The 127,829-nt window shown below is 33.8% G+C and overlaps 7 protein-coding genes across 24 annotated transcripts; 5 read left to right on the top strand and 2 right to left on the bottom strand.

Annotated features, from left to right (window-relative positions):
* Positions 1 to 2,431: 2,431 nt before the first annotated feature.
* Positions 2,432 to 9,649, bottom strand: LOC106065703 (uncharacterized). Of its 2 annotated transcripts, none has more exons than XM_056032171.1 (4): positions 9,491 to 9,649; positions 6,988 to 7,088; positions 5,335 to 5,371; positions 2,432 to 5,107 (listed from the first exon to the last, which is right to left on the bottom strand). In XM_056032171.1, exon 4 carries the CDS (start codon positions 4,396 to 4,398, stop codon positions 3,307 to 3,309), a length of 1,092 nt encoding a protein of 363 aa, XP_055888146.1. In that variant the 5' UTR covers positions 4,399 to 5,107; positions 5,335 to 5,371; positions 6,988 to 7,088; positions 9,491 to 9,649; the 3' UTR covers positions 2,432 to 3,306. The 2 variants fall into 2 exon arrangements, with proteins under 2 accessions (XP_055888146.1, XP_055888145.1); XM_056032170.1 differs by having other exon boundaries at positions 2,432 to 5,180.
* Positions 9,650 to 17,576: 7,927 nt separating this feature from the next.
* Positions 17,577 to 24,862, top strand: LOC106065702 (uncharacterized). Of its 3 annotated transcripts, none has more exons than XM_056032175.1 (4): positions 17,577 to 17,721; positions 18,913 to 19,006; positions 20,204 to 20,234; positions 22,224 to 24,862. In XM_056032175.1, exons 2-4 carry the CDS (start codon positions 18,988 to 18,990, stop codon positions 22,720 to 22,722), a joined length of 549 nt encoding a protein of 182 aa, XP_055888150.1. In that variant the 5' UTR covers positions 17,577 to 17,721; positions 18,913 to 18,987; the 3' UTR covers positions 22,723 to 24,862. The 3 variants fall into 3 exon arrangements, with proteins under 3 accessions (XP_055888150.1, XP_055888149.1, XP_055888151.1); XM_056032174.1 differs by having other exon boundaries at positions 17,589 to 17,800; XM_056032176.1 differs by lacking the exon at positions 17,577 to 17,721 and adding an exon at positions 18,749 to 18,773.
* A 1,175-nt stretch (positions 24,863 to 26,037) lies between these two features.
* On the top strand, positions 26,038 to 40,820 carry LOC106065707 (uncharacterized). Of its 3 annotated transcripts, none has more exons than XM_056032169.1 (6): positions 26,038 to 27,096; positions 28,662 to 28,731; positions 30,926 to 30,968; positions 34,923 to 34,990; positions 35,711 to 35,747; positions 38,819 to 40,820. In XM_056032169.1, exons 1-6 carry the CDS (start codon positions 27,085 to 27,087, stop codon positions 39,285 to 39,287), a joined length of 699 nt encoding a protein of 232 aa, XP_055888144.1. In that variant the 5' UTR covers positions 26,038 to 27,084; the 3' UTR covers positions 39,288 to 40,820. The 3 variants fall into 3 exon arrangements, with proteins under 3 accessions (XP_055888144.1, XP_055888142.1, XP_055888143.1); XM_056032167.1 differs by having other exon boundaries at positions 26,040 to 27,096; positions 34,923 to 35,398; XM_056032168.1 differs by having other exon boundaries at positions 26,042 to 27,096; positions 28,651 to 28,731; positions 34,923 to 35,398.
* An 8,928-nt stretch (positions 40,821 to 49,748) lies between these two features.
* LOC129926677 (hybrid signal transduction histidine kinase D-like) lies at positions 49,749 to 54,682 on the bottom strand. Its single transcript, XM_056032166.1, has 2 exons — positions 54,266 to 54,682; positions 49,749 to 54,047 (listed from the first exon to the last, which is right to left on the bottom strand). Exon 2 carries the CDS (start codon positions 52,387 to 52,389, stop codon positions 51,112 to 51,114), a length of 1,278 nt encoding a protein of 425 aa, XP_055888141.1. The 5' UTR covers positions 52,390 to 54,047; positions 54,266 to 54,682; the 3' UTR covers positions 49,749 to 51,111.
* A 39-nt stretch (positions 54,683 to 54,721) lies between these two features.
* LOC129926676 (zinc finger protein 431-like) lies at positions 54,722 to 69,721 on the top strand. 3 transcript variants are annotated; one of them, XM_056032164.1, is made up of 4 exons: positions 54,722 to 54,824; positions 59,103 to 59,240; positions 59,519 to 59,692; positions 64,721 to 69,721. In XM_056032164.1, the coding sequence occupies exons 2-4, from the start codon at positions 59,151 to 59,153 to the stop codon at positions 66,437 to 66,439; spliced, it is 1,983 nt and encodes a 660-aa protein (XP_055888139.1). In that variant the 5' UTR covers positions 54,722 to 54,824; positions 59,103 to 59,150; the 3' UTR covers positions 66,440 to 69,721. The 3 variants fall into 3 exon arrangements, with proteins under 3 accessions (XP_055888139.1, XP_055888138.1, XP_055888140.1); XM_056032163.1 differs by having other exon boundaries at positions 54,724 to 54,824; positions 58,972 to 59,240; XM_056032165.1 differs by having other exon boundaries at positions 54,741 to 54,824; positions 59,112 to 59,240.
* Positions 69,722 to 73,366: 3,645 nt separating this feature from the next.
* LOC106073413 (zinc finger protein 729-like) lies at positions 73,367 to 118,300 on the top strand. 8 transcript variants are annotated; one of them, XM_056031522.1, is made up of 6 exons: positions 73,442 to 73,641; positions 75,634 to 75,771; positions 76,085 to 76,258; positions 86,050 to 86,146; positions 109,073 to 109,178; positions 110,579 to 110,621. In XM_056031522.1, exons 2-5 carry the CDS (start codon positions 75,682 to 75,684, stop codon positions 109,150 to 109,152), a joined length of 441 nt encoding a protein of 146 aa, XP_055887497.1. In that variant the 5' UTR covers positions 73,442 to 73,641; positions 75,634 to 75,681; the 3' UTR covers positions 109,153 to 109,178; positions 110,579 to 110,621. The 8 variants fall into 8 exon arrangements, with proteins under 8 accessions (XP_055887491.1, XP_055887490.1, XP_055887497.1 ...); XM_056031518.1 differs by lacking the exons at positions 73,442 to 73,641; positions 75,634 to 75,771; positions 76,085 to 76,258; positions 86,050 to 86,146 and adding exons at positions 100,060 to 100,363; positions 107,944 to 108,008; positions 110,982 to 111,155; positions 115,358 to 118,300 and having other exon boundaries at positions 110,579 to 110,707; XM_056031520.1 differs by lacking the exons at positions 73,442 to 73,641; positions 75,634 to 75,771; positions 76,085 to 76,258 and adding exons at positions 110,982 to 111,155; positions 115,358 to 118,300 and having other exon boundaries at positions 110,579 to 110,707.
* On the top strand, positions 76,358 to 80,765 carry LOC129926600 (uncharacterized). Of its 4 annotated transcripts, none has more exons than XR_008778303.1 (5): positions 76,358 to 77,644; positions 78,745 to 80,044; positions 80,163 to 80,227; positions 80,383 to 80,464; positions 80,572 to 80,765. XR_008778303.1 is itself a non-coding variant. In XM_056031524.1 (4 exons), exons 1-4 carry the CDS (start codon positions 79,801 to 79,803, stop codon positions 80,634 to 80,636), a joined length of 456 nt encoding a protein of 151 aa, XP_055887499.1. In that variant the 5' UTR covers positions 78,327 to 79,800; the 3' UTR covers positions 80,637 to 80,765. The 4 variants fall into 4 exon arrangements, 2 of the variants coding, with proteins under 2 accessions (XP_055887498.1, XP_055887499.1); XR_008778302.1 differs by having other exon boundaries at positions 76,358 to 77,197; XM_056031524.1 differs by lacking the exon at positions 76,358 to 77,644 and having other exon boundaries at positions 78,327 to 80,044.
* Positions 118,301 to 127,829: the final 9,529 nt, after the last annotated feature.

Genomic DNA, 127,829 nt, shown 5'->3' on the forward strand with positions numbered 1-127,829 from the left:
GAGACTTTTATCGAGTGTTCATAGACATTGGTGCACCGAGTGCGTTCTTTTAGCATTTCATTTAAAAAATTCATTCCATATGACGTCAAAGGAAAAAAAAAACACTACGTCACAAGGCCTAGCTAGACTAAAAATCACCTTTATCAACACGAGCCATTTCTCGAGTGTTCATAGACATTGGTGCACCGAGTGCGTTCTTTTAGCATTTCATTTAAAGAATTCATTCCATGTGACGTCAAAGGAAAAAAAAACACTACGTCACACGGCTTAGTTAGACTAAAATATGTTTTCATTAATACAAGCAATTTTTTCGAGGGTTAATAGACATTGGTGCACCGAGTGCGTTCTTTTAACATTACATTTAAAGAGTCCATTCATATGACGTCAAAGAAAAAAAATTCCATTACCTCACAATAGGCTAGTACCGGTACCATAAAAAAAAATGTCTTTATTTACACGAGATATTTAACGAGGGTTCATAGACATTGGTGCACTGAGTTCTAATAGATATTATTTAAAAAGGATCAAAGCCACATTGTTTTTGCGTTTTGTCTGTCAGTCGGTCTGTCCGTTATCTTGATATAAAAAAAAACAACTAAAAGTTATTAAAAATTGATTAACCTTTATTTTACGTTTCAAAACATCGCAATAATTTTTAGGTATGAACACAATTGAAAAGTTTATATAATAGATTGTTCCGGATGTTTGTATAAATAGTAAAAGAAAAAGAGAATTTCAGATAAATGTAATACCGTTAATTAAATTTTTTGGATGGTCTCGTATAAAAATTAGATGTACTACAGCCACGTGGAGAGATTTTCATACCTTACTTTGGTGTTTGGATTCTGTTTTCCTTAAAAATCGGAACATAATATTAACGATAATTAGATTTTTTAATGTTTTAGGTAGAAAGTTAAATGTACTGTAAGAGAGTAGTGAGTTAAAATATTTTTCATAAAAATCCGTAAAAACATTATTTCGTAAATGAGAAGATTATTTGTTTATTAATTAGAAGAGGGAGTTCAAACAATTATTTGGCGTTAGTAGATTTTTAAATAAATTCGGAAATTTCTGGCGACGATTTGTAAGAAACAAAATCCGGAACTTTCTTTATCGATTACAAAACTTCTATGTTATGTTTTACAAGAAAATTAAATGTCTAAAAAGTAATTTTCAGTAATCAATTCTAGTAAATTATTTTTTTTAAAAGCCTTATGCGATTTCAAACAATCATTAGGCATAATTCATGTTTTATAAAACAATATCCGGAACATTTTTACACTTAATGAAATATAAGTCAGTATAGAGATTATGATTTAGCATTAATATGCTATTTACATAAAAAACGGAACAACATATTATTGATAATGTGTTTTTGCAACGTTTAAGCATGGAAATTGAATGTAATATAAATTAGAAGAGCAAACAAACATTTGTTGGCGTTGATTAGTTTTGCAAAAAAAAATCCGGAACAATCAATTTTAGATACTTAAAACTATTGAGATGTTATGGGAGGAACATTAAAGGGTAAATCAGATTTTCAATAGCTTTTAGAGTTCTAGTTTTTTAAATCTAATCGTGACGGACAGACCGACCAACAGACAAAACGCACAAAAATAAGCTTCTTTTATTCGGATGGGGGCACTAAACAAAAAATAAATAAAATCTGATTTTTAAAAAAAGTCTAAGGAATTGGTTTAGCACCTGATCATGTTGCGACGTTACGCTACTGCACGAAAATCGCTGCATAAAAAGTCCATTAAAAAAATGTGCGTGATATTTACATACAAAGTGCATTATTAGCCTTTATAAACAAACAGAAATGTTTTCTTTTAATTTTAGCAGCTAGTTGACCAGAAAAAACGTCTTTAACTATTATTTGTATTTGTTGTAAACATTTCCTGTACATTTTAAAAATATATTTGACTTAGTGATACTGAAAATACACAAAAGTTGTCCATCTTTGTTAGCATATTGTAACATTGCCTCCCTTACATTTACGTAATTGTTTTAGAATTGGTGTATTTTTATGAAAAAATCGCTTGCATAATTAATTTTATAAATTAAACGGTTTGCTTTTAGAAAACCAAAAGTAGCCGTTGCACCTAAACTTTTCAAGCCGGATTTAATGATGAAATAATATTTTTCATATCTCTTCTAGTTTTCGAGATCTGAGTGTGACAGACGGACAGACGGACAGTCGGACATTTTGCACAAACCTAATAGCGGCTTTTTCCCCTTACGGGGGCCGCTAAAAAAGGCTCAAAATACTTTGGTCGTCAAATTATGTGTCTGTGTTGTGTTAACAACATTTGCTGCCAAATTTGTTTTAGTCTCAATGTTGAGAGATGAAATAAACAAAAATTTATAATAATATTAGACTGTTGCCTTCGCCGATAAGTCAAAGAAACAAAAAGAATAAAAACATGTATTTTATTTTATTGATTTATTATTTTAAATTTGAAAAGAAAAACAAAAACGTGCGTATTGTAAATGTCTGTCAGACAGAATTTCATTCACATTTTAAAAGAAGTAATCTCATTTCTGATAAACATCATTACCAGAATGCTTTCAGTGTAAAGTGTTAAATTAAGCACCACAAGATGTAGTTTATACTTTAACTTTTTCAGTTTGCCAAAGTAATTCTATCACTCATACATGTTTATTAAAATAGAAAGTAAAATTAAAGTATAAAATAAATGGATTTACTTATTCTATTAAATGTACAACATCAGTAGACTGATGCTTAAAAATGACAACAAAAAATAAATAAAAAAATGATGTAATTAAAAAGATAGAAAATTATAAGAAGACAATGTCAATCTGACAATGTCAATCTAAGAAGACAATGTCAATCTGACAATGTCAATTTAAGAAGACAATGTCAATCTGATCCTGCTTTAAAACTGTAGTGTAGAGCCGATCACACAATTTTAAATATTTACACCGAGTCCCGAGTATGATATATAACATATTACTGTACTCTTCCTTAACATTCATATTTGAAGACATATGAAGGTTTGGGAAATTCAAAGACATTGTTATAGTACACGAGTCAGTCTGTTAAAACTGCAGTTTAGCTTATAAAATGTGTTTCCAAATAAATGTTTGTATAAAACAACAAACAGTCGCTATGTGTCAGCTTTCTTTGATTATTTGTAAGTCTATTTTTAAAAAATAAAGCTGCAAAAATGCATCTATTTCTAATCACAACTCTTTTAAAAACAACTTAATATCACACCCATTATTGACAACACTAGAAAAATAAATTCTTCCATAGCTGCCCTTGTTCTTAGTATTATTAATTTAATATGCTGTTACTATAGTTTCTTTCCTACTAAATGCATCAGCTATTATCTGCAGTGTATACGTTTTTTCCTGGACTGGAAAATTGTACAAACAAAAATAATTGGTCCCTTCTTGGGTGATAAATGTTTCAAAACATTCTGTTTTTTTCTCTTCTAAGAACCCAACGTATTCCTTTGCTGTTGAAAAATTTAAAGTTTTAAAATTTTTATCGTCTTTGCAGTGTTTGAGAAAGTGAGTCACCTCACAGTGTTGACTGACGAATTGTAAGCCATTGGAACTGCATCCCCCCTTTAGTTCGGTTAATAAGTCACTATATTCTTTTTGTTTGCTGGCATTCTCTGTAAATCCATTGGCTAATTCTATCTCAGCATTTTTTCTCACAGCTGATCTCCGTTTTGGTTTAGCCCCACCGGACGCTTCTTTCAACTGCATTACAGCAAACTCGCATACAGCGCAAAAGTCGGCTATGTTCGTTACCTTTTCGTACTGTGCGAATTTGATGCCCGCCTTTATAAAATGATCTTTTTCACGAAAAGTGCCATTAAAAAGTTGGTAAACTCTTTGTATTTCAAAGGGTTTTATTTTGGCGAAAATCGCTTTCCCATCAATTAGAAAACTGTTTAAATCTGTTTCTGTTGCAATGTGTAGCTTATTAGCGATATAGAACAGTTTGTACGTTATTTCACTGTCTAACAGTATTTTATAGTGTTTCCGTATATTGTGACATTTGGTAAATTCTTCATTTTTATCGTCTAAAAAGTCTTTTATACTAATTCCATCAGTGTTGAGCTTCCTTGTAACCGAGAGAAGCTCCGTTTGATATTCTTTGGATAACTGGGAAAAGGCCAAAGGATGTATTTTTAGCTCGTCGTTTAGGTTAAGCAAGACGTTTATTTTGCCTAATTGTGTTTCTTGATCAGAAATATTATTTAGTGAGCGAATAAATAATGCTTGTCTTTGGTCTGATTGGTTACAAAGACTTTCGGAGTGACGCTTCAACTCTTCAGACACAAAACTTTGCATACACTTCATACATCGTGACAATAACTCCACCCCAGTGCACACATTCTCCTGGCAAGATTCTTGCATGCTTTATAAATAATGTGTACCCGTACAAATGTATATTGCAGTAACCAACAGAATATCAATTGGGCATTATTAAGTATTCGCTATATATAAAATAATAACACATACACTGTATAGACAAAAATATCAAGTTATCAGCTACTGCTTAACTTGTAAAATCAATACAAGGTCTATATTATTTATCGATGTAGTATTTTGCCATTGTTATTATTCGACTCCGCAAATAAAAAAAAGTGAAATAATTAGTTTTATTACATAAACCGAAAGTGGAGATCTAGAAAGTAGTAAATATTTCCAACATTTACCCCCCAATAGCATCAGCTTTCACTATGCTGCCTTTTGCATAGCTCTGACCTTCTGCCACGTTATACCTCTCCCAGGCTTGCACAGCTTCTTCTAAGACAGAGACTGTGTCATCGTCCTGTAGTGTAGTGTCGAGAATTTGTTCTAACGTTTCGCCTTCCTCGTCCGTTGAGAAATGTTTGAAGTCGTTCAGAATAACTCGCAATGCAGATCTGTGTCTTGTCGGGGACTGTTCTCTTGTCGCATCAAAGTTAACAGCAAATTCAAAGAGGAAATCGAGAATAGTTTCAAGATTCTTCTTCAGAATAGTTCCGATCTCGTTTTCCTGCCTGCTGTTGAACTGAATCCCTGCCTTATCGCAGCTGTCAATAGCTTCTAAAACACGTTCGCAATAAATATCATTGGGCTCCTGTGAAAAACGTTGTAGGTTTGTCAGCAAAGTTTTCTTTTTTATTAAACGGTCCATATTATAATGAAAGGATCTGTAAAAATTAGGGATAATTTGTTGTCATAAAATTATGTTTAAACATCTTCACATTTGTGTGAATCTAAAAATACATTTGAGATATTTTAATGTAAATAGATTATGCAATGTAACATTAGGTGCGAAAACGTTACAATAATAAATATACTCACTGTTTGGATTGCTGCATTAAAAACACAGAAGTCAGACCTGTAATATAGGATAGAGAGAACTAATTGAACTAATGCAGAAATAATACTGTCTGGTGAACGGGAGGGATAACATTTTTTCTTTCTATTTTTTGTAAGCATATCATGAACGCTATAAACCAGAGTAAATGTATGAAATAAACTAGCTAGGTAATAGAAGACAATGCTGAAGGGATTATAGATCTAGGTTTTAGATACAGAATCGCCTCTGGAGAAAACGAAGCCGTTTTAGGCCCTCACAACATAAATACAATAAAACCATGTGATTTGTCAGAGTGATGCCACCATCAGGCGAGGCGTATTGAACAGTCGCCTCTGGTTATCTTTCCTTCCTTCTGTGGGACGTGTTTGTACAATTCGCTTCTGAAGAATGAACAGTACAGAAACTCTAGCAAACTTCTCTCCACTTACATTGAAAGGATTTAAAATTAAACGACAAGAAAAAAGGAAGAAAAAATAAAAAGGTGCAATGAAGTGATTAAATTACTTGAAACTTTAATACTAGTATGAAGATATTGTTATAAAAAGAAACATTAGAGAATAATAAGGCTTGTCTTCGAGTCCGAAGATTAGTGAGGAATGCAGTATTTCCCGTGGCTACGCAGCCCCAGCTGTGACCTACATATTTTGCCACAACTAGGGCAAGTATAATCATTGTCGCAGGTGGTTGATTTAGATTTTCTTTTCGCCGTCTGCGTTTGTCCTCGGCAGCGGATTTTCGATTGGTCTCAAATGTGTATCCCGCGGCCTTTTTGAGTGACCACCAGCCGTCTCGTTCTGAGGCTGCATGCAACCAGGTTCTCTCCTCCAAGTCAGCTAAGGCAAGTAGGCGCCTAAGCTGGTCTTTGCAGCGTTTCCAAGGGGCACCTGTTACATCGACGACCTTTAAGCTCACCATAAAAAAAGACTGCCTTTGTCATACTTCGTCCCCCATTCTTCTTCGTCTTCTTCTAGCCAGCTTTATTGCTGCTGAGCTGTGAGCTCTTATGCAGACTGTACCAAGGAAAAAAAAGTGTGCTGTTTTCTTCAGTTGTTCAGCACTGCCGTACAGGGTGTTGGTTATGTTGGGCTGTAGTGTAAGTAGGGTCTGCCTAAGGTGGATTAGGGAGGGGCATTCAAAGAGGATATGGTTTACGGTTTCAAAGGGGTGGGCGCAGTGTCTGCAAAGGTAGATACGTGCCCTGCCCAGCGTAACTGTCGGGCCATAAGAATTCCCTCTATACTGTCCATACAGGCGTTCGCACGGACATCTCTTTTGGATAAAGCGCAAACATCTTTTGTGAAAGCACTCAAGTAGTCTTGCTTTCTGTATAGTACCCATGTCTCAGATCTATTTGGAAGGGTTGAGAGAACCACTGCCTTGTTGATATTTTTGTAGGCAAGCGGAGCGATTTATTCCGCCAAACTCTCGCCTGAAGGCGTCCAACTTTCCTTGAAAGGGAGGCGTCATTCGAAACTACACTACCCAGATAAGTGAAGTGATCTACCACTTTAGGGGCTGTCCGTTTACGGCGATCTTTTGGGCTGACTATTCTCCTAAAATTTTAACAAAAAACACATTTAGTTTTCTATCAAATTAAAGACTTGCTATCAACTTGTTTAGTGCAACCTACTTACCGTTTGGCAAAAGCTTGCTTCAGAAAAAAAAACTTCCGCTACTTTGTATGTAAATCTGGTTATGCAAAACTTGGGGCCCACTCTTAGTATCCTAATAGTATCTGTAAAAGTCAAAGTAATTTAAGTTTTTCAGATGGACATAAAATTATATTGTACACAATTGCAATTTATAATTATGACTTTTCATTTTAGCCCTAGTCCTACTTTAGTCAGCATTGTGAAAATATTGAATATAATAGCCTAAAGATTACGGGATACGCTTTTTATTTCATATCACATCACAGACTCAGTTGCGACATACATATTTTGCCACACTTATATAGACTAAACCGTTGTCCTCTGGATGGAGGGTGTGAGAATGAGATAACGATTGATCGTTGGCTATGCAGTGTGAATGATGCAAGTTAAGCGGCACTTTCTTTAGCTGTCTGGGGTACACGAGAGGAATCCAGAACGCCAGAGTGAAAAGACGTGTTTTTGTAGTGAGTTAGATTTTATTTAAAACACCATTTTATATTATTACTAACATCTACATTTATTTCATTTTATCTCACGTTGAATTTGTCTATGTTATAAGAAAAGTTATATTTTTAGAAATGTTCACAAAGAAGTTATTCAAATTTCATGAAGTTTTCATGAGTTAAGATATAATACGTCTAAAGCGGTTTAGTTGTCTACCGTTTGGTGTCATAAACAATACTTGCAAAGAACAAGAGGGGTCTATAAAAGCGGGCAGTGTAGTGTAATAATAATGATGACATACAGGTGTGTGTATAATGTCTTACCTGTAGGGGTGGGGGCATTCTGGAAAGACTGACTGGCTGTACTAATTAGTTAATTAGTTGTTAAAAGCATTTTTTTAAAAAACCTTATAAGTGTTTATATTTAAATAAATATGGTTTAAGAAACATGTAGACTCTTAATGCTGTTGTATAAAGTTTTTCATTACATTGAAAAAAGCTGTTTTTAGTTGCCAGACAATTCACTAGTTGAATCGATGTGTGGACAATGAATGAAATACAAACACCAAGAAGTCGTTGCTATTGCATTTAGAGGTGTTGGCTGATGTGACTTGTTTAATGGGTTGACCAAAATAGATTGACTCTATGACTAGAAGGCTCGTATTGTAGACGATCTGGGCAGTCATTTCAATGGTCTCATCTCTAAACTCTGCCCACCGCCATGTCCCTCTGTTGGAGATTTTGGCTTGGAGAGAATCGCCCTCATTCTGAACGAATATCCAAAACATGGAAAACAAAGAAACAAAGGAGGAGGGGGGCGGGTATGATGAAAGTCGAACGTCATACAAAGGACACGTGACATGACGCAAACCCATTGTCGATATTCTGAAGTTTATCGAAAAACTGGTGGCTAAGCTAAAAATAGCCCGAAGCTATAAAGATAAGTCACAAAAACAGATTGTAGTTTATAATCAAAAGAAGAAAAAACATGAAGTTTAAATGTAAATAGTTCTTCTTTTTAATTGTTTCGAAACTGGGAAGTAGAAGAACTAAATGTTACAGGATCTTATATTCAGCATTACAGCTAGGTGTTAGAATCTAGAACTTATCTAAGTCTGCCGTGTTCTCTTGAGGAAAACAAAAACTGATAGCAAGCTGAATAAAGTAAGAAAAAAAAATGCAACCTTGAACAGATATCTGGCGTTATATGATTGGCCTAGCCGTGTGTAATTGGGTCTGCTATGCAACCTACGTGATAACAACAGCTCGGCTGTGTTTCGTGTGCAAAGCGCTAGGCACAGCCAACAGACAGGTTTTTCGGGAAGTCTATTTTTACGTCTGCTCTTTGAATGGTTCTCAACTTCGATACCAGAAAAAGAGACTAGTTTCTTAATAAAATCTATATAGAGAGATATTTAGACTATTGTTTTGGTAGTGACACTAATTTTTAGAAAACTAATTAATGTCCTTTCTGGGTTTTTAAATGTTTTCCCGCCAATAGATCTGAGTATAAAATTTAATTAAATGAAGTCATCGTCTTGAAGGGAAGTCTTGTACGTGGCAATATGGCTATACACTGATTGAATTATTTGGCCCACAATTTATAGCACATTTATCTAATGCAGATCTAAAAATATTTTCAAACAATAAATAACAATTATGCCATTCATATGTGTATAATGATATGTTTCTTCTTAAAATAACGTACAATTTTGAAGTTACATCGTCCATTTCTTCCCGACAATCGGTAAAAAAAATATAAATTATAAAACTAAATATAGATCTACATTTAATCATAAAAGTAGGCCTATATATAATTTAGATCTATTTAAAACATCTATATTTTAATATTACCTCATATAAATATAGGTATATTACAACTACACAATAGATGTTATACATAGATATTGTCTCAAAATCTAGATCTATATAGTCTATATAGGCCTAGAATCTATAGTAGATCTAGATCTATATAGTTTTTTTTTTCAGGAAATAAAAATTAAAAAAGAAATTGTATATTTTATAGATCTATAAATACTTACATTAAGAATCTATAATAAGTATTGCGATTATGTCTCAGAAGCTATAACGCTTTGATAAATATTTGTTTGTTAGTACTACATTTGTTTTTCGATTTACTTTTTAAATTTCCAATTGACTGCTAAAGTAATGTATGGAGCTTAATATATGTTTTGTTAACGCTAATGCGCATGCGTAGAAAATATAACACAATATTAGGTAGGGTTTTTCAAGCCTAGCCTGGGAAATGACTCATCCACTGAAGGTATCACATTTGTTTAGCAGTATTTCCTTAGCTGAGTGTAATTTTCCAGATTCTAGTGTTTTGGTTTAGCTGCCTTAAAAGAATTTACAGGGCATATAGACCTAAGAAAACTTTTTTCCCATTCAATATTAGCGCTATAAAATATAGATCTAGTTACGTTATTTTTTTTTCAAAACTATCTTTGGAAAAATAAAATATTTTGCCCGGTTCCAAATCATTATTCTGTGTTTTTTTGTTTTTGTTTTTTTTAGCTTGAGCGGAACTAGTGACTATTTTTAGTTTATCGGGAAAACACAGAATTAATTGAAACCATACCCGTTTGTTGTGTAAACATAGTTTTAACATTTTTAGATTTATGACGTGACAGAGGGGCTATGGAAATTTAAAACACTATTTTAAATAAAATATCCGGATGCCTGATCGGGGTGGCTGCCTTGTCGTGCGGTATGCACGCTAGACTGGCGTTCGGACTTCTCGATGGTCTTGGGTTCCTTCCCTGCCTGCTGCCATCCTCCGTCGTCCTGCGGGAGGTTTAGACTAGGAAGTAAATTATCTTCAATTCCGAAGGAACACCCGAAACATGGAAAACAATTATTATCTTAGTAATAAGACGAAACGCGAGCTCTCCACAGACACTCGCTCTGTCCAACCAGAAAAAACTTTTGCCTTCAAACCAGAAGCTGGTTATATGGGCAACTGGGTAAATGCCCGATGGGCCTTTGCCTTAATTGGTCTTTTGGGGGCGTCCGAATGGGTAACTTTAAAATGTCAGTAAGTTCCATAAGCTTGACTGCACTCGCTTTACGTTGTATAAAAGATAAATTATGTAATGCTAGCCACATAGTCTGAAATAATGGATTGGCCGTAGGCCGTGCTTCTGTGGGTTTCAATTCTTACTCACTAAGAAATTAACAAACAACATAAGACCTATACTTTTTATCGTTTCTCAAAAATAATAATAATAATCTTTATTATCCATAACAGAATGTGTCATACAATTTGTACATTGCGCCAAACAAAACATTATAAAAATAGAAAACCAAAGATAAATTCACACCAGACTGTGACCTGTAAAAAAAAAAGTAAATTTCCCCTTTAAGACCTTGCGATCTATAGGGCTGATGAGGTTAAGGTCATCTGTTTCTTTGGGCAACGGTTAACGAGTAGGGTGTCATGTGGCAAGCACAACGACCAACCGCCTTTACTTTCCCCAACAAAAGTCAGGTACCCATTAGAGCTGGGTTGACTCACGGGCGCCCTAAAATCCCGAAATTCAAAATCCTAGCCTACACCGAGATTCGAACCCAGTACCCCAGGTTCGTAAGCCTAGCGCTTAACCACTCAGCCACCGCGGCCACTAGACTGTGACCTGACTCACTCATAATTTACATGTGAAAAGTTTACATCGGATATTTGAATTGTATTTAATGATTTGATTTCCGAGTGAACAAAATAGTTTTGGTGTCTGTTTGTTGTCGGTGTGTTGTATCGCTTTTGTGATGGTAAAATTACATAATCCGGACCCAAATGATCGTAAACTAGAAAAGAGTGAAAATTCGACATCATAATATTTTAGACCAATCAAAGTTCTGATGCCACGGCTACTTTTTTCTTTTCTGAAAGCGAAAAATCTCATTTTAAAATCAGTTACGCAAGCTGTTTTTTTTTTTTCATAAAAATACACCACTTTTCTGTTCACTATTAGTAACAAACACTGAAGGCTCTTTAGTAGGGGAGGAGATATTCTTGCCATATTTTTAATACATTTATGCAAATGGTTTTAGATTTTTTTGTCAATTTTTTTTTTACAAATGTATTGCTAAATTAAGTAAGTTATGTCATACGTACTACTACATTTACGTAATAAAAATGTTGACTATTTTTTAAAGAGAAAAAATCTATTTAATATGTATATAAGTCGGACATAATTTAAAACAACAATTAATAAGTCGTTTTTCATAGTATCGCGTGTACAGCAGAGAGGCATTAAATGTATGGAACAGTTAACTAAAGGAATTTTTTTTCTTGAGGATTTGAATAAGAGATTAATCCTTTACAAAACAATTAGATTAATTAGATATTCATTATAAGACATCAGTTAGGCCAGGTTTACATCTAACTTCACATTCACTTTCACCTATCCTTTGGTCTGCTAGACCGCTGGGCACCACACAAGATCTGTCTTCTTTCTCCATTCTTCTCTGTCATTTACCTTTGATAGAATTTCCTTTTGATATTCTTTCTGATAATATTGAAACCTGCCTTTTTACCTGCATGGGTGGACCACTTCGGGGGTCCGATTTTGAGTTTGTGTTTCCACACAAACTGTTTTTGTAACCTTGTTTGTTATTTTTCGTTTAGAGGGAGAAATTTCTTAATTTACCTATTACCTATAAGATAGAATTAATCTTTGGCATTCTTTGGTACAGTTTTATAAGATCATCTTTCCCTCGACATAAACTAATTCTTAATGGACCTCATTCATCAATCGTAAACAAACAGCATATAGCCAAGTGCTAATATTGATAAAACAACGAAAAAAAACTGTGACGTGATAATCATTGTGTATTAAAAATGAGATCGTAATTTGTATAGAAGAGATAGAGAATCACGTGGCTAAATGTTGTTTGTTTACGCTTGGTGAATGAGGTCCATTGGCATTGCCGCTAGGCTTCGTATTGAGATGCAAGAAAAACCTTCCTCAGATATCCCCCCTGGAAACAGGTAAAAAAAAAAAAAAGATTAGACCGCAATGCACTGAGCATGCATTAGCATAACAAAATGCGATAAACAAAAGAGATTGGACTTATAGCTTAACGTAATGGATTCTTGAGCTTGACTTCTTTATAATGCCCCCCCCCCCAACTACAATCGTTTTCATTTTTAGTCTTTTTAATTCTCCGAACTGTTTTACCGAAATTCACAAACAACCGTATCAACAATTGCAATGTCAGAGAATTACATTAAATGTATTTCAGATGGAAACATTTGAGAGAGTAGATTTAAAAAAAAAATGAAATAAAATACGAATCAAATAAATAGTAGGAGTATACTATTCATCTTTAGCTGTCAATAAACTTCTTTCACATAGCGTCACAAATGTTCAGATAATAGAATCAATTGACATACAAAAGTCAGACCTTTTAGGGCTAATTTATAGACCTGTAGTTAGCCCTCAGTAAAAAAAAAAAAAAGTCAGACCTTCTAGGGTTAACATTATCAGCCTGTAGTTAGCCCTCAGTTCAAAAGTCAGACTTTTTAGGGTTAACTTTATCAGCCAGTCTGATGCTCTCTGCCAACATTCTAGAATGTGTATGAATTTTAAGATTCTAGGTGCAGAATTACAGAAACGAACATTTTTCATCCGTTGTTGAAATCAAGATCTTAAGTAGCGTTGCTTTAATTAATTTTGATAGCTCATTGCTTATAGCATGAGAACTCGACTTCAAAACTATTAATGCTTTTCTTAAATAGTAAAGCTAAAAACATACGCAAACTAATATTATGATATGTATAACCATACATTTCAAAGGAATATATAACTTACATTAGAGTAACGTCATTAGTAAAATCTTTAAATTTAAATACAGAAAAATGTAAAAAGTATAGTAGCAATAATAAATAATTAAACCATAACTTACAAATAGAAAAACAAACCAAATAAAATACCCAGAAAGAATTTAATTATCTAACAAACTTGCATGATTAGACTACCACATAGATATGCGTAAGAAGTAGTGATCTTCCCTTTGAAGTCACGCTTGTAATTTATTAGCTAAGATAACATAGGAGTCCGGTATCTTGTCATTGCCATGGCTGGTTTGATTTCAGAAGTACATTTGTTATTATGAGATAATAAGTAACGTTTTTTGCAGGATAATCATTGACTCTAGCTTGGCCACCAATATGTCAACTTTTTGTCAGAAATTACTCTTGTGCAGGTTTCTTCCAATACATCTATTCAAAAGAAAGCTTTAAATCATAGACAGCTGTTAGTCCTTGTGCTGCGCATCTAGGCTTTACATATTCAAAAACATCGCAAGGATCCTTAGTAGCTATTACTCATTCTCAAACCGTCTAATAGGCCTATAGTGAATCCCAGACTATGACCCGCGGGTTATGTTCGGCACATAACAAGGTGATATCTAACCCTTCAAAACTTCTGCCAACTATGCATATTATAAAATTTTCTAGTCAGTTTGCCTACGCCTAAGGCCTACGATTGGTGGTGGGGGTGGGGGGCCTGGTACAGGACTAAAAAAAAAATAGAGATATTATTGAGAACTTAGATCAGATCTCAAACATGACTCTATGTTTATTAGTCTAGCTCTGTCTCTACTATGACTCTATGTTTAGGCCTACTAGTTTAACTGTCTCTACTATGACTCTATATTTAGGCCTACTAGTTTAACTGTCTCTACTATGACTCTATATTTAGGCCTACTAGTTTAACTGTCTCTACTATGACTCTATATTTAGGCCTACTAGTTTAACTCTGTCTCTACTATGACTCTATATTTACTAGTCTAACTCTTTCTCTACTATGACTCTATATTTACTAGTCTAACTCTGTCTTTTTACAATTTCTATGGTGGCCAGATAAGATAACCAATGAGGAAGTGCTACAAAGAGTAGGGTGCCAGGACATCCGCTCTGTTATCAGCAGCAGACGCCTTGGCTGGCTTGGCCACGTCCGTAGAATGCCAGTAGGTCGACTTCCACAGGACATCATGTATGGCGATCTAATAGAAGGCAGGAGAGCCGCTGGTCGTCCACTTTTACGTTATACGGATGTATGCAAACGCGACATGAAGCTCTTCAAAATCGACACTAACAGCTGGGAATAGGTAGCACTGGATAGATCTACATGGAGAAAGAGCATAAAGGAAGATTCCAGCATTGCAGATGCCATACACAACACGGTACGTGACGTTTTGGCGCCGCCATTTTGGCCGGGACGTTTTGGCGCGAGCCGTTTTGGCGACGGGACGTTTTGGCGCGAGATATCATTAGACGATAATTTAATAAGCACGTAGCTTTTATAACAATGTTTATATTTATTAAGGTTTTGCTTATTTCATGAACATAGGCCTATAATAAGTCTGATTCCTGAATGGTAATGACATGCTATATGTGAGTTCTGCTAATCGCACTGGATGACATTTTTGGATTTCTTTCCAAAAGATTTTTTTTATTTGATATTAGTGTAATATACGAACTAGCTAAGTGTCACACTTTAATATAACAAAAACCATGTTAACATCTAAAGCTCTATTACGCTGAATGACGACAATAACTCCACACATAGTAAAGATCAAGACACGGAATGTGGTCAGTACAAACTCTAACTTGGAAAAATATATTTTGAGAAATTGGGTAGGGGTGATTTGGGTGACACATCTCGCATTGACGCAGGTAGAGTTAAACAAATGAAGACAAGACCAGCACCGAGCACTGACCTTGGGAATGGTCATTACATGTGACATCTATCCCGCCCCCTCTCTTCTGCTCACATTTCATTCCTTGTATATACTCTTTCCTCCACCCCTCCCTTCTCTCACGCGATTTTTGTTTTTAATTTAAAAGAAATATCTTAAAAAAACGTTTTTTAAAAATAAAAGTGTGCCTCTTAAAAAACAAACATACACAAGCCAAAATGTTTATTAAAGAAAATGATGTGAAAAACAAACACACATTTACATTTAGTACGTGAAAAATATGTCTTAACACAAACACTCATGCAAAACATAGATATGAATAATTCTTTTAAAAGAAATAATACAATAAACGTACATAATTTATTTCGCGCCTAAACGTCCCGTCGCCAAAACGGCTCGCGCCAAAACGACCTTCGCGCCAAAACGTCCTGCTTCGTACACAACAGTAGTAGAAAGAAGGTGGACAATGCAACGGCGCCTGGCGATTACATATGCCCAACCTGCGACCGCAGCTGTGTATCAAGGATTGGCCTCTTTAGTCACACAAGAAGTTGCAAAGTGAAAAGATCATCTCTCGAGACGTAAAATGACACCAACGGTTTAACCTATGAATACAAATTTTAAAAAAATAAAAAACGTTCTTGTATAAAAAAAAATTCACCGTTTTTTCAAAAATAATGTTAAAAAAAATAATAAGTTATTTTTCCACGTCTCCCACAGCGGTTCTCACATAGTGACACCGTGCATCGTGACATTATTGCATCGTTCTTGGTTAGTAACAGTAACTAATCCTGGGTGAAACAATGTTAGGACTTTAAAGTTGAAGGGCGCGATGACACAATAGTATTGCAAATAAATTTCTGAGTCTTATGCAACATTTGAACAAAAAATGTGCATAATTTGTTTTAGATCCATGCCTGGGATATGCATTGCCTAAGATCAGTGATGACCTAAATACGGCCCGCGGGTCAGATCTGTCTCGCGACGTGGTTCTATCAGGCCCGCTAAAACGTCGGCACAAAGAGTAGAAAATCCACCTTCCATACAAAAAGAGGCGGAAAATGTATCTTTATCAACGTTAGGGCCCTCACTTTTTCTCGATGGATAGGTACATGACCTTTAACATTTGTGCATTTAAGAAATGGGACTCTGAATGTAGAATCTACCAGGAAAAGTGGATGGCTCTTTAATTTTTTGTGGAGCATGATAATAAGTCAGTATGTTTGTTTTATAAAGAAATTTAGGCTGTTTAATAAAACAACATATAAACAGCATTATGAAATATTCTTGGTTTCAGCCGCAAATAAAAGATTGTTAAACTACGCCTAGAGATAGGAGGATTTATGAGATGTCTAGAAAATGAGTCGGTGGTAAAGCTAACTACAATGTTGCTCAGAAGTAGAGAAAAGAACCCTTTTTAACGACGCGTAAATGAAAATGGTAAACTTCTAATATCCAATTCCTTAATGATAAATGTATGTTTCTGATCACCTGTTTCAAGCCGATTTCATTTCGTTTTAGTTCATTTTCCATTATGTGACCCGCGACAAGAGTGTCGGAAATATTAAAATGGCCCGCAGGCCGAATTATGTTGGCATCACTGCCTAAGATGAATACAAGACCTAGATCAACATTACATTATGGATGGCTGCCTGGTCGTGCGGTATGTATGCTGAACTGACGACTCGATGGTCCTGGATTCACACCCTACTCGCTGCCATCACCCGTCGTCTAACAGGAGGTTTGGACTAGGAAGTAGATTATCTTCAACTTTAAAGGAGCATCTGAAACACTTAAATAAATCTACAAACATTTTTACAAACATTTGATTGATCTTTTAGGCTTAGAAAATATTCTTTTCTTTTTAAATTTCACCTAGGGTTACAGGGTCATGACCTCCTTTGGAATCGAGTATAAGCCTTAGGTGAAAAAAAAGTACTGCTTTTACCCTGTTATTGCCTTTTCTCCATCGATCTAATTTGGTCCTTTAAATTACAAGCAGGCTATAACGGTTCTGGTTCTTCTTAGCTCATCTTATAAAGTAGAAACTTTCCTCCAAAAAAAAAAAAAAGATGATGATTACGTCATATGCGTGTTCCTAGGTCAATCTAGTCATGCATGTTAATCACTGACTTAAATTCTATCAAGTGACTGGTTTTCCTGGTTGACCCAGGCAGCCCATTCCATGCTCTAGTAGCACTGGTAAAAAAAAAGAGCATTTATGTGTACAAATGTGTCCTAGCATATTGAAGTATTTTATTGTTTTGTTTTGAAGATATAAATCAAGTACGTACCCGGTACCTCACTATGAGATAAAAAAAAAAATGAGAGATCCCTTAAGAGGAATTTATTTACAAAAGAGCTCTAGAAAAAATAATCAATAATAGTAACTAAAATAAGGGAGACTAATCTAAGAGCTAAATGTTAAGAAAAAAAAAGCTAGATTCTATTTCTAGATCAAGTCGGACTATCGTCATCGAACAGTTACAATAGAGTGTAGACCAACGCACCTTAATAAGATGATAATGATTGTTCTAAATCTACATTAAATGTAATCATTTTATATTCTGAATGTAGATCTATTTTAAACAAAAAGACTTTATTCTAGATTTACACCTGACCTACTGTTGGTAAGTTACGCCCACAGTCAACAGTGTGTACACGTATATCCATACTAATAGTAATATTACTAAATTATATTATAACTTATAAGTATAAGAGATCTATATTCCTACAAGTACAACCAGTGCCACGTTCACACATAGATTTAACTCAGTAAATGAGTAACTCCTATTTAGATCTATATAATAATGCCTGTGGTATACTAGATATAAAGTCTATAATTGTTAATAATAATACCCTTATAAAAATACTATTAGTCTTGACTTAATAACTTAACTATCTTTTGTATATAAATTTGAGTATAAAGACTAAAGTAATATAATAAAGGGTGCATTCTATAGATCTAGTCATTTATTATATATATAGGCTTATATTCTATAGGCCTATATATACTAGGCATATATTGCCTGCAGACTTTATATTATATTACTAATCTGGTGGATTGGATTTAGATCTTAGATGTCAAACTTAGCTAATCTTCTTTTCTAGTTTTTCTCTTTTGCCATAAAATAAAAGTAGTTGTTAAAATGGGTTTATCCATTAAGCCAATACATTCATATCAAATATAAACTACTTTGGAAACAGGTTTACCCGATTTGTTGAAATTTCTTTAATATAGATAAATTTAGCTATTAAAATGAAAGAAGAACGAAATGAATGGGATGTAAAGTATGTCAGGATATCTAAATTCTCAGATATAAGGAGTAAATGTATGTAAAAATGCTTTTGAAAATGTTGGCAGCTTCTTCCCAACTGATGTCAACTGCCCTAAGATCCTTAATGAAGTTGCTGTGTCATGTTATACTTTGATGTCCTTTGGCCTCCTTGTTAATGCTATCCTTTTTGGGGTACTTACCGGTACTTCATTCTGTTGGAGAACATGTCCCGCAAACCTTGGCCACAATTGGTAACAATCAATGAAGGTTAACTAGATAGTAGAAAGCAGAAACATAAATTCAACAACTTTAATTTGCTTCACAGGTGTTTGACCCATATAAGAGCAACATAGACTCTAGAATCTTCTAAATTTTCACTTGATCTCTAGGTGTCTTAATACATTTTCTTGCCAAATAATGATTTGTTGATGTGCCATTTAAAATATTTCTTTGTCATTTTACAGAAAATTTTCTGCATTTCTTCTCTCATTGCCCCTGATAAAAGGAATTATTCTGGTGGATAATTACATTATTAAAGTATGTGTGACATAGAAACAGGTTAGTAAATAATCTTACATTAATCTGGAAATTTTTTCTATGTTATGCACGAGATAAATATTCTTATTGTTACAATTCTCTCTGACGGTTCTTCTGTAAACACTGCTGAGCACAACACATCTAACACAAGAACTTGACAACAAGAGTTCCAAAATAATGTGGTAGTTAAATAACTGACTACCAATGCTTTACTGTACTTCACAGCACTGCCATACTAAACTCTACTGTCTCTCTATCTCATCCTGGGCTCATACTGCTTCACTCAAGGATTCACTGTTCCTGGACTGACTTAACAGTAGACTGAACTGCCTCTCTTACACACTGTCTCTGGTCCCCGAAGGGTTTCTATCACATGATCATATCACGGGTCATATTTTCATGTAATATTCATACCAGTACTGTCCCTTGTACATCCAGACAACACGCTTACTTGTATTACTAGCCTGTGTCATGTATCGGTAAGTCACACACAGATGAACCCTATCACTCTGCCACTAGAGTTACACCAATATATAACATCTAAGATAGGGTTGCCTTTTTGGGGTCATGTTCTCTGTCTATCAGAAATTGGCCTAAATTCTTCTCAAAATGTAAAATATCTAAAACAACTAGATGGTTAACATTATTACTGTTAATACTTTTACCTTCATCTATCCCTAATGTTTGCTGCATTGATTAAAATTATTTGACTAATTTGTAAATAGACTGTAACAAACTAATTTATGAAACATTGTGGGAAGGTTTGATCGTAACAATGGAAGGCATTCTATTTCATATTTTTGTCAATAAATTGATAGCATTATAGTCATTAGTCAGAATTTTATCATTTGCCTAATACATTCAAAATTGTAACATTCAGTTGAAGTGAATTAACAGCAATGGAATCAACTTAGCACTGTACATTGTTTTTGTTTTTTTACATCAGTTTGTTTATCTAAAATTTACCAAATGATATCAATTTACTAAAAGTTTTTCAAGAAACAGAAAATCTTACAGATAATAAAAGACATTTCAGTAACTATGTTTTGCATCCAACCTTTTTTTTTTTTAACTGAAACATCTTTTTAAATTTTCTTTTCTGCATGAAGCAATTAGAACACTTGTTGTTGTCCTGAGACTTTATTCTATTAACATTCTATTATGAGACATAAATAAATAACTAATTTATAAACATAATTCACCTTTTTTTTTTCTCAGATTGTGTTTATATCCCCAGAACATTTAAAAAGTTAGTATGTCTACCATTTTTATTTTTTTAAATTCTTATTATTAAATATTATAAAAATGGTAAAACTAGCAAAAATAAAAGATTTATAAATGTACCTTATAGTTATTATTATTATTTTTTTTTTTTGTTAAACAAAAACACTAAGCTCTTTCTGCAGTTTAAAAAACTATCCTGTTAAAAATTAGCATAAAAACCAATAGCAGACAAAATTATATCGAAAGAACAAGCAGGATTTAGGCAAAGTCATATCACAACGGAACAAATCATCTGTGAGAATTACCTTTTTTTTATTGATGTCAAGAAAGCTTTTGACATAGAATAACATGGGACACTCTAGGTGACAATGGAAAAGTACAATGTAAATAGAAGCCTCTACAACCAGGCCACTAGTGCAGTGTACTTCAACAACAACATTGGAGATTGGTTTCAAACCACAGTTGGAGTGAGACAAGGCTGCCTACTCATGCCAACTATTTTCAAAAACTTACTTTAAAGTATAATGGAAGATGCTCTTGATGGCTGTAAACGTTTTGTAAGCAATGGAAGAAGAATTACTAAATAGCATTTTGCAGATGACAGATGGCCTGGCAGTGACAGAAGAAGAGCTAGCTGACTTGATGATGTGCATAGACAAGACTTCAGCAGCATATGGTATGCTAATCAATGCCCAAAAAAACCCCCACAAATCATGACCAATAGCCAACAGATCCTTAAAAGGGACATCAGTATTGGAGACAAAAAGCTGACAAATATCAGTACCGGTTGTTATAAATACCTCAAAGCTATTGTCTCAAATGAGGAACCAAACCTGAACTGAAGAACTACAGAACTAGGAGAGTTGAATCCAAGTAATGAAATTGAGTTGCTAAAGAAAGTTCCTAGGTATCACATACAAACATTGCATTACAAGCAAAGATTAGTACAGCTATTGGACCCCACATTGACCTGCTAACTACTGTCTAAAAACGCAAACTAAAACTCTATAGCCATATCACAAGGTCCTCAGGGCCCACTAAGACCTTCATTCAGGGAACAGTACCAGGAAAAAGAAGGAGGCATACCGAGAAAGTGAAGGGAACTTAAAAGAATGGATGGGCTTGCCTAATATTGAAAGAGATTCTATCCAAGGCAAAAGACAGAGAGGAATGGTAATGTAGTGTCACTTAATTTCTGAAATTAGATATAGCTAGTCTATAAAAAAAATTTAATGTGAATATTTATTTATTTCAATACTCAGGGATGCCCATTTGAGTCATTTGAGACCCAACTGTTCACATTCAGTTGTGGAGTAAATTTCCTAATTTTCAGTTGCAATCTCATCAAAACATTTTGATTTTTGCTAGTCATTTCCTGGCTAGACTGAAAATGCAGATTTTTTAAATTAATTTTTTAATGATTTTCATTTAAGTAAAGAGAGATTTCATTTTAATGTACAGTATTTTTTAAAATATGACCAAAGTATGTGGGAGGAAATAGCCCAAGACTGCACAGCATGGAGACAGACTGTACATGCTGGCATGAACTTCGCAGAGTGTAAAAGAAATGAAGCTGTGTCAGCCAAGAGAAAGAAAAAGAAAGCAGCCCTGTCAGCTAGCCCTGAGACAGATGCATATACATGCACAAACTGTGGCAAACTACTCCACTCTAGAATTGGCTTGATCAGTCACTCCAGATTTTGCCCCATCTCAAGACGTAACCAAAGCCAGTAACTCATCTGGGCGCATCCATTGTCTTCTGAGACAGAAGGAGCCATATATTTTTTAAAAAATGCTATCTATGGTTATTCAAGTTTTTTAGTGCGACCATCTAGTGCTGCTCTATAATATTTTGACCTGTACTTTAAATTATTATTTCATTAGTAGTCTATACTATTTTGAGTGAGTCTGGTGTAAATGTATATTTTGGTTTTCTATAGTTGTAATGTTTTGCTTAATTGTTAGACACATTTTAAAAAAAAATAAAGATTATTATTATAATTTTGTATTACAGATTCGACAATGATGACAACATTTTAAAAGATAAGCAAGCATTTCTCTCAAGCTTGTCCAAATTTTCACAAGCTGGTTCTGAAACAGACTGCGCAACACTTTTGGAAACCATCTTTAACTTTGCTAAGAAAAAACTGAAGTTCAATGATAATGAGAAAAAAGAAGTTGGCACACTCATAAAGAAGAGATTGGAAGACATTTCAAATTTCCTGTTTGATTTTGCAGTAGACTTTGATCCTACAAAGGAAATTTCACTATTTGAATACAGATCAGCTCTACATGTGATTTTGGAGGATTACAAAGATTTTCCTACAGATGTGTCTGGGGAAAGATTACAGAAATCTCTCAATGAAATTTTATTGGACGATGACACTGTTTCTGAAATGGATGAAGCCGTTAAGATTTGGAGAAGTTATGTTGTTTCTGAAAGTCAGAAGTATTCAGTGAATGACCTCAGGAGACCATCTGGTATTTCAGACAAGCACTCATGGTGGTTTTAGAAAGAATTTTTAAAGCTATAATTTCCTTTTAAGAATCAGGAGAAAGATCTGGGTTTTTAGTTTGATCATTTGTATTGTCATCTTCTAATATGGAATAACATAACTATTTTCATAAATTCAAGAATGTCATTAAAAAGTCAAAATATTTTCTTCAAGTGAGTTGTAGGCATTTAATTAAAATCTGAGTTTTGATTATCCTGCTTTCTTTGCCTAGAAAACAATATTTCCTTTATTATTGACAATTGATAACATATCACTAATTGCAATCACACTGCTATTATTGCAATATTGTGCTGTACAGTTTAAAAACCATTACACAGGCAATGATTAAATTGTAAATGAACAAGTTTGTTTGTTTTTTTTACAGTCATATATTCCAGCAATGAGTTGTATTAGTATTGAAAGCTCTATTGCAGTGATGGGTAGAGATTTGTGAAGATCTGCAATAAGCCTTTCTTCTTTAGTCTATAAAAGCACTTTACACTATCAGATTGAATAGAAGTAAGGAACTCATGAAATTATCTGTGAATAAGCCCATGGGAGTGAATAGTATTTAGAAGTTTTACTCTTACATTAGTTTTTTTTTTTTTTAAGTGATTTCTACAGAGATGTCTTGATGTATGGTGCAGTGTAAGGAAATAAAATTGGGTAGTTTAGTCTGAAAACAAATCCAGATATTTTCCTTGTATTTGAAGCTTCATCCATCATAATTTTGGATAGTCTTAATATATACTTCCAAAATTCTTAGATTTTTCAGTAATTCCTAAAACAATATCTAGATTCTTTTAATAATAATAACATGCATACTAACTCCTCAGTAACAAACATTTTCACCAATGTATTATCATTTGCTTTGTATCATTCACATCTGTACTGTTCTTTTTTTTTTTACTCATAATAATCAACCAGAGCTTCAAGTTGGTCATCTTCTAGGCCAAGTGTAATGTACATTTGTATCTATTGATTCCTAAATTCATATTTTAATGTTATAGTTTAAAAAAAAACAAAAAATATTTCAAATCCTTTATAAATTTGAATCATACTATTATTACATTAACATCCTAGTGTATTATTACTTTTAGTAACATTGTGAACTACAATATAACTATTATATTAAGCAGCTGTCTAAAAATTATCACCTACTGAAAAAGTTTTTGTTTGGTTTTAATTATTGATCTAATTCAGCCTTTTGTTTTCTTTTGATATCAGTCGTGTATGCATCCAGAGTGTTATTACATTTATAAGTTAAAAGGCAGAAAATATTATAAAAAGTAATGTAGAGTTCCCCTTTCAGACCTTTTGGTCTATAGGGTAGATAATGTAAAGGTCATCTCATGATGTGGCCTATGGTTAACGAGGGTGTCATGGGGCCAGCACAACGACCAACTGCCTTTACTTTTCTCCAACTAATGTCAGGTACCCATTAGAGCTGAATGAACTCAGAGGTGCCCAAAGATCCTGAAATTAAAAATCCCAATCTTCATCAGGATTCGAAACTGGGACCCCCAGAAAATATTATAGTGTTTATAAATGATGTTTCATTGTCAATAACAGAAAAGTGGATGTCTTTAAAATGTATGAGAAGTAACCCTATCTTTTCCTTGTTAAAAACACACAATTCTGAATAAACACATTTTTTGACATTTTTAAGTGAAAAAGTTCTATGAATATGGTATAAGAAACACTAAACACCAACTCAATAGTCACTTAATTTGAATAACTTTGAATGTACACCAACATTTTGTTTACTGTGCTTATGTGTACATTTCAAATTAGCAGACTCAACCAGTGGTGAGTAAAAAAAATAATAAAATACAAATTCGCAAAATTTGTATACCCTTTCAACCCATAATAAAATGAAATGTTTATTTTTAAATATTACAAAACATTCGGCACACTGGATTAAAGTTTTCCATGGGGGCTAAGTTGGTCTGCCACCTGCAGTTTGTCCATCATTTCTCTATCTTATGTTTAATTTATTTGATCTTATAATTGTAGAATTCAGTGCTGTGTGCAATAGATTTTTATGTTCATATTATAATGTACCGGTAGTATAACAATTAATTTGTTCTCAAAATGTTTACAAGGAGAAAAGTATTTCTTTTCTTTTTAATAATAAAAAAATTGTTTTCAAATCGTATGTAAATGTCCAGTGTGTATACTTTATTATTTTTAAATTTATTTTTAACTTTACAGTTAATTTTGGGAGAAAAAAGTTTTACCCTTTAAACTTAAGCATCACGAGACATACATAAAATAACTTGTACATACCAATTTTCAGAGCCTAACATTTAGGAATATTCATTTTGATTTTGAAGTTACTTTGTAAAGAAATAGTTATTGATGTTTTTGTTGCCTCAGAAACATAACTGTGTACTTTCATATTATATCAAGTTTCACTTCACCCTCTCTCTATGGTAGATTTTACTTTTTTGGTTTTACTCTTTTCATTGTCTAATCTGCTGTTCTACATGCTGAGTCATTTTTACTCAGTTATGTTTCCCTCAGTAAACTGCCAGGAATGTTTTTTTGGGTATATGATACTAGCAGCCTACTAGTTTTATACTTTCATTAAGTTTTTGTAAGTTCTGAAGCCTCCTGCAGCCAGATGCTTTCTTCTATGCCAATTATAGCGAGTTGGCGCCTAAGCTGGTCATCAAAGTGTTTCCGTTGGGCACCTCTGTTATGCCAACCACTTTTCAGCTCACCATGTATATGCCCTGCCGAGCGTTACTGTTTGTACATTAAGAAGTCCCTCTTTACTGTCAATACATGCTGCTAAATTGTCCCATCCATCTTCCTCCCAACTCTCCCTTGTTTTAGAAATCAATTCGTAATTTATGCTTAAATAAATGAATCAGTCCAGATCCTATACATTCGAATGGGATCAGATTGAATTGAATGCGAATCTGATTGTCATGAAAAAAAATAATGGTTAGTATGGGTATTGAAGCCACAACACATGCACAATATATGCACTATCAGCTTCACTTTCAGTTTTGTGAATTTCAAGACTTTGAAGTTTCTGTAATTATCTTCATTTTGAATATTTAATATTAATATATACGAAGGAGAGAATAAGCCTAATCTATTAGTTGCAATTTAAAAAAAAACGATTTTATTTCAATTTTAGATACACTTTAATTTTAAACCTGACAAATTAGCTACATATTTCAAAACCAATTTTTACTAAAGTTGGCATGCTAATTACGTAGCATAACTTCACTTTTTATACATAAGAACTTGTGACAGGAAAAAAAAAACACAAAACATTTCGTTAACAAAATATACAATGCAAAACAGAGTTTATTTGCTCATTTTCTCATTAGATCTATTATCGCATTAAATTGTTTTTTTTTTTTAAGACTACATTCCAGGGCTAAGGAAGCTCCTAACAAAATATAATAAACAACATATATAGGGCCTAGATTAGGGCTATACACATTAGAATTGGATATAGTCTCAAGTTAAACAATACATATTACAATCTATTCTGTGGCATTTTATGTCTCGAGAGACGATCTTTTCCCTTTGCAACTTCTTGTGTGACTAAAGAGGCCAATCCTTGATACACAGCTGCGATCGCAGGTTGGGCATATGTAATCACCAGGCGCCGTTACATTTTCACCCTTCTTTCTGCTTCTGTTGTGTATGACATCTGCATCTGACCTTTCCTTTATGCTCTCTCTCCATGTGGATCTATCCAGTGCCACCTCTTCCCAGCTGCTAGTGTCGATTTTGAAGAGCTTCACGTCGCGTTTGCATACATCCGTATAGCGTAAAAGTGGGCGACCAGCGGCTCTCTTGCCTTCTATTAGATCGTCATTCAGAATTACAATCTAAAGATTACAATGTTAGATCTACAGCCTGGATCTAACTGCATGAATAGCAATTCTTTTAAATGCATAAAAAAAACCAGCTATTTTATTCATATAGACCTACCAGCACACACATTACGTCACTACGCAGTGTTTTCCAAACACGTAACTCACACATTCTGAGCATTTAGCCTAATAATTTAATGGAACACTTTGCTTTTTTTTTCAGAGAGACTAAATCGTGTGGTCCCCTAAAATTATTCTAGTAGATCGTAATCGTGGAACATTATTCATTGCAGGCCCCGAGGAATACTGTTTGTGAAACACTGCACTATCGCCCTATAGTTACACTATAGTACTATAGACCAGCAAATTAATTTTTCTTGATTAAAATAAAACTCAAAATCGAAGAGAAAAACCCAAGCTTCGATCACGGTCATTACTATAACTAAATGGTCCACACATGCTGTCATTCTGAATGACCAAGATCTGGTGTTCGGATCGGTCTACTCTAAACTAGATCCAGATACTCAGATAGAGTCTTATGAATTTTAAGGTAAGAATTTAAACTAATACCATTCATATTACTAATAAATACTGATTTGCTAAATGGCCTTTTTTTGTTTTTTCACCTCGTGTCCGAGTCTAGACGCCAAAACTTGCTTTCAACCTTTTTTTAGCTCGGCGACCCCTCAATTCTTCACTAGGTGGCGTCCCCTAACGACAAAATTTATTTCGTTCATAGGCCTATGTAATAAATGTGATTTTTCTGATGGTATATTAATTATGTAGACATCTATAGTTGTAATGAAATTTTAGATATATTATATATATAATAATTAATATATAATATATAACTGATATCCATATAATAATAATTATAATTAATATATTTTCATAGTCATAGAGACTGAACTTATCAATAGCTTAAATATTAAAATGTAAAAATTTAATAGATTTGTTGCTTAAATGCCTTAAATTACAAAAAAAAAGTTAATTTTTACAGACTTTACACCTTTCATTCATTTACTTTTTTAGTGCATGTTTTAATTGTTTTATTATATTAATATAGTCATGTCACTCATGTTGCAATATGTAAGTGACTATTCCAAAAGCAGGGCTAGTCATTTAAAACGAACATTTGTTGATATAGCAAACTACAAAAATATTGACGTTGCGACAGTATTTGCAAACATGCCAACGTGTCGTTTCGAAGGCTGGGGTTGTTTATGTTTCACAGGATCAGGAATTCTCTGGGCATTCTTTGATTGTAAGATTATATTTCACAATGAATATCATCTTCAGCATCAAGTCTACTTCTGAATTTAAAATAAGTATAGCTTACAAAATGTTAAAACTTGTTTCACCAAGATATGGTGGAAATGGAAGAAGGGGAACAAGAGTTTCACACATAAAGAATATGACTGCAAGCATTTAATCCAGAATTGTGAACTAATATTAAAAAGAAAGAAAAAATTAGCTGCATTGCTATTGTGACTATTGATGTAATAATATGCTTGTGGCAGTGTCTTAGTTGCTAATATATGTCCATGAATCATACAGTGAGTTTCAATGACTTTTGTGACACAATTTTTACCAAACATTGAAATCCAGACTGACATCCTCCAAGCATACTTGGAGCACCATCAGTGCGGATAATAACACACAAATTATATTATACCAAAAGATCTTACTTTTCTAAAAATGAACCAATTTTATCAAATACTTAACATGAGGTAGAGTTTGTTTGAAGAGGTTTGCAATATAGAGATATGTCTTTAAATCATCATACAGACATGTCAGTAAATGTGAATAATTTGCAACTTTTTCAATTCAACAAGCTGGTTGTCCAATATTGGAAGTATTGGCAGGGTTTGAAGCCGGGACCATCAATAAGTCCAAGCGGCAGTCCGGCGCGCAAACTGCGAGATCCATGTTCATGACATGTTTTTACTATGGACTATAAAACAATAGCATTTACTAGTTTCAATTTCTTCAAGACATGTTTTTCCCTTGAAAAATTTTGACCCCCCCCCCCCCCTCACTTTATTAAAAGACATTACCCCCTCCTCTTTTTTTTTTTTAATTTTTCTTTTCTTTATTTATGCAGAATATTTTTAGTTTTTCAGTATATGGTTGGTTAAGATGTCACAAACAATGGATGATGCCAATTTAAAGCCATGTTTATTCAGTTTGTATAATTTTTTTGTCTTTTAATCTATTTTACTGCTTTAAGATTAATATTTTTAGTTTACTTATTTTTAGTTTACTTAGTGCCTAAACAAAGCAGACCTTAAATATAATGCTTATATTTAGTGACCCAAAGTGGTAATGGATATAAGCATTCCACACTATCTAGTAAGTGCATCAAATGGCATGCTTGCATCTCAAATATCCTCAAACAACCTGTCCAACTCCTGGACCTCACATGTGACTCATATAGCCTCAGACGGAACTGTTAGGGTTAGGGAAGAAGCTGAAAAGTGAATAACTGACTTCTAAAACAGAATGCTTTGGGTAGGACTTAGAGAAGTAAAACTTTGAATTCATTTCTCTGCATCCAAACTTCGGAAATACTTAAAAATGGATCTTCATTTCGCTCAATCAAAGTTCATGAAGGCATTTTGACAGCTCTTTGTTTATCATAGTGTTTCATGATAGCTTTGCACTCCCATGAACATTAATGCACGTGCAATAGCTTCTGGTATCAATTCATTACAACAGTTCCACAAACTAGATTAAATTTTGCTATGATATCCGTCCAGAACTGAATATGGCCGGATATTGAAAAATAAAGTTATCTAACTGAATCGAACCATTACACTACTTGACAATGCTTTTTAAATGCTACTTGTTTAAGAAATTGATTAATTGACTAGTGATGGGAACTAAGCTAACTTTTAAAAGTTAAACTAAAACTAGTTTTCAACTTAAAGAAAGTAGTTAAACTAAAAGTTTATCATGAATTTCAAAATATAGTTAAACTAAACTACATAAAATACATGCTTGACTAACCATGCCAATGTGCTATTTTTTTGTCTGACCACTAAAAATACAACTAACACTATTGCATAACCATTAAACGCCCAAGGGAAAAAAAAAACAGGGTGGTCTTGTCATTATGGACTGCACACTCAGTATACTGTATAGGCCTACACATGTACGTCTATCTGGCCAGGTTGTTGAAATCAGTCGGACACACCGTCTATTTACTTTCTGGGCAGGGAGGTGTGTAACTATTTTAGTGTAAAGAACATGCTTCACTAGCCATGCCTCGTCTGACCACTCGACATTAAGCAAACACTATTGCATAATGCATAATGAAAAAAATGCAAGGTAGTCTTGTAGTATCATCGACTACACACATACAGTACACTAGGCCTACATGTGTATGTCCAGCTGACCAGAATGTTAAAATCAGTTAGACACAGTCTATTTACTTTATGGTCAAGAGAGGTTGTGGATTAAGATTTTTTTTTTCTAGAGTTGGTTATCCTAATGCTTTTAGATCTATATAGGCCTAACTGTAGATTCTTAGATCTCAATAATAATTCAATAAAAAGGGTGTTCCTGCAGTTAAAAAATTATTGTTTGTCACAATGAATTTATGAAAACCACTAAATATTGACCTAACTCACTAATCAGATTCCCACTAGAAACAGAAATTAAACATCACCACGTGGCTCACAAAGAAATTTGGAACAACCTCATTCATAATACTTCATAGAAACTTTTGGCAAAAAATGTTTAACAACATTTTATAATACTGCTACTTTCAATTGCAAATATTGACTCCCATAACTTCTACAAGCATCTTGCTTTACTCTCTTCAAATGCAGACTGACTAAATAGTTGTTAACTGCATCATTTTTTTATAATCAAAGTTATTGATATTACATGACCAGAAAACAGGGATGTGCGTTTCATTTCGACCCTGACCACATGTTGAAAAGTTGTACAAATTTTAATTAAACTTTTTAGTTAGTAACTAAACAAAATTAATTAAACTATGATTTTAACTAAACTTGTTTTTTCTAGTTAAACAATGGCGTACTAAGAAAGCTAAAAGAATAAAATAGGGTTAAGCAAAAATAATTGGTAGAAATATTTTAATTTTTTTTTAGTTAAGCTAAAAGTTTCTAACTTTTTAGTTAACTTTTGCCCATCACTATAATTGACCAGCATTGTATGGTCATGCACATTTTTTTCAATGTATGTAATAATAGAACTTTCATGCTCTGTTTCAGTTCTCCTTTTTTTTATCCGATGCATTTAAATCTTTTCCAAAAGCAACTTACGTTTGTAGAAAATTTAGCTTTTCATTTATTGTATTGATCATGTTTTGATTTAATTCACTAAAAGTAACTTTTTTTTTCTGTCTTTAGATGCAGTTGATCAGAATGAAGTTGGGCAAGGTACAAATAAACAGTTAAGTAACTTTTTTTTTTTTAGGCTGATAAATTCTAAAGGATTCTTACTTAGATACAAACAAAAAGTGTATGTTTATTCTTTCAGTACATCATTCTTTGAAAAAAAAAAAAAGACATCTGTGATGATCCGAAATTGCCAAGGGGTGGAGTTATGAAAGCGCCCTTTTCAAATTTTATTATTACTCCAATTTGATATTTTAAAGAGAAATGAAAGAGCTAAAAAAAAAAAAAAGTAGTAGTTTAAAAATATTTATGAAAATGTAATTTTTAGCTAAGTACGGGTACTGGAGAAAAAAAAATGAAAATTCAGCTTATTAAATGAATTACACTCTTATATATTCATTTGATCTAGAGTGAGAAACATTAAAAAACAAAGTTTTTTAAAAAACAAAGCTTATAAGAAGTTTCAATTAGTTTGAATCAGTCATGTAATTAAATTTGTAATAGATCTAGACCAACTATAATAAATATGTGCGATTTGAAATATTTCTACCAATTGTTTTTGCTTAGTTCTATTTCATGCTTTTAGCTTTCATAGTACGCTATGATCCTATTACAGGGTTCGTAGCCACCTTGAAAACCTGGAAAACACCTTGAATTTCATATTAAATTCAAGGCCTTGAAAAAGCCTTGAATTTCGTAAAAAACGGGGAAAAAACCTTGAATTTTAAAACTGGACCTTGAGTTCTTTCCCTCCCGATACCTGGTGTTTATTTTCGTTTTTTCCCCGGTTACATTGAGCTGACCAGTGACGACGCGTCTACACCGCCTTTCACCCACTTGTGAAGCGCGACCTCGTGATTGAAAACGACCTTGACTCAAGCAAGCATTTCACTTAGCACTGTTTTCCTTTCACTGTTAGGACTGAAGACGCGCTAGATCTAGTCTGTAGTGACTATTGTCTATAACTAGAGCAATTAGCAGCCTAATGTGAAGGCTACACCCCTCCGGGCCCTCCCTCGACGAAAATCTTCTTATAACAGTAAGAGTCACTTCGCGTGGAAAGTCCGTATATCATATTATCTTTGTCTTTCTGAGTATTTTATTAGATTTTGTATTTGGAGATTATGATTCAGTGTTTAAGTATAATTGCTACCGGTACTTTACTTTTGAATCTTCTCACGATCCATCCTTCTCATCTAGCTAGAAATAGTATCTAAATTTAGATCTAGTGAAGATAATTCGCGCTTAACATGAAAACTCCGTGAATTTTAGTTAATTTAAGCATCTAGATACAGGTACATCTAATGTCTAGATTGCTCTAAAAATATTCTAGATTTACGATAAATCACTAGAATCTAGTGAAGATAATTCTCTCACAGCCGTTAAAAGTCCGCGAAGTTTAGTGACATTGAGTTAGAATCTATAGAGTCTAGATCTACGATAGATTCAGTGAAGATAATTCGCACACAGCCGTGAAAAGTCCGCCAATGTAGTGACTTAATTAGATCTAGACTGTAGAAGCAGTGACAGCCGTGAAAAGTCCGCGAAGTTAGTGACTTAGATCTAGACTCTAGATTTAAGGTACATTCAATGAAAATAATTCGCACACAGCCGTGAAAAGTCCGCGAAGTTAATGACTTAGATCTAGACTCTAGATTTACGGTAGATTCAGTGAAAATAATTAACACACAGCCGTGAAAAGTCCGCGAACTTAGTGACTTAGATCTAGACTCTAGATTTACGGTAGATTCAGTGAAAATAATTCGCACACAGCCGTGAAAAGTCCGCGAATTTTAGGGACTAGATTTATATTGATTCAGTGAAGATAATTCGAAAAAGTCCGCGAATTTAGTGACTTAGATCGAGACTTAATTTACGCTAATCCAATAGAATAGAGTGAAGATAATTCTCTCACAGCCGTGAAAAGTCCGCGAATTTAGTGACTTAAATTTAGATCTACTGTAGATTTAACGAAAATATTTCGCACACAGCTGTAGAAAAGCCCTTAGAGTTATTTTGGTTAAAACTGATGGAAAGCAAGTCAATTGCTATAGTAAGAATGAAATATTTTTTTTACAAATCTATGTCAATATAAGAAAATTTCCAACTTCAGATTGCGACAGTTTTAGCTGAATTACATCTCCATATTTTAAAAGTTATTCTTCTGTAATGCAAGCTTGTGTGTGTTTTTAAATGTATTAGTAAAGTTTCCCTTTTCAGACCTTGCGATCTATGGGGCAGATGATGTTAAGGTCATCTGTTTCTTTGGCCAACGGTTAATGAGCAGGGTGTTATGTGGCCAGCACAACGACCAACCGCCTTTACTTCCCCCAACTAAAGTCAGGTACCCATTAGAGTTGGGTTGACTCAGGGGGGCCCTAAAAATCCAGAAATTCAAAATCCCAGTCTTCACCGGGATTCGAACCCAGGACCTCAGGTTCGGAAGCCAAGGGCTTAACCATTCGACCACCGTGCCCCATTTTAAATGTATTAAAAAGTTAAAAAGTTGCATTTAAATGCTTAGGAAACACTAGAGATTAATTAATTTTTTTTTTGGAGGTATGATTTCAACTTATCAGCATACATTTTAATGAGGGTTTTTTAATTTAATATTTATATATATATATATTGTTCTTTTTACATATTTATGTCATATGTATGTAAATATTTATACATATATATTGCTTGCTATGGTGCGATGCATACCTTGAAAATCTAAAATTCTACCTTGAAAACCTGGAAAATACCTGGAAAATCATTAATGAAATTGGCTATGAACCCTGCTATTACTTATCTGGACCAGTTGGGGTGGGAGAAAGAAAGGGCTGAGTGAATAATACTTTAATCCCTTTTAAACAGCATTTAAAAACAAAAAGAAAAGTTGATATTAGCTTTGTAAAAAAAATATTCATAGTACATTTTGTCACTTAAAAGCTTATACTTTATAAAAAGCATAATTTTTTGTTCATAGTTATTTCAAAGTTAGTAAAATAAGATTTGTTTTTGTAATTACCATAAAATGTATTATATATAAGTTTGTTTTTTTTTTCATACAGTTTAAGCTTTTAAAAATGTATTTACATGATTTTTTTTGTTTTTTATTTTTTAATTTTAAACCTAGAAAAGTATCCACTTCATTTCTAGAAAAGAAAGGTTTAATATTAATACAAGTAGTGAAAATAGTTCTGTGTACTAGGTATTCCATGCAAGTCAAGTTACTCTTTGAGAGTAATGTTGTACTATATAGTTTCAGTCCTACCTTCCGTTACCAACCACCTTTGCTTTCCCCTAATAATGTCAGGAACCCATAAGAATTTCTTAAATCAGGGGCATCCTAAAAAATTATATTTAAAATCTCAGCTTTCACTAATATTCCAACTTGAGCCCCCTTGGTTTGTTAGCCAAGCCCTACACCACTCAGCCCCCTTGGTTTGTTAGCCAAGCTTTACACCACTGAGCCCCCTTGGTTTGTTAGCCAAGCTTTACACCACTGAGCCCCCTTGGTTTGTTAGCCAAGCCCTACACCACTCAGCCCCCTTGGTTTGTTAGCCAAGCTTTACACCACTGAGCCCCCTTGGTTTGTTAGCCAAGCCCTACACCACTGAGCCCCCTTGGTTTGTTAGCCAAGCCCTACAGAGGCTCCTTCGTTTGTTAGCCAAGCTTTACACCACTGAGCCCCCTTGGTTTGTTAGCCAAGCCCTACACCACTGAGCCCCCTTGGTTTGTTAGCCAAGCCCTTCACCATTCAGCCCCCTTGGTTTGTTAGCCAAGCCCTTCACCACTCAGCCACCATGTTAACAATAAATTACCTTTTCACTGATATAGATATTTTTGGGGTGCAAAAAATGTTACTATTTTCGTTGTACATGGTATATAGCAAATTTAACAATATTGATAGCTTTTTTTCAGGGTTATTGAATCATTTCTAAACAAATATAGCGAAAATTGACAATAAATATGAAAGAATGATGTGTCCATCTCAGTGACACACTGTTTATTTTTCTTTCAGATTACCTTCTGAGAAACTCAATGAGCTGGTCACAAGATTTGAGAAATTTGATGAGACTACAAATGATGGTAATTGCAGGGATGTTTTGTTGAATGTTTTTGACATTGGCAAAGATGCAAAACATCTAAGTAGAGAACAGAAAGACAAGATAGCCAAGATTTTAAAAAATAAGGCATCTTTTATGGATAACTATTTAATCACTTTTGGATTGGAATTTAATTCAGTGGGCGCTCCTTCACTTTTGAAATTTCGCTCAGCATTAGAGTATATGAAAAAATTTTATGGCTGTTTTCCCGTAGATGGAGAGGGAAAAAATATTGATTTAGATGAAGACAATGGCACAAGTGAAGTTTTGGATGAGGCTGTTTCCTTTTTAAAAAAACATCTTTATGTTGGAATAGAACCAGAAGGATATTCATTTGAAGATCTACTAAGACCTTGTGACATACCTAAAAGTCATACCTGGTGGTTTAACGGTAGGGTTCTAGAGCACTTTTCTTTTCTCTCTTGCAATCAGTTTTAATGGTGATATTTTTATAGGTCTGTGATTTGGCTCTACAGTGTTATTATTCCTATTTTTTTTTAGTCTTGATCTAGTGGCCAGTCAATGCAATAATGTAACTTTGTTTCAACTTTCCTTTTTTATCTGATACATTTAAATTTTTAAAAAGCATTTAACATATTGTTTTTTAAACTTATGTTTGTAGAAAATATAGCTTTTTCTTTAATATATTCATCCTTTTTGATTTTATTCAGTAAATGTAACTTCGTTTTGTCTTTTGTTGCAGTTGATGAGAATGGAGTAGATCAAAGTACAAATAAACAGTTAAGTACCCTTTTATTTCGCCTGCCAAATTCTAAAAAAATGCTTACTGAGATAAAAAAAAAATGTGTATGCATACTCTTTCAGTACACATTTCTTTAAAAAAAAAAAGACTTGTGTGTGAAGATCTGAAATTGCCAAGGAAAGGAGTTATTAAAGCTAAATTTAAAAAAAAAAGTTTATTATTAATATGTCTGATTGGATAATATTTAAATTAAATGATAGATTTTATATAGTGCAATTTTCATGCGTATAGCATGCTCAGGTCTATGGTTCTTTCTCAGTTGTGGACCAGTGGGGGAGGGGGTATCTAGAAGGTTTTCCATGCTACCCTTAGGCGCTCAGTTAACACAACTCTGTTATGTCAGGTGTTGAACCTTGAGCCCCCTTCATAGCTAGCCAATGTTGAAGCCTACATCTTGACCACCCTTCTCTTAAGAGAGAAATAAATGAGAGCTTAAGAAAAGTTCTGGAAAATGGGGGGGAGGGGGTTAGGTTTTATGCTGACTATGAAAGAAAAAAAAAACTTATTGAAAGGTTTACACTCTTATTTATTCATTAGAACTTTTCAAAAAAGAAGCCAAAACTTAATACAGTTTTTCACTTAATAAATCATTCTTAAAAAAAAAAAAGCATAAGTTTATTCTTTTGTTCAGTTATTTTGAAGTGCTGCTAAATAGACTTTTTAAAAATAATTTTTCATAAAATGTATTTATCAAAAAGAAATGCGTATATATGTAAGTTTTTTTTTTTCATACAGTTTAAGCTTTAAAAAAATTAATTTTCATGAATATTTTATTTGAAATTTAAAACCTAAAGAAACATCCATTTTGTCAAGGCGCGTTAACTGGTTTATTTAGGGGTTTACAGACTTGATGGGGTCCCCAATATCAGCAGGTTAATGCAATAACCAACGAGCATCAGCATATCAAGTTGCATGAAAACTGAACAGTCAATAAATGGTCAATCAAACTGAACAGTTAATAAATAATCAACAATTGTTTAACAAGAACAATATTTAATAATAAGCTAATTACAAATTAAACAATATATATTTCAATATATGCCAATCAAAAAATCAGGGATATTTAATTATTACAATGGTAACTATACAAATAACACACCTCACACACGCAGACTCCATCTCGGCCCTACAGATCGACAGCTTTGAATACGACAAACAATTCTAGAAATGGTCACAGCTCCAAGGGCGAGAAGACAACACTCTTCACCATAACCCCAAGTCTTACACAATGAAATAAAAGAAAATCTAGATCTAGCTGTGCAGTTACATCACAGAATTTTTCATTGGTGACACCCACACCGAAAGATCAACCTACTTACGTACCGTTAAAATGGGGAAACAGTGAAACTGTAAGATATAGCGTACACAGCTCTACAGCTAAAAACCTCTATCTGCTACAATGACAATACAGACGTAAACACACACAATATTCTTGAGAACAAAACACACCCTATACAGCTACTTTCTATACATTAAAACACACAACTATTCAGCACAAAAAGAAAACTTCACACACGCACGACACATTTCAATTCCAGAAAATAAAAAGAAAGGTTTAATATTCATACAAGAAGTGAAGCTAATTCTGTATACAAGTAGTGAAGTTAATGCTGTCTCTTTTCACTGAGATAAAGATGAGTTGGGATGTGAAAAATGTTATTTTGTTGTACATCTATGGCAACTATGGATCATCTTATAGAAATGAGATGAATGCCTGGGCATTAGCCATGGTTGGAACGATGCACCTACACATCAGTTTCCCCCTCTCCATCAGCTGATGTATCCAAAGGAACAGCGTCACAGGTTCTGCCATGGTGTAGTATTGGGTGCAAACTGCTTTAGGATTGCCAGATCCTGATTTTTCCTCGGGGTTGACTTCCGAAGCCTTTCTTAACATAATTGTGTGTGTATATATATATATATATATATATATATATATATATATATATATATATATATATATATATATATAGTTCGTCCATCGTGCTTCGATGATGACCACTTTGTCATCCAGGTGGCTGAGGGCTTTGCATTGGGGTTTTATGCCTTCTCATGTGGCTGGTGAGACCTATGTGAGCCCGGAATGTTCGGCCGCACACTGGGCAGGTTATTCCAGCTGGAGCTAGTGTCGTTTGTCTTGCTTTTTTTCTCTGGCGTTTTTCTTTTGCCAGCGTTGTTCTTTTTTCCTCAGCAACCTGTGCGCCAGTTTTCACAGCGCGACGCCATGATGCTCTGTCATGTGCCTCTGTCTCCCAGGTGCCTGGGTCTATACTGAACGCCTTCAGAGAAGCTTTCAGAGTGTCCCTGATGCGCTTTCTATGACCACCTTGCGAGCACTTTCCTTCGCTTAGTTGGCCATACAAGAGTCATTTAGGGATGCAGTGGTCTTCCATTCTGTAGACGTGACCTGCCCATCACAGCTGGGACTGCATCAGGATTGTGTGGATGCTTTGCAGACACGCTCTTTGAAGGACTTTTGTATCTGGTATTTTGCCTTGCCATTTGACATTTAGTAAACATTGTATATTGTATATAGCTGCAAGGCAACATAGGTTTGAATTGAAGAGTTTTTCTACTTTTATGTGGTTAGCCAGCCATGGCTAAAGAGCCCCCCCCAGCCTGAAGCTTACTGGTTAAGGCGTCAGTTACTCACCTTTGCCCCTTCTCCTGTTAGTGAGAACAGTTCCGTTACACTCAATTTGTGAGCCACACATGAAGGCCAGGAGATGGACTGGTTGTTAGAGGCTATATGAGATGCATGCCAATATGAAGCATTTTATTGGTTCCGCAGGTTTCTCATTGTATGAAGTGGAAATGGATGTTTGCACTTCACTATCTATAAAATGCTTTGTTGTACTTTGTATATAACAAAATTAATAATATTGATAGCTTTTTTTTTCAGGGTTGTTAAATCATTAAAATCATTTCTAAACAAATAACAAATATAGCAAAAATCAACAATAGATATGAAAGAATGATGTGTCCGTGTCATTGACAAACTGTTGATATTTAAACTTTTCAAAATAGTGTGAAACATTTTTCTTTCAGATCACTTTCTGAGAAACTCAATGAGCTGGTCACAAGATTTGAGAAATTTGATGAGACTACAAATGAGGAAAATTGCAGGGATGTTTTGTTCAATGTTTTTGAAATTGGCAAAGATGCAAAACATCTAAGTAGAGAACAGAAAGACAAGATAGCCAAGATTTTAAAAAATAAGGCATCTTTTATGGATAACTTTTTAATCACTTTTGGATTTGAAATTAATTCAGTGGGCGCTCTTGCACTTTTGAAATTTCGCTCAGCATTAGAGTTTATCAAAAAATTGTATGGCTGTTTTCCCGTGGATGGAGAGGGAAAAAATATTGATTTAGATGAAGACAATGGCACCAGTGAAGTTTTGGATGAGGCTGTTTCCTTTTTTAAAAATCATCTTTTGGGTGGATTAGAGCCTGTAGGGTATTCGTTTGAAGATTTACTGAGACCATGTGACATACCTAAAAGTCATACCTGGTGACATATACATAGATATCATAAAAAAAAACACACTGGAGTATTTCATAAAATTTTCCATTCAATTCAGTATTATAAATATTTAGGAATGAATTAATATACGGGTACCTGTATATGTTTATAGTGTAAAAAAAAGATTGATTTTTATTAATTAATTTTATAGTAAGCTTTTATTAAGCTGCAGTAATTATTTTTCACATTTCAAATGTCTCTCCACCAAATATCAATGAATAAAATACTCATATAACAGTATGTGTTATGTAATTTTAATATTGAAAAAAAAAAAAGAACCTATGTTATGTCTGTATGCTAATTAATAATATGAGCCTGTTGTTTATAACATAAGCTCTTTTGTACCTTTTTAAAAAAAGTGTATTACATGACTTAAAAGTAGCTTATGTGAAATTGGTTTGTCTGTTTCAGACTTGTATATAGTTGAATCCAATAGTTCATTTGAAATAAATCTGTATCATGGATAGCTTATAACAATTTCATCTCTAAAATGTGTGGGGTTTTTTGTATTTCAGCCTTTGTATTGTTGACAAAGTGTTTGCCTGAATGCAAGCTCATGTTATGTGGATTCCAATATTCATATATTTATATGTATTGACTCAGATTAATAAGAACATTTATGACATTTTTTAAATAGAGTTTTTTACATTTTGTAAAGTATCATTTCACTTTCACATCTGTTGGGGCACCAAACATGATTTGTTGACCATCTTTCTCCATTCCTCTTTTTTTACCTGGAATAGAATCTTTTTCAATGACAGGCCCATCCTTTCTTTTCATCATTTTCTCTGTCTCATCTTCTTTTTCCTGGTACTGATCCCTGAAGGAAGGTCTTTGTGAGCAATGGGAACCTTGTGATATGGCCATAAAGTTTGAGTTTTAGTTTTTGACAGTGGTTAGCAGGTTACCATGGGGCCCAATAGTTGTTGTGGTCCTGTTTCTAATTTTTTTTATTTTTTTTTTTTGTTCCTAGGACACCTATAGAGCATCTCAATTCCTTAGCTATGATCCTCCTCTCTAGTTCTGCAGTTAGCATATAAGACTCACAAGTATATAAGAATGACTAACGAGTGTGTCATTCTTATTTTAGTGTAGAGGGTTATGCCTTAGCAGCCTTTGTCTTTCCAGATTGTTTCTCAAGTGATGCTGTGGACTATGCAATTCAGGCCAGTAGCTCAGGTTTTGTTCATTCATCAGAAACGATAGCTTCTAGGTATTTAAAATTATTAATTTTGTCAACCTTTTTCCTCCAATACTGATGTCCCTTTTCAAGCCCTGTTGCCTTTGACTTTTTTTTTATTGTTATTGATTTGAGGAAGTTAAAAGTTCTAACTAATTCTATGCTGAATATTTACAACACATTCCACTTATGGAGAAATAGATTTGAACAGAATACTGGTGTACGTATATGTATATATACTTTATAAAGAATAATATCAGCATTGGACAGAAAATCTATATGCTATGAAATGTCCTATTTGTAAAAGTGTTGTTTTTGCATCAATAAAAAAGTTGTAATGTACCACTTTGCTCTTGATTTGTGAAAAAAGAAAATAAGTACCGGTACATAACTGGGATGCTTGTCAGCTTATAAACCTCATGGCTATTTAATCAAAACCGCTTGTATACTATTAAGGATTAAAGCATGTTTCCCTGATCTTATGCACTGAAGATGATTCAGAAAAAAAAAATTAACACTTTTACCTAAACTTAATTACCTACAAAAATAGTACAGGTAACTGAATTTTTAATACTGGCGCTTTTTTTTTTTAATGAAGATCTAAACTGACTGACAGGCTGCTGGTATACAAAACTTATTGCGGTTTTGTCTTATGTGTATAGTTCTTAAGTACAAAATCAAATGTTTCAAGTAAAAGTCATCCATTTTGGTTGTTGAAAAATGTATTAAAAAGTAATACCAGTTATAGTAGGCTATGAAAATAGTTGTATTTGTACGGTATATAATTTCTATTCAATGTGATTTCAGTATTAGACAGTGTGGATTAATTATGTTATCTTATATAATACAAACGTTACTTCAAAAAAGAAGATGATTACATCCTACGCGTCTTGTCCGCTTCTGTGGCCGGGGGGGGGGGTATCTACTGCCTTTCCCACTATAGACTCTTGAAAGGTGGAGGTTGTCCAATTTTCTAAAGCAGAAATCATAGTGTGTGAATAAAATTAGTTAATTATCTTTATAATATAAGCTTATTGATATTTTAACCCATTTTCATATTAAGTCTAATATATATATATATATAGTGTTAGGGCAGTGGCGTAGCTAGCCATGTGCGGGTGGTGCGGGCCGCACAGGGCATCAAACCGAGCACAAAATTTCTCAGTAAAAACTGCATACATTGTACATAAATGAACAAACATGAACTACTGTATTGGATTTAAAAAAAAAAATTATTTATTTTGCCACTCTGTTGATTGTTTGATAAGTCTGGCTGGCTCTCATAGTGCTATCTCAGATGGAGAAATTGTCTTTTCTACTTAAAATGGTTGACGGCAGGGATCAGAGGGTCCTAAAGGTAAAAATCTGATAATGAAAAGAATCTTGGATATCATTTATTTTCTCTCAAAGCAGATCCTGGCCTTTAATGGGCATCACGAACGAGTTGAAGAAGAATTGTAAAGACAAAATCTCTTAAGTACGCGGATTGTTAGTTGCTATGCAGTCTTAATTTTCTCACCTATTTTGGATTCTTAGCCCCTGAAATAAACGGCGGGTAAGTCTATCTTCAAAAACACTGATCGTCAATTCGAGACTGCCCACTTACATTGAAAACATTAGAAACATCGATAACTGAAGCCGTCATAAGCCTACTTTTAGAGAATAAAGCAAGTACTCTGATCTGAGGGTTAGTGCAGAACATGAAAGACGTATTGGCCACAATAAAAAGAAGCCAATCGAAAAAGGTGGAGATTTTGTAAAAATTAACACATAAGAACGAGCTACGGATTGAGATTTATTTTTCCTAGGACGTGATAGTTCCAGAAATAATTACCCAAATATGATGTGATAAGTAAATATGAATTTTCTCGCTTTCCCAACTATTGAATCCTCAGATTGAAATCAATCTCGATAGTGCTCATTGCGACATTGACCAAAACAAATTTCGCCTGGAGCGAAAGAGGTATCAAGAGTTTGGCACAATTTCTATAGAAGCCTCCCTTTGACGTTCTCAAACAAGGACCTGTTTGAAATCTTGAGTTAAAAAATAAATAAATAAAAAGATATCAGCTAGAATGCCACTTGTCAGGACTGAGTTCTGGTCAGCCTGGGTCTCCTGTTTACTGTAGAGGAGAAGGGGGGCAATTCAGGTGGTTGATTTCAAAACTGTTATTGTTTTGGATTGTTTTTATTTTGGTGAGATGTTTTGTTGAACAATGTAACTCATGATAGGGCAGTGTGTTTTTGTTCCTAGTCCAGGACAGTTGGACTTTTTGGATATATATAGTCTAAGTGTAGACTCTAACTATTTTTCTGTATTATAGTGAAAATAATGTAATTAAACATGTTATATGTCGGTAAAGTGGCATTCTGAATCTTATTTTGTCATTGTACGTGTCATTATGGTATTGTCCAGGACTTGGGTACATTTAGCATGACACATACATATATTAGGGAAGAAGGTCTTGACATTTTGGGGGCCTGTCCAAAACAACTACATGCGATGGCTGCATCAATCTCCAGTGAAGTATCTGCTGTATCCAGACAGCATATATCTCTCAGTACTGCAACCTGAAGTATCTACTGCACCCAGACAACGCATATCTCTGAGTACAGTAACCTGAAGTATCTGCTGTATCCAGACAGCATATATATCTCTGAGTACAGTAACCTGAAGTATCTGCTGTATCCAGACAGCATATATCTCTCAGTACTGTAACCTGAAGTATCTACTGCACCCAGACAGCGCACATCTGAGTACAGTAACCTGAAGTATCTGATGCACCCAGACAGCGCATATCTCCGAGTGTGTACTAATGAAAGAGTTCAAGTCCATAAGGAGCGGAAACTCGTCGTCTGTATTTTAGGCTGTTACTATCTAATAATAATGATTTAACATGCCGAATGTGTTCACTATTAGCAAGTAATAGTAGCACCCCCTCGTACGTCTAAACATAAGTGTATATGCATGGCCAATTTCGTTCCTCATAATTGGATTACCAATACGCTCATTCCTTGGATTATACTGAAGAAGCTGCTGCTGGATCTCATACTTATATGAATTTAACTTTTGTGGTACATTCTATTTGGATTATACTGAAGAAGCTACTGCTGGATATAATACTTATATGAATTTAACTTTTGTGATACATTCCAAGTACCGGTACCGCGCGTAGGTATAAAGCCATGTTGGGATTACCTGTTGGATTATCTACCTGAAATAGACTAAGAGAAATCACATTATTGGATAACCTTGGACTATTGTCTTTAACCTGTTGGAGTACCAGTTGAACAACATAAGTAGGAGCAGAGGTATTAGTATTAATTTAATTTTGCTTTAATTGTTTTTGTATGTATATCATTTTGTGAGGTAATATTGTAATAAAGGACACTGCTGTAGGAAAATGTCAGAGTTTATACCTCGTCCATTTGAGGAGATAGTAGCCCAGGCTCATATGTTAGGGTTTAAGGGCAAAACGTTAAAGAAATTTATAGAGGCCCAACAGAAAATTGACTTAGATAGACTGACAAGGGAAGCGGAGGAGAGAAGACATATAAGAGAGATGGAGGACAAACAACTAGCAAGACAACATGAAATGGATAAGAAAGACATGACAGTTAACGACAACCCCCAACAGAGTAAACAGTTAGACAAAAACCTAAAATGCATGACAGACAACGAGGACTTGTTATTCTACTTAGAACTGTTTGAAACGACTGCTACTGCTAACGACATACCCAAGACAAGATGGCCACTTGTCCTCACTCACAAGTTAAATGAAAAACTAAAATTGTTTATGATACAAACAAAACTGATACATAACACTGACTATGATTTTGTTAAGGGGGAGCTCCTAAAACAAGCCCAACTCACAGAAGAAGCCTGCCGAACACTGTGGCATGAACTGTCCCCAAAGACGGACGACATGAAAGATTTTTATGTCCATTTGAAAAGGACATTTGACAACTGGCTTAAAACATCACAAACCCCAATGACAGTAGACGGTATAATTGACCTTATAATGAGAGACAGACTTTACAGTGTGCTATCTTCTGAGGCTCTGAAAGATATTTTGCTACGAAAGCCTACTTCAGCCCAAGAGGTCTTAGACTGTATTGATCAATTTAGAGATGCCACGAAAGGCTCCACACATATTGTAAAGGGAAGTAGCAAAGTAACTAGCAACGATATCCCATATGTAGCTTTTGGTGCCACTGGTCAATCTAACAGTCGTCGCCCGAATAATATAAACACAGAGGGTACACAAGTGATATGCTATAGATGTGGAAAGGGCGGACACATTGCTCGATGGTGTCGGGTAAAGATAAATGAGAATAGAGGTCCAACACAGCAATGACTAAGAGTATTACCAGAAAGGCGGCAACAAGTAGGATTGTTTGCATGTCACACTGATACATTTACTTATATAGATTATAAAGATAAATCAGTTGGTGGATTGAAAACAGTTGAGGGATTTTTAGGAGATCGAAGGGTATCTGTCCTACGAGATACGGGGGCGAGCATAATTGGGGTCCGAGAAAGTTTGATAGAAGAAAGTCAGAAGATAGATGGGTTTTTCACTTTAAAATTAATAGATGGACAAACTTTTCAGTATCCACTTGCTTGGATAGACATTGATACTCCATTTTTAAAAGGAGTCTTTGTAGCGGCCATGTTCAAGGACCCAATAGCAGATATTATTATTGGAAATGTTGATCAGGCTAAAGCATTTTTATATGGGAATGCTGTTACTAGGGCAATGGCGAAAGCAGAAGACAATAGGGTCAAATCGGAAGATAATGACAGGATTGGTTTAAGTAAGTGGATGGAATTGGACAGTGATTTTAGAGAGGATCAAAGAAATGATAGTTCGTTAGTTAGATTATGGGAAAAGGCGAAAGCAGGAACGGTCGAAGATAAGAAAAAGGGATTGGTATCATTTATAGTGGAAGAAGGTCTACTTTACAAAGAATTTGAGAGAAAAGATACCCCTGGGGTAATAGAACGACAACTTGTAATCCCTACGAATAGACGTGAACTAATATTAGAAATAGCACACTCTACACCTTTAGCTGGACATATGTCTATAAGTAGAACCAGGTATCGGGTATATTCGCATTTCTTTTGGCCTGGGGTATATAAAGATATAAAAACATACATTAAATGTTGTGACCTTTGTCAAAGAGGTAGACACCCAGGAAAAGCTGGAAAGGTAGAACTAGGGCGCATGAATATTATTTCCACTCCATTTGCTAAAGTTGCTATTGATATCATAGGACCACTCCAAATGACAGATCGGAAGAATAGATTCATTTTAACGTTGGTTGATTTGGCAACAAGATGGCCGGAAGCTGTACCACTACCTAATACAACAACACCAGTAGTAATAGAAGCTCTAAGTGCTATTTTTACTAGAATAGGATTCCCGGAACAGATACTCTCTGATAATGGATCTCAGTTCAGATCCGAATTATACAAAGAAATATGTCAGTTTTTTTAAATAAAGATTGTTAAATCAACACCATTTCACGCCATGTCAAATGGGGGCGTAGAACGCTTTAACGGGACTTTGAAGTGCATGCTGAGAAAGACGGCCGAAGCAGAACCTAAGAATTGGGATAGAGTTATAAATGCACTTCTGTTTGCGTACAGAGAGGTACCAAATGAGTCTACTAACATTTCCCCTTATGAAATGTTGTATGGAAGGAAAGTCAGGGGGCCTATGTCAATTCTAAAAGATCTTTTTACTAATCAACAGGTAGAACCAGAAATAAAGAATGTGTTTGACTATTTATTAGACCTAAAAAGTAGGCTGGCTGTGGCTTGTCAAATAGCTCAGAATAATAGCTCAAAACGTAAGGAAAGTTATAAAAGGTATTATGATAGAAATAGCAAAGAAAAAGATATTCAAACAGGTGATTCTGTGCTTTTACTGAAACCACAGAGACAGAATAAGTTAGCCTTGCACTGGGAGGGGCCTTATAAAGTAGAAAAAAGAATTAACAAGTTTAATGTAAAAATAAAGAAAGGCAATCGAGTAAAAATTCTTCATGTTAACAGATTAGTAAAATATCATGAAAAAAACAACACGGAATGTACGGGTAAGGAAAATAGTGATCTACAACTCTCGGGAAGTGCGTCTCATGTATTGTATGGGGGTCAAGGGGAAGAATTATTACATGCGTGCATAGCGTCCCTTGTAACCGACCAGGAAGATGATAACCAAGAGGATGAAGTTACTGAGTTACCTACTCTTGAGAGTACAAATTCCAGGGAACATATTAGTATCAATACTGAATTAACCGAATCCCAAAGAGAACAGATTCAGACGCTAGTTGAGAAGTATAAAGATATAATTACTGATATACCGGGTAAAGCGAAGGTTAAATCATTCAACATTGAGCTCACAACAGAAAAGCCTATTACACTGAGGCCATACGCAGTTCCTATTCATATGAGAGATGTCTTAGACAAGGAGATAGAGAACATGGTTGAAATGGACATTATTGAAGAGTCTCAATCGCCCTATGCCTTTCCTGTCGTTTTGGTTAAGAAAAAAGATTCAACAGTACGTACTTGCATAGATTTTCGGAAATTAAACGCGGTTACCAAATTTGACGCGGAGGCTATTCCAGACCAAGAAGATCTTTTCTTACAACTTAATAGTGCCAAATTTTTTACAAAGATAGATCTAACAAAAGGCTTCTGGCAAATACCAATAGAAGAGAATAGTAGGAAGTACACTGCATTCAGGGTACCAAGTGGTCACTTTCAATTTAAATATCTACCGTTTGGTCTGCTTAATTCTCCTAGTTTTTTTAATCGGACTGTTAGGACCATTCTTAAAGGACTGGAAAATGTTGTGTTTTATTTTGATGACATTTGTGTATTCGGGCATGACTGGTCATCACACTTAATAGCACTAGAGAAAGTGTTATCCAGGCTAAAAGAATATGGGTTTACTATCAAGCCAAGCAAACTCGAAATCGCGTATCCTAAAATAACTTTCTTGGGTAATATTGTAGGTGAAGGAAACATATACCCAGAACCCAATAACAGAGACAAGGTATTAAATATAAAAGCACCAAAAACGAAAAAAGAGGTTCGATGTTTGCTAGGTATTGCTAATTTTTATAGCAGATTTATTCCAGCGTTCGCGGAAATAGTATTTCCAATTACTGGATTGTTAAAAAAAGGGACACCGACTTGGGTCAATTGGACTCCAGAATGTGACCGGGCATTAAGAAAAATTCAAATGTGCATGACACGAGATCCTATACTGAAATTACCAGACTAGACCATTTATTGTGCAAACAGACGCGTCGGACATAGCCATATCATGTTGCCTTTTGCAGGAAGTAAAAGGAATATTCCATCCTGTTAAGTTCTTGAGCAGAAAACTGTTGCCCAGAGAACAACGGTATTCTGTAATAGAGAGAGAATGCCTTGCCATTGTTTGGGGGGTGCAACGCTTGTCCAGATATTTATATGGCGCTAAATTCACAATTCAGTGTGACCATAGACCACTGGCCTTTTTGAAGAGCGCAACATATGGGAATAATAGAATTTGTCGTTGGGCTCTATTATTACAATCATTTAACTTTAATGTAGAACATCTAAAGGGCTAACTAAATGTAATTGCTGACTTTCTATCTAGACTAACAGAATAGACCAACATGACATTGATTACAGATAACTGACATTTAATATTAAGTCATTTCAAAGTTATTTGTTTGCTAGGATTGGGGATATGTAATTAACCGCCTTTTACAAAAGGTAGAATATATGTTTGCACACTATTTTTTGTTTACATGTTGATATATATATATGTATATATATATATATTATATATATATATATATATAATTATAATTGCTTAGTATGTTGTATATAACATTTACATTTCGGAAAATATGCTTGTTCACTGACTTTTTTTTTTGTTTACATGTTGATATATATGTATATATATATATATATATATATATATATATATATATATATATATATATACATATAATTATTATTGCCTAGCAGGTTGGGTAAAGTATTGACATTTCATGTGGATACATCGTTTTTTTTTGTGTGTTTTTTTTTTACAAACTGTAGGCTATGTTTTAGTACCAAGATTACTTTTCTTTGCATGTTGATATATGTACGTTTAGAAAATCTCTTTATTGGAAGTTTGTCTGTTTTAAATGAACCCAGAAACAGACAAAAATTAAAGGGGGGAGAAATGTCAGGACTGAGTTCTGGTCAGCCTGGGTCTCCTGTTTACTGTAGAGGAGAAGGGGGGCAATTCAGGTGGTTGATTTCAAAACTGTTATTGTTTTGGATTGTTTTTATTTTGGTGAGATGTTTTGTTGAACAATGTAACTCATGATAGGGCAGTGTGTTTTTGTTCCTAGTCCAGGACAGTTGGACTTTTTGGATATATATATAGTCTAAGTGTAGACTCTAACTATTTTTCTGTATTATAGTGAAAATAATGTAATTAAACATGTTATATGTCGGTAAAGTGGCATTCTGAATCTTATTTTGTCATTGTACGTGTCATTATGGTATTGTCCAGGACTTGGGTACATTTAGCATGACACATACATATATTAGGGAAGAAGGTCTTGACACCACTAGATGATTCAGTTCTAAATATTCGTGATGACTATGCCAGATTCTGCTTTGAGAGAAAAAGAATCAAGTTGTAATGTACTAGTTTAGAGAGTAGGTTCGTTTTGTTAGTTAAATATATTGTGTATAGTTTTAGCGACGGTAAAAGTAATGACGTAGTAAGACAGACTAATGACGTAGTAGACTTAGGCGAACAAGGGACCAACATGGCGTTATGTTAGAAGTAGGTTGTGTTTTGAATAGTAGTTGAGTAGTAATTAGATATAGCGACGTTTTAGGAAGACTGGACGGATTTCCCAGTGGTTAATAAAGCATCATTTTATAGAACTAAATGTTGTCAACTATATTAAACTTGTAATGTTATGTGGCTAATGTCAAGTAATAATTGATACATAGTCGAAGTCAGATTAGATTAGCCCACAACATGATTTTGGCGACCCCGAGTGTCACACTCTCTGGTTGTTATTGTAGGCGTGATGACGCGAATGTCGTGTATGTTGTAGGTACCTCTTCTGGTACGGCTATAATGCTCTTCTTTTCTATGTGCTTTATTAGACGCACTAGATTTGCAAGTGCGCAACAACACTAGTATACTAGAGTCTCCAACGACAACATTTAGAATTACTGATAAACACACTGGTAGCAGACATAAATTTATTACATATAGAATAATTCACAAAAGATATTGGCATCATAAGCCATCACAAACTATGATCAATAATAATCCAATGAGAAGAACAGCATACTACATAATAATTACTCAGTGCTCATACAATATACCTAAGGAGATAATAATGCTCCTCCATCTACAAGAGACATAAAACAACTGAGGTGTCCACCTCGTGGTCAGTCCCCGACCAGTAGACAAAATCTCGTGGTGTTAGCACGGAATAGTTCAGTGACTACTAGTCACCAAATATTACAGGGGTTCTAAAACTGGTACATGACATACGCCCCTTCCCCTAGAAAAGATTTTTTTGATAAAAAATCTTTGACAAAGGCACATATGATAGTAATATCATATGCATATGTGTAGTAGATTAATTAATCATGTCAAGTTTGATGTAATTAATCTCCTTAATAGTATTCATTCAACAATAAATATATTGTTTAACTTCCAAAATGTTTGCTTAGAAAAATATACATTAGTTTGCTTACATCTATTATACTAGTATGTTATTGAAAAAAATATCAATACAATTAGAAGATTTAGTCCTCTGAAATAAAGTTAAATAATAATAGATCCTTTATTTACAAGTATACTGAAATATTTTGCATGAGCATGTTTTAATTGCTATGTGCTCATTTTGTTAACATATATTGGCATCTCAATTGTTAAGAAAAAAAAATTTGAAGTTATTTTACATCCAGTTATTTATATAATATAACACCAATAATGTGTATCATTTGACACATTAAGTAAATTTATTGAAGTAGTTCTCAATAGAGTAGACATACATCTCATTTGTGTTCAGTATTCATTATATCACTTTAAGTTCTGTCACTATTATACAAATTTACAGTGACCTTGTCTATCATTGTTTTCAATAGCACATATATGTGGTGGTTAAAATACAATAGAACCGGTATAAAAAATGACAACACTCAAGTGTGTACCACTTGGGAAAAAAAATTAATAGTATTTACATTTGTGAGTTGTTTTTGGGAAAAAAAATTTTTTAGGTCAACAGGTCAAGAAGTTCACTGTTGTTTACAATGTCTTTGTTCACATCACTGTGTTTAGTAATCATCAATTATAAGCACATCTAGTTGTTATGAAATTCTATGTTATTGTTAAATTATGTTAAGTAAATATAATGTACAATTAATTAAGAAATGATAGTACAATTGCATCAATGAAAATAAAAAAAAAAAAAAATATCATGACCCAATAAAATGGTACAAATAAGTGTAACAAAATATGTCATGACCTAGTTACATCATATCAAGAAAAAATGTCAGGTTGACCTGATTGAAAAATGTCAGGTTGCTTATGATTATATTGTGAAGTTAAACATTTTCATATTTCACATTAATATATCTTCCTCTAAATAACTTGTTATTAAATGCTTTAATGATTCTGTAACAATCTTCTACTGTGTTTAAGTGTACAAAAGCAATCTTATGAGATCTATCTTGAGTTCTTATATCCACCCATTTAACATGTGCAACATTGCTGAATTCTCCCATAATTGTTTGCCATTTAGTGTATCCTGATAAATTTTTTACTCTAATAATGTTGTCAGTATTATTTAAAGAGTTTCTAGTGGGGCTTGTATCTTGTGCAACAGATAGTTTACAAATTTTACCCTTCTTTGCTGCCCATTCCATAATTTCTTCTTTACTCAAATCATTTACACCATTAACATTACCAATTATTAAATCTTGGGCTGGTGTATCCAGAATAATAACATCTACTTCTCCAGTTATCCATGGGGTATCTAAGTGTACTCTGGCTGTATCACAAATATCAAATTTCTTTTGATTGGCATATGTAAGTTTAATCTTTTCTGGCAGTTTTTGATCTGGTTTTACTAGTTTTGAATGTATTAATATGGCACTGCTTCCTGTATCTCTGAGGGCTTCTATTTTAACTCCATTTACGTATGAGGGGTATAGGTTTAACTTTGGCTTATTGTACTGCATGTAGGCTGTTAATTCTTCTCTATTGTCATGACTATTGCTATTTCTGTTTTGATGGTTATTAGACTGATGGTTGTATGTGTCCCTTCTTGATTGTCTATTAGTATTGTAGTTATTGTAATAGGAGTTGTTATTCCTAAGGCTCCTTCTTTCTCTGGGGCTTGCACTCTGGTTGGATCTGTAGTTTCTATATTGGTTGCTATAGTTACTATGATTGTTGTAATTATTTTGATTGTAGTTGCTAGGGTTGTGGTAATTGGTGTAACTTCTATATCTGAAGTTGCTAGTGCTAGTTTGTCTGCATTGGCTTTTAACATGGCCCTTCTTTCCACAATTAAAGCAAGTTTTTGAATTAGAAAATTTAAATCTATCATTGCTATTGCTATTGTTAGTTGTATTAACTGTGGCGGCCAATTGATGTAGCTCTCTTTTGTCCATAGTGTGCCCAGGATGGCTATCTTTAAAAAGGTTTAAATTAGTAATGAGATCAGTTTCTGTCTTTACTTTCTTTTCTTTAAGAAAAGTGAACACTAAATCTGTGACATTAGATAGTACATTGTCAATTAGGATCATGTCTAAAATTTGAATAGGATCTTTTATATCACATTTAGCTAGCTCTAACCATTTAAGCATATTTGCCTTCATGTCAAAAATGATTCTGTTGAAGTCTCCATCCTTGTTTAGTTTAATCTTTTTAAAGAGTTTTCTATAATAGTCTTCGCTTTTCCTGAAATGTTCCAAGAGTCTAGTTTTAACAGTTATGTAGTCTTTTTTTTTGTTCAGTTGTGAGTGTGCTTATTATGTTTAGGGGTTCTCCTGATAAATTTGCTAGGAGATGCTTTGCCATATCCTCATTGTTTAGATTGTAAGTAGATGAGATATGTTCAAACTGAACTAGGTAATTTTCTAATGTTTCCTCCTTAATGTTAAATTTATGAAATTTGGAGATAAATGGTTTGTTACTAGTTTGCTGGGTCATAATGTTGGGGTTGATTTTTGCTGCTTCTAAATTAGCTAACTCTACTTTGTCATGACTTTCTTTTTGTTTAGTCTCTAGTTCTTTTAGTTCTTTTTTGATGAGCTCTTTCCGCAGCTCTTTCTTCCCTATCTCTAATTTGTTTCTTTTCTTCCCTTTCCTCCCTTTCTTTCTTTTCTGCCTTTTCTAATTCTTTTTTAATAAATTCCTTTTTCTCATCCCCTTCTAGTTCCATCACCTTGACAAGCTCTAGAATTTTATCATATGATGCCATGGTTATTATTAATGTATCAACTTATGTTCACTAAGTAGTTAAAAAAGTAAATCAAAGTATATAGTTGCAAAAAAAAAAGTGAGATATGTTACAGATATGTTACACTGGAAGAATGTGTGTTGATTATCTTGTAATGTATTTTTACAAAATAATATAAGTTCAATGAACTTTCTTAATTACTAGTCATATATTCAAATAATTGTACATGTATCAAATAATATCCACAAATTTAATAGCTCTAGTATGTTTCAAATCAATATTTTTTAGCTTAAATGTTTCTTAATATGAAGTAGTATGTATGGCTATTGTTTATGCCAGTTATAATAGAAAAAAAATTTTAAATTAATAAGAAGTAAAAAATATATGTACAAATTTATAAAAAGGACAAACACAGAAACAATATGAATGACAACACAGTCTGCAATAAAAAGATTAATAAAAAGTAGAAATGAGACAGGAGAGTTACAAATGTGTAGATACAAGACTTTACACAAACAACAATATGAATACAAACAGAATACTCTTGACAAAATATACAAACAAGACTAAAACAACTAATAAATAATTCCCAATATGATCTAGTACCTCCCTACCAACAAGGATGACCTCAAACACGTTGGGTCTTATTGAAGGTAAAAGAACAGATAGGATGTTCCCTAATAGATCCTATTATTATGATAGATCATAAAATAGTCCCTCTCCAGCCACCCTTAAAAAACACTTAGAAAAATGAAATCAAAATATGGCTCCAAGAATGCCAAGAGTTATCAATTACTAACTCTACTAACAATCAAGTTTAATTACTGCTATATCAAAGCAAAATCCATGTACTTTATAATCATATGCATGTATTTAATTTGTTAATAATAACTTACAGACTCTTTTCTTGTTGACTAGTGTAGATTAATCCTCTTCTCTCTTGTAGCTTGTCAAATGCAAATACAGCTTGAGTGGTTCATAATCCATGTATAAGTAATCCAATTTAAGAATACACGTCACTATGAGCATTAAAGTGGTAGTAGAAAAATAATCCAGTTCAATGCCATGACTGATCTAGATGAAGACAAAAAGTAAAGATCTATCATCTAGTACCGGTATTTGATATAAATATAGACTAGGTTTAGGTTTGTGTGTGTGTGATAGAAAAAAAAACTGAATATAAATAGACCATCTATATATATATAGACTAATGATTACATTTTAAATATATCTATTTAGTAATTTTTTAATTACGATTTAAATAAAATAAATAAAGATCTAAATTGGCATACTATAAGTCTTGTGAATGTGTATGTGTTTCGTGTGTGAATGTTCACATTTTCATCTATACTGTTATTGTACAGTAGGTGCGCTGGTGTTGTAAACTGTAGTCAAACTGAATTTGCTTTTGATTGGATCAATAAAATTATCTTATCTTATATCTGAACGTATTGATTGTTGTGCCAGTAACTGTAAGAGAAAAACAAAACACCAAGACAGAGCCATAATAACATTTTATTAAGACATAGATCTAGTCATTCTTAAGAGTAAAGACAAAAAAAAAATATTTAAAAAAAAAGTTAGATCTAGAAAAAAATTACATTCGCTCTATAATTTGCACTAGGTCTAGTAAATTCTAGTAAATGTATGGATTGTTGAAATAAAATAGATCTACATCTACATTTTGTCATTTTCCAACGCAATCGAACTTTTTTTCAGAACTATATTTTATAGTTGGCAACATAAAAAAAACTCATTTACTCATTTTATTTTTTGGTTGATTCAATGGCCGCATGCCTTATTTATTTAATACTACAGGCCTGTATACTTCATACATTATGATACATCTAGGTTTGTTGAACTACCTATCTTTTCTGGTATTTAGACCAGATCTCTATCTATTATATATATCTACTCTAGATTCTAGATCTAATTCTAGTATGATCCCATAATTTAATAATTATATGCATAATTATTTAAAAAAAAAAAAAAAGAATGTTCATGATTAGTCATTTCATTAGCAATAAGTTGAATAAACAAGATAATCAGTGATGGGCAAAAGTTAACTACAAAGTTGCTAACTTTTAGTAAAAAAAAAATAGATCTAGTTAAGTAGAAAGCCTTTTGACCTTTACCCTATAATGGCCGCTATTCCCGCCAATTCAAGGTGTATCTGAAAGACGTGAAAAATAAACGTGTTCATTATATTTCTAGCAAGTTTCGCTGCTTGATAAATCCTGATAATTCCTTGCTTCTATAGATCTACATTTTGCTGTTGTTTTTTTTTTTATTAAACACCAGTGTGTTCCTGTATCGTATAGCTTCAGGCAGAATTTTCCTTTACTATACTGTAACTGACTATATAGACTTAGACCAGTGATGCCCAACCTTATTAAACTTATTTGGTCTGCGGGCCATTTTAATTTTTGGCATTCGTGTCGCGGGCCATATCACCAAAAAGGAAAAAAAAATACAATAAGCTATTTTTATTAGTTTTATTTGTGGACCTACTTACATAAATTCACGTGATGTATGGAGTTTATCCAAAACCATCTTCTGAATATTTGTCTGCATAGATGAAACACCAACTCGGAGCACTGAATCTAGATGTTCATCCGTGAGGCGATTACGTCACATGGTTTTCGCATATTTCATCACTGAAAAAGTTTATTCACACAAATAAGTGCTTGAAAAAATTGTGATCACCCTTAACGCTTGTTTCCGAAGATTTGGAAAAGTTTCTTAGGTAACACGCAGTAGAAGTCAATAGTCTGCATGACTTGAAATTTGTCAAGCAGGGATGTCTGGCTGTTAAGTCAATCAGTTCCAGTTACAGATCTGTCGGGCACTTGACACATCGGCAGCAAATGGATTTTGAAAGAGACGGATTTCATTTTTAAATTATGAAAATCCAGAAATCTTTCACTGAAATTATTCATCAAGAGCCTCAGAAGTTGGATAATTTTTTCTTTATTTAGCTGCTCATCATTTTGTAAAGTGGTTCAGGTTGGAAGTGTTGAATGAAGAGTTGCAATTTTGTTTGGAAAGCGCTCATGTCTGCACACACATGCGAAAGCAATGTGTCTTTCCCTTGTAGTTTGGTATTGAGTTCATTTAAATCTGATGTGATGTCGCATAAAATAGCCAAATCCCACAGCCATGAGGGGTCGTTCAGTTGTGGCACTTGTTTTGATTTTTCCATCATAAATATTTCAATTTTGTGTCTCAAATAAAAAAACTTTTTAATACCTTTCCTCGGCTTAAACAGCTCGCACTTCATTGTGAAATACAACGTCTTCAGAATTCTGTCAGAAAATCTTTGATAGTTCTGTGATTCAACGCTTGTGATTTGATGGAATGTACAGTACTGAACATAATCAGCATCACATGGTCTAGATTCAAAATCTTCCCTCAGAGATTTTGTTGGTGAATGATGCTGTGAAGCCGCAAGGATTCAGTTCCATTTGACTCAACTTTTTAAAATAACTCTTGCTGTCAGTCCGCTGTGACATCCAGGCATATTTCTAGAGCCATCAGTAATCACTCCAACTAATTTATTCCAAGGAAGAGCAATTTAAAGGTCTTCTATGATGGCTGACACTTCTTTGAACAGGTCTTCTGCAGTTGTAGTCCCATGCATGCTTCTCATAGCTGCTAACTACTCTTATATCAAAATTGTTGTTTGTACCGCGAAAAAATACCAAGAGTTGCGGTTATGTCAGTGGACTCGTCAGCAGCAATAGAAAACATTTCGAATTCTGCTGCTCTGTCTTTTAATGTGAACGGAAATTTTGTAGTGTCATGCGAGAAAAGCTGACAGCTTCTAATGCATTCTTCTTTTCAGGACATTTCTTCCATCACTGCTAGCAAGCACTTTTTTTTACACATTCGCCATTGGATAAAGGCTTCACTGCTCTATTTAGGATGTGAGCTCTAGCTGGCCCTTATCGCCGACTCATTTTCTTGTCTCTTTTTGTTAAATATTCTCGTCAATCCCACGATCTCTATTCGTAACTTGGCAATCTTGTCTTCATGGCTCAAATCAAGAATGTCACCATTTGTGTTTATGTATTTGGTTTCATAATGCCTTTTAATGTTATGTTCTTTAAAAACAGCCACACTTTCTTTACAAATGAAAAATGTTGAATTATTATCGAATTCCACAAAAAAGTAAAGATCTGTTCACTTTTCTACATGCAGAATCCACTTTTCGTTTCTTAGATTTTCCCATTTTATTAAATCACGAACGTTAAACAATACGGTACCAATCGCTTTGACATTAAAAGAACACGACCCAAAACGAGGCATCAATGATGCTTTGTGTTGTACACACAAGGTGTCAAGGACACGGCTAGCTCAAGACAGTAGCGGAATTTTTCAAGATTTTAAAAATAGGAGCTGTCAAGTCTTATCTACATAAAAAAACAACACTTGTGTTCTTACAATAAATAAAATATTGAATATGAATATTAGAATACCAAACATAAAGATGGAATTCACCAAATAAAGAGTGAGAATTCTAACTTAAAGAAAATATCAATCGTAACTTTCTCAATTTTACATTTTTTAAAATCATTTTGTTCCAATGTTTTGGCGGGCCGGATTGAAGCACGTCGCGGGCCGGATCTGGCCCGCGGGCCGTAGTTTGAGCATCGCTGACTTAGACTGTTAGATAGATGTAAGTTACTCTAGAGATCTAAAAGAAATGTCGACTCTTTTTTAAACTTTTTATTTTAAAACTTTTTACTAGATCTAGAGTCTAGATCTACTCTAGACCTAGATTTAGATCTAGATCTAGATAAATCTAGAATTATAGTCTAGTGACGTCGAGTTTATTAGTATTAGATTTAGACATCTAGTCTATTACTACTAGATCTATATCTATATATAGATCTATAGTATTCTATAGTGACTTCTATAGTAGTATATTATAGATCTATTCTATAGTCTAGTCTAGTTCTAGTCAGCTGATTCTAGATCTAGGATCTAGAATAATCTAGATCTAGAATCTATATTTAATTATTTTAGTCTTTTAAATTAAGTAGAGTCTAACTCTTAATTAGTCTTAATAGTCCTAGATTATATTTAGATCTAGATATCTAGTCAATCTAGATCATCAGATGTAAATTTAAACTAGACCTAGATCTAATAACTAATAATTAATATACTTATAGATTCTAGATCTAATTAATTATAGATTCTAAATAATATTAATATATTATTATAGGTACTTTGATAAAAAATTCAACTTTAATGAATCTAAATGAAACTAGTATAGTTAGATAGATCTTTTTGAATGGAGTTCATTGATACCTCATTTATGCTTCTAGGTTAATTAGAACATAAGTTATGACCATTTTAGTGTCGGGGAATTAGCCTATTAAAATACCCAAAAAATTGTGACCGAAAGGAGGAGCTTATACATTTAAACTGCTATAACTTTTTAACGCTTAAAGATAATGTAATGAAATTTTCCATAGAAAAGCACAATAAATTCGTGGAAGACAAGTACCGGTACTCAGATTAGTAGATCTATAGGATTGGAGTGACCCCTCGTGACGTCACACAGAAATTCCGTGAAAATCTTACCGTTTTGGATGCGCAGAAAAATTATGTCAGAAAAACATCAATTATTAAGTTATTCTTGCAAATTAAAAAAAAGAATAATATATATTCATTATCTGTAAATCAAAACACATATTATATCAAAAGTTGTCAAAACCATCAGAGTTTCGCTATAATATCTTTAATGAATGACATTAATTAGTTTTAAAAAGAATCATCATACTATTTATAAAGACATCTGAAGACCAATTTCACTCTATGTCATTGATGACAGAGCAGGACTTCACCAATGATCTCAAAAAAATCATGAAAAAAGAGAACAACTTTTAAATTTTTGGCTATTTTTGTGTAAAGAAATGGATAGTCTTTTTTTTTTTCATAATTTTTACAGAATTGTTTAAATGTTTACCATTTACTTTCATTTTGTTTTTAGAGGAGCAATTATTGTAATTGCATAGTCACACAATCTGAATGATGCCTTATCAAGTCATTTTTTTAATTCATTTAAATTTTGGTTAATATCTATGTTAAATGACATTCAAAATTTAAATTAAAAAACTCAAGATTTTGTAGACAAAGACCTCTGAAGAACTGACTTAAAGAAGTTCAAAGATGGATGACGTAGAACAAGACTTTACCAGCGATCTAAAAAATGTCATAAAAATTGAGATGCTAGAATCATCTTTCGACCCAGAGACACAGGTATGATTATTTTTTTTAGGGTGAAAACTAAATTAAATTATTTGCATTTTTTTAAATATTATTATTTAAATATAGAAATGATAAAAATTGTATTTCTCCATTTTGTAAGTTGGCACTTTTTAATGTTCTGAAATATCTCTGTCAGAGATGCATATAGTCAGGGATGGCCCTAAACATAAGTTTTCTTTATTATATAGCTTTAAAAATAGTTTCTTAATACTTTTAATGAATGATAATAAAATATAATGAATTAACTATTCAATGTTCTATTTATAAAGACATCTGAAGACCAAATTTTTGCCAAATCCATGATGACAGACACAGAGCAAGACTTTACCAATGATCTCAAAAATGTCATGAAAATAGAAAAGTTAGAATCTTCTTTACATTCAGAGACACTGGAAGTTACCTCCACTGGTCATACTTCTGAAGAAGTTTTAGCTAAAAGACAGGTAATACAATTGTAAAAAAATACATAAAAATAATATTTACAGCACACATAGTAATAGCAGTGGCACATACATATGCAGAAGTTTTAGTAATTGTAATCATAGTACCTAGTAGGCAGTAGTATCTGTACCTGCAACAGTAGTAGGCTGACAACCTGATGGATCCTGTGGAGAAAACAGACAAGTTAGTAAATTTCTCTCATGCACCTTTTTGATGCCCTTCATTAAGATGACTATGTCAGATTGATAAAATTGTTGGTGTTAGGGTTCGTCCTCTGGAATAACATGTGAGGGCACGTCACATCCTGTCTTTGTTTACACGCATAGATTCCAGAGAACACTCGGTGCTGTGTCATCTCGCCGGGGTCACACATAGTGACCTCTACCTGTCACTGTTCATTCGTAACAATATAAATATTAAAATAACATGTATGAGAGGAAAAATATGATTCAAGTAAGCATCATTGAGATCATTTGTGGGATAGAATCCAAAATGAAATATAAGCAATGATAAGCATACAAATTGAAGAGTTGTGAAACTCAAATGGTCAATTAAAACAAGTATGTGTATAATTGAGTTCAATCCAAAGTTGGATTTAGTGAATGTAATTACTCTTTGGCGGAATTGTGAACAAAATTATTCACACTAGACAAACTTGTCCAGACTGATGAATGATTCTAAGACAAACTGTTGAGTTAATATTTAAAATATATTTATATATATATATATATATATATATATATATATATACATGAATCTAGTCTAGGTTTGGTTGATTAAATTATTGGCTCTGGAGGGTGTTGTGATGAGATGTTAAAATAATTATGGTCGGGCTTGTTTGTTTGTTAAAGTCTAGGGGAAATTGGATTTTTTTTATCCCACTCACATATACAAGATATTTTAACAGGCACACCACAACTAACAATAAGATTATTATTATTATTATTATTAAGATTACTGATGAAAAAAACCCCAGAGAAATGAAATAGATGTATTAATGTGTAAAATAATGTGTAAAATAAAATTCTCATCATAAATTGATAATCAATGAGTGAATGGTAGAGTGTTCCTATCGCCTTGTCTACTTATTTTCTTAGCTGCTAGCACATTGGATCTTTTTCTGGTGGACATAGGACTAGCACTCAGAAGGATGAATCATCTGACTCTGTCTTAGGACATTGCCTTGGGATGTCTCCATGCTGTAGGCAATCTGGCTCTAGGATTAGGCTGCTGCCTGTTCACCAGTTTATTTTCTGTAGGGAAGGTTGCTCTAAGCAGTGGGAAGTAGGCAATGCCTTTTTGCTGATAGATATCAATGATTCAGTATGTTATGGGTGGGGGATTTGGTGTGGTCGGCTCCAGTCACAGCTTTGCATGGAGATCTGGCAGAAGTAGGCAACTGTGGGTCTACATTGATAAAGCATTTCCAGTAATAAGGCTGGGGATATGATAGACGATAAGGAAACTCCTAAAAGCATTGAGCAGGAATTCTCTTTGCAATCATTCAAATGCAGGTTTTGGTATCAATTCCAAAAAGGCATTTAAAATAATTAGGCATGAAATCTTAAAGCACACATAGTTCAATGATAAGCAAAATACAAGTGTGTTAATTACGATAAATGTTTTATCATACAAAGTATGGTTATAATAGTCAAAATTCATCCATGGAATGTGATTACATGGACAAGTAATCAATTATAGTAAAATGGGGAATGAGCATAGCACACAAAATCTAAGGAAAAGATACAAATATAATATTAGGAATCAAGTAACAGTGATAAGGGGTTGATATGATTAATCAAAACCATATTCCTCCTAGGAACTATAGCCTAATAGGAGGAAGCTGAAGGATGTTATGTGTTTGCCCTAGTGAATAAACACAACTATTTATTTCATTTTGAACTTGTTGAGCTGCCTGCCTTTTCGTTGAGTGCCTACCCTAGAGTTACAACAATATTATTAGATTATTATCGGAGAATTTCTTGTATTCATTGAAGGCTGGCCAGTATGGATGAAAGATGTCAGAAAACCTACTCCCCCCCCCCCTCTCCCGTAGTGCTCTGGCAAGAAACTTAGCCGTTCGACTTAATGCCTCGTAGCTACCATACAATTCAAGTAACTGCTCAGGCATGTCCCCCCTTAGCTCACGGAGACGAGGGCACTCGTACAAGATGTGTGACTCTGTTTTGACACTCTCTCCACAGTGATGGCATCGGGAGTCAAAGTTTGAACGGAACCGGGCAAAGTATGCCCCAATGGGACAGTGTTCTGTCCTGCACTGGGCAATAATTGTCTGTTTGACCTCCTCAGTTGCCTCCATGGATCGTCGTGATCTGGGTGACGCATGTGCTGCCTGACACCACATGCTCTATCAGATTTCTCCCAGGACTTTAACCACTTCTCTTGAATGAGTGCTCGGATTTGTGCCGTTGCTGGTAAAAACGTGCTTGGTGCTTCGAGGTGTGTGGCTGCCAAAGCACCCTCCCTTGCGAGGGCGTCTGCCATTTAATTGTTCCTCACGCCGCAATATGAGGGCGTCCACTGCATGACAAAACTACAGCTCTAATAGCTCGGAGGACGTTATCTGTGGCGCCGACTGCCTCTTCTACTACGGGCGACTTTATCCCGCCGCCACCCATAGCTAGGAGACTGGAGCGAGAGTCAGTGACTAGCACCACAGTAGTAGCGCTAGTATCATGTTGGGTCATTCAAGCTCTAATAGCCTCAAATGCCAGAGTTATCCCTATTAATTCAGCATCCATGGAGCATGCAGCGAGGCCGCATGGGCCAGAGAGACGATCTGGTTCTTTCCGGTCTAGGTAGACTATAAGGGCCCCATGCCCAGATCTATCGGGGTCCCTCATTACCGACCCATCTGTATAGCAGAAAATGGCATCTGATTGGTAGGACTTTAGTGTGGCTGATGCCAAGTTTTGGAGTATGGCATGTGTTAATCGCCTCTTAGTGGCTCCTTCTTGCCCTATAAGGGACATGCTTATTTTTGGTGCCGGCAATCTCCTCCATGGAGGGCAAGTACTAATTCTTCTAATAGGAATTCTATCAGTGGAGAGCACAGCTGATTTTGACAAATTGGCCGCAATGTGGAGGAATGATTGCATTTTTATGTGGTTCCTCTATTTCCACTGTTGCACTAAGATTGTGGTAGGTAGCCTAGAGTCGCCCCTTTTGTAGCTCTTATTGGCCGTAAGTACCGCCCTCTCCCTCCTTAAATGTAAAGGGGCCTCGTTTGTTAAGATTTCAGCAGCGTTTGTTGGGCTTGTCCGAAAGGTGCCATAAATGAACCTCAGTGCCTGTTCTTGTACTCGGTCGAGTAATTTGAGGGCAGTTTTACTAGCATATACTTGAACTGTATAGCTGTACTCAATTTGTGATCTGACTGCCCCTAAGTACAATGTGCGTGGCATGTCAGCTTTTGCACCCCACTTTGTGCTGGCCAGCTTTCTTAGTAAGGCTAACTTCTCTGAGGCTTTTCTTTCAACGTCCTGGACATGCTGGAGCATTGACAACTTTCTATTGGAACTATCCAGGGTTACCCCTAGATGTTTTGGCATTTTTTTCACCTTAGAGTAGCAGCCCACAGAGTTGAAGCTCGAATAGATGGAGCCTTAAGAATGTCGATCCCTAGGCTGAACAGGGACCAGGTCGTTTCTGCATTTATCTGAATCTGCCATTTATCGAAATACGAGGAGATGGTTTGGAGGTCAATTCACTTACCAGAATGAGAGGCCGATTACGACTCGGACACATTAATGAAAAAGCTGCACGATTATTGCAACCCTAGACACAATAGGGTACTAGAAACTTTCCACTTTTGGATTTTACCTATCTGCTCCCCATTTGAGACCTTCCTAGCTCAACTCAAGTCTCATGCAAATAAATGTAACTTCCATGATGAGACCTTCCTAGCTCAACTCAAGTCTCATGCAAATAAATGTAACTTCCATGAGCCAGACAGAATGAATCAATACAAAGTTTTTTTTCATCAGACAGGAAAATGCAGAAAAACTCCTGCCATGCTCAGAGCTGTCCCTTAAAAGGACCATAGAGATTTGTAGAGCTTTCGAGCAGTCAACTAACAGTTTTGGAGAAAACCGAGAAGCTCAGGCTCGCCTTAATAAAATGGACAGAACAGTACAGAAAGCACCAGTAACAACCCAAGAGTGTCGATTTCTTGGACAACACCACTCATCAGGATATAAACCAAAGTGGTTAAACACAATCAATGCACTCAATTTGAAAAGAGACAGGCTCAAGGATAAATTCATAGTTAAAGAGTGAAAAACATTCACTAAAACTCATGAAAATACTCCTTTACATACAAGCGAGTTTTCATAACTACACTTTGTCAATTTTTTTGGGGGGGGGGGGGGGGGGTAAAATTATTCAATTTCAATGTTAGCTTTGACTTTTTTAAAAATTAACATATACATATCAATATTTTAACATATATAGTTAAAATAAACTGTAATCTATAAGCCATACAACCTGGCTTATTTATCAAGTCTTAAAATTTTATGTGCGCAAGTTCTAAGGACGATAGATACCCTCCGATTACAGCAACAATTAAAATAATACAAAATGGGATTCCCGAACTCAATTTTTTAATGTTGTTCTGTTCTTAAATTAGAAGCAAGCTAAATATAATTTGTCTATATTTAGTTTGCCAGCTTTAATTTTTAAGAAATTCTTTGTTTGGTTCAGTGCACTTTAGTTTCTTTTTTCCCCCTTTATGTCCAGCGCCCCCTTATGGCCCCTATGTACTCTGTAAAACACTTTAAAAAATAAGCTTCAGTTGCTGTCTTTGTATAGTATTAAATACTATTGCTATTACTACATGACCTTTTTTTTTTAAAAAAAAATTCTTAGCTTTAGCTTCAGACAAGTAAATTTAGACATATAATTTATTTTTTAAAATTTTCTTTAGAAATAAACATGCATGAATACAGCTCTAGTACCAGTTTAAATTAATATATTGTTTTACATAGTATTTCTTTTTTTATATTTTACAGAAACAAATGGTGAATTGGAATGAAAAAATTACTTTAATGCAAGAGATGCATGCGAGAAACACTCATAACATAGATGGCTATGCAGAGAACTCAAGAGGTGAAGCACACAACTGTTCTTACAACAATAGAAACCAGCTTCTAGCGCATGCAGAAAAAAAATTTGACCAATTTCAAATAAGTATGGAAACTTTCTCTACTTCATCAAAAATATGTAATGATAAGATTTATTCATGTAAAAAGTTATTTAAATGCAAAATTTGTCAGAAAGAATTCACTCATTCATCTAGTTTAAAAAGCCATGAAATTATACATACTGGTAAAAAGCCATATAAATGCAAAATTTGTCAGAAAGAATACACTTATCCATCTAGTTTCAAAAGGCATGAAGTAAAACATACTGGTAAAAAGCCTATTAAATGTAAAATTTGTCAGAAAGAATTCACTCAGACATCTTATTTAAAAAGCCATGAAATTTTACATACTGGTATAAAGCCATTTAAATGCAAAATTTGTCAGAAAGAATACACTTATCCATCTAGTTTCAAAAGGCATGAAGTAAATCATACTGGTAAAAAGCCTTTTAAATGCAAAATTTGTCAGAAAGAATTCACTCAGCCATCTAATTTAAAAAGCCATGAAATTAAACATTCTAGTAAAGTACTATTAAAATGCAAATTTTGTCAAAAAGAATTCACTCAGCCATCTAGATTAAAAAGACATGAAAATATTCATACTGGTATAAAGCCATTTAAATGCAAAATTTGTGAGAAAGAATTCACTTGGCCATCTAGTTTAAAATTGCATGAAGCTACACATACTGGTAAAAAGCCATTTAAATGCAAAATTTGTCAGAAAGAATTCTATCTGTCATCTACATTAAAATCCCATGAAATTATACATACTGGTAAAAAGCCATTTAAATGCAAAATTTGTCAGAAAGAATTCACTTGGCCATCTAGTTTAAAATTGCATGAAGCTAGACATACGGGTAAAAAGCCATTTAAATGCAAAATTTGTCAGAAAGAATTCTATCTGTCATCTACATTAAAATCTCATGAAATTATACATACTGGTAAAAAGCCATTCAAATGCAAAATTTGTCAGAAAGAGTTCTATCAGTCATCTAATTTAAAATCCCATGAAATTATACATATTGGTATAAAGCCATTTAAATGCAAAATTTGTCAGAAAGAATTCTATCTGTCATCTAAATTAAAATCCCATGAAATTATACATACTGGTAAAAAGCCATTTAAATGCAAAATTTGTCAGAAAGAGTTCTATCAGTCATCTGATTTAAAATCCCATGAAATAATACATACTGGTAAAAAGCCATTTAAATGCAAAATTTGTCAGAAAGAATTCACTCGGCCATATACTTTAAAATCCCATGAAGTTATACATACTGGTATAAAGCCATTTAAATGCAAAATTTGTCAGAAAGAATTCTATCAGTCATTTAATTTAAAATATCATGAAATTATACATGCTGGTATAAAGCCATTTAAATGCAAAATTTGTCAGAAAGAATTCTATCTGTCATCTAAATTAAAATCCCATGAAGCTGTACATACTGGTAAAAGCCATTTAAATGCTAAATTTGTCAGAAAGAATTCTATCAGTCATGTAAATGAAAATCCCATTAAATTATACATACTGGTAAAAAGCCATTTAAATGTAAAATTTGTCAGAAAGAATTCACTCAGCCATCTAGTTTAAAAGCCATGAAATTACATACTGGTAAAAAGCCATTTAAATGCAAAATTTGTCAAAGAATTCTATTACTTATCTAAATTGAAATGGCATGAAATTATACGTACTGGTAAAAAGCCATTTAAATGCAAAATTTGTCAGAAAGAATACTTATCGTTCTAGCCTAAAATATCATGAAATTAAACATTCAAGTAAAATACTATTAAAATGCAAAATTTGTCAAAAAGAATTCACTCAGCCATCTAGTTTAAAAAGCCATGAAATTATACATACTGGTAAAATGCCATTGAAATGCAAAATTTGTCAGAAAGAATTCTGTCATCTAAATTAAAATTGCATGAAATTATACATACTGGTAAAAAGCGATTTAAATGCAAAATTTGTCAGAAAGAATTTTACTCACTCATGTAGTTTTAAAAAACATGAAATAAAATATACTGATAAAAATCCATTGAAATGCAAAATTTTTGATGTTCTCTTACTTAAAAAGCCATGAAGTAATACATTCTGGTAAAAAAAACATTGAAATGTAAAATTGGTATAAAAAAAAAAAACACTCATCCCTTTAGCGTAAAATGCCATGAAACCATGTATTGTAATATAAAACAATTTGAATGTAAAATTTGTCTTAAAGAGTTTATTCAGTCATCTAACTTTAAAATGCTATGAGTTATTGCATTTTGATATAAAGCCATTAAAACATATAATTTGTCGGATTTTACTGTCCTCTAACTTTAATGACTTAAGTTCTTTAATATGGGGGAGAAAATTAAATTTTGAATCTAGAGTAAGGCCTTACAAATTTTGTAGTTTTTATAACAGGGATCTTCTTTTTGTCTAAAAATAATTCAGGGTTAGGGTGGATTTCCCTTAAATTACAATAATGCATTCCAATAGTTTTGGAGTCTGAAAACTTAAAACCATTATCGTTTGCCCAATTTTGAATTTTATTTAAACATAATTGTCATTCTCTTTCTAAAGTATCAATATGCAAAGATGACAAAATCATCAACATACAGAGAGCATTCTATGCTATAGAATCAGCAACAGTCTTTAAAAAATAATAGAATATATAAAAATAATACTAGCCTATAATATTTAAAGGTACTGTCCATTTGGATCTATCCAGTGCTACTTTTTCCCAGCTGCTAGTGTCAATTTTGAAGAGCTTCATGTTGCGTTTGCATACATGCAGTATTACTAATAGCAAGCAGTCCCAGGTATAGGTATAGAAATATTTAAATCAATGCACGCTTCTAACAATAAAAAAGATGAAGAAATGCTGGCTTTTGGTCAACTGTCTAGGAAACAACATGGACTCCACTATTTATATTATCCCACTCTAACCCATATACAATAAGCTGTAGTAAACGTATAGAATCAGCAATAGTCTTTAAAAAATAATAGAATATATACAAATAATACTAGCCTAAAATATTTAAAGGTACATATAAAAATATCTCTGGAAGCGCAAGCTCACATATAGGATTGTTAGTTATAATTTCTTTAATCATACTTTTGAGAAACTACCTTGTGCTCAAACATGTATGAATTTTTGTAATGAATCTCATATAATGAGTCAAGTTCTAACATCTGAAAGCTTTCTTTATTGTAAGAATGCTACTCTTTATCAAGAGACCATAAATCAATGGTTGGTCATCAGCTTACTTTAAATGATGGAACAATATTGTATTTAGGTTTCAACCCAGTAGTTTCTGAAGATTCCATGTACACTTCTTGATTTGACTATTGCTCTTTTCACATCACTAGCATCTCTTTATTCAAAATTTGCTAAAATATCTTGTAATAATATTCTCAAACAAGCATTTACAAAAATAAACCGCACAATGAGTAACAAGGCTTCTTCAATGAAACTTTTCCAGCATATATTACAAAATTATATTTCCTAAGACCTTGTTGAAGATATACAGTTACATTTCTTACACTGTAGTGCTCACTTTCTTTTAGGCTTTCAGCACTGCATGAAAAAGCACTGAGGAAGGCTGAACTTGATGTAAACAAACACAAATATAAGATAGGTAATTCTTTTGCCAGTGACAATCTATTTTTAAACATTTCTCAACAAATAAGGAAAGTTCAGTTTCTCGCTTAATTACGACAACATGTGATGTTTTAGGACCCAGGGGTGATAAAAAAATAGTTATGGAACTGAATGGCTAGCTTTCTGCTTTGATTCTACTTACTAATCCCCTCATTAAAACTTAATAGTTTCAATGCCTTCTTTGCTGCTTCAGCATACCTGACACAATAAAACAGGTTTTTTTAAATCTGGCACTATTTTATGAAGACATTAATAAAAAAAATGAAGAATGTATTTTTTTTTATAAATGATCAATTTATCATGATTCACATGTGTGCTGTAGCTCTATTTTATCTCAAAGTAAATAGGCCTTTCTGGAAGTTGATGAAAAAAAAAATAAGTACACTGAATTTCATGTTTTTGTAAAGCAAATGTTACTTTGTTTTGAAAATGTATCAAAGAGAGGACATTGGTCAGTTGTTGACATTGTGTGTCCAATCAAACTTTGTTCTTTTTTTTTAGTGAAATAGCATGTCATGATGTGTTTCAATATCTATGCATTGATAAAACTTTTTAAAAAAATTTTTATAGTGGTATATTTATGAAGTAATAAAGATACCCAACATTTTGACATGAAATACTTGATTATTTCTTGTGTTTTTATTTTTTGTACATTTATACATTTATTTTAATGTATTACACCGGTTTCCGCATCTGACCCCAAAACCTCTGCAGTTGGTCTTTCAAGAATAATACCAGTTATAGTAGGCTATAAAAATAGTTGTATTTGTATGGTATATAATTTCTATTCAATGTGATGTCAGTAATAGACAGTGTAGATTAATTCTCTTATCTTATATAATACAAACTTTGCTTCAAAAAAGTCATGCATATTAACCATTGACTTAAATTCTACCAAGTCACTGTTAAATGTTTTACTCACTTGCAGTTATGTGTAACACCTTTTTGTAACCGCTCTTATGGGGGTGGGGGTAATCACTTAATGAGTAAATCAGATGAGATTTCTGCGGAGGCCCGAGTTCTATTAAGCCGTCATGTCATCTGTACTGTACATTTAGTTTTATTTGCGAGTACGGTAATTCTTTTATCTTTAACTCATTTGAAATATATTTATACGGAAACTAGCATTACCCAATGGCTATATATTATATATTTAGTTTGCACCAGTCATGTAACAAAATTTGTAATACATCTACACTAACAATAAAAAATGTGCAGGATTATAATTTTTTTTTTTTTTTTTACAAATTGTTATTGTTCATCTCAAGTTTATGCTTTAAGCATGTACAATGCACTAAGATCCAATCATTTTTGTGGACCAGTTGGGGTTGAGAAGAAGAGTCCCGCATTGAAATCCTGGTGAAGACTTATATATTAATTTGGGATCATTATAGTGACTCTGACTCCGTGGGGGTTTGTGGTGTGAAGGAGGGTGGTCATGGTGCTAGCCACATAGCACCCTCGTTAACCGTGGGCTACTGAAACAGACATGCCTTATCATGACATTTTAAACTGAAAATTCTTAAGGGGACATCCATGAACTTTGTTTCCCTGTTATAACTCTCAATCCAGGCATTGCGAGACAATTTGAAACACATTTACTAATGTACTACTACTACTTACAGGACATCCAGCTCTAATACATAAGAAGCGAAATATAGCAGTTTTATTCACAGAATGAGTTACTGCTGAAACCGTTGAAACAGGAAGGAGTAAATAATTTCTGATAAGACTGTCTACGACTTTTTATTCTACTAATGTTAATTTGTAGAATAAGAATTTCTCTTCGTTTTATTGTAACAATTACCCGTATTAGATATCTATATATATTGTGCTTATTTTCAAATGCCTACTTTACATTATTTTGTACAGGGGAGACTATCTAGAAGGAAGTGTGTGTGTGTTTTTTTTTTCTACGGTGGTCATAATGAAAGAAATATCACATTGCGGCTTAGTTGACCCAAAATAGAATCAGAATTAAAACCTAAGCTGTCAGTTATTTTCATTTTTTTATGAAACGAAAAAAAAAAATTAAAAAAGATTGAATGTATTCAGCTAATTATAAACTAAGTACACTGACTGCTTAATATATATTCTCACTAATATTAAGAATATCAATGCACACAGCAAATATACTATAATTTTCCATTGTGTCGCCCCCCCCCCCCCCCCCTAGCTTTTCTATGTTGACCGATTCGGTGGGGTGGGAGGGGTCGATTCCATCAATCCCGGCCTTAACTTTCGAGCTGAGGGGGGCGGCACATTTTTTTATTGTAGAAATCATAGGGTGTTAACCTACTCAGTTACATATCTATATAATAAAAGCTGCTTATCGATATATATATATATATATTAAGGAATCTTTATATTACCGGTATGTCATTCTCCTTCTGGCTTCTTGTCCGCTTCAGTGGCGTGGGAAGGGGGGGGGGTATCTACTGCCCTTCCCACTATAGACTTTTGAGATGTGGAGGTTGTCCATTTTCTAAAGCAGAAATCGTAGTGTGTGAATAAAATTAGTTAATTAACGTATCTTTATAATATAAGCTACTAATTGATATTTTAACCAATTTTCATATTAAGTCTAATATATATATATATATATATATATAGGGTTAGGGCAGTGGCGTAGCTAGCTAGCCATGTGCGGGTGGTGCGGGCCGCACAGGGCATCAAGTAATGAGGGGCATCAAACCGAGCACAAAATTTCTCAGTAAAAACTGCACACATTGTACATAAATGAACAAACATGAACTACTGTATTGGATTTTAAAAAAAAATTATTTTGCCACTCTGTTGATTGATTGATAAGTCTGTCTGGCTCTCATAGTGCTATCTCAGATGGAGAAATTGTCTTTTCTACTTAAAATGGTTGACTGCAGGGATCAAATGGTCCTAAAGGTAAAAATCTGATAATGAAAAGAATCTTGGATATCATTTATTTTCTCTCAAAGCAGATCCTGGCCTTTAATGGGCATCACGAACGAGTTGAAGAAGAATTGTAAAGACAAAATCTCTTAAGTACGCGGATTGTTAGTTGCTATGCAGTCATAATTTTCTCACCTATTTTGGATTCTTAGCCCCTGAAATAAACGGCGGGTAAGTCTATCTTCAAAAACACTGATCGTCAATTCGAGACTGCCCACTTACATTGAAAACATTAGAAACATCGATAACTGAAGCCGTCATAAGCCTACTTTTAGAGAATAAGGCAAGTACTCTGATCTGAGGGTTAGTGCAGAACATAAAAGACGTATTGGCCACAATAAAAAGAAGCCAATCGAAAAAGGTGAAGATTTTGTAAAAATAAACACATAAGAACCAGCTACGGATTGAGATTATATTTTTCCTAGGACGTGATAGTTCCAGAAAAAATTACCCAAAATGATCATATGATGTTGTAAGTAAATATGAATTTTCTCGCTTTCCCAACTATTGAATCCTCAGATTGAAATCAATCTCGATAGTGCTCATTGCGACATTGACCAAAACAAATTTCGCCCGGAGCGAAAGAGGTGTCAAGAGTTTGGCACAATTTCTTCAGAAGCCCCCCTTTGACGTTCTCAAACAAGGACCTGTTTGAAATCTTGAGTTTAAAAAAAAAATAAAAAGATATCAGCTAGAATGCCACTAGATGATTCAGTTCTAAATATTGTCTTATTATTCGTGATGACTATGCCAGATTCTGCTTTGAGAGAAAAAGAATCAAGTCCAAGATTCTCTTCAGGTAGCATTATCAGATTTTTACATATTTCTGACAATTGCGGTAAGTGTGGCTATATGCGAGCGAAGTTTTTCAGACTTAATTAAGTTGATCAAGAATTAATATCAATCAGCGATGCTTTTCACTAACTAGGCCATTGGTGGAAAACAGATTTCGATAAAAGTATTGATAGTTTTGCAACCAAGAAAGGTCGTAATATTTATTTATTGTATATTTTGTTAAAGTATAATAACGTATTTTCGTTGTTTTATAACCGGGGGGAGGGGGGGGGGTTAGGGGGGGGGCATCATGAGGATATGCCGCACTAGGCATCAAACACCCTAGCCAGGGTTCGTACGCGGTCTGGAAAATCTGGAATTTCAAAAATTAAATTTCAGACCTGGAAAAATCTGGAAAATCACTACTTTTTTATGCGATTTATTTTTAATGTCTGGAAAAAGTCTGGAATTTGAAAAAAAAAAAAATCCGATGTCATTAAAAAATGTGGACATTTTACTTACTCCTGCATCGCATAACCGGTAAAACGCTAGATGGGTAGATCTGGTTGGACATAGAGGCATCTACTATTAGATCTAGGCCTATATGTCATGGTTGAAAACACGCGTGATCTCGGCTTTGTCGTCGAAATGCCAGTTAATTTCAACTACGATCTAGATTATATAGATATAGTCAAGATTTAGGGCCTAGTCCAGAACAAATACGCGGCTAAGGAAGCTTTAATAATTTCAATACAGACTTTCGCTAGATTTAATTCTATTCTAGATCTAGACCTACATATAGTTCTAGACCTAGTAACATGAAGTAGAAACATGAGTCCACGACATTCATTAGCTAGAGCCTATATGCTAGATTGTATATAGAGTTATTTACTTAGAATCGATGTAGCCTATTATACTAATTATAGTTGTTATAAAGCTAGGTCTAGCATCTATAAAAATACTATGTTTAGACCAGTTGCGTACCTAAGGCGGGGGGGGGGGGAGAATTTTAAGATCTCCCCGGGCCCCCTCCTGGGGGGGGGGCCCAAATGGGTCTCCGAAATTTATTTGTAAATACATAAATTAATATATTTGATTGACAAATAGTGTCAACGGGTGTCTTTTTTTTTTTTTTCAACATTTATGGATTAAATGTATAACAAAGATTAAACCTAGATCTAGGTCTATTAGTACCTTGACTTTGTTGACATTTTAAAAATATTTTTTCCCATAGTAGGGTAACGTTGTGCAAAAAGCCCTTCTCGGGGTAAAAGGCCTTTCTTAATTTTTGTGCGAATGGCTTATTGGATGATTTCAATTAAGACTTCCTGAGATAGTTTACTTCCGTTCTTTTAATACACATTGAGCTTGGTGCTTTTCAATTTGAATTTATCGTCATAGAATGATAGATCACTTTGAATTTGTCTACCTATCTCACTATAAGGTAAGGGCTCATTTTATTTACACTTGTCTGTATTTTTATTATGTGTTATTTTATCCTTAATTGTAAATATTCTTTGCAAAGGATTTTCTATTTACATCCTTATCATGCCTTTAAGTTTATAGTTATAGTATAGTACTTATAGACTTATAGTATACTGTATACTTAACTTTTATACTCTTATACTATAGGTCTAGTATAACTTATAGTTATAGTTATACTTATAAACTTAATATAACTTATATAGTTATTATATAGTTAATATAGTTACTTAACTTATACTATATATTATATACACCACCATAGTTTGCTTAAAAAATTAAAATATTTCGGCATTAATGGTCCACTGCATCAGTGGATTAAAGACTTTCTGATAGGGAGAGAACAAACTGTAATAATAAATGGCTCTAAATCAACACCGATAACAGTAAACTCAGGTGTACCTCAAGGTACAGTCTTGGGTCCACTACTATTTTTAATTTACATAAATGATTTACCAAATTGCATTAGTTCAGGAACAAAAGTCAGATTATTTGCAGACGATTGCATAATATATAGAACAATAAAAACAACACAAGACACAGATATTTTACAAAGAGAATTAGATGAATTACAGAAATGGGAATCAAATTGGAGCATGTCTTTCCACCCAGAAAAATGTCAGTTGTTAAGAGTAACAAAAAAACTAAAACAAATTAATTCCACTTATCTTATTCATGGCAAACCAGTATCACAGACTAAAAATGCAAAATACCTAGGTGTTATAATAAATGAAAAACTATCATGGAATCCACATATTGATGAAACTACAAAAAAATCAAACAAAGCATTAGGATTTATTAAAAGAAATTTCTATAAATCAAATAAGAACATAAAACTAAAATGTTACTTAACCTTGGTTAGGCCAATAATAGAATATGCATCCTCCGTTTGGGACCCCTCAACTCAAGAAAACATTAAGAAACTGGAACAGACACAAAATAGAGCAGTGAGATTCATAACAAACGAATATTCACATTTGACTAGAGTAACACCTTTAGTAAAATCACTAAATTTAGAAAGCCTTCAGGACAGAAGGCTCAAAAGTAAAGTAGCAATCATACATAAAACACTGAACCATAATCTTCAAATACAAAAACAAAATTTAATAAAATACTCTGAAAGACACAAAGATAAAGGCACATTCCTCGTCCCATATGCTAGGACAAATTTGTACAAATACTCCTTCTTCCCTAGTGCTATTAGAGCATGGAATGGGTTGCCTGAGCTAGCCAGGAAAACCAGTGACTTGGCAGAATTTAAGTCATTGGTTAATATGCATGACTAAATGCATGACGCGTAGGACGTAATCATCTTCTTTTTTGAAGTAACGTCTGTATTATATAAGATAAGATATACTCACTGAACTTATAGATCTACTATTATTTAATTATTAATACTAATACTATTATAACTATAGTGTCTATAGTATAGTATAAGACAATAAGTTATAGATCTAGAATTCTAGATCTAGATTAATATAGATCTACTACTTCTACTACTAGATTGATTATAATTGATAGTCTATTCTACTAGATCTAGATATAGTAAGTAGTATATTTTTAGTCATTATTTATAGATGTTCATGATGTTGCTATACGTAACTCTAAACTGACCTAAACTCTAAATTAGAGTTCTAAAACTAAAAGTAGTAAAAGCGACATGGTGAACTGAAATTTAATCACTTAATCAATTTTTTTAATGCCTATGCTATGCCGGCTATGGCTATGGCCCTACGTTTGTAGCAGATCCATCATCCACAGACAGGATCTAGAGTCGTAGAGAGTAGCAATTCTAGATTTAATCTAGATCTCTACTCTAGAACTCTAGTCTAGTGTCTCTAGACACTCTAGTCTCTCAGTCTAGGCCTTATCAAGACATTTTTTTTAAATTCATTTAAATTTTGGTTAATATCTATGTTAAATGACATTCAAAATTTTAATTAAAAAACTCAAGATTCTGTAGACAAAGACATCTTAAGAACTGATTCAAAGAAGAACAAAGATGGATGACATAGAACAAGACTTTACCAGCGATCTAAAAAATGTCATTAAAATTGAGATGTTAGATTCATCTTTCGACCCAGAGACACAGGTATGATTATTTTTTTAGGGTGAAAACTAAATTAAATTATTTTCTTTTTTTTTTATTTTTTAAATAATATAGAAATGATAAAAATTATATTTCTCCATTTTGTAAGTTGGCACTTTTACATGTTCTGAAATATCTCTATGTCAGAGATGAATATAGTCAGGGTTCGCCCTAAACAAAAGTTTTCTTTATTATATAGCTTTAAAAATAGTTTCTTAATGTTTTTAATAAATAATAATAAAATATAATAATAATAAATAATAAAATATAATAATAAAATATAATGAATCAACTATTCAATGTTCTATTTATAAAGACATCTGAAGACCAAATTCTTCCAAAATCCATGATGACAGACACAGAGCAAGACTTCACCAATGATCTCAAAAATGTCATGAAAATAGAAAAGTTAGAATCTTCTCTACATTCAGAGACACTGGAAGTTACCTCCACTGGTCATACTTCTGAAGAATTTGTAGCTGAAAGACAGGTAATACAATTGTAAAAAATACATTAAAATAATGTTTACAGCACACATAGTAGTAGCAGTGGCTCATACATATGAGTGTTTCTCCAGTACTGGTTACAACTAGGTGTTGGTTCACTAAAAAGTCTGTATTTCATAAGATTGTTATTCAAATGTGACAATTTGCATTACATTGCATTAAGAAATGGTTAATCTATAAATTTTGATATTTTGAGCTCATAAGGTGCTAGGGAAATATTGAAATTGTAAAAAATGTGTGAAATTACTACCCAAAATGGCGGCTTTTGATGTAACACGGAACACCATGGTATGATTGAATTAATATCGTACTAAAACCAAGGGGCATAAAACTTCCATCTTTGTTGGAATATGTTAACAAGATCCTCATATTTCAATGTCATTATTTAGTTTTTCTCAAGGTTATTAAAATATTGATTAAACACGGCCACAAAAAGGCGTTTGAGGCGCATCGCGATGTGTCCCACTTTATACGGAATTACAATCCTCTATGAATTGTAAACAAGAAATAAATAATATGCTCAACATTGCATTTCTGTTACAACAAGCATTAAAGATTTCTTTTAAAGTATTTTTTTTGTTAAAAGCTTTCTAAACATGCATAACGAGCTTAAAATAGGTCGAGGTGTCCCAGATGAAGCGCCTGTGCTGCGTGTGTTAAGAATGGGATTATTTTTCCCACAACACTACTTTTTATGAATGAGAGTTCTTTTGAGCATCACAGGTATTGTGTAGAACAAAAGAAGTGCCGTTTCCGCTGGAAATACTGGCGTAGTAATTAACAGGAGTACGTAAACAATAGCGTGTCCCACAATAAACCATTGATGCGCCTCAAGCGTCGACACGATCAATCGCCGGCAATCTTGCACAAAAACCTCATTTAATCTGTTTTTTGTGATCTTTTGTGAATCAACAACCCATCAGGTACGTAGATATTTCATTATTCTACTGAAATTTAAGCTTATTACAAATAAGTTTGATTGCAATATCCAAATCGAAGTGCTTTTTTTATTACGAGGTTACTAAATTTAACCATTCAATCATGACGTCACGTGAAGCGTCTTGAACACAATTTAGTCTTAAATCGTAAAGTTAATCAATTTTAAAGCCTGTTACTAAACAAAAAGTTTATATTTCTAAAACAATTATGTTGATGTAATAGTAGACGTGTGTAGCGATTTAAAATAATTAATTTGTTTTTATTTTGAGAAGTAAATTGGATTAGGCGTTGAGGCGCTCCTTGGGACCCCGTGCTGGTGTTTTCCATGCATAAATTATGGCGTCACATGTAGCGTCTAATGCGAGTTCAGGATTTGTTACGTTTTCTGTATTCATGGAAGTTTTAATTAAGATTAAATGATTTTAATATATGTAATAAACTATTTTCATAATTAATCATTTTAAATGAACATTTTTTGACATCTTTTATTTTATATTTTTTGTAATTTTACTTTACATCGTTTGGGGCGTTTCAGTGGACACTACTCCGTTTGTTTACAAATGGTGTCCTAGTTTGCGTCTGTTAAGTCCAAATAGATTTTAGTGATAGTTTGTTAAAGATTTTACAGTGTCAGATAATATTAGCTACATCTAAAAGAAATAAAGCGGTACTGTTTAAGAAATATTAAATAATTAAAATTTACTTATTACTGTAAATAAGATTTAGAACTATTAGATCTTTCGTTTGAGGCGCATCTCGGACACTTGTCTTTAAAACTTTAAAGAGCTTAACTCTAGATCTAGAAATCTAGACTGATTAGACCTCTAGACCTAAATCTAGATTTACTCTAGATCTAGATCTAATTATGTAATTCATTATCTAGATTTACTCTAGATCTAGATCTAATTATGTAATTCATTATATTATAGCTAGAGTCTTGATCTAGACCTAGAGTAGAGTAGAATAGTCTAGTCAGTCTAGATCTAATTCACTATCTAGATTTAGATCTAAACTAGATTATTAGATTAGAAATCATTAGATCTTTTATGAATCTAGACTAGTGACTCTAGACTAGATCATTTATGACTAGATTTAGAATTTAGAATCTAATTTTAGATTTAATAATATATTTTTCTTTAAATTGACCAGTATCTAGAAAAATATCTAGAGACTAGATCTATATTATAGACCTATTCTATATTAAAATGTAGATAGTATCTAAAACAAAGTTTGGTTTAACCTGCACTTAATTTCCATTGTATTGTTTATACAGTATATTCAATTATATTATATTCAGTTCTTTCAGTCTACCACTGAATGATTATAACTTAAGTTAATATAATTAACAGTACTAGTCCTATACTATTGATTGAGTCTATCCCTATCAAGCAATTATGGGCATTACTAGACTAGATTTAAATAATGCACCAATATATAATATATTATATGTTTATGAAATTTATTAGTAGGCCTATATTATATATAATAGATCTATTTATTTAGATACTTATACATTTTTTATAAATTACAGATTTCAGTAATGGAGTATCTGTTAGAGTTTCAAGGCGTCTACAAGCCAAGAAAGACTCTAAATTTACAAGCATCAAAGCCTGAGTCTCTAACACGTGTTGCTGTTTTAGAGCAGAGAGAAAAGGAAAGGTTGAGAAAAGCTGCATACAGGGCCTAGTTAAGCCCACATGAAAAAGCTTGGATAAACAGAAAACGCAAAGAAAGAAAACAGCAAGCTAATAGTCCACTTAATGTCATCTCAGCAGAGGTTGGTGAATCACTAGGTACTGGATTCCAGACTCCAGTGGCAAAAAGAATGGCTGTTTCAAGGGCTTTGATGAAATTGCCTAGGTCACCCAAGAAATATGCTGCAGTTTTTGATGGTCTCACACAAATATGCTCCCCAAGAAAAAGTAAAAGCTGTCCATGACATACGCTTTCTGCGCCTACCTGAGAGAAGAAAGCTCATCCTTCTAAACAACATTAAAGAAAGTATCAAAACCTAACTACACTCCACCAGCAAAAAAAAAAGTCAGATGTCTAGTGCTCATAGACAAGTACTCTGCAGTATCCTTAGTAAGTACAACAAACTCAGAGGTTGTGCTTCTCATTTCTAACATTTGGTCAAGAAGTTTTATGTCCAAGTGCAAATCAGAACAAATTGCAAGAAAAAAAATGACGTGATTGCATTGCACAAAATGCCTTGGAAACAATATTCATTTTTTACAGTAGAGGGAACTGATCCCTCTCAATCATCTGTTAGTGCTCAAACAGGAAAACGTTTCATGCAAAAGCTACTTTACATAAGATGCAGTCTTGCTTATGTGAGTTGTGTTTGAAGATTTTTCTTTATATAGAGGGCATTAATAAATTTCTGATCAAAAAAGGACACAGAGAGCTGACATTAATAAATCCAGCTTCATCACTTGACTTAACTCTATGCCCAAGAACTAATGCCAATTGTTTTCATAAGCTGCAGTGCATTGAAAGATCATGTAGCAACTGTGGTGTGGATTTAATTAACAAGTATTGAGCCTTTAAAAAATTGCACAGATGAATTAGCAGAGTGGAGTATAGTATGTGGTCAAAGATGACGGATGAGTATGTTCAGAGTGATGGTACACTGCAAAAGGTATCAAAGTGGCGACCAGTAAATAAAGAAGGATCTTTTAATGACCTAGTGAGAGGTATTACACCTAACACTATTGCTTACAGAAATAGAAGCTGTTTCTGCTATCCATACAGAAATTCATATGGCAGTCAGTGCCTGCATGATGAAATATGTGGCTCTTGGAAGGTGTTCAAACTTCAGAAACAAAATGGTAAGTACTTGTATTTATTTATTTTTAAATAGCACTTTACAATTATCTGAGAAAAAAACATTATTCATTTTAAAATTACGTAATTGATTTCTAAATGAAATTGTTTCTTTTTCTTCAGTAGTGCAATCTCAGTCAAATCTTGAAGACTCTTTGGATGTCAGTCCCATATGCTCAAATTCAAAGGTAAAGAGCTTTTACATATAAACATTTTAAACATTTTCATTGAATCTTATGTTACCTGTATTGTATAAGTTGTTTTTTAATAATATACCTTGCTAAATAATTTTAGACTCATTTTAGAAATTAAGTATTTCAGCCCCATGTTGTTGTTTTTTCAGGCCCAAACAATTTTCTTCACTCATCAAAAGTACATTGTAAATAGCTGTGTGATTGTCAAGTATGGGGAAATATTCTATCCAGGTATAATTTTTTGCACTGTGTACCTTTTAATTTCAATAAACAAGTTCAAAGTATGTTTTAGATTGAAGTATTAACTTTTCAACATTGCTGGTAATTTTTTCTAACAGGAGTTGTGATAGAAGTCCTGGATGATCAGCGCAGAAATAATTTTTTAAAAAGGCACAGAAATTAAAGAAATATAGGACATACAGTTAGTGTATGCAGACAGGATTGTTACTGAAGTGATGTTGATACCAAGGCAATAGTTTGAGAGTGGAATGTTTTGATTTCTGAATTTGTCAAATAAAATTTGTGTACAGTTTTATGTGTTTTCTTTTCTTTCTTTTTTTTTTCAAACCTTTTTCTGTGTGTTAAAACTAACAAAAGATATAAAATATATATTTGTCAATAATTAAAAATAATAATGATCATTCACTTGTGCACAGATAAGACAAAAATATAAACTTATAAACATTATTTTAAAAATGGTGTCCCATGAAGCACCCGCGACATTTTGTGAAATTAAAGCAGCATTTTTACAAATGGGTACTATATGACTAGAATAGTGAACTTAATAACAAGTCTAATGGATCACTTTAGTGCAAAAATAAAATAATTTCTATATTCTCACAGAATATCTTTTAAAAAAACTTTAACTTGTAGTGTCACAGGTGCTACGGTGTCCCAAATTTTGAATTGAGCTCAAATCCACTTTTTCTATGCAAAAGCATAAATTTCAGTATCTAAAGACTAATATCAATAAAGACAGTTATATTATGCTAAAATACAATGAATTTATCAATTGGTCGTTGTTAAATTATCAAGTGGTGTCCCGGTGATGCACCTGTGACGCAAAAGGGGGTACCCCTTGAATAGACACTGCTGTCAAAATCTACATCTTGCAATTCATTTTCTATTGATAAATTCTTAAAGTGAACTGGTTGAAGAAGTGAATACAGTTGAAATGAAACCAAAAACTTCAACTTTAATTTTTAGCATAATGTGACACTTTTTGGCACCAGTACTGGAGAAACACTCATATGCAGTAGTTTTAGTAATTGTAATCATAGTACCTAGTAGGCAGTAGTTTCTGTACCTGCAACAGTAGTAGGCTGACAACCTGATGGATCCTGTGGAGAAAACAGACAAGTTAGTAAATTTCTCTCATGCACCTTTTTGATGCCCTTCATTAAAATGACTATGTCAGATTGATAAAATTGTTGGTGTTAGGGTTCGTCCTCTGGAATAACACGTGAGGGCACATCACATCCTGTCTTTGTTTACACGCATAGATTCCAGAGAACACTCGGTGCTGTGTCATCTCGCCGGGGTCACACATAGTGACCTCTACCTGTCATTGTTCATTCGTAACAATATAAATATTAAAATAACATGTATGAGAGGAAAAATATGATTCAAGTAAGCATCATTGAGATCATTTGTGGGATAGAATCCAAAATGAAATATAAGTAATGATAAGCATACAAATTGAAGAGTTGTGAAACTCAAATGGTCAATTAAAACAAGTATGTGTATAATTGAGTTCAATCCAAAGTTGGATTTAGTGAATGTAATTACTCTTTGGCGGAATTGTGAACAAATTTATTCACACTAGACAAACTTGTCCAGACTGATGAATGATTCTAAGACAAACTGTTGAGTTAATATTTAAAATATATTTATATATATATATATATACATGAATCTAGTCTAGATTTGGTTGAATAAATTATTGGCTCTGGAGGGTGTTGTGATGAGATGTTAAAATAATTATTGTCGGGCTTGTTTGTTAAAGTCAAGGGGAAATTGGATTTTATTTATCCCACTCACATATACAAGATATTTTAACAGGCACACCACAACTAACAATAAGAGCAGACCAGTATATTAAATTTATAATGTAAAATGATTAAATAAATATAAGTTTACAAAAGATAACTGATGAAAAAAAAACAGAGAAATGAAATAGATGTTTTAATTTGTAAAATAATGTGTAAAATAAATTCTCATCATAGATTGATAATCAATGAGTGAATGATAGAGTGTTCCTATCGCCTTGTCTATTTATTTTCTTAGCTGCTAGCACATTGGATCTTCTTCTGGTGGACATAGGACTAGCACTCAGAAGGATGAATCATCTGACTCTGTCTTAGGACATCGCCTCGGGATGTCTCCATGCTGTAGGCAATCTGGCTCTAGGATTAGGCTGCTGCCTGTTTACCAGTTTATTTTCTGTAGGGAAGGTTGCTCTAAGCAGTGGGAAGTAGGCAATGCCTTTTTGCTGATAGATATCAATGATTCAGTATGTTATGGGTGGGGGATTTGGTGTGGTCGGCTCCAGTCACAGCTTTGCATGGAGATCTGGCAGAAGTAGGCAACTGTGGGTCTACATTGATAAAGCATTTCCAGTAATAAGGCTGGGGATATGATAGACGATAAGGAAACTCCTAAAAGCATTGAGCAGGAATTCTCTTTGCAATCATTCAAATGCAGGTTTTGGTATCAATTCCAAAAAGGCATTTAAAATAATTAGGCATGAAATCTTAAAGCACACATAGTTCAATGATAAGCAAAATACAAGTGTGTTAATTACGATAAATGTTTTATCATACAAAGTACGGTTATAATAGTCAAAATTCATCCATGGAATGTGATTACGTGGACAAGTAATCAATTATAGTAAAATGGGGAATGAGCATAGCACACAAAATCTAAGGAAAAGATACAAATAAATATTAGGAATCATGTAACAGTGATAAGGGGTTGATATGATTAATCAAAACCATATTCCTCCTAGGAACTATAGCCTAATAGGAGGAAGCTGAAGGATGTTATATGTGTTTGCCCTAGTGAATAAACACAACTATTTATTTCATTTTGAACTTGTTGAGCTGCCTGCCTTTTCGTTGAGTGCCTACCCTAGAGTTACAACAATATTATTAGATTATTATCAGAGAATTTCTTGTATTCATTGAAGGCTGGCCAGTATGGATGAAAGATGTCAGAAAACCTACTCCCCCCCCTCTCACGTAGTGCTCTGGCAAGAAACTTAGCCGTTCGACTTAATGCCTCGTAGCTACCATACAATTCAAGTAACTGCTCAGGCATGTCCCCCCTTAGCTCACGGAGACGAGGGCACTCGTACAAGATGTGTGACTCTGTTTTGACACTCTCTCCACAGTGATGGCATCGGGAGTCAAAGTTTGAACGGAACCGGGCAAAGTATGCCCCAATGGGACAGTGTTCTGTCCTTCTCTGGGCAATAATTGTCTGTTTGACCTCCTCAGTCGCCTCCATGGATCGACGTGATCTGGGTGACGCATGTGCTGCCTTTGTGCCGTTGCTGGTAAAAACGTGCTTGGTGCTTCGAGGTGTGTGGCTGCCAATGCACCCTCCCTTGCGAGGGCGTCTGCCATTTAATTGTTCCTCACGCCGCAATATGAGAGCGTCCACTGCATGACAAAACTACAGCTCTAATAGCTCGGAGGACGTTATCTGTGGCGCCGACTGCCTCTTCTACTATGGGTGACTTTATCCCGCCGCCACCCATAGCTAGGAGACTGGAGCGAGAGTCAGTGACTAGCACCACAGTAGTAGCGCTAGTATCATGTTGGGTCATTCAAGCTCTAATAGCCTCAAATGCCAGAGTTATCCCGACTGCCTCTTCTACTACGGGCGACTTTATCCCGCCGCCACCCATAGCTAGGAGACTGGAGCGAGAGTCAGTGACTAGCACCACAGTAGTAGCGCTAGTATCATGTTGGGTCATTCAAGCTCTGATAGCCTCAAATGCCAGAGTTATCCCTATTAATTCAGCATCCATGGAGCATGCAGCGAGGCCGCATGGGCCAGAGAGACGATCTGGTTCTTTCCGGTCTAGGTAGACTATAAGGGCCCCATGCCCAGATCTATCGGGGTCCCTCATTACCGACCCATCTGTATAGCAGAAAATGGCATCTGATGGGTAGGACTTTAGTGTGGCTGATGCCAAGTTTTGGAGTATGGCATGTGTTAATCGCCTCTTAGTGGCTCCTTCTTGCCCTATAAGGGACATGCTTATTTGTGGTGCTGGCAGTCTCCTCCATCGAGGGCAAGTACTGTTTCTTCTAATAGGAATTCTATCAGTGGAGAGCACAGCTGATTTTGACAAATTGGACGCAATGTGGAGGAATGATTGCATTTTTATGTGGTTTCTCGATTTCCACTGTTGCACTAAGATTGTGGTAGGTAGCCTAGAGTCGCCCCTTTTATAGCTCTTATTGGCCATAAGTACCGCCCTCTCCCTCCTTAAATGTAAAAGGGCCTCGTTTGTTAAGATTTCAGCAGCGTTTGTTGGGCTTGTCCGAAAGGTGCCATAAATGAACCTCAGTGCCTGTGCTTGTACTCGGTCGATTGATTTGAGGGCAGTTTTACTAGCATATACTTGAACTGTATAGCTGTACTCAATTTGTGATCTGACTGCCCCTAAGTACAATGTGATTTTACCTATCTGCTCCCCATTTGAGACCTTCCTAGCTCAACTCAAGCCTCATGCAAATAAATGTAACTTCCAAGAGCCAGACAGAATGAATCAATACAAATTTTTTTTTTATCAGACAGGAAAGTGCAGGAAAAACTCCTGCCATGCTCAGAGCTGTCCCTTAAAAGGACCATAGAGATTTGTAGAGCTTTCGAGCAGTCAACTAACAGTTTTGGAGAAAACAGAGAAGCTCAGGCTCGCCTTAATAAAATGGACAGAACAATACAGAAAGCACCAGTAACAACCCAAGAGCGTCGATTTCGTGGACAACACCACTCATCAGGATATGAACCAAAGTGGTTAAACACAATCAATGCACTCAATTTGAAAAGAGTCAGGCTCAAGGATAAATTCATAGTTAAAGAGTGAAATACATTCACTAAAACTCATGAAAATACTCCTCTACATACAAGCGAGTTTTCGTAACTACACTTCGTCAATTTTGGGGGGGTAAAATTATTCAATTTCAATGTTAGCTTTGACTTTTTAAAAAATTAACATATACATATCAATCTTTTAACATATATAGTTAAAATAAACTGTAATCTATAAGCCATATAACCTGGCTTGTTTATCAAGTCTTAAAATTTTATGTGCGCAAGTTCTAAGGACAATAGATACCCACCGATTACAGCAACAATTAAAATAATACAAAAGGGATTCCCAAACTCAATTTTTTAATGTTGTTCTGTTCTTAAATTAGAAGCAAGCTAAATATAATTTGTCTTTATTTAGTTTGCCAGCTTTAATCTTTAAGAAATTGTTTGTTTGGTTCAGTGCACTTTAGTTTCTTCTTTCTCCCTTTATGTCCAGCGCCCCCTTATGGCCCCTATGTACTCTGTAAAACACTTTAAAAAATAAGTTTCAGTTGCTGCCTTTGTATAGTATTAAATACTATTGCTATTACTACATGGCCTTTTTTTTTTTTTTTTTTAAATTCTTAGCTTTAGCTTTAGACAAGTAAATTTAGACATATAATTTATTTTTTAAAACTTTCTTTAGAAATAAACATGTATTAATACAGCTCTGGTACCAGTTTAAATTAATATATTGTTTTACATAGTATTTCTTTTTTTATATTTTACAGAAACAAATGGTAAATTGGAATGAAAAAATTACTTTAATGCAAGAGATGCATGCGAGAAACACTCATAACAAAGATGGCTATGCAGAGAACTCAAGAGGTGAAGCACACAACTGTTCTTACAACAATAGAAACCAGCTTCTAGCGCATGCAGAAAAAAAAATTGACCAATTTCAAATAAGTATAGAAACTTTCTCTACTTCATCAAAAATATGTAATGATAAGATTTATTCATGTAAAAAATTATTTAAATGCAAAATTTGTCAGAAAGAATTCACTCATTCATCTAGTTTAAAAAGCCATGAAATTATACATACTGGTAAAAAGCCATATAAATGCAAAATTTGTCAGAAAGAATACACTTATCCATCTAGTTTCAGAAGGCATGAAGTAAAACATACTGGTAAAAAGCCTATTAAATGTAAAATTTGTCAGAAAGAATTAACTCAGACATCTTATTTACAAAGCCATGAAATTATACATACTGGTATAAAGCCATTTAAATGTAAAATTTGTCAGAAAGAATACACTTATCCATCTAGTTTCAAAAGGCATGAAGTAAAACATACTGGTAAAAAACCTTTTAAATGCAAAATTTGTCAGAAAGAATTCACTCAGCCATCTAATTTAAAAAGCCATGAAATTAAACATTCTAGTAAAGTACTATTAAAATGCAAAATTTGTCAGAAAGAATTCAGTCATTCATCTAATTTAAAAAGGCATGAAATTATACATACTGGTATAAAGCAATTTAAATGCGAAATTTGTCAGAAAGAATTCAATCGGTCATGTAGTTTAAAAACCCATGAAATTATTCATACTGGTATAAAGCCATTTAAATGCAAAATTTGTCAGAAAGAATTCTATCAGTCATCTAAATTAAAAAGCCATGAAGTAAAACATACTGGTAAAAAGCCATTTAAATGCAAAATTTGTCAGAAAGAATTCTATCTGTCATCTGTATTAAAATCCCATGAAGCTGTACATACTGGTATAAAGCCATTTAAATGCAAAATTTGTCAGAAAGAATTCACTCGGCGATATACTTTAAAATCCCATGAAATTATACATGCTGGTATAAAGCCATTTAAATGCAAAATTTGTCACAAAGAATTCTATCTGTCATCTGAATTAAAATCCCATGAAGCTGTACATACTGGTATAAAGCCATTTAAATGCAAAATTTGTCAGAAAGAATTCACTCGGCTATATACTTTAAAATCCCATGAAATTATACATGCTGGTATAAAGCCATTTAAATGCAAAATTTGTCAGAAAGAATTCACTCGGCTATATACTTTAAAATCCCATGAAATTATACATACTGGTATAAAGCCATTTAAATGCAAAATTTGTCAGAAAGAATTCTATCAGTCATTTAATTTAAAATATCATGAAATTATACATGCTGGTATAAAGCCATTTAAATGCAAAATTTGTCAGAAAGAATTCTATCTGTCATCTGAATTAAAATCCCATGAAGCTGTACATACTGGTATAAAGCCATTTAAATGCAAAATTTGTCAGAAAGAATTCACTCGGCGATATACTTTAAAATCCCATGAAATTATACATGCTGGTATAAAGCCATTTAAATGCAAAATTTGTCAGAAAGAATTCTATCTGTCATCTGAATTAAAATCCCATGAAGCTGTACATACTGGTATAAAGCCATTTAAATGCAAAATTTGTCAGAAAGAATTCACTCGGCTATGTACTTTAAAATCCCATGAAATTATACATGCTGGTATAAAGCCATTTAAATGCAAAATTTGTCAGAAAGAATTCACTCGGCTATATACTTTAAAATCCCATGAAATTATACATACTGGTATAAAGCCATTTAAATGCAAAATTTGTCAGAAAGAATTCTATCAGTCATTTAATTTAAAATATCATGAAATTATACATGCTGGTATAAAGACATTTAAATGCAAAATTTGTCAGAAAGAATTCTGTCTGTCATCTCAATTAAAATCCCATGAAGCTGTACATACTGGTAAAAAGCCATTTAAATGCAAAATTTGTCAGAAAGAATTCACTCGGCGATATACTTTAAAATCCCATGAAATTATACATACTGGTATGAAGCCATTTAAATGCAAAATTTGTCAGAAAGAATTCTATCAGTCATTTAATTTAAAATATCATGAAATTATACATGCTGGTATAAAGCCATTTAAATGCAAAATTTGTCAGAAAGAATTCTATCTGTCATCTGAATTAAAATACCATGAAACTGTACATACTGGTAAAAGCCATTTAAATGCAAAATTTGTCAGAAAGAATTCTATCAGTCATCTAAATGAAAATCCCATTAAATAATACATCCTGGTAAAAAGTCATTTAAATGTAAAATTTGTCAGAAAGAATTCACTCAGCCATCTAGTTTAAAAAGCCATGAAATTACATACTGGTAAGAAGCCATTTAAATGCAAAATTTGTCAAAGAATTCTATCTGTCATCTAAATTGAAATGGCATGAAATTATATGTACTGGTAAAAGCCATTTAAATGCAAAATTTGTCAGAAAGAATTCTATCAGTCATCTAAATGAAAATTTCATTAAATTACAGACCTGCCTACTGTTACGCAAAATGCGTATTCGTTACGCAAAATCTCCCAAAAATGACCGCCAGTACGCAAATACGCATTTAACCTGTCGCGTTACGCATTTCGTATGCTTTTTTTTTTCTCCTCTCTAGACTAGCTTACAAGCGGTCACGGAGGTCACGCTAAGCCCACCTGTGGGGAGAGGGGCGAAATGGAAAAGGTGGGGTGAACACAATGTGCCCAGATCTATACGTTGATTGGTACTTAATAGCAATTAGATATCTAGAAATGAAGAATGCGTGAGTGAGGGAGTGGCGGGCTGGTACCAGGTTGGTACCGTCAGTTAGCTGATAGGCCTACACCAACGTGACTTTTTTTTTTTTTTTTTTGTAAGTTCATGAGTAGAAATTAATTATGTTTGTGCATTCCTGATTCTCGTATTCATTTGTATAGAAAAAAAATCGAAGAGCTATCGATTCAAAACACATTGAGTGACATTGTAGATATCTAGTCTAGATCTATATAGATCTGGATTCTAGATCTACAAAATCTAGATAACTTGTTATATAGGAATAGATCTAGCTCGAGTCTAGCTAGTCATTACGTTATGATTCTCTACATTAGTAGTCATTACCCTACAAACTAGTTATAGATCTAGATCTAGTATGATTTAGAATTTAGATTGACTAGATCTAGATCGATAACATCTACTACCATCTAGTCTAGATCTAGACTAGATTCTTAGTATAGAATAGATCAAGTATGAAGGTAGGCCTACGAAAGTTTGGATCTAGCGGATCCACGGCATCGGTAACACTTTTGAGCCCAGATCTAGAGTAGATTATATTCATTATATAGACATAGATCCAGATCTAGTCTAGATATCATCTGATTCATCTGTATTGATCTAGATTTATATTGTAGATCTAATCATGACATATAATATATATATATATATGACAAAATAGAGGATCACGTAAGTGTTACGCATTCTGGTGCCAAAATACGCATTTTGACCGTAAGTGTTACGCATTTGGACTTTTTTTGGTAGGCAGGTCTGAAATTATACATCCTGGTAAAAAGCCATTTAAATGTAAAATTTGTCAGAAAGAATTCACTCAGCCATCTAGTTTAAAAAGCCATGAAATTACATACTGGTAAGAAGCCATTTAAATGCAAAATTTGTCAAAGAATTCTATCTGTCATCTAAATTGAAATGGCATGAAATTATATGTACTGGTAAAAAGCCATTTAAATGCAAAATTTGTCAGAAAGAATTTACTCAGCCATCTAGTTTAAAAAGCCATGAAATTATACATACTGGTAAAATGCCATTGAAATGCAAAATTTGTCAGGAAGAATTCTGTTATCTAAATTAAAATTGCATGAAATTATACATACTGGTAAAAAACCATTGAAATGCAAAATTTGTCAGAAAGAATTTTACTCACTCATGTAGTTTTAAAAAACAGGAAATAAAACATACTGATAAAAATGCATTGAAATGCAAAATTTTTGAAGTTCTCTTACTTAAAAAGCCATGAAATAATACATTCTGGTAAAAACATGTAAAATTTGTAAAATAATAAAAAAAAGAATTCACTCATCCCTTTAGCGTAAAATGCCTTGAAACCATGTATTGTAACATAAAACAATTTGAATGTAAAATTTGTCTTAAAGAGTTTATTCAGTCATCTAACTTAAAATGCCATGAGTTATTGCATTTTGATATAAAGCCATTAAAACATATAATTTGTCGGATTTTACTGTCTTCTAACTTTAATGACTTAAGTTCCTTAATGTGGGGGAGAAAATTAAATTTTGAATCTAGAGTAAGGCCATAAAAATTTTGTAGTTTTTATAACAGGGATCTTCTTTTTGTCTAAAAATAATTCAGGGTTAGGGTGGATTTCCCTTAAATTACAAAAATGCATTCCAATAGTTTTGGAGTCTGAAAACTTAAAACCATTATCGTTTGCCCAATTTTGAATTTTATTTAAACATAATTGTCATTCTCTTTCTAAAGTATCAATATGCAAAGATGACAAAATCATCAACATACAGAGAGCATTCTATGCTATAGAATCAGCAATAGTCTTTAAAAAATAATAGAATATATAAAAATAATACTAGCCTATAATATTTAAAGGTACTAATAAAAATATCTCTGGAAGCGCAAGCTCACATATAGAATTGTTAGTTGTAATTTCTTTAATCATACTTTTTGAGAAACTACCTTGTGCTCAAACATGTATGAATTTTTGTAATGAAGCTCATATAATGAGTCAAGTTCTAACATCTGAAAGCTTTCTTCATTGTAAGAATGTTACTCTTTATCAAGAGACCATAAATCAATGGTTGGTCATCAGCTTACTTTAAATGATGGTACAATATTGTGTTAAGGATTCAACCCAGTATCTTCTGAAGATTCCATGTACACTTCTTGATCTGACTATTGCTCTTTTCACATCACTAGCATCTCTTTATTCAAAATTTGCTTAAATATCTTGTAATAATATTCTCAAACAAGCGTTTACAAAAATAAACAGCACAATGAGTAACAAGGCTACTTCAATGAAACTTTTCCAGCATATATTACAAAATTATATTTCCTAAGAACTTGTTGAAGATATACAGTTTCATTTCTTACACTGTAGTGCTCACTTTATTTTAGGCTTTCAGCACTGCATGAAAAAGCACTGAGGAAGGCTGAACTTGATGTAAACAAACACAATATAAGATAGGTAATTCTTTTGCCAGAGACAATCTATTTTTAAACATTTCTCAACAAATAAGGAAAGTTCAGTTTCTCGCTTAATTACGACAACATGTGATGTTTTAGGACCCAGGGGGGGATTAAAAAAAATAGTTATGGAACTGAATGGCTAGCTTTCTGCTTTGATTCTACTAATCCCTTCATTATAACCTAATAGTTTCAATGCCTTCTTTGCTGCTTCAGCATCCCTGACACAATCTGGCACTATTTTATGAAGACATTAATAAAAAAAATGAAGAGTGTATTTTTTTTTTTATAAATGATCAATTAATCATGATTCACGTGTGTGCTGTAGCTCTATTTTATCTCAAACTAAATAGAACTTTCTGGAAGTTGATAAAAAAAATAATAAGTACACTGAATTTCATGTTTTTGTAAAGCAAATGTTACTTTGTTTTGAAAATGTATCAAAGAGAGGACATTGGTCAGTTGTTGACATTGTGCGTCCAATCAAACTTTGTTCTTTTTTTTTAGTGAAATAGCATGTCATGATGTGTTTCAATATCTATGCAATGATAAAATTAAAAAAAAATTTTTTTTTATAGTTGTATATTTATGAAGTAATAAAGATGCCCTACATTTTGACATGAAATACTTGATTATATCTTGTGTTTTTATTTTTATTTTTTTTTACATTTATACATTTATTTTAATGTATTACACTGGTTTCCGCGTCTGACCCCAAAACCTCTTCAGTTGGTCTTTAAAGAGTAATACCGGTTATAGTAGGCTATAAAAACAGAAATGAAAATAGTTGTATTTGTACGGTATATAATTTCTATTCAATGTTATGTCAGTAATAGACAGTGTAGATTAATTCTCTTATCTTATATAATACAAACTTTGCTTCAAAAAAGTCATGCATATTAACCATTGACTTAAATTCTACCAAGTCACTGTTAAATGTTTTACTTACTTGGAGTTATGTGTAACACCTTTTTGGGGGTGGGGGTAATCACACTTAATGAGTAAACCAGATGAGATTTCTGCGGAGGCCTGAGTTCTATTAAGGCGTCATGTCATCTGTACTGTACATTTAGTTTTATTTGCCAGTACGGTAATTCTTTTATCTTTAACTCATTTGAAATATATTTATACGGAAACTAGCATTACCCAATGGCTATATATTATATATTTAGTTTGCACCAGTCATGTAACAAAAAATTTGTAATACATCTACACTAACAATAAAAAATGTGCATGATTAGAATTTTTTTTTCTTACAAATTGTTATTGTTCATCTCAAGTTTATGCTTTTAGCATGTACAATGCACTATGATCCAATCATTTTTGTGGATCAGTTGAAGGGGTGGGAGAAGAAGAGTCCCACGTTGAAATCCTGGTGAAGACTGTTATATATTAATTTGGGATCATTATGGTGACTTTGACTCTGTGGGGGGAGGGGGGTGAAGGAGGTTGGTCATGGTGCTAGCCACATAGCACCCTCGTTAACCGTGGGCTACTGAAACAGACATGCCTTATCATGACATTTTTAAATGAAAATTCTTAAGGGGACATCCATGAACTTTATTTCCCTGTTATAACTCTCAATCCAGGCATTGCGAGACAATTTGAAACACATTTACTAATGTACTACTACTACTTACAGGACATTCAGCTCTAATACATAAGAAGCGAAATATAGCAGTTTTATTAACAGAATTAGTTACTACTGAAACCGTTGAAACAGGAAGGAGTAAATAATTTCTGATAAGACTGTCTAAGACTTTTTATTTTAATAAGGTTAATTTGTAGAATAAGAATTGCTCTTTGTTTTATTTTAACAATTACCCGTATTAGATATATATATTTTGTGCTTATTTTCAAATGCCTACTTTACATTATTTTGTACAGGGGAGACTATCTAGAAGGAAGTGTGTGTTTGTTTTTTAATACGGTGGTCATAATGAAAGAAATATCACATTGCGGCTTAGTTGACCCAAAATAGAATCAGAATTAAAACCTTTAAAACCTAAGCTGTCAGTTATTTTCATTTTTTTATGAAACGAAAAAAAAAAAATTAAAAAAGATTGAATGTATTCAACTAATTATAAACTAAGTACACTGACTGCTTAATATATATTCTCACTAATATTAAGAATATCAATGCACACAGCAAATGTACGATAATTTTCCATTGTGTCGCCCCCCCCCCTAGCTTTTCTATGTTGACCGATTCGGTGGAGTGGGAGGGGTCGATTCCATCAATCCCGGCCTTAACTTTCGAGCGGAGGGGGATGGCACATTTTTTTTTTTTTGTAGAAATCATAGGGTGTTAACCTACTCAGTTACATATCTATATACTAAAAGCTGCTTATTGATATATATATATATATATTAAGGAATCTTTATATTACCGGTATGTCATTCCCCTTCTGGCTTCTTGTCCGCTTTTGTGGCGTGGGGAAGGGGGGGGGAGTATCTACTGCCCTTCCCACTATAGACTTTTGAGATGTGGAGGTTGTCCATTTTCTAAAGCATATATATATATATATGGTTAGGGCAGTGGCGTAGCTAGCTAGCCATGTGCGGGTGGTGCGGACCGCACAGGGCATCAAGTGATGAGGGGCATCAAACCGAGCACAAAATTTCTCAGTAAAAACTGCACACATTGTACATAAATGAACAAACATGAAATACTGTATTGGATTAAAAAAATTGTTTATTTTGCCACTCTGTTAATTGATTGATAAGTCTGTCTGGCTCTCATAGTGCTATCTCAGATGGAGAAATTGTCTTTTCTACTTAAAATGGTTGACGGCAGGGATCAGAGGGTCCTAAAGGTAAAAATCTGATAATGAAAAGAATCTTGGATATCATTTATTTTCTCTCAAAGCAGATCCTGGCCTTTAATGGGCATCACGAACGAGTTGAAGAAGAATTATAAAGACAAAATCTCTTAAGTAGGCGGATTGTTAGTTGCTATGCAGTCTTAATTTTCTCACCTATTTTTGGATTCTTAGCCCCTGAAATAAACGGCGGGTAAGTCTATCTTCAAAAACACTGATCGTCAATTCGAGACTGCCCACTTAAATTGAAAACATTAAAAACATCGATAACTGAAGGCGTTATTAGCCTACCTTTAGCGAATAAAGCAAGTACCTTGATCTAAGGGTTAGTGCAGAACATGAAAGATGTATTGGCCACAATAAAAAGAAGCCAAGTGAAAAAGGTGAAGATTTTGTAAAAATTAACACATAAGAACCAGCTACGGATTGAGATTATATTTTTCCTAGGACGTGATAGTTCCAGAAAAAATTACCCAAAATTATCATATGATGTTGTAAGTAAATATGAATTTTCTCGCTTTCCCAACTATTGAATCCTCAGATTGAAATCAATCTCGATAGTGCTCATTGCGACATTGACCAAAACAAATTTCGCCTGGAGCGAAAGAGGTGTCAAGAGTTTGGCACAATTTCTTCAGAAGCCTCCCTATGACGTTCTCAAACAAGGACCTGTTTGAAATCTTGAGTTAAAAAATAAATAAATAAAAAGATATCAGCTAGAATGCCACTAGATGATTCAGTTCTAAATATTGTCTTATTATTCGTGATGACTATGCCAGATTCTGCTTTGAGAGAAAAAGAATCAAGTCCAAGATTCTCTTCAGGTAGCATTATCAGATTTTTACATATTTCTGACAATTGCTGTAAGTGTGGCTATGTGCGTGCGAAGTTTTTCAGACTTAATTATGTTGATCAAGAATTTACATCAATCAGCAATGCTTTTCATTGGTGGAAAACAGATTTTGATAAAAGTATTGATAGTTTTACGACCAAGAAAGCTCGTTATATTTATTTATAGTATATTTTGTTAACGTATAATAACGTATTTTCGTTGTATTATATCCGTGAAGTACTAAGCCTTAACCCTAAGAAGAAAAAACAGTGGATTAGTGACGAGACATGGAAATTAATCGAAGAAAGGAAATGCACTAAACAGGCAGTTAACCTAGCAAAAACAAGAAACCACAAGCAACAATCAAAACAAGACTACCAAGCAGTTTCACAGAAAGTCACCAAAATGCTTAGACAAGACAAACGATCATTTTACAATAATCTGGCAGAACAGGCAGAAGAAGCAGCAGGTAAAGGAGATATAAAACAACTATACAAAATCACCAAACTTCTCAGTACCAAAAAGACTAATTGCAATGTTCCAGTCCGAAACAAATACGGAAAACTACTTTCTTCAATAAATGAACAACTTGAAAGATGGAAAGAATATTTTCAAGAAGTGGTCAATAGACCTAAACCACGAAATCCACCAGATCTAAATGCAGGACCAACACTAGACATAAACATGGAAGAAATAACAAAAGAAGAAATAAGGAATGCACTCAAACAAATGAAGACAGGTAAAGCAGCTGGAATTGACAACATACCACCCGAAGTCCTAAAAGAAGGAGGAAGTGAAATAGTTGACCAAATGCACAAACTATTTAACAAAATTTGGTTAACAGAAACACCTCCGGGTGAGTGGAAAAAGGGCTTGCTAATTAAAATACCAAAGAGTGGAGATCTATCACAATGTGAGAAATGGCGAGGCATCACTTTGCTGTCAGTACCAAGCAAGATTTTTAGCAGAATCCTACTAAACAGAATAAAGGGAGCATGTGATGAACACCTAAGGGAAGAACAGGCCGGATTCAGAAAAGGGAGATCTTGTGCTGACCAAATAGCTACACTCAGGATAATTGTAGAACAATGTGTCGAATGGCAATCTCCTCTCTATGCAACTTTTGTTGACTTTGAAAAAGCTTTTGATAGTGTCGACAGAGAATCTATCTGGACTGTAATGAGACATTATGGGATCCCCAATAAAATAATAATCATAACCAAGAACCTTTATGATGGTTTCACCTGCCAAGTAACCCACTGTGGCAAGCTGTCAGAGGAATTTCCAGTCACAACAGGAGTCAAACAGGGATGTCTTCTTTCACCACTCCTGTTTCTTCTAGTACTGGATTGGGTCACAAAAGAAGCCTACTCTAACGCAGGGAAAGGAATCCAATGGACTCTCACACAAAAGCTGGAAGATCTGGAATTCGCTGATGACATAGCCCTATTATCACACAGACTACAGGATATGCAAGAAAAGGTCACAGCTTTAAGCGAAGTAGGAAAAAGAGTAGGCCTCAAAATAAACCACCAAAAACTAAAGTACTTAAAGTAAACAATAAACAAAGTGGAGACATAGTATTGGATTCTCAGACAATAGACCAAGTAGAAAATTTTATATACCTTGGGAGTGTAGTCAGTATATCAGGTGGAACAGATGAAGACATTAAACGCCGTATAAATCTAGCACGTCAGACATTTACACAGCTAAAACCAACCTGGAAATCTCCTTACATCTCAAACAAGACTAAACTAAGAATCTTTAATTCTAATGTCAAGGCTGTCCTACTGTATGGTTCTGAAAAATGGAGAACAACTGAAGCCACAACAAAAAAAATACAGACCTTCATCAACAGATGCCTGAGAAATATCCTAAAAATACACTGGTATGACAAAGTAGAAAACACCAAACTGTGGGAGATGAGTGGACAGAAAAATATAGAAGTGCAGATCTTAGAGAGGAAGTGGAGATGGATTGGTCACACTCTTAGAAAAGATACCAGCAACAGAGCTAGGCAGGCCATAGAGTGGAACCCCCAGGGAACAAGACGCAGAGGAAGACCAAAAAGAACATGGCGACGCAGTGTACTTGAAGAAGCAGAGAAGACCGGGAAGAGCTGGGACACCATCAAAAAGCTAGCAAGAGACCGTGGAGAGTGGCGTGTTTATGTCGAGGCCCTATGTTCCATGAGGAACTCAAAGGAATGATGATGATGATGATGATATCCGTGAAAAGGGGGGGGGGGCATCATGAGGATATGCCTCACTAGGCATCAAACACCCTAGCCAGGGATCGTACGCGGTCTGGAAAATTTGGAATTTCAAAAATAAAATTTCAGACCTGGAAAAGTCTTGAAAATCACTACGTTTTTAGGAGATTTATTTTTAAAGTCTGGAAAAATTCTGGAATTTGAAAAAAAAAAAAAAAAATCCGATGTCATAAAAAAAATTTAGACATTTTTCTTATTCCATCGCAAAACCGGTAAAACGCTAGATGGGTAGATCTGGTTGGACATAGAGGCATCTATTATTAGATCTAGGCCTATATGTCATGGTTGAAAACACGCGCGATCTCGGCTTTGTCGTTGAAATGCCAGTTAATTACAACTAAGATCTAGATTATGTAGATATAGAGTCAAGATCTAATCCAGAACCAATCCGCGGCCACTGGCGGATCCAGGGGGGGGGGGCGGTAGGGGCGATCGCCCCCCCCCCCCACTCGGCCGACCACCCCCCGAAAGGGGGGGGGCGGACGAATTTTAGTATAGAAGTCACACAATTTGTATACGAATTTTTACTTATGTTAATAATATATACTAATTATTTATATTTCAAACTATTTTTAGATTATTTCGCCCCCCCCTCTAGTATGTTGGCCGATTTGGTGGGGTCGGGAGGGGGCGATAGCATCAATCCGCCCCCCCAACCATAAACTTTTGAGTGGGGGGGGGGCGGTCCAATTTATTTGTAGAAATCACAGCTTGCTAAAAGAATCAATTAAATATCTATATGATTAAAACTTATTGATATTTTAACCGATCTCTATATTATGTCGTTCCCCTGTTGTCCGATTGGTGTGGGGGGGGGGGGGCGAAACCTCTACTGCCCTTCCCACCTAAACCCTTTGAGTGGGGGGGCGGTCCTACTTTTATGGAGAAATCATAGTTTGTGAGCAAGATTAGTTGAATTGATATATACATTTGATATTATGTCGCTCCCCTTCTGGTATCTTGGCCGATTCCGTGGGGTAAAGGGGGGGGGGCGATTGCATGTACTGCCCTCCCCGCTCTAGCCCTCTGAGTGGGGAGTGGTCCTATTTTTATGGAGGAATCATAGTTTGTGAACAAAAATAGTTGAATATCTATATAATTGATATGTGAAACCATTTGTATATTATGTCGCACCACACTCTAATCTCAAATTTTATGATTAGTAAATATAAAAGGAAAAAAGTGGGAGGGGCGATACATGCCATCTCCTTTCCCTTATCGGACAAAGCAATAATTTTTCTTTTTGTATTATAGTTAAGAAATTACAAAATGTAAAAAAAATGAAAATGCAAGAAAACGCTTTTAGCGTCGCGGCTTCGCCCCGAAAATCACTGATGAATAGTGAGCTGTAGATGTCAGGAGCAGGCGTTTCTGCAGTGAAAAATGCAAGAAAACGATTTTGGCGTCGGGGCTTCGCCCCAAACTCCACTGATATAATATTGAGCTGCAGATCTCAGGAGAATGCGTTTCTTCAGTGAATAATGCATGAAAACGCTTTAAGCGTCGCCTCGAAAATCACTGATGAATAGTGAGCTGTAGTTGTCAGGAGCAGGCATTTCTGCAGTGAAAAATGCAAGAAAACGCTTTTGGCGTCGGGGCTACGCCCCGAACTCCACTGATTAATAATGAGCTGTAAACGTCAGGAGAATGCGTTTCTTCAGTGAAAAATGCATGAAAACGCTTTAAGCGTCGGGGCTTCGCCCCGAAACTCACTGATGAATAGTGAGCTGTAGATGTCAGGAGCTGGCGTTTCTGCAGTGAAAAATGCAAGAAAACGCTTTTGGCGTCGGGGCTACGCCCCGAACTCCACTGATTAATAATGAGCTGTAAACGTCAGGAGAATGCGTTTCTTCAGTGAAAAATGCATGAAAACGCTTTAAGCGTCGGGGCTTCGCCCCGAAACTCACTGATGAATAGTGAGCTGTAGATGTCAGGAGCTGGCGTTTCTGCAGTGAAAAATGCAAGAAAACGCTTTTTGGCGTCTGGGCTTCGCCCCGAACTCCACTGATGGATAAAGAGCTTTAGATGTCAGGAGAATGCGTTTCTGCAGTGAAGAATGCAAGAAAATACTTAGAAATACTGCTTATTATTATTATTATTATTATATATATAATATATATATATATATGTATATATATATATATATATGTATATATATATATATGTATATATATATATATATATATATATATATGTATATATATATATATATATATATATATATATATATATATATATATATATATATATATATATATATATATATATATATATGCTGTACGCACGTTTATGTATAGGGTTAGGGTTTACTGGGCGTTAGGGTTAGGGTTTGGAAAAAAATCGCCCCCCCCCACTCCAAAGTTCTGGATCCGCTAGTGTCCGCGGCTAAGGAAGCTTTAATTAATTTCAATACAGATTTTCGCTAGATTTAATTCTAATCTAGATCTAGACCTACATATAGTTCTAGATCTAGTAACATGATGTAGAAACATGAGTCCACGACATTCATTAGCTAGAGCCTATATGCTAGATTGTATATAGAGTTATTTACTTAGAATCGATGTAGCCTATTATACTAATTATAGTTGTTATAAAGCTAGGTCTAGCATCTATAAAAATACTATATCTAGACCAGTGGCGTACCTAAAGGGGGGGGGGAGAATTTTAAGATCCCCCAGGGCCCCCTCCTGGAGGGGTGCCCAAATGGGTCTCCGAAATTTATTTGTAAATACATAAATTAATATATTTGATTGACAAATAGTGTCAACGGGTGTCTTTTTTTTTTTCAACATTTATGGATTAAATCTATAACAAAGACTAAACCTAGATATAGGTCTATTAGTACGTTGACTTTGTTGACATTTTAAAAATATTTTTTCCCATAGTAGGGTAACTTGGTGCAAAAAAGCCCTTCTCGGGGTAAAAGGCCTTTCTTAATTTTTGTGCGAATGGCTTATTGGATGATTTAAATTAAGACTTCCTGGGAAAGTTTACTTCCGTTCTTTTAATGCACATTGAGCTTGATGCTTTTCAATTTGAATTTATCGTCATAGAATGATAGATCACTTTGAATTTGTCTACCTATCTCACTATAAGGTAAGGGCTCATTTTATTTACACTTGATGACTTGTCTGTATTTTTATTATGTGTTATTTTATCCTTAATTGTAAATATTCTTTGCAAAGTGCAAAGGATTTTCTATTCTCACTGATTTACACTCAGCAATCACTTGTCTTGAATATGACTGAATGACAGTGAATGTCTTCTGATTCATGATTGACAATATTGACATGATATAAAAAATAAATATAACTAAGTTACTAATTATAATATAAGTGTTGGTGAGTGGGGCAACTTCCTCAGGTTTAGAGCATGAGGGGGGACCCGTGATAGAAAATTCCCTTGTTTCTCAATTCAATAATTTGGTAATCATGAAGATGAGCGTCAAAAATTAATGATTCGCCGAAAATTCAAAATTAAAACAAAAATACAATTAATAAATATAAATTGTGTTTTTAAAAGATTTTCTTGTAAAACAGAGAACTTTTATATTTTATATGACATCAACAAAAAGCATTATTAGCGACGTCAAGGTTTCTCAGCACGCTGCCATTTTGTTTACAATGATGTCACAGAGGTGTTGCCAACTTAGTATTCTGAGATTTTCTTTTTGTTACACTTGCTTAAAAAACCGGTGATGCACACTTGTTTATAGGCATAAATTATATAATTAACTATATAAACTCTTTTTTTTTTCTAACAATTATATTAATAAAGTTGCAATAACACAAATATATGCTGAACTTGTTTTTTTTTTTTGTGTTAATTTGCTTTTTTTTTTTGTTAAGTCTATATAGCCTAGATCTAAATATAAGATCAATATTATGTTTTGTTCTGTTGTATTTTAGTCACTGGTAAAATAGTAATCCTGTGGCAGTTTCTAATATTTAGGTGATTTTGGCCAATATAGAGCTAGAAAAGATGACATTGTGACCCGCTTCTACTGAGCCACGGATAAAAGAATCGGCAAGGCTATAAGCCATTTAAGAAGAAAGTCAAGCTGTAGTAGCCGTGTAAAAAAAAAACGTAGAAGGAAATCCAAGTCTAGTAATTAAGTAGGCTAGTAGTCGGTCGACCTGAGAGTTGTTACAAGTCTAGTAACTAAGTAGGCTAGTAGTCGGTCGACCTGAGAGTTGTTACAAGTCTAGTAACTAAGTAGGCTAGTAGTCGGTCGACCTGAAAGTTGTTACAAGTCTAGTAACTAAGTAGGCTAGTAGTCGGTCGACCTGAGAGTTGTTACAAGTCTAGTAACTAAGTAGGCTAGTAGTCGGTCGACCTGAGAGTTGTTACAAGTCTAGTAACTAAGTAGGCTAGTAGTCGGTCGACCTGAAAGCTGTTACAAGTCTAGTAACTAAGTAGGCTAGTAGTCGGTCGACCTGAGAGTTGTTACAAGTCTAGTAACTAAGTAGGCTAGTAGTCGGTCGACCTGAAAGTTGTTACAAGTCTAGTAACTAAGTAGGCTAGTAGTCGGTTGACCTGAAAGTTGTTACAATTCTAGTAACTAAGTAGGCTAGTAGTCGGTCGACCTGAGAGTTTTTAAAAGATTTTAGAAAAGTAGCGATGTAAAGAGAAGTGATTAGGTCACAGTCAAAGTCACGTGAGAATTTAAGCAATTATTAAAGTCTGTATGAAGTAATTGATTAGTTTTATGTGTTGAAATTGATGTGCTCGTCTTTAATAGTAGTTAAGTATCTGGGCAACAAGCTGCTAAGAACATGTAGATTTCATTTCACATCAAGACATATTTCATTGTATATTTCATAGACAAGATATTTTGGGTGTTCATGGGCGCCCGCAGGATTTTTTGCAGGGGGATGCAAGTTACCACCTATGGCTCAAAGTCGTAGCTTCAATTTTTTCCCCCGAGCATATTAAAGAAAAGAACTGGTGTAGTCCCCTCGCCCCCCCTCCCCTACCTATGCGATATTAATTTCACTGTAAATGCATGACGCGTAGGACGTATTCATCTTCTTTTTTGAAGTAACGTCTGTATGATATAAGATATGAAGATAAATAGGCCTACTTGTTTCATGCTCTTGCATCGTTTTAGGATGTAAACAAAACAGGTTGAACTGAGCATTAGTATTGCTTGAAAAGAGAGAGACGTTAACGAAGAAACTAACGAATCCAGATACGAACTGTACAGCAGTGTTCTTTAATAATCCCAAAATCCAAACAAATGTTTTTTGCTTGGTGTGTCTCTCGACTAAAAATTATCGGCAGCACTAATTCATTACCTAGTTTGTCTGCCAATAGTCTCGCCTTCCTCAAGATGCCATCCCTAAAAGTGTTCCTAACCATGGTCAGTTTGGTTTTTGATTATGTAATTAATGTGACTGCTGGTGTGCTTTTGAGCGGCCACTTATGCTAAGATGGACAGACTGCAACGTACAACACGGAAACTGGTTCAAGAACAGATGAATAATTGATTACAATTAAAACACACATCAGAAGCACACGAGAAGCAGGCACTGATTACAAATAAAGCAGTTTGTCTGGTTTCACTTATAGTAGGCCTAACTATTTTAAAAACATGTTTCGAATGTTCCTTCAGAGTTGAAGATAATTACTTCCTAGTCCAAACTTCTCGCACGACGACGGGGGATGGGAGCTTGCAGGGTTTGAACCCTTGACCATCGATAAATCTGAACGACAATCCAGCGCGCAAACCGCACGACAAGGCAGCCATCCAACTTAAAGATCTTCTCAAATTGACAGCTGACTAGAATTTTTCCTCCAGAGAAAAAAAGAAAACATTTTATCATATTCTAGGCCTTTACTAAATATAATGATAGCTATAATTATGTGCAAATGAAAAAAAAATCGTGCTACAGAATTTTGAATTGCAAGTCCATAATAAAGCGTACATGGTCGGACATGAACTACAGATTAGCTTATTCCAGTTTATTACAATTATATAGCTTATCCTCATATATTTTATTTCAGGGAAATCACTATATGCTAAGTTGCTGCGTATCAGAAGTTAATTGATTTGAAGGTGTAAAAAACATGACAACTCTCTCGCGCGCTTAAAGATTGCACGAAACAGGAAAGGCTCGAAATTAACTATCAAACAATTTACAGCCCAGACACCAGAACATAACATCTGGCATAGGTTTCTGTCACATACGCGTTTGAGATTCAATGTGACATGAAGTGAGTTAATAGTCATTTGACTATCTCGTGCCTTATTTACGAAGAAATAATTGGTCTGTATTTGACCACGGGATGAAAACCTCAGTTACCTTTTGGACTCCTGAGAGTAAAGAGATGTATGTATGTATTGTGTAAGAGATACGTGATGTAATATAAATGGGTTCTAAGTGAAGTATTTACTTGGCTGGAGTTGCCAAGTTATTATGCACTATTTTATTATGATTATTAAATGTTTTGTCTGTTGAGACGATGCTTGCTTCTAAATATATGTGTTGTGGTCAAATTACTCAGTGAACATAGTGGCACTAGGCAACAACAAAATTGATCGGGATAAAGTTATTTAATGTTTGCACAAAGAACATTCTAACAAGGCCAGAAGAGGCCCTAATGCTATACAAATAAACATTCGCGTTATCAGCATATGTCAAAGATATGACAGTTTCGAAACAGCTTATGGACCTGATGTAATCAGAAGAAAAAGGGAACATTATGGCCCCCCCTCCCCCTGGCTACGCCTATGCCCAGTAGCGGCCTTAGGGGGTGGCAAGTGGGACAACCTCCCCAGGCTCCGCGATTGGAGATTCCCTTGACACTGTCAGCTTCGAAAACCAGAACAGTTCTCATATATACTCAATATCTTTGGAAATCTTTCCAGGCATCTTTATAATACAAAATACTATTTCTATGTAAGCTCTTAACATGACATAAACTTCAGCAGCACGAGGTTTCTGTACATCCCGTTAAGTGTGTGACTTTGTGGTTGGATTTAGCTCTGAGAATGTCAAATGGTAGCACAATGAACAACGTGATGCAAGAAAAATTAGAAAAGTAAAACTGCTGTAGCGCGCAGTCTTAACAAAAATTCTAGCGATTGTACAAGTACCTTTAAGAAAACACCGCATATAATGGGAGAACAGAGAAACAAACGAACAACGGTGATAGCCGAAGTCGACCAAACCATGCAAGTAGGCTACATCTTCGAAGAATTAAGAACGCCGAGGCTCACGGCCATTACATCGGGCATAGGATTCAAAACGAGCATATGAACATTATGGCAACAGAAGTAAAAGGGAACATTATTGATAAAATCAAACTTGCAAAATATTTTCCCGTCATTCTTGACTACACACCTGATGTTAGCCACAAAGAGCTGATGTCCCTTATATTGAGTTTTTTTGGACGTATCCTAGTGTTGACAACTTAACAGGAAAGGGTTTGTCATGGCTCTTCTTGCTGCGCTGTTGAACGTTGGTCAGGACATCGCCGATTGTCGTGTCCAGGGATACAAATACAATGGTGTAAACTTGAAGGGAAAGCACCAAGGAGTCCAAGCACACATTATTCGCATCAACAATCGACCTTTTGCGCTCTTCTTGCAGCGCCATAATCTTAACATTCAGAGTGTTTAGCAGAAATATTATTATGTAGTTTGTTGATTGTTCATGAACAAATGTCTTAATCATTAGTTACGTTGATTAAACTTTAAGGCAAAATCTTTCATAAAGTACATTATGTAATGTAGTCAAACGGCCAATAGTACAGTACATACGTAAGGTACTATGTTTTATAGCTAAAATAAGACCTACAGCATTAGAGGCGGACGAGACATTAGCGTGATGTGATGTGGTATGGCTATATAGCCTACACTTAGGGCCCCGCATATGACACTCGCCCAGGGCCCTGCGCACTGCTAAGGCCGCCTCTGCCCATTGCCTCCAGAGTGTCGAAGTCCGACAGCCATCAACAAATACAAGGCAGGACTATTACAGTAGGCCTACACACGCAAGTATCTTTTTTCCATAAATTGTGAGAAGTCACCTTCCATGAGCTTCTTGTAAACCAGAAGACCACAGAAAATCTGTTAAGTTATAAAATGGTTTCGTTTTAATAATTTACACCTAGGATTAGAGTGGGTTCTATGACAGTGCGTGGCTCACTGCGGTTGCATAGGTTGCAGTGACCTAAGGCAGGCTCTGAAAAATATCGGCGTATGCTTCTCACTGTATAATAATAAGCTTTTTTTTTTACATAAATTAATTACCCTTTTTAACATCGTTAACTTTCAAAATACACCACCAATAAAATACAGCAAGAGAAATAAATAAATAGAAATCGCTATATGGCAAGCGTGAGAGACATAAAACACTTGGGCTTGTGATAGCTACATATAAAGAGGCTCGAGGTTCTCAACATCGGACTCAAGAGTTGTTGTGCTTACTGAGCAACTAAAAGCATTACTGAAAACATTTTCCCTGGATACCCCCCCCCCCCACCCCTTAGTGATCCTGAAAACAGATTGGACCATAGTGCTCTGAGCATGCTATAAGCATGAAAAATGCTCTTTATGAAAATAAAAACTATTTAAAATAATATGGAATCTGGTATAGCAATTCATAAAAGCTATTTTTTTAAAATCTCAATTCAGATCTTGTCTTATAAAATACAGACGTAGGTTACTTCACACAAAAAAAGTATTTACTCAGAGATTGTAATAATTCATAATTCAGTAACAATGAAAAGTAACATCTATTTAGCACACACAAAAAAAATTGATTGCAATAAACCTTAAAAAAAAAAAAAGAACTATTTTATTGTGGTCTAAATTATTTTGTCTAACATTAATACATCTGTACGTTAATGGGTGTTTCTCATTTCTAGTTGGCAGCACTTAATGATACCAAAATTATTTTTGATAAACAAATCTGGATTTGTTTTTGGCCAGGAAGAGACAACAAGGAATGTCGCGATAAATAATTTTTGACGCTCACATTCATGATTACCAATAATTTTTATGATGATTAAAGGCTACTAAATAATATTAGCACACTGGAGTGGAGCAAAATCTTACAAGCTGCCTGGTCGTGCGGTTTGCTCACTGGACTGTCGTTTGGATTTATCGAGGGTTCAAATCCTGCCCGCTCCCATCCCCCCGTCGTCCTGCGGGAGGTTTGGACTAGGAAGTAAATTATCTTCAACTCTGAAGGAACATCCGAAACATGTAAAACATTTTACAAACATTTTACAAGCTGCAAATTTATTACAAAACAGTACATAATGTCTATTAATGATAATGTAGGTACTTTGATAAAAATTTCAACTTTAATGAATCTAAATGAAACTAGTATAGTCTAGTTAGATAGATCTTTTTGAATGGAGTTCATTGATACCTCATTTATGCTTCTAGGTTAATTAGAACATAAGTTATGACCATTTTAGTGTCGGAAAATTAGCCTATTAAAATACCAAAAAAATTGTGACCGAAAGGAGGAGCTTATACATTTAAATTGCTATAACTTTTTAATGCTTAATGTAATAAAATTTTCCATAGAAATGCGCAATTATGTTCTGATAATTATGACAATTTTAAATCTGGGATATCTATTATGATAATGTAGTCAAGCAGCTAACAGTACACTACTATGTCTATGTATTGTAATGTACTATATTTTAGATGTTTGTAATAAAAAGGCTGACAGTATAGGGGGATGAGCCAATAAGTGTGATCTGGAACAGTGTATATAGTCTTTGCTTACTACTTCTTGGCCCGCATATATATATGACACTGGCCTGGGGCCATAAGGTCATTCAAAATCATTATATCTTCAAATTTACATTTACACAAAAAAAAAAAAAATTAAACAAATTAATAAAATATTTAAAAAGAAAGTAAAACAAACAAATAAACACATCCTAAGCTTTTTTTTAAAAATTGTTTTTTTAGCTATCTATTAAAGAAATGAAACATGTTTTTGTTCAATTTTCAGAAAACATTTTCTTTTTTTAAGTTTAACACATCAAAAATATGCTTTTTTTTTTGTAACTGTTTCACCTACAACAATAAACTATATATATATATTATTTTTTGTTAAATTAACTATTGCTTCAATAATCTACAATTTAAAAAAATAAAATATAGCAAAATAATATTTAATTGCAAAACAAAGCATTAGAATAATACCGGATAGTTAAGAAAATTAGAAAAAAAAAATTAATATAAATAAAATATTATACAACATATGCTTTTATTAGGCACATCATATGTTTTTTTTTAATATACATATGCTTAGCTATGTAATAAAAATTAGCGAAATGTTACGCATTTTTGTTCAATTTTCAGAAGACCTCATATGAATAGTATGAACAAAAATGTGTTTAAAAAAATTAACTGCTTGAGCATATAGATATAATCTATATATCATTGGAAAACTCAGAACAAGTTCTTCCATAATTTACAATAAAAAATTTAAAATCTAAATATAAAATATTTTATTACAAAAATAAATTATTATAATGTCATTTTTAGTTGATTAAAAAAAGAAAAAAAAAATTCTGCAAATAAATTTTATAAAACAATTGGATAACTTTATTAAGCACATCCTAAGCTTTAATTTGATATATATAGTTTTTAGCAAAGTGATGAAAATTAGCGAAATGACATGCACTTTTGTTCGATTTTTCAGAAAGTCACTTCCTGGGATTCCATTGCTTCAATGTCTAAGTGAAAACACGTCAAATTTTACAACAGGTTTTTATCAATTAGACCCATATTAACATTCTATACCTCGTTGGAAAGCTCAGAACAAGATCTTTATTAATTTACTATTAAAATTTAAAATTTCACAAATTTTTGTCACATAGCTACTTATACTATTGATTATATTATTATATTATAATTTATAATTGATAGTCTATTCTACTAGTATATTTTTAGTCATTATTTATAGAATCTAGATTCTAGATGTTCATGATGTTGCTATACTTAACTCTAAACTGACCTAAACTCTAGAGTTCTAAAACTAAAAGTAGTAAAAGCGAAAGGGTGAACTGAAAGTTAATCACTTAATGCCTATGCTATGGCTATGGCCCTACGTTTGTAGCAGATCCATCATCCACAGACAGGATCTAGAGAGTAGCAATTCTAGATTTAATCTAGATCTCTACTCTAGAACTCTAGTCTAGTGTCTCTAGACACTCTAGTCTCTCATTCTAGGCCTAGGGTAGGACTGTGAGTGTGACTAGAAGATTTACTTACTTTATACTATTATTTTATACTTCGGCGCATTGGGCGGCAAGTTGTCTCCATAAAGATCTGTTAGTTTTCTTTATGTGTCAAGTTTGCCGTTTCTGTAGCAATATTGAATATATATGTGGTTTACAGGGTGGCCCCCACGCCAAACCCTCCTCCTTTCTCACCCGGGCTTGGGACCGGCAAATGGCGCAGTTGACTACATCAAATGTATTACGTAATCTAATATTTATATTACTAATAATTTAATTATTACATTTAATAGATCAAGAGTAAAATCACTACATATCAAGATCTAGGCATTCTAGGATATAAATATTGCTATACCCTACATTCTTTCTTCAAAAAAAAAAAAAAAGAATCATGTTCATTAGCAATAAGAAAAGATAATATATATATATATATATATATATATATATATATATATATATATATATATATATATATATATATATATATATATATAGGCTATATATATATATGTTTTATGAGACAAATTGTTTAAGATTGATAATGAATTTTTATATATTTTTTAAATATATTTTATTTTTTTTTTTTATCAGATTTTTATTATATCTTACCTGCAAAGTGCAAAATCCAGCATTGCATCAAAATCAAATTGTGTAGACATCTGAAGATCTAAGTTTAATTCAAACTAGACAGACACAGGTAAGATCAATTTGTTATAAAAGGGTTAAATTTAATTAATTACCAGCTTTTCAAAATATATTATTTTAAATATAAATTGTTTGTTCTCCCCTTTTTATATTGACACTTAATATTTTATGTTGGGTTATATCTCTATATCGGCGATTAATGTAATTAGACATCTCCCTAATTTTTTTTTCAATCTCTAGGTTTAAAAAATCTAGTATTTTGGGAAACTCTGATAGTTTTTCAAATTTTAGTTATTGACATATTTAATTTCTGCGTTAAAAGTTGTAATAGTAAACATCATATATCATTTTTTATTTAAATGCTCAGAAAATTTTATATTTAATAAATTAGTCAGTAAATTCTTCACATCTATAAAAAGAAACGTGGTTCTGTGAGATGTTTAATGTTTTAAAAGACGTGACGTCACAACTAGACTTATATGGTATTATAACCGTTAAAACTCTCTACATCTAGCAGATCGCAATTATTCTTATGCTTCACAGCCAGTCTCCACGTTGATTTATAATCTATGTTTATAAATAATATTCTAGATCTAAACCTCTAGTTCTACTTGAAGAAAATGAAATACTGTTCATCTTGTTGCAGTAGTTCCAATCACAAAGATAAAATCAGCAAGTACATGCTGACACAGAAATTAGTGTCTCTTTTTTTTTTTGTTTCCAAGAGATGAAGTTTTAAAGGGAAAATGGGAAAAATTTATTCGGCTGAAGAGCAAATATTTTACAAAAGCATATGCTCACAATAAATTCATGGAAGACAAGTACCGGTTCTCGGATTAGTAGATCTATAGGATTGGAGTGACCACTCGTGATGTCACACAGAAATTCCGTGACAATCTGACCGTTTTGGATGCACAGAAAAATTATGTCAGAAAAACATCAATTATTAAGTTATTCTTGCAAATTAAAAAAAAAGAATTTAATATATTCATTATCTGTAAATCAAAATACATATTATATCAAAAATTGTCAAAACCATCAGAGTTTCCCTTTAATATCTTTAATAAATGACATTAATTAGTTTTAAAAAAGAATCATCATACTATTTATAAAGTCATCTGAAGACCAATTTCACTCTATTTCATTGATGACAGAGCAAGACTTCACCAATGATCTCAAAAACAGTCATGAAAAAAGATAACAGCTCTTAAATATTTTGCTATTTTTGTGTAAAGAAATGGATAGTCTTTTTTTCATAATTTTTACAGAATTGTTTAAATGTTTACCATTTACTTTCATTATGTTTTTGGAGGAGCAATTATTGTAGTTGCATAGTCACACAATCTGAATGATGCCTTATCAAGACATTTTTTTAAAATTCATTTAAATTTTGGTTAATATCTATGTTAAATGACATTCAAAATTTTAATTAAAAAACTCAATATTCTGTAGACAAAGACATCTTAAGAACTGATTCAAAGAAGAACAAAGATGGATGACATAGAACAAGACTTTACCAGCGATCTAAAAAATGTCATAAAAATTGAGATGTTAGAATCATCTTTCGACCCAGAGACACAGGTATGATTATTTTTTTAGGGTGAAAACTAAATTAAATTATTTTCTTTTTTTTTTATTTTTTAAATATAGAAATGATAAAAATTGTATTTCTCCATTTTGTAAGTTGGCACTTTTACATGTTCTGAAATATCTCTATGTCAGAGATGAATATAGTCAGGGATCTCTCTAAACATAAGTTTTCTTTATTATATAGCTTTAAAAATAGTTTCTGAATATTTTTTATGAATGATAATAAAATATAATGAATCAACTATTCAATGTTCTATTTATAAAGACATCTGAAGACCAAATTCTTCCAAAATCCATGATGACAGACACAGAGCAAGACTTCACCAATGATCTCAAAAATGTCATGAAAATAGAAAAGTTAGAATCTTCTCTACATTCAGAGACACTGGAAGTTACCTCCACTGGTCATACTTCTGAAGAATTTGTAGCTGAAAGACAGGTAATACAATTGTAAAAAATACATTAAAATAATGTTTACAGCACACATAGTAGTAGCAGTGGCTCATACATATGCAGTAGTTATAGTAATTGTAATCATAGTACCTAGTAGGCATTAGTATCTGTACCTGCAACAGTAGTAGGCTGACAACCTGATGGATCCTGTGGAGAAAACAGACGTTAGTAAATTTCTCTCATGCACCTTTTTTTTGAGCCCTTCACAATTGTTGGTGTTATCAAGAAACTAAGTTACATATTGTTACGTATTTCTGAATCTTCTGGCTAAATGTACTAGGCACACAAATAAAAGAAACACTGCAAAGAACTTGACGACTCAAGTTTCAGCTTTATATAACTTTATTGAATATTAACTATAACAATTCGTCACTGTAACATGTAGCGTATACGTCTTACATCGACTGTAACGGCTCAAGTCCACTCTCTTCTACTGTCTCGCACAGTAGACAACAGTAACGACGATTGTACTGACTCTTTTCACATTAACTCTCTGGTTTATATAGAGTCCCTAATCGCTTGTCCAATATTGCAAAAACACTGCTAGTATCCTCTGGAACAACACGGGAGGAAACATCACATCCTGTCGTTGTTTATACATGTCGATTCCAGAGAACACCTGCTGCAGTGTCATCTTGCTGAGGCCACACGTAGTGACCTCTAACTGTCACTGTTCATTTATAACACTGTCCCGTCGTAGATCTGTTCGTCCTCTGGAATAACATGTGAGGGCACGTCACATCCTGTCTTTGTTGACACACATAGATTCCAGAGAACACTCAGTGCTGTGTCATCTCGCTGGGGTCACACATAGTGACCTCTACCTGTCACTGTTCATTCGTAACAATATAAATATTAAAATAACATGTATGAGAGGGAAAAATATGATTCAAGTAAGCATCATTGAGATCATTTGTGGGATAGAATCCAAAATGAAATATAAGCAATGATAAGCATACAAATTGAAGAGTTGTGAAACTCAAATGGTGAATTAAAACAAGTATGTGTATAATTGAGTTCAATCCAAAGTTGGATTTAGTGAATGTAATTAGTCTTTGGCGGAATTGTGAACAAAATTATTTACACTAGAGAAACTAGTCTAGACTGATGAACGATTCTAAGACAAACTGGTGAGTTAATATTTAAAATATATATTATATATATATATACATGAATCTAGTCTAGATGTGGTTGAATAAAATATTGACTCTAGAGGGTGTTGTGATGAGATGTTTAAATAATTATTGTCGAGCTTGTTTGTTAAAGTCTAGGGGAATTTTGGATTTTATTTATCCCACTCACATATACAAGATATTTTAACAGGCACATCACAACTAACAATAAGAGCAGACCAGTATATTAAATTTATAATGTAAAATGATTAAATAAATATAAGTTTACAAAAGATAACTGATGAAAAAAAAACAGAGAAATGAAATAGATGCATTAATGTGTAAAATAAATTCTCATCATAGATTGATAATCAATGAGTGAATGATAGAGTGTTCCTATCACCTTGTCTACTTATTTTCTTAGCTGCTAGCACATTGGATATTGTTCTTGTGGACATATGACTAGCACTCAGAAGGATGAATCATCTGACTCTGTCTTATGACATTACCTCAGGATGTCCTCCATGCTGTAGGAAATATGGCTCTAGGATTAGGCCGCTGCCTGTTCACCAGTTTATTTTCTGCCATTGTGGTGTCCAACCACTGATCGTTCCCTATATGTCATCATAAGCTACATAACTAGACAATTTTGTGTCCTTTGTTATGAACTAGCAGTTCTTCCATAATGTTGTTTCATGTATGAATTAAATGTGTACCGCCCAACTTCTACATTTGTGGCTTGATACTTCAATACTAATCAACATAGTTGCATCGGTGAGTGAACCATGTGTTTTCACCATTGCTAGGATTAGAAGACTAGACATTGTGTAGCATACCCCCTGTCACATCACTGTTTGCTATTGGGACATGTATTAGTTGTGAATCACTGAGTAAACTCTATATTTGTGTTTCACGTGGGAGACAAGAATCCACAGTTGAATTGTGAGTTGTTAATCACATGGTCAAGCAGTAGTCGCCGTGTTCCTGAAGCATATGGATGTGTAATACAGTTAGTTGTATGTCATCATAAGCTACATAACTACACAATTTTGAGATGATTGTCTTTTTTAATACTTATGTGTCCTTTGTTATGAACTAGCAGTTCTGCCATGATGTTGTTGTTTCATGTATGAATTAAATGTGTATGGCCCAACTTCTACATTTGTTGCTTGATACTTCAATACAGTTGAATTGTGAGGTGTTAATTACATGGTCAAGCAGTAGTTGCTATGTTCCTGAAGCATATGGATGTGTAATATAGTTAGTTGTAATGAGTAGTTATCATGATTTTGAAGTGAGAGGACGTATAAAGATCTAATATAAGAAGTATAAACAGATGTGTGCTTATTGTACTTAATATATTGTTGTAACCCCGCCTTGCACAATTGCTGGTGGTGCGCACGAGCGCTATTAAACGTAAACAAGACACTAGGATATAGAAAATAATAGTGCATCAAGGATTGTAAAGAGTCTGAATGTTTGGAAACTAAGAAGCCAACTTTTGTGCTGCGTGAAGGTTGTAGTAGGGACCTTGAGCTGCCTGCCTTTTTGTTAAGTGCCTACCCTAGAGTTACAACAATATTATTAGATTATTATTGGAGAATTTCTTGTATTCATTGAAGACTAGACTTGCCAGTATGTTTATATTTTTATGTCAAATAAATTTCATCTTCAAGAATCCATTTCTGAATCTCTATGTTTGTTGTGCTATTATAGACGAGAGATTGAAACTTCAGACAGTTTTGACTAAAAATAAATTATTACACCTATCCTATTGAAAAAAGCAGAGCAGGAAGGACTCAATCCTCCTGTAGTGCTCTGGCAAGAAACTTAGCCATTCGGCTTAATGCCTCGTAGCTAGCATACAAGTCGAGTGACCGCTCAGACATGCCCCCCCCCCTTAACTCGCAGAGCTGGGGACACTCGTATAAGACGTGCGACACTGTTTTGACGCTCTCTCCACAGTGACAGCATTGGGAGTCAAAGTTCGGATGGAACCGGGCAAAGTATGCCTTAATAGGACAGTGTTCCATCCTGCACTGCGCAATAATTGTCTGCTCTGACCTCCTCAGTCGCCTCCATGGATCATCGCGATCTGGGTGCCAGACACCACATGCTCTATCGGATATTGTTTGAATAGTATATTTTTATAATTGTTCATGAATATTCTTAAATATTTTTTTTGTATTTTGCTATATGTTCATGAAGACAAATGGTTTCATAACCTCAACTGAAAATACTGTCATACAAAGTAGAATATTGGAATACTTTTTATCTTTTGGCAATTCACTAAAACTCACAAAAATACTCCTCAATTTCAATGTTAGCTTTAACTTTTAAAAAAATTAACATATACATATCAATATTTTAACATATGTTGTTAAAATAAACTGTAATCTATAAGCCATATAACCTGGCTTGTTTATCAAATCTTAAAATTTTATGTGCGCAAGTTCTAAGGACTATAAATATCCTCCCATTACAGCAACAGTTAAAATAATAGAAAGTGGGATTCCCAAACTCAATTTTTTAATGTTGTTCTGTTCTTAAACTAGAAGCAAGCTAAATATAATTTGTCTATATTTAGTTTGCCAGCTTTAATTTTGAAAAAAATTTGTTTGTTTGGTTCAGTGCACTTTAGTTTCTTCTTTCCCTCTTTATGTCCAGCGCCCTCTTATGGTCCCTATGTATTCAGCGCTCCACCGCCCCTTTGCCTCCCAGTTTCAAGAAAAGGCTACCCAGGGGGCACTAGAACCCCTGTTGAAGGCCACTGCTCTAAATCAATCTAGTCATGATTGTTAAGAAATGACTTCAAACTCTGCCAAGTCACTGTAAAACACTTTAAAAAATAAGCTTCAGTTGCTGCCTTTGTATAGTATTAAATACTATTGCTATTACTACATGACCATTTTTTTTTTTTTTTTTTAAATAAAAAAATTCTTAGCTTTAGACAATTTAGATATATAATTTATTTTAAAAAATTTTCTTGAGAAATAAACATGTAAGAATACAGCTCTAGTACCAGTTTAAATTAATATATTGTTTTACATAGTATTTCTTTTTTTATATTTTACAGAAACAAATGGTGAATTGGAATGAAAAAATTAATTTAATGCAAGAGATGCATGTGAGAAACACTCATAACAAAGATGGCTATGCAGAGAATTCAAGAGTTGACGCACACAACTGTTCTAGCATCAATAGAAACCAGCATGTAGCGCATGCAGAAAAAAAATTTGACCAAATTCAAATAAGTATAGAAACTTTCTCTACTTCATCAAAAATATGTAATGATAAGATTTATTCATGTAAAAAATTATTTAAATGCAAAATTTGTCAGAAAGAATTCACTCATTCATCTAGTTTAAAAAAACATGAAAATATACATACTGGTAAAAAGCCATTTAAATGCAAAATTTGTCAGAAAGAATTCACTCGGCCATATATTTTAAAATCCCATGAAATTATACATACTGGTAAAAAGCCATTTAAATGCAAAATTTGTCCGAAAGAATTCTATCTGTCATCTAAATTAAAATATCATGAAATTATACATACTGGTAAAAAGCGATTTAAATGCGAAATTTGTCAGAAAGAATTTACTTATTCATCTAGTTTCAAAAGGCATGAGGTGAAACATACTGGTAAAAAGCTATTTAAATGCAAAATTTGTCAGAAAGAATTCACTCAGCTATCTAATTTAAAAAGCCATGAAATTATACATACTGGTAAAAAGCCATTTAAATGCAAAATTTGTCAGAAAGAATTCACTCGGTCATATACTTTGAAATACCATGAAATTATACATACTAGTAAAGTACTATTAAAATGCAAAATTTGTCAAAAAGAATTCACTCAGCCATCTAGTTTAAAATACCATGAAATTATACATACTGGTTTAAAGCCATTTAAATGCAAAATTTGTCAGAAAGAATTCACTTGGCCATTTAGTTTAAAAATGCATGAAGCTATACATACTGGTATAAAGCCATTTAAATGCAAAATTTGTCAGAAAGAATTCTATCAGCCATCTAGTTTAAAAAGCCATGAAATTATACACACTGGTATAAAGCCATTTAAATGCAAAATTTGTCAGAAAGAATTCTATCTGTCATCTAAATTAAAATCTCATGAAATTATACATACTAGTAAAAGGCCATTTAAATGCAAAATTTGTCAGAAAGAATTCTATCAATCATTTAGATTAAAATCCCATGAAATAATACATACTGGTAAAAAGCCATTTAAATGCAAAATTTGTCAGAAAGAATTCTATCAGTCATTTAATTTAAAATCCCATGAAATTATACACACTGGTAAAAGGCCATTTAAATGTAAAATTTGTCAGAAAGAATTCACTCATTCATCTAGTTTAAAAAAACATGAAATTTTACATACTGGTAAAAAGCCATTTAAATGCAAAATTTGTCAGAAAGAATTCTATTTGTCATCTAAATTAAAATCCCATGAAATTATACATACTGGTAAAAAGCCATTTAAATGCGAAATTTGTCAGAAAGAATACTATCTGTCATCTAGTTTAAAAACCCATGAAATTATACATACTGGTATAAAGCCATTTAAATGCAAAATTTGTCAGAAAGAATTCTATCTGTCATCTAAATTAAAATATCATGAAATTATACATACTGGTAAAAGGCCATTTAAATGCAAAATTTGTCAGAAAGAATTCTATCAATCATTTAGATTAAAATCCCATGAAATTATACATACTGGTAAAAAGCCATTTAAATGTGAAATTTGTCAGAAAGAATTCTATCAGTCATTTAATTTAAAATCCCATGAAATTATACATACTGGTATAAAGCCATTTAAATGCAAAATTTGTCAGAAAGAATTCTATCTGTCATCTAAATTAAAATCCCATGAAATTATTTGTCAGAAAGAATTTTACTCACTCATGTAGTTTTAAAAAACATGAAATAAATCATACTGATAAAAATCCATTGAAATGCAAAATTTATGTTCTCTTACTTAAAAGCCATGAAATAATACATTCTGGTAAAAACAACATTTAAATGTAAAATTTATAAAAGAAAAGAATTCACTTATCTTATCTCACTGTTCTCTTACTAAACTTATTGGAGAAAGTGCCTTTGGAGATTTAGATTATGACATGACAATAAGAACAAACTGTTTATTGCATTGCAGATCCACAATGCACCAAAAGAAACAAAACATCAGCATATTTAAAAAGTAAATCTTTGGCGAAGAGAGCTAAGTTGTTTATTTTTGCTTGCAAGCATTCTCAAAGACTGAAACATTCGAGAAAACAAACAGAGCTTAATGTTCAAATGGAAAATAAAGAACAGATGATATTAAATATATAAAAAAAAAGGAAGTATCTAAATTTAATAAAATAACTCAAATCACAGCTATTGTAAAACAAAAACGTGGTGGTCATTGTTGAAGTTCTGATGATGAGTAAATCAAACAATTAAAGAAAATAAATTGTTAGAAGATTTAAAAAATGAAATTTGATTACACAATCTATTAAACAAAACTACAAAGTTACATTTGAACGTTGGCATTGACCTTTTAAAGGTTGCTTATCACAAAAACAACAAAACACTGACTAATGTGTGTATGTGTCAGCGCTCAACATTGTTGTCATTCTGTCCATTGCATTGGATACTAATATAAACTGTTGAAGGCTGTAATTTGTTTATAAAATGAATATTGCTTTTTATATAATAGAATATTTTAGTCACTATAGTTGAAATATTAAGATATTATGTTTAAATTTTTTTCATACATCTTAATAAACACTGCTTTAAAATACTTTTTAGCATTGAAAAATATAGCATCTTTTTTTTATCAAAGAGAGGACATGGGTCAGTTGTGGACATTGTGCGTCCAATCAAACTGTTCTTTTTTTAGTGGAATAGCATGTCATGATGTGTTTCAATATCTATGCATTGATAAATAAAAAAAAAAAAATAATGTTATAGTTGTATATTTATGAAGAAATAAAGATGCCCTACATTTTGACATAAAATACTTGATTATATCTTGTGTTTTTATTTTTTTACATTTATACATTTATTTCAATGCTTACCTCCCTTTTTAAAAATTGCAGAAAATAATGAAATTCAACACATTTAAATCTTATCTTATATAATACAGATGTTACTTCAAAAAAGAAGATGATTACGTCCTACTCGTCATGCATTTAGTCATGCATATTAACCAATGACTTAAAATATGCCAAGTCACTGGTTTTTCTAGCTAGCTCAGGCAACCCATTCCATGCTCTAATAGCGCTAGGGAAGAAGGAGCATTTTTACAGATTTTTCCTTGCGTAAGGAACGAGCCTTAGAAAAATCTAGTAAGATATCATCTATTTGCTCACTATCATCTAAACCAGTGATTCCCAAAGTGGTCTACGAAAGTGGAAAAAAAAATTAGGGGTCTATGAGATGTCCAAAAGGTGTCAACGATAATACATTTCATTTAAGTGACCTTAATTTTTGCATCTTATTAATGAAATTATTTCATACACTAATATATAAAAATAAACTTAATAGAATTCTAAATGCTGCTGGTAAAATCATTGGCAAAAAACAAACCCCATTTGGGCAGTTGTTTGAGACAAACATCTATAAAAAAAAAACTAACAAGATCCTCGAAATAAAGAATCACCCTTTGTGTCAGGATTTTGTGATTTAACCATCACAAAAGAGATACAAGACACCGATGGCAAAGACAAACACTCTTTTGTTCCCCTGGCAATCAAATCATTAAATAAGAACAATCTGAAATAAACTTTGTCACATGTAAATTATGAGTGCGTCAGGTGTGAATGTACACTTTGGTTTCTTATAGTTATAATGCTTTTTGTTTGGTGTAATGCACAAATTGTAAGACAAATTGCCATAAGGACAATAAAGATTATTATTTTTATTATGCATTGTACCTTAGTTAATCCTTTAAATATTTATCCTTCTAATCAAACCAAAAAAAAATGTATTTAATTTCAATACTTATTTAAATAGTTTAAGTTTGTCTACATGTAACTAATGTTTAACAAAAAGAAATGTAAACTGCACAGCGTTGATTATTTAAAATTGAGATTTACTCCTTCCTTTTTAAACAATCAGTTGCCTAAGGGCCTTTTTTATGACAATATGAAACCAATTACACTGGAAGATCATCTGAGACAATGCCACCCTGACAAAATAAATACAGATTTGAAAAACTTTCGAACATTCAAAGATAAGGTTCTGAATAGATCCATAAAATCTCTTTTGACAACATAAAGAGAAGATGATGGGTTGTAAGAGTCTTAGTACCGTGAAATGGGGTGACTTTGCTTCAAGGGGTGACTTTGCCTACTCAATACTAAAAATGTGAAAGACTTTAAAAATGTTTTTCCTGAGCTGTTTCCCATGAATTTTCATTTAAATATAAAAGAATATAGGTTAGTGTTTAGAAATAATACTCATCTCTTCTGTAAGTAGCAAAACATGGCAGATACACGTTTTTGACTCAAGACCTTCAATTTCACTAATTTCAGCTGTTTTAGGTGAGTTACAACTTTAGTTTAGATCTAATAGAAGGTTAGCTAATAAAATGAACTTATGCATCTTTTTTAGTTGTAATTTGGTTTACAATTATGAGGGGAAGTTGTAATTAAATAATTTCTTAATACGTTTTATGCCTAAGGTAGAGGCAAAGTCACCCCCTTATATGTGTTGTATTTTTTCTTTCAGATAGTCATGCCAGTAGTGACCGAAAAGAAGCAGAGCTGACATAAGCATAAAGATAATGATGTAGAAACTTTATTAAAGCTATGGAAAAGTGAAAACACAAACAGGAATGAGCAGAAATTCATCTGGCAATGAGAGAAGATTGAAAAGAAAAAATATTTCTGTTTGGGCTGTTCGGTGAGATTGACGCAAGAAGGCAACATCCTTCACAGCCAACATTCTCAACATCAGCTAGGTTCCAAGTGAATGAAAATAATGCTACTACCATTGAAGCACTTTACTTACAACAATTAACTTGGCAAGACATAGCCTTAGACCGCACTAGTAGGAGAGAGACGGTGACCAAGAAAGCTATAGAAAGTGAGAAAACATGGGCCCCGATTCTTGAAGAAAAGCTGCCACACGGAAAATGGCCAGCCCCCCTACCATCAAAGCGAAAGCCACGTTAACCTGCAATATTTGTGGATGGTAGTGTCTCTCCAAAATAGGGCTCCACAACCATATGAAACAGTGTTCGAGATGAACCATAGTCGTTCTACGACTGAAGGAGGCCAATGTTGATATAATTCTTTGCAAACGACATATATCCAGATTGGGATCAGCGGCGTCAAAGGCTCTGACAGGGTGTAGCGCTGCTGTATGCTGCCAACTGCTCAAGGGTCGCCGGCTACTTATTTTTCTTTAGATTTGACACAAGAAAGCTTTTTCCGTGTTTGGATATATCTGCAAGGCAGCTGAGTTTTGATTTCAGTTTCCTTCTGCTAGGTGGGTAGCAAGCCAAGGCAAATGGGTCCCTCCTGCTCGAAGCTTACTGGTTTATGTGCAAGTTACTCGCCTTCGCCCCTTCTCCCATAGTGAAAACTGTTCCGCGGAAACGTGGAAGATCAAGAAATACACAAGAAACTGCTCTTTATGAAAACAATTACAATGATACTTAAGGCAAATAATTAATTAATATTTAATGTTTGAAGGACTACTTCATAGAATATATAAAACATAAAATACGTAGGAACAGATGATGACCTAGGGAAAAAAAAATTTCAGAGTGTTTGATTATTCCAGCAATACATATTAATTATTTTAATTGGTTTAAATTTTAATTTTATCAATAAAAAAATACTTAATAGTTAATATGTAGCTTTAAATTATATTTTCATTCTTCAATTCACTAAAGTTCGAAATTAATTAAAAAAAAATTGCAGGGGTCTACCGAAAACCAGAAAACATCGCAAGGGGTCTACGAGACAAAAAAAAGTTTGGGAACCACTGCTGTGGATGGTTACCCTATCTGTCCCATAAAAAATGTAAAAGAAAAGGGGTTTGATTCATTCAAAATTGAGGTAGAACCCGTAATTTCCTGGTTCAAACACATCAATGTGTTGTCTCAAAGGCCTTTGATTATATTTGTCCTTTCATTGGTATCAAAAGGGCGAATACCACGTACCAGGAAATCCGTCTATGGTCAACTGTATTAACTGCACCTTTCTTTATTTCACACGTAGCAGAGTGCGTCCTGGGGCACGTATATGTATACCAGTGATTCCCAAAGTGGTCTATATAGACCCCCAGGGGTCTACGAAGACTTCCAAAGTGAAAAAACAAATTGGGGGTCTATGAGATGTCCAAAGGGGTCTATGAAAATAGATTTCCTTTAAGCACGCCATGACTTGAATTTTTACATCCCATTAACGTAATTCTTCACACTAAGATATAATTTGTACGGTACCTAAGTTAATCCTTTGAATATTTATCCTGCTATTCAAACGAAATGTTGTATTTAATTTCAATACTTAATTTATTAACTTAATTTTGTCTACATATAAGTAATGTTTAGCAAAAAGAAATGTCAACTGTATAGCGTTGATTTTGATTAGGCCTATTTAAAATTGTTCACTCCTTCCTTGTCAAACATGCGGTTGCCTTTTTATGACGATATGAAACTAATTACGCCGGAGGATCATCTGAGACAATGCCACCCTGATAAAAAGATAAAGATTTGAAAAACTTTCGAACATTCAAAGATAAAGTTCAGAATAGACCCTCAAAATCTCTCGTCAACATCATATAGAGAAGATAATGTTTTGTGGACGTCTTACAAAATCTGTTTACTTATAGCAAAATAGGAGGCGTGGTGGTAGTGGTTAAGCTCTTGGCTTCCGAATCTTGGTCCTGGATTCGAATCTCGTTGAATTTTGAATTTCAGGATTCTTAGGGCTCCCCTGAGTCCACCCAACTCTAATGGGTACCTGACTTAAGTTAGGAAAAGTCAAGGTGGTTGGTCGTTGTGCTGCCCGTATGACACCCTGCTCGTTAACCTTTGACCAACGAAACAGATGACCATAACATCCTCCTCACAAGGTCTGAAACGGGAACTTTACTTTTTTTCAGGCAAAATATGGAAAACACCATAGCTAAAAAATTTATTTTATACCAGCCGTTTTAGTTTTAAAAACTGTTGTACACAAACCTACATCTGCTATCATTTAAATAATTTCTTTAAGCAACAATACAGTTCAAGGTCGCTTCGGTGGAATAAATTATAAAATTAAAAGCTTCTTATCTAATGTTTTCAAACGACATATACCCCGGTATACAGTTTGGGATCAGCAGAGTCACAGGCTCTGATAGGGTGTAGTATTGTGTGTTGCAAACTGCATAAGGGTCGCCGGCTCCTCAGGGTTGACCCACAAAACCTTTCCCATGTTTTGAGTTGCAAGGCAGGAGAGTTTTGAATTCAGTTTTACTTCTGCTAGGTGGGTAGTCAGCCAAGACTAATGAGCCCTTCCTGCTCGTAACTTACTGGTTTTGATGACAGCTACTCGCCCGCTCCTTCTCCTGTTAGTGATATCATCTTTCGAAACTCAATATTTCAGCATCACGTGAAAGATCAAGAAATACACGAGAAACTGCTCTTTGTAAAAACTTTTACTATGACACTTAAGACAAATTAATTAATATTTAATGTTTGAAGCACTACTTTATAGAACAACAAAATTCCTATTTGAAACATAACATCCGTAGCAGCAAATGATAAACCTGCAAAAAAAAAAATGTCCAGTGTGTTTGGAGATTTCAGCAATAGGCCTACATATTATTTTAATTGGTTTAAATTTGAATTTTATCAATAAAAAAGATAAGCTCTCTAACTTTATATATAGCTTTAAATTACTTTTTCAATTTTCAACTCACTACAGCTAGAAATTAATTTTTAAAAAATGTTGATGAATTTGCAAAAATTTGCAAGTTAAGCAGGGGGTCTACCGAAAACCATAAACCATGGCAAGGGGTCTACGCGGCGCCTTCGAGGTCACGGTCTACGAGACAAAAAAGTTTGGGAACCACTGATGTATACAATAGAAAATAATCAATCCATGAATGGGATGGCTGCAAGGTCGTGCGGTTTGCGCGCTTGAATGTATTATCTGACTTATCGATGGTTCCGGGTTTCAAACCCTGCCCGCTCCCATCCCCCGTCGTCCTGCGGGAGGTTTGCACTAGGAAGTACATTATCTTTAACCCTGAAGGAACATTTTACGAAAGAAAAAAAAGTATTCTATTTATATTATGTATTTAGGGGAATACGTGAGTAAAGATTAACATGATTAATATCCGATATTTGACCAAATAAAGAAACCAGGAAATTGTAAGTTAATTGTTGTTTAGTTTCCCATATTAGTAATTTTCAAAAAGCTATAGAAAACCTGTTTAAACAATACTTCATCTCTATAAAGGTAATACATTGAATTTGTAAACAAAAATACCAATGGGCTGAAAAAAAATCTTTTCTATAAAAAGATGTATACTTTTTGAATTGCGATTTTGATTATTACCGTTTCAAATATTAACTGTTGTGATTCTACTCAAAGAAGTTTCAGCATGTGTCAACTAAAACAGTAGTAGATCCTAAAAAAACATAAAGAAATACCCAAACGTTCTTCAAAAATAGTAATGTTATTGTCTGAAACGAAATGTGTCTTCGTTGTTTATTTTTTAGTCCTGTCTCCTTTGTGAGTTATTCATATCTGAACTTAACTGTTTGTAATTTCTGTCTAAATAGAACATTTTTGGGTGTTCTAGTTATAGTTCCCCTTTCAGACCTTGTGATCTATAGGGCAGATAATGTAGCCTAAAGGTCATTTGTTCCTGTGGCCTACGGTTAAGGAGGGTGTCATGTGGCCAGCACAACGACCAACCGTCTAGGTTACAACAAAACAATAAATAAAACTATTTCCGATTGCTACTAGCTATGTACCCTAACGTAGCAGAATTGTAGCATGCTTGTTAGCGTTATGTTTTCTCTTTGTAAAGATTTTGGTTTTCGTATTGTTACGTTCTCTCCTACTCAGGCCTTCTCTAAACACTGCTAAACACAACACAACACATCAACACAAGAACCTGACAACAAGGCTCCAAATAATCTGGTACTTTAATAAGGGTCAAATAAAACAGCCAATATGACACAATTGGCAACACAATCAACTAATACAACGTTAGACTGTATATCACTGTTCTAAACTCATAAACTCTACTGTCTCTTCCTGGACTCGTACATTTCACTGGAGGACTGCACCAGGACCGACTTCATGGCTGACTAACAGTCCCGGTCTCAACGCTCTCCGGTCTTGAACTGCCGCTTTCCTACACACTTTCTCTGGTCTGCGCAGACTTATGATCAGATGACCATAACACGGGCGCTATTCACGTGCAAAGTACATGCCAGTACTGTCCCTTGCCTTTCAATATAGCACGCTAAACTATATTACTGGCCTGTGTCACATATGTCAGCTGATCACACACAGTTAACCCATTTGCGTCGCGAATAGGGTTATAACAGTATATTTCAGAACTTTCCATGATCAACAAATTAGTTAAATATACCAGTGGTCTCTGTTGTCCCTTGGTTACCATTTCTTTGATTCAATGTTATTATTTTATTTAGGAAATATGTTTTTAGTATTAATCATATGTCGTAATAACGTCCTTCACATAGAATATCAGTTGTATAAAAATTCTTTAAAAATTCAACAGTTTGCGAAAAAAAACAACATTCCGAAAGCACATTTACAGGGGATGCTGAAGCTCCACGCGGGCATCGTGGGCAAGATTCTTCACACCTCCTCAACCGTCCTACCCAGCATGCATTACTAAACAAAAACGTCTGGACAGCTTTGTGAACTGGAGCCATCAACATATTCCTAACGCTATATCTATATCTACCAACAATGTACAGGTTGTTTCCTTTATTTGATACCAAACAAAAGAGGGTATAATCACCAATAATAAATTGACTAACTGATTATTTTTGTTTATTTATTTATTCATGTTTCGATAGGTACAATAAATAATTGTTTAAAGTATCCACATGATTGGAGAATGCTTGAGGGAGAAATAACGTCAACAATTATTTAGGGGACAAAGCCAACAAATGTAGCATTATCTGTAAATACTGAAGTATTAGTTTCTTTTGTTACCATTAAACAACGTAATGAATTAACAGTAACTGAATGTCTCATTGGTTACTTTTTAAAATTATTTTATGTCTTGTCTATGTCAATGAATAATTGTGCAAAGTTTCAGCTTGATCTGAGAATGGGTGTGGGAGAAATAACGTGTACAAACTTTTTACCAGACAGACAGAGTGAGATAATATAAGAGATTGACTAATACAAAAAGTTTTCAACAGATACGTTCAAACGTGAAGCTGACTGAAGCATGCTGTTTAGTGAACTCAATATGAGGAGCGACTTCCAAACCTTTGGTCCATGCACTGAAAGAGCTTTCAAGCTGTAACTTTTGAGGGAGAAACGTGGCACCACTAGAAGAGTCCATGATTACTTGGCTCTCTTAGAGACATATGGGGCGATCAGTTCGCTAATGTACAGGGGCATTTCTTTGTTGTCGATGTACTGATGACAAATTGTGTCCACTTTGAGTTTGATTCTTGCATTCACAGGAAGCCGACGGAGTTTGCGAATAGAGCAGTACAACGTCGTTTATTCATAGGACTATTCGTGCAGCCTTTCTTCTAGATTCGCTGCACCTAAGCAAGTTACAATATTCACAACCTCACTTTTAGCCAAAGTCTCAGTGAAGCCTGGCTATGAAAAAGCATGTTTAGATTTTTTAAGAGAGAATGTATAGTACAACTGATAAGAGATAAGTACGGATCATTCTGTTTTCATGTTACTTCTCAATGGTTGTATTACTTGGACAAAGTACCAATCGCTGGTCCCATTTAGTCTAGAGCTCCTGTGCAGATCCACATTTTTGCAAATCTCATCAGTCCGGACTTGCTTAGATTATTTACTTATTTCAATGCAATTTAAACAATGCTTTTAACGTCTATCTGATTGGAAACACATCTCCAATAAGGATTAAATACAAAAAAACACAGTATTAGTCTTGAAATTATTAATAAAAAGTCTTTTTTTATTTGTCGTTTGATTTGTCATGAGCTATGTATGTTTCTTATAATTAACTGTTTTGTTTTTTCGCATTGATTCTTGTTTTGTCAGGTACTATTAGTAATTGTGGAAAAATTCAACTTGATTCGTGATTCGGAATGGGAGAAATAACGTGTACGAATATTGTACCAGACAGAAACACAGAGTTGATATAAACTTTTAAAAAGTAAAAAACCTCTTTCAGACAGTGCGATATTAGGGGGAGATGATCTTAAGCTCATTTTTGTCTATGCCTCCCCCCCCAATGATATATATATATAGAGAGAGATAGAAATATAGATCTAGGCCTACTTATCAAATTGTTTTTTTTTCACTGGCTTTATATGATCACATTCTGAAAGATCTTTTACCAGAACAGCTTATCTATAAACATATCAAACAGAACTAAGGAAAACAGCATACATGCATAATACAGGCCTACTGGTACTAAGCCACTGACAATTGCTTATAGGTTAATAATATTAACACAGAACAGCCTGATGTTTTTATCATTCTGGTATAGAAATAATTGGACAATTAGTAATTCTATAAATGACACGAAGCAGGACGTTTTGGCGCCGCCGTTTTGGCGACGCCGTTTTGGCCCCGCCGTTTTGGCGCGAAGGTCGTTTTGGCGCGAGCCGTTTTGGCGACGGGACGTTTTGGCGCGAAATACATTATGTACATTTACTGTATTATTTCTTTTAAAAGAATGAGTGTTTGTGTTAAGACATATTTTTCACGTACTAAATGTAAATGTGTGTTTGTTTTTCACATCATTTTCTTGAATAAACATTTTGGCTTGTGTATGTGTGCTTATTAAGAGGCACACTTTTATTTTCAAAAAAGTTTTTAAAGATATTACTTTAAAATTAAAAACAAAAATCGCGTGACAGAGGGGAGGGGTGGAGGAAAGAGTATATACAAGGAGTGAAATGTGAGCAGAAGAGGGGGGGCGGGATAGGTGTAATGACCATTCCCAAGGAGGTGATCGCCAGACTCATGACGCCAACGACCAGTGCTCGGTGCTGGTCTTGTCTTCATTTGTTTAACTCTACCTGCGTCAATGCGAGATGTGTCACCCAAATCACCCCTACCCAATTTCTCAAAATATATCTATTAACGTTAGAGTTTGTACTGACCACATTCCGTGTCTTGATCTTTACTATGTGTGGAGTTATTGTCGTCATTCAGCGTAATAGAGCTTTAGATGTTAACATGGTTTTTGTTATATTAAAGTGTGACACTTAGCTAGTTCGTATATTACACTATTGTCAAATAAAAAAAATCTTTTGGAAAGAAATCCAAAAATGTCATCCAGTGCGATTAGCAGAACTCACATATAGCATGTCATTACCATTCAGGAATCTGACTT

This window comes from Biomphalaria glabrata, chromosome 6, assembly GCF_947242115.1.
Source record: "Biomphalaria glabrata chromosome 6, xgBioGlab47.1, whole genome shotgun sequence".
Lineage (NCBI taxonomy): Eukaryota > Metazoa > Mollusca > Gastropoda > Planorbidae > Biomphalaria > Biomphalaria glabrata.

Bases quoted from the DNA above. Each gene is read 5' to 3' on its own strand.
- LOC129926676 (XM_056032164.1), top strand. From the start codon at position 59,151: ATGGATGACGTAGAACAAGACTTTACCAGCGATCTAAAAAATGTCATA. The intron at 59,241-59,518 runs GTATGATTATTT...CTATTTATAAAG, and splicing joins CTTTCGACCCAGAGACACAG to ACATCTGAAGACCAAATTTT. The intron at 59,693-64,720 runs GTAATACAATTG...TATATTTTACAG, and splicing joins AAGTTTTAGCTAAAAGACAG to AAACAAATGGTGAATTGGAA.
- LOC129926677 (XM_056032166.1), bottom strand. From the start codon at position 52,389: ATGAAGGCAAATATGCTTAAATGGTTAGAGCTAGCTAAATGTGATATA.
- LOC106065707 (XM_056032167.1), top strand. The intron at 30,969-34,922 runs GTTAAGTAACTT...TTTTTCTTTCAG, and splicing joins GGGCAAGGTACAAATAAACA to ATTACCTTCTGAGAAACTCA. The intron at 35,748-38,818 runs GTTAAGTACCCT...TTTTTCTTTCAG, and splicing joins GATCAAAGTACAAATAAACA to ATCACTTTCTGAGAAACTCA.
- LOC106065702 (XM_056032175.1), top strand. The intron at 20,235-22,223 runs GTTAGTATGTCT...TTTGTATTACAG, and splicing joins ATCCCCAGAACATTTAAAAA to ATTCGACAATGATGACAACA.
- LOC106065703 (XM_056032171.1), bottom strand. From the start codon at position 4,398: ATGCAAGAATCTTGCCAGGAGAATGTGTGCACTGGGGTGGAGTTATTG.
- LOC106073413 (XM_056031516.1), top strand. From the start codon at position 75,682: ATGGATGACATAGAACAAGACTTTACCAGCGATCTAAAAAATGTCATT. The intron at 75,772-76,084 runs GTATGATTATTT...CTATTTATAAAG, and splicing joins CTTTCGACCCAGAGACACAG to ACATCTGAAGACCAAATTCT. The intron at 76,259-86,049 runs GTAATACAATTG...TATATTTTACAG, and splicing joins AATTTGTAGCTGAAAGACAG to AAACAAATGGTAAATTGGAA.
- LOC129926600 (XM_056031523.1), top strand. From the start codon at position 79,801: ATGTGGTCAAAGATGACGGATGAGTATGTTCAGAGTGATGGTACACTG. The intron at 80,045-80,162 runs GTAAGTACTTGT...CTTTTTCTTCAG, and splicing joins CAAACTTCAGAAACAAAATG to TAGTGCAATCTCAGTCAAAT. The intron at 80,228-80,382 runs GTAAAGAGCTTT...TTGTTTTTTCAG, and splicing joins CCATATGCTCAAATTCAAAG to GCCCAAACAATTTTCTTCAC.